The sequence below is a fragment of the Phocoena phocoena genome, chromosome 1 (genome assembly GCF_963924675.1).
Source record: "Phocoena phocoena chromosome 1, mPhoPho1.1, whole genome shotgun sequence".
In the NCBI taxonomy this organism is placed as follows: domain Eukaryota; kingdom Metazoa; phylum Chordata; class Mammalia; order Artiodactyla; family Phocoenidae; genus Phocoena; species Phocoena phocoena.
This window is the reverse complement of record NC_089219.1, coordinates 139235522-139379700: the sequence shown is the minus strand read 5'-3', so window position 1 is coordinate 139379700 and position 144179 is coordinate 139235522. Positions and strand designations below refer to the sequence as shown.

Below are 144179 nucleotides of genomic sequence, written 5' to 3'. Positions count from 1 at the left end.
CATGCATTGTCTTTCATTTTCCCTGCATTGGTTTTATATATAATTTCTCTTCCTTGTTTAGGGTTGCAGCTAGAAGACAATAAAACGAGTAATGGAGCCCTTATATGAGGAATACCTAGCCAATCGTGGAACAATAGTAAAACCTTATTACTGGCTGAGATTCTCTCTCGATTGCTCTAATTGTCCTTACCATATTCGGACAGGTGAAGAAGCAAGAGTTCCCTACACAGAATTTTGTCAGATTTTTGGATTCCCTTATGGACCAACATATCCTCAAACAAAACACCTCACATTCTATGAACTAAAAACTTCTTCTGGAAGCCTGGTGCAAAAGGGCCATGCTAGCAGTTGCACTGGGAATGATACCCATCCGGAATCAATGTTATTTGAGATGAATGGTTTCTTTGACTCCACCATACACAATAACGACGGCATTAGGCATATCATTCTGTATTCCAGCAACTCCCCTTGCAATGAAGCTAACCATTGCTGCATCAGCAAAATGTACAATTTCCTGGTAATGTATCCAGACGTCACTCTTAGTATTTACTTTTCTCAGCTCTATCATACTGAGGCTGAATTTCCTGCCTCGGCGTGGAACCGTGAAGCTCTCCGGAGCCTGGCCAGTTTATGGCCGCAGGTCACTTTGAGCCCAATAAGTGGTGGGATTTGGCATTATCTCCTCAACAACTTTGTGAGTGGCATGTCTGGAGCGACTGTTTTCCAGCCCATTTTAACCGGGAGAGCACTGGCAGACAGGCACAATGCATATGAAATCAATGCCATAACAGGGGTGAAACCCTATTTCACCAATATTCTTCCCCAGGCAAAAGAGAATCAGAACATAAGAGCTCAGGCAGCTTTAGAGGGCTACCACTTCAACAATGTCTTTCCCAGACAGTCTTTTCAAGTGACAAGTGGACAACTGCAACCCAATCTGACCCTAGACCCCAGGGTTCCTGTCATTTTTGTACTGGTGCCTTTCAGAAACCTACCACCAATCCATGTAGGACAAAACCTACATAAACCCAGGAATATCGTAAAGCACTTAAATATGCCTCAAATATCATTCCAGGAAACCAATGATCTCAGGATGCCTCCCGTTGTAACGCCAGTGGAGAGAGTAGAAATCACCGAACAGTTTGCTAGTAGCAAAGAGGCAGATAAAAAGAAGAAGAAGAAAGGGAAAAATTAAAATTGGCATTCCTACAACAAGAGACCAAACTACTACCAGAGGACTTGATTAGCTAGGCAACAGAAATCTGGGAACTTTCTCTTTTAGGTCTGATCCAAGATGGAGATAAACTGATACACTAAAAGCAAAACCTGAATTATTTATTATCTCAACTATTATAAAGCAACACTGTTTTTAACATAATCCACAATGTTTCCGTAAGCAACTTGATCTCTCTCCTGTATTTTAAAAGTGACAGTATCAAAATGGAGCCATTAGTAACTTGCTAATATTCTGATGTGGATAAGAAAATGTCATTACTCTACACTACCCACATCACCTTTTGACTAAAGAAGCCCATGGACTAAATAGCTTCCTAAATTGGTTTTGGTATAAAAATTTACTGCAAAACTGGAAGACAGCCTGAGTTACTGACATTAAGTGCTGCCTGCAAAGGCAAATCAGTGATTTTCCATTAATTGTTAACCGTGGACAGATTTTAGGCAGCTCTTTTTTTTTTTTTTTTTCTAAAATGGTTCAAAATAGTTTGTGTGGAGAAAAGCTCTTTTTGCTAATTGATTAGATATAGCTGTCAAAATTGATTTTTGAAACCAGCCACCTGTTCAGTTTGATCTTTCCCCCTTGAGCAGATAATAGAGGCAGGATAATACATGAAAGTCTCCAAAACGCCTTCCATCACACACCACATAAAATCCAAGCCACTCTTACTGGCTTTTAAGGTTCCTCCTCTACCTTCCTGTTGCTCTGTCTTATCAGCAGGAGTGTAGGTTCCTGCAGATCAAGCACTGTCTCTCTCTCCTCTTTGGTTTTCCCTTAGGGTCTGGCACAGTAGCCAGGCAAAACGTGGGTAGCAAGACTGTGAATCTACATCTCAATAACTTTACCAATCGCCACTCCCCAACATTCCTTCTCCATTCCAGCCAAGTGCCTGCTTAATCATACTGCAATGAACATCTTTTTTTGTTAGAATCCATTCCCCCCTTTTCTGATATAGCTTCCCAATGCATAATTTGTTTTACTTCCCTTTTATTCTGACACCTTTCTTTTTTATCAGTGCACACCTATACTGTCTCTTAACATCTTGTTCAAAACACACTTCTAAGAAGTGCTCCTTGACTAACCCTTTGAGCATGTACATTAAAGCACCTTGCTTACGTTTAACTGTTTGCTGCCTCACTCCCCTCTTAGAAATATGTAAGAATGCATTACAAGAAAAATGTGTATTCATCTGTAACTTGCTACTAAATATTTTCTTAATATGTGTAAAAATGAATGCTAAGCTAATAAGATAGTTTTGCCATTAGAAGAAAAAACTTAAAGTGCATAATACTCCATGCAGAAGGAGCAGGAGGCGGAGGAGGGAGAGGAAGAAGTGGGGGCAGGGGGAGAAAAGAAAAATGCTGCGCTTCCCTGGTGGTGCAGTGGTTGAGAGTCCGCCTGCTGATGCAGGGGACACGGGTTCGTGACCCGGTCCGGGAAGATCCCACATGCCGCGGAGCGGGTGGGCCCGTGAGCCATGGCCGCTGAGCCTGCGCGTCTGGAGCCTGTGCTCTGCAACGGGAGAGGCCACAACAGTGAGAGGCCCGTGTACCGCAAAAAAAAAAGAAAAGAAAAATGTTTACAATAGAAATCTCTATTGTGATTAAAATAAACATGAATAAAATTTTTAAAGGAATTTCTATTGTTAACCTGAAATTTTTTATAGATTTATTAGAATATAATTATATTGTGGGTATACAGTAATTATTATTTAAAGAGGTACTGTTGAAGTTTATTATTGGATCATGAAATCATGTGTCTACAACTTGGGATGTAGAGTTTTTTTAAAGCAAGAGCCTAAGATGACAAAATCAGGATCTCTGATCATTGTAAAAGTAGACAGATCCAGGTGGGTGACTCAGCTAATAGCGTCAGCAAGTCGGAGGGGCCTGGGGAGCCAGCTCTGAAACTTCTTGCCTTGTGGGCTCCTCAAAAACAAAAACAAAAACAAAAAGTACATCCAATTAGTTAATATGAGATGTGTCTCCAAAGTGGTCAAAAAGACCACAGTATCATTCAGGATACAAAGGATCTAGTTAGAAACATAGTGTGAAATCTATGACGAATTTGTATTTCAAATGTAAGCCTGGATATCAGCTGTGTATAACAAAGGGAGAAATGTTGCCAAAACAATAGGAAAGAAAAGTGCTTTTGACAGTTAAATTTTTGTACTGGTTAGATAAGACTGGGGCTAGGAAGAAGAATGTTACTGATAGATCATGAGTCCCGGCCAATAAAGTCAAGCTTTAGACAAGAGACTGTTAAAAGAGCATAAAGATATATGACCCTAGGCAAGTAGTCTCTATTTCCTCATCTGTAAAACAAGAGATATGAGCTAGCTCATCTTTAAGGTTCCCTTGAGCTCTTTTTGCTCTAAGATGGCACATATCAAAGCAATAGTTCCATGGAGTGAGCTCTTACGGCGCAAGGATCAGGTCTTTCTACTCACCATGCAACGGATTCTTGTTTGTGTCAAGCTGGCCCAGGGATTTAGGGAAGAGTAGAAATTGGAATGCTCCACCTTTCCTCAGCAAACTGGCAATGGTGATAGCAAAGAATTATAACTACCACCACACATATGGTAATTCCAATAAGGAAAATACAAGCCAATAAATTAAAGGAGCTAGTGGTGTGCTGATCTAAAAGAGGCAGGGGAGTAGGTCCCAAGAAACTGATGAGAGTCTGGGGGAGGGGAACATTTCCTTGGTGAATCAAACATGGTGCAGGGTTTGGGTCTCACCGTTGTAGGCTCCACCACGTACTCAGTCATTATAGAGAAAATGGATTTATAAATCACGGGCAGACCAGATTAACAAAACTCCCAAGATTTACATATAAAAGCAGAAAGCTAATTGATTTCCAGTGAGACTTACAACTGGATATGAAACCAGATGTTCAAGTTGTCCAGCCTATACAGTCTCTCCATGTAGATAAGCTACATGAAAAGCCAAACTATAATAAGAAGGTTGCTCTGTGGATTAGAGGAGTTCATAATGTGATTCTAATGTTTAGTGCTGTCAGACTCTGTTTACCAGGGACAGACATCTGCCACTTGGAATGAAACGATGAGATATGCACAAGGGCACCTGCCGCCTGGACAGTGTTTAGGTGGGCCAAGGCTGTGAGAAAAAACATAAACCTCTATAACCATTTCCTATCATGACTAGTATTGATTTTCTATAGATGTTAATATTTCATCAAGCTACAATCTAATAGTGGTAACCTGGGAGCAAATCTTATCTCTTTAAAATGATATTAGATATCTTTTCTTGATTCATAGTGCATGCAATCCGAAAAGTTTAACTACCACAAAGGAATGTTATTTATCTTGTTTCCAAGGGTTTTAAGGAAAGCCAAATGGTAACCTATACTAATTAAAAATAATATTATTACTACTTAACATTTAGTGAGAGCTATAGGTCAGGCATTTTTCTAAGTACTTAAATTATTAACTCATTTAATCCTCCCAATAATTCTATGAAGTAGTTATTATTATAGTACCTATTTTACAAATAAGGAAAGCTTAAGTAATTGCTCAAATAGTAAAGGCTGATCTGAGAGTCAAACCTAGGAGGTCTAGCTCCAGAACCCATGTTCTTAATCACAATGCTTTAATGCCTCTCAAGATAATAATAATGTGGACTCACTATAAAGGCTGGAAAAATCAATATCTATTTAGTACCAGTCCTGTGGCTTTTCTGTGATCCTGCTCAAACTAGTGTACCAATGGGCACCCTCTAGACTCTGGCAGCTAGGTAGGCTGAGTGGGCTGGGGTGGAGAACTTAAGTAGGTTCTAGACCCCAGAGTTTTGGTACTTTCCCCATCCCCATTCCTTGTTACCCAGGACCTCAAAACAAACATAAGTCCTGAGATTGCCTTACCTTGGATGTCCTTGACTCTCAGGGATATACCAAATCAGAGGCCTTAGGTTTGGGAACATTGCTTTATTACCCTATTTAAATAATTAAGTAGAATTGGTTCCTTAAAAAACAAAAACAAAAAAATGATCCAGCAATTCCACCTCTGGGTATAAACCCAAAAGAATTGAAAATTGGGTCTCAGAAAAATATATGTACACACATATTCAAAGCAGCAATATTCACATTAGTCAAAAGGTGGAAGTAACCCAACTGTCCACTGGTGGATGAATGGGTAAAGTGTGGCATATTCATACAATGTAATATTATTCAGCCTTAAAAAGGAAGGAAATTCTGACACATGCTACAACGTAGATGAATCTTGAGGACATCAAGCTAAGTGAAATAAGCCAGTCACAAAAAGACAAATGCTGTATGATTCCACTCACATAGGGTACCTAGAGTCATCAAATTTATCATCTCAGAAAGTAAAATGGTAGTTGCCAGGGGCTGGGGCGAGGGTGGAATGAAGAATTATTGTTTAATGGATACAGAGTCTCAGTATTGCAAGACAAAAAGAGGTCTGGAGATGGATGGTGGTGATGGTTGTACAACAATGGAATGTACTTAATACTACTTAACTGTATACTTTAAAATGGTTAAGATAGTAAATTGTATGTTATGTGTATTTTGCCACAGTTTTTAAAAAATTAAGTGGAATTACTAATTGACACCTACTGATCTCTCCATACACACACACACACACACACACACACACACAAAGGTCATCTTTTGTGGCAGACTAAATATTAGGTAACAAGCTCTATGTCTAGTCTCAAAATACTGAGATAAGGTGTGGAAGGCTCACAGGAGTATCTGAAAACCAAATATATTTTTTAAAAATCATTATAAGTTTTTTAAAGCTCACAATTTATAGTTTATTTCAAGCTATTGTGTGCGTTTATTTAGACTCTCAGTACTTAGCTATACCCTTATTTTTAGCAAAAGGTAAGTAGTAGAATTGGGAATTAAGAGACTTACTGAAAGTAGACATAATTCCCATACGAATCTGCCACTTGCTAGTTGAGCATCATTGGCTGAGTTACACAACCTCCCTGAGCCTTAGTTTCCTCATCCATAATATGGGAACACTAATTCCTAGGCCCTAGATTAAATAAAATAAGTAAAGAGCTTATTTACCAAGTGTCTAGAACACAGTAAACACTCATTAAGTGGTTGTTATTTTTCATAAAATATTAACAGAATAAGGATAGACAGTAGAAAGGGATAGAAAATGTAGGATCTTTCAAATTTTATCAACCTTATAAGTCTGAGATAGCTACTTTCTATAGGAAGTAAAGATATGTTACTAGAACTTGTGATAATCAGGTTGGGGGGAAGAAGAAAAATATGTTGATTTTGCTTAAATAGTTAATAGTAGCAATGAGAAACGCAATATGTCTGTGGTCATGGAAGATATTAAAATAATTGTACAAAATATTTTGTGGAACTTCTTGCCAATAAATTGGCAATCTAGATGAAATGCATGATTTACTAAGAAAAATATGAATTCTAAAATTGACTCAAAAGGAGAAAAAAAACCAAACAAGTCAATAACCACAGAATATAAAGATGATCAAAGATCTACCTCTAAAAATCTGAGCAAGCCCAGATAATTTTGTAAGCACATTCTACAACTTTCAAAGAAAAAAACAGCATGGTAATTTTCTATTATTCAAACTATTCCAGAGCATAGAAAAAATGATGAAATCTTCTCAATTCATCTTACAAAGCTAGACTAATCCTAATATCAAAACTGGATAAAGATAGCACAAAGAAATGAAACTGTGGACCAATCTTATACATATAGATTCTGAAATCGTGTAAACAAAATATAAACTAACCAAATCTAAGAAGTAATTAAAATAGTCAAATAGAGTTTATTCAAGAAATGTAGGAATGATTTAATGCAGAAAAAATATAATTCATCACATTCACAAATTTAAAAATCCAAATCTATAAGATTTTAGCATTAGATTCCCCAAAAAAACATTTGATAATTTCAGCATTCCTAAAAATCACAAAGAAATAGGAAATAAAAACTGGTAAAATAACAAAGACATTTCCATTAAAATAGAAACAAAGAAGAGAAGCCTACTATCCAATTTTTCAACACTGTTTTTGAGCATCTAGCTAATGCAACAAGATAAGAAAAAAATAAATGTTATATAAATATTGGAAAAGATGTAAATTAACATTACTTCAAATACTATGATTTATATTGTGACAATAAATGTAGCTTTAAGACAACAGTTAGCATTAATAAGAGACCCCAGGAATGGGAAAGAATACAGAATAAGTAAACTTTTAAACCCATAGCTTTCCTTTATATTATCATAAATAGGTAAAAAAATTTTTAAATAGAAAGATTCCCATTCACAAGGATGTTTAAAAAACAAGGTTTATTCTTTGATTGAGCTCTAAACTTTTTTCCTGAGATAAAAGTACAGATTTAAATTTTTTTTTTAATCTTTGAAGAATAAAGGTCCTATCATAAAATAGTTCACCCTGTCTGCTCTACCTCAGTGTGTAATCATGAAGTTATGTAAAGCTAAAATTAATCACAAAGAAAAACCCAAAGATTTGAAGGTTAGTGTTTCAACACTGAACCAGTTCATTTGGATATTAAGTACAAGCATTAAACCATAGCATAGTCTATGGATAACATGCATTTTTATATTGTAATAATTATGTTGCTAGAGAACAGTGGTATTAAATTATCATTACCAGAACTGAAAATTGTTTATTTTATATTTATAATACTTTTGACATGTTTGATTAACATTGAGTTCACTTCCACTTCAAATAATAAAAACAATAGTGCACAGGATTCAATGTTTTGGTTTGTTAATTAATAAATATTGACAAATTTGGGGGAAAGAGCATATAGTAGGTAAAGTACTTGGTTTAAAATATCTGAAAAGAGAGATCTATTACAGGATAGTTTCATTAAAATCCTTTCTAGGGCTTCCCTGGTGGCGCAGTGGTTGAGAGTCCGCCTGCCGATTCAGGGGACACGGGTTCATGCCCCGGTCTGGGAAGATCCCACATTCGGCGGAGCGGCTAGGCCCGTGAGCCATGGCCGCTGAGCCTGCGCATCCGGAGCCTGTGCTCCGCAACGGGAGAGGCCACAACAGTGAGAGACCCGCGTACCGCAAAAAAAAAAAAAAAAAAAAAAAAAAAAAAAAATCCTTTCTAACTAAAAAGATCCTTCACTCTTTGCATCATCACAGAAAATCAGAAAGAGGTACATATTACCATTGCAGCATTAACCTTGAGAAAATTCAGATTCTGCATTACTTTAGTAACCACACCAGGTTACTTCCACAATAAATAAAATGTCTTAAAACCATATGGATCCTTTATTTCAGGGATAAGCACTCATTTGAAAAATTAAAATAGGAAAAATAATACTACTTAAAATGAGTTAAGTGCCATGATCAACATAAAAATTTGGAATTTGCAAGAAAGTAGAAGAATGTATATTTTCTAATTAAAAGATTATTAAGGACTGCTTTCTTCACACACACACACACACACACACACACACACACACAGAAATTTCCCTAAAGCTTTATATAGAGTTAACTATTAGCTAATGAGGGTAGGGAGATAATTAATGTATCCATTAAAAAAAGCTCTATCTCTAAATATGATTCCAAAATTAACTTGTCAGGTTAATTCATTGGATGGAAAGGTGTTGAGTACCCACTGGGCACTAGGTACTTACCACTGTGAGACAATAAAAAATACTGCATTGGAAAAGGATATTTTTAACATGATTACATCTCAAATGTAATATGCTTTATGTGGCTAAGAAGTAATTAATTATATTTAACACATTCAACATACAGAGCAAAATTCTGAGCAATCAAAACAATTATACACTTGAACAACTTGATTTTTAAAATTCCACTCACTATTCCCTTAAGTTGATTTCTACTCTGGTGCTCTTTCCTAGTTCTAAAAAAAGAGAATAAAGAAATTTCCTAAATAAGCCCTAATACAAAAGAACAGAAATGTAAGAGAAGGGATGTATTAGCTCTTGAATCCTTGTTTCCATTTGTTCTCAAATGTGCTTCTAATGTTCAATTTTCTCTTCAAAGAAAATCTTGATTTAGAAGAACAAAAAGTACAATCATCCTTAGCATTTAAACAAGTATATTGTTTAGCTCTTACTAGAGTTAGCAAAAGATTGAGAAAAAATATTAAAACAAATCTTTATTCTAAGTTATATAATGCCATTCACCATAGTAATGATCTGATACTTTGGTATACAACTTTGTAAAATAAATATTACCAACAGGTAGAAAATTTTCCTTTGCTGTCTTAAGACAGCCCTTGGGGGAGTTTTTAGCAGTGTGTTTGCTTGTAACTTGAGTGTTGACTTAAATAAATGTCACTTCTGTCACTTAAATGATATTCTTATAGAAGGGTAATTTAATTGGGAAAAGAAAAATGCCATACTGCTTCTTCCTCCCAAGAAAAAAGGATGCATTCCATTCCTGAAGGGTCTCTAGCGATCTACCTATCTATCTATCTATGTATACGTATATACATATTGATATAGATACAGATATATATACACATATGTATGTATATATGCCCAACAAAGGTTGACTTTGAGATCTCTCTTCCTCTTCTTTCTGATTCATTATTCTCAGTGTGACCCTCAAGCTGTACTGCCTATCACACTTATTCATTCATCAATGAATAATTGAGTACCTGAATGTATTGAGTACCTTCTGCATGGTTAGCTTTATGTCAGATGTAAAGGAAGATACAATATATACGTATAACTGAATCACTTTGCTGTACACCAGAAACTAACACAACATTGTAAATCAACTATACTTCAATTTTTAAAAAAAAGAAAAGAAATATAAGACAGTCTCTGCCCTCTAGAATCTATCTCTTCCAGCCACAAGATAAAACACAATATATCATTAAGTAATTTATAAGACTAGTGCCAAAATCAATGGTACAGATAATATGCAATTTATATTTATGCAGAATTTTAGAGTTTCAAACACTTTCTTGTATTTAATCCTCAGAACAATCTTGTTAAGTACACATTATTAGCCCCACTTTTGCAGTGAGGAACCTGACGTTCAGAATTTTAAGTGGTGTGCCTCAGTCAATAGATTATGAGTGGAAGGAAGAGTCAAGACACGAGCCAGGGTTTTCTGATTCTAAGCCCAGTTCTCTTTTCAATTACAGCACAGGAAACCAAGGACTGAGGTACTTAGGGCAGCAGCCAGCCTTCTGCTAGACGTGAAATTAAACTAAACCTGACAAACGTCCAAATTAATTTTATTCTGCAGATATTTGTATTTCAGTGTTACACACACAATCCAACTACCATTTCCTCGGTTTTAATGCTTTTTACCTGCTCAATAAGAGCTTTGCTCTCATAAATGGAGATGTCAAATACAATAAAAATCTGGCCTAGTGGGATCGTATAAATCTTAAACCATAAAGATAAATCTTAAAGGTCTGGTTTCAACTAATCCTTACACATTTTATTTCCCCTCAGCGCCAGAGAGTGTAACTCGCCCCTACCCTTTTCTACCATTCCTGCTCCAAACAACCACCTATTTTAAGATGTCAATGACTGTCCCTACCCCAAATTCCACAGGTTCACCCCAGTCTTACCACCGGACCCCAGCCCCTACCCAGACACCTCCCCCTCCTTCCCAATGGTTACGTTACCTAATTCGAGTTCTGCAGGTGCAGCCGCTATGCTGTTACACAGCACTGACATAAGATATGACCTTTCGACTCCGTCCTTGGGGACCTCCCGCTGGCCGCGCAGCGTAGGTCCAACCCCGAGAAAGGGGCTCCCGGCTCGGGAACGAAGCCACGGGCAGCACACAGTCCGAAGCGATGCCTCTGACAACTAGAACGATGCTGGGCGGCTGGGCGTGCATCACTCCGCCTCATACTCCGGCCAACTGCAGGGGACTTGGTCCGGCAACCAGTCCATCCCACCTCACAGGCAAGTCCGTGCCAGCCGGGCCTTACGCAGGACCCTGATGACAGGTCCTTGACGGCGGCGGCTGCAGCAAAGCCAAGGCCTCCCGCCCCCAGTGCCCATCGCAGCCAACCTAAGACCCCCTAGACTGGACCGCAGAGAAGCGTTTCTATGGAAACCCCCTAGGGATCACGTGACGCACTAGGAGGACCAATCGCCTCTTACCTCTGCCCGCCGCACCGCTTTCCGCCCTCCCTCCTGCCCCGCCCCCTCCCGCCCCCGCCTCATCCGCCCCGCCCCGCCCCTTTCTTGCAGAGAGGCCGCACCTGCGCACTGCGTCCAGCGCGCTCCCTCCCTGGTACGCTCCCCTTGGAGGAGAGCAGGGGCGGCGTAGGAGGCTCAAGAAGAGCGTGGGCCTGAGGAGGAAGGAGCTCGGCCAGCGCGCAGGCCCAGAACCACCCGAGCCGCGGCTGCCCGCGACGCCTCTGAGCGGAAGAGGGAAGTGAAGGCGCCAGTCTGCGGGTTCAGCTGGGCTGGGCTTGCTAAGGTAGAAGCAGCACCGAGAGGAGGCCTTGGCCACCGATCTGGATCGGGATGTCGAAGAACACGGTGTCGTCGGCCCGGTTCCGGAAGGTGGACGTGGATGAGTATGACGAGAACAAGTTCGTGGACGAGGAAGACGGGGGCGACGGGCAGGCCGGGCCCGACGAGGGCGAGGTGGACTCCTGCCTGCGGCAATATCCTTCTGTTCGCCTGCCTCCCCACCCCACCCGACCCAGCCCCTCTTACGGGCCCCGGCTGCGGGCAGGGCGTGAGGGCGGCGGGCCCCGGCCGGGCACCGGGTTCGGAGCTGCCCCTAGCACCCCCGTCTCTTTGGGTCCCCGGTTCTGAGAGGGCAGGGGGCTCTCCCATTTCTACCGAGTCGCCCCGAGACCCCAGGGTCCCGCCCTCGGAAAGTTGACCTTCCTGGCGCGCCGTCCACGCCCCCGATTCCTCAGGTTGCTCCCGGAGTTCTCGCCTCCCGGGAACCCGCGGTGCAGGCCGCGCCCTCGCGGCGCTGGTGCTGGACAGTCGGGCTGTTGTGGGGCGCTGAAGTTGTCCTTCCAGAACCGTATTTACCGGCGTCTCATTATCACCCATGTCTGATTGGGAGGAACGGGCATCTTTCTTCAGTGATGTTCTTTTAATTGTGGTGTAGTTTTGTTTTGGCCCCGTTAGGATAGTTTACTTCATGCTGGGAGAGATGGGGTGATTTGCAGAATTGAGGCCCGTCTGTCCGTGGCCTTTTTTTTTTCATAAGAGGAAAGGATTTGGCAAAATATAGATTGCACAGAATTTGTTAACCGGGGGAAAGGTAGTGAGTACAAAACCACCAAAACTGCCCAGAAGGAAGCTGGGAGCCTTTCACCTGTTAAGCAAAGGGCAATAGAAAGAAAACACGGAATGCATGTAGAGAATCCCTGGAAATATTTAAAATAAACCCCAGTGAATAAAATAGAAAGCGAGTCATTTGTACAAAACAGAATCATTTTGTAATGCTGCAATCGTTTCCATTTAGTTAAAATGTGGCTGTCAGTTCCTGGTTGTTGTTTCTGCATATTTAAATATTCATTACTTTGAGGACGCATTTGCATCAGATCTCTTTTAGTAAAATGTAAATGTTGCAATAACCAAAGCTGTAGTTTTAGAGATTCTCAATTACTGAATTCACTCCTTTCTAATTATTCTTGGATGTATTCATAAGGTTAGGAAGCCTTGTTAGACTCTTTCCTCATCAATGTCCTATTAAATTAAATGGGGAAATGTATGAGTGAAAATATTTGGTAGCAGCCATAGCTGGTCTTAGAAGTACCTAAAATACAGCATTAGACATTTATCAACATACAGATGTTTCTTTGGTTTCCATGACTTTCCCAATCAGCTGTTGCTGTTTTGCATTATTTAAATACTTAAGTGTTTGAGGTCTTATAAATGAGCCAGTCTGCAAAAGGCATGCTTCTCTAGAAATCCATTAAGCCTTGAAAATAACAGCCTACCACCAACCATGGGTTTTTTTGGTCAGACCTTTTTCTTCAGAACATAAGTGGTGAAGATTATTCTGTGTAAAAACATTCTTGGTGATGCATAAATGATGTTTTGTGAGACTTAACTTACTTTAGGTGACATGTGATGACTCTTAAATGGTACTGCTATATCCATATAGTGAATCTTCTTTTTAATCAATTCATCTTAAAATATAAAGATATTGTCTCTTCTACTCTTTTTTTTTTTTCTTCTACTCTTGTTACAAGAAGAGACAAGCCCTGTTCAGGCACTACAGATGGAGGAACAAGTGAACTCTGTGTGGTTTTCCTTTTAGGGGAATGCCTGTATGTTCTGACGGTCTAATTGGCCTTCGGTTTCTCATACTTGCTAACTCACTGGTGCTTTCAAAGTGAGACTGAATTTAATAGGTGTGGCCTAAGACAGTTTGAATGATATCTATTGAAATATGAGAGAAAATATCCAAAACAGAAAAATTAAGCTGCCACCTAAGGGTCATTGAATTATATCTTCTATAATGCCTCTTTTCATCCATATTGAGAGATTGCTAATGTATATCATTCAGATTGCTAGAGTAATCTGCCCGTACTTTCTACCAGCATTTCAGTTAATATAGAATATAATTCTAGTTAAAGTTTGGTCTTTATTTTTCCACTTAGAATCACATAAAAAGGTGTATTTTGGTTGAGGATAGGCTATTTCATTTTGGTGCCTAATAATTCTGATATATATTTTAGAATTTTAAAAAATATCACCTGGATAATGTTTGCATATGTGTCTAACTGGAAAATGAAAGGTTATCAAGGTGTTCAGTTACTAATTAGAACAAAGGATGAAACAGTTTTTGCTTTATTTTTTAAAAATTGAGTGTTCTCTTTTGTTTTCAGTATTTTACCTATGATGGACATCCTTGAAACCAACATGTTGAATTTTCCAGTATTGAACATAGCAATCATACTAATTTTTCTTTCTATGCATAACGTCAACTCTTAAGAACCAGTGGTTCCTGGGAGTTACAGCGCTTTCCTGAAGGCTGGCTGTTTTGCTATCCCCTTAACCTCCATCACAGGAAATATGACAGCTGCCCTACAGGCAGCTCTGAAAAACCCCCCTATCAACACCAAGAGCCAGGCAGTGAAGGTGAGTCACAGATAACACGCGTTCTCTGCTGATATCTTAGCATTCTTCCCAAAATCCTCTGAAGCGTCACACAATCAACAAATATTTTAACTATTTACTATCTTTGACATAGAAAAGCTTACAATGTAGTTTGATAGGTAGAAAATTTATATATGAAAAAATAGCACTCTAACATTGAGTTGTGATAATCCTGCATGGTAGACACACTAAGTTCAAACATTGGAGAGATCTGTGTGTTTTTAAATTTGCTTAAATTCAGGTTGAATTTAAGCAAAGCCTTGAAGAATAAAACTTTCACAAAATAAAGAGTTTCTACTTGCTTTTTAAAGATTTTTTTTAATTCTACCATTTTCATAGAATTAAATTCTAATATTTAATTCTGTTCAATATTATAGAAAACTCAGAAATGTGGGGGAATAAAAAAGTAATCATCCATAATCCCACCGCTGACCCATAGATAATGATTACTTTTTGGTGTTGCTATATGCTTATAGAGTTTTTCTATGAGTGTTTTTTTTTTTTTAATGAAAATGGAATTTTATAACCATTTTCAACTGTATAGCAGCATACATGAACGTCTTTACTTGGAAATAAGTTTGTTTCTGCAGTATCTTTTTTAATGGCTGCATATAGATAATGCTGCAGTTTAGTTATATATAATCTTTTGTCATATATTTAGATAATTGACCTTTTTTTCTGTCATAAACAGTACTGAAATGAACAATTTTTGGTAAATTCTTTGAATAAGTTTCTAGAAGTGAATGCCTGCATTTTAGACGGCACATTTTTTTAAGGCTTTGGTATATACGGTATTGCCAAATTGCCCTTCAGAAAAGTTGTATAATTATATTCCCTGTAGCAGTCTTTCAGTAATTCTTAGGAACCTATTTACTTATTTATTGTTTAAAATGAAGCCCAGAGCATTGACCCCACTGTCCACAGCTATTCATACATCCTAGGAGCCCCAAGAATCTTCTTAGTTGAATACTAGTAAGTAATAACTTAGGTAAATGCATAATAATTATCTAGGCCACATAATCTTTTATAAGGGGAAATATTTCCTTGGTTTTTAAAAGTGAGTAATGTCATTGAAATTTCAGTTTTACCACCTTCTGCTTTTATATGGGTGGTTTTTTATCATAGCTTTGGATGGGAGGGTATAGCTCTGGGTGCAAGGATATTTTTCTAAATAGGCTAATTGCATAGTCTTTAAGCTGAAGATAACAATAGGTGGTAGAAACATACTGTAAAATCTGACCAGTTGGAATGCTGAAGGTATCACTTTGTGTTGAATAGAAAGAGAAACGTTGAAAGGGGAAATGAAGTGTTCCCTGTGCTTGGCTTGAAGGGTAAAAAAATAACTTTGCTGTTGGAGCAGCCTTTTATCAAAGAAAAAAGATCATTATGAATGAAGATCACTATATCATATCTATAGTCAAGTGACTATAGATATGAAACAAAATAAGTTTTAAAAACTTAAATTTTTGTTTATTAATAACATTTCTGAAGGATGGTTGAACTGCAATTTAGTTTCCTCCTTTTTTGTTTTGTATTTTTTTTAAGATCAAGAAGTGAAATGTATTGATTTAATAAATTGATAACTTACCACATCTGTCTGTAAGCAAATCCTTTCGGCTCTACCCTCAAATATATCAAGAATCTGTCCACTTCTGACCACCTCCACTGCTACCATGCTAGCCAAAACCGGCCTGTCTTATTGCAGTAACTTCCAAACTGGTCTCCCTGCTTCTGCGTCTGCCTTGTCTCCTGCTCTCCCCGCCCTCCTCCAACCCCACTGCCCCCGGCTTATTCTCAACATGGCAGCCAACTGGTCCTGTTAAAGTGTAAGTCAGATTATATCCCTGTTCTTCTCAGAACCTCCCAGCATCTTCTCATCTCTCCGACAGGAAGCCAAAGTCCTCACAAGGGCCTGCAGGGCTTACGTGCTCTGTCTTCCCACTACCTATCTGACTTCCTGTCCTCCACTCTGCTCCAGCCACCTTGGGTCTTCTTGCTCTTCCTTGAACACACTGAACACACACTAACAGCAGTTATCCTTTTCTCTGTCTGAAATACTTTCCTCAAGTACGCCACAAGTTTCCTCTTTCCTTCAGGTCTTTACTCAAATGTCACATTCTCAGTGTGGCCTTTCTAAAACTGTAACCCCACACGCAAAAATGAGTCTAAATGATGTTACTTATTTACCCTCAGGATCGAGCAGGCAGCATTGTCTTGAAGGTGCTCATCTCTTTTAAAGCTAATGATATTGAAAAGGCAGTTCAATCCCTGGACAAGAATGGTGTGGATCTCCTAATGAAGTATATTTATAAAGGCTTTGAGAGCCCCTCTGACAATAGCAGTGCTATGTTATTGCAGTGGCATGAAAAGGTAAGTTATGAATTATACACTTATATGACTGATTCCTTTGTAATAGAGAATAACAATGACAGCCTCTCACCTAAATAACTATTTTGACTTTTTGGTTATACATCTTTGCTATTACAAATAAATGCATGAAAATGAAAGTTCAGAGTTACGCTTACTAGCCTTGGTCTTAAGAGACGCTGATATGCAACACTTAAGTTTATTCAGTAATGATTATTAAACACAATCTTGAACTTTGAACTAAATCAAAACTTTGAAAAGAAAAAAATAAAATCAAGAGTTCTTTAACAATGGCCAAAAGGTGGAAACAACCCAAGTGCCCATCAACAGATGAACAGATAAACAAAATGTGACACATACATACAATGGAATATTATTTGACCAAAAAAAGGAAGTTCTGATATATGTTACAGCATGCATGAACCATGAAAACATGCAAAGTAAAATATGCCAGACACAAAAGGACAAATACTGTGTGATTCCACTTATATGAAATATCTAGAATAGACAAATTCATAGAGACCAGAAGTAGATTAGAGATTACCAGGGGCTGGGGAGAAGGGAGAATAGAGAGTTATTGCTTAATGGGTACAGAGTTTCTATTTGGAGAGCTGAAAAAGTATTGTAAATAGATAGCAGTGATGGCTGTACAATATTTTGAATGTAATTAATGCCACTGAATTTTACATTTAAAGATGGCTAATGTGGCAAATTTTATGTTATATTTTACCACAGTTTAAAAAAATGAAATCAGAGGTGGGATCAAGAATTCTTACATTTTTTTTCTCTTTTCATGCATTTTGTTTTGCAGTGTAAGCAGATGCTAGTATACTATCTGCCCCACGCCCCCCAAAAAATAATGGCTAAGGGGAATTTTTAGCTTCAGGTAAAAAGTTGGTAAGGTAATCTTTAATACCCAAGTCTTATATTATATTGGTATAGATATAAGCAGTGTAACATTCAAATAGAACCAACCACAGGTAAGGTGTATATTCGCTAACATCTTACGGTTACCAAAACTCAGTTTTTCAGAAGCTGTTATCTTGGTATCTGAGTAAAAACACACGTGTAAGCTATGAATAGGTAGCAAAACTTGCTGTTTTACCTGGATCAAGTTACTTTATTCCTCATACACTGTCAAATATAAAGAGCTAACATTTATGGATAGGATTATCATACCTCCCAGTTTTCCCAAGACAGCCCCAGTTTATGCCTGTTGTCCCAACATAATTATGAATAGTTCCCTTTTACTCTACAGCGTATCAGTTTGGAGAATAATTGATATAGTCATCCTATTCATGGAATACTTTTTATTCACCAGCTGCTGTACTTTTGGTTTATGTTTCATGTGATCCTTACAACAGCCCTATGAAATATATAAATATCTTTATCATCCTCAATTTACAGATGAAGAGCCAGCATTAAAACCTATCAGCCTAGTTTCAGTATAGTTTCAGGATTATAGCAAACATTGACTGAGCAGTTACTGTATTCTAAGCACTTTATAAATATTAACTCATTTAATCCTCATAAAAATGCTAGGACGGAATGCTTGCTATTTCCCTTTTGTAGACTGGAAAACTGAGGTGTGTGTTAAGTCTTCATTTCTTCCTAACAGTCACCAGTTTTTGACAGTCTTACCTCCTACATACTTCTCAGATCATCCACTCAACCATCTCTAACATTTTGTTGCTATAGTTTCCTAAACTGGTCTCTTGGCTACCAGTTTTGCCTCCCTCAAATCTGTTCTCCACCCAGTTGCCGTCTCTAACTTCCAAATCTACCCTTGTGAATCACCTGCAGAATCAACTCCAAGTTCCCAGGTCGAGCCTCATCTTCCATGTTGTTCTTCCCCTTATGCTCCAGCAGTAAGCGTAATAATGTGTTTTCCCTGAACACACCATAATGTTTCACACCTCTATGCCTTTGCTCATGATCTTCTCTCTGCCCCAGTGCCTCTTTACCCTTTATGTCAGTCTGTCACCTACTTATCCATTTAATGTATCGTTTTCTCCAGGAAGCCTTCCCTCACCATTTCACATTCCTCTATGCCCTCAGGTTGGGTATATGCCCCTCCTTGTGCTTTTATAGCACCCAAAGCATAGCTCTGTCATTTCATGTATTATATTGTATTTAAATGATTTGTTTATATTGTCTGTCTCTTCTCAGTAGACTCGAATGCTGTATTTGTTCACTTTTGTACCCCCAGCATCTAGCACAGTACCCAGTACACAAAGGTATTCAGTAAGTGTTTCCGACCACAAGTAAACGAGGGCTTCAGATTCCTAATTCTTAGTCATGACTTCCAATTTTCCAAGGCGAAGTCAAAGTTCCTAAGTTCTTAGCTATTAAATAGTATTTTCTTAACTTGCAGAAAGAAAAATCTGACAAACTGACTAGTCTAAACGGAACTTAAAATGGTTGATCCCAGTTTGAATTTCTTCCTGACACTGCTGAGAGCAGAATGAATGTCCTAAATTTATATTTGAGCACCTGTTTGCGGCAAAAACATCATGCTACAGATCTTTAAGAACATATTATTATTTGAAAACAACACACTAGAATGTAAACTAGGATCTCACTAGAATGTAAGCACCTGAGGGCAGGAACTCTTAAGGTTTTTTTCTTTTTTAATTACTGTATCCCCATTGCTAAGAACAGTGACTGGCCCATAGTAGGTGCTCAAGAAATACTTGTGAAAATTAGTGAATCCAAAATCAATTGCTGCACACATTCTTCCTTTAAGAAAAATGTTTTTGGAAGCAACCTAAGGGTCCATCATCAGATGAATGGATAAATATGATGTGGCACATGTGTACAATGGAATATTACTCAGCCATAAAAGGAAACGAAATTGAGTTATTTGTAGCAAGGTGGATGGACCTAGAGACTGTCATACAGAGTGAAGTAAGTCAGAAAGAGAAAAACAAATACCGTATGCTAACACATATATATGGAATCTAAAAAAAAAAAAGAAGGTTCTGAAGAACCTAGGGGCAGGACAGGAATAAAGACGCAGACATAGAGAATGGACTTGAGGACACAGGGAAGGGGAAGGGGAAGCTGGGACAAAGTGAGAGAGTGGCATGGACATATATACGCTACCAAACATAAAATAGATAGATAGTGGGAAGCAGCCGCATAGCACAGGGAGATCAGCTCGGTGCTTTGTGACCACCTAGAGGGGTGGGGTAGGGAGGGTGGGAGGGAGATGCAAGAGGGAGGAGATATGGGGATATATGTATACGTATAGCTGATTCACTTTGTTATACAGCAGAAACTAACCATTGTAAAGCAATTATACTCCAATAAAGATGTTAAAAAAAAAAGAAGAAAGAAAAATGTTTTGCTTGGTGTGAGAATTGAGTCTTTATGATTCTGCCAACATTGACACTTTGGTTTGTGTTTAGGCACTTGCTGCTGGAGGAGTGGGATCCATCGTTCGAGTCTTGACTGCAAGGAAAACCGTGTAGGCCGGCGGGAACGGATATCTCCCATGGGGTGGGAGTTGCTGGTACAAAGACCAAAACAACCAAATGCCACCGCTGCCCTTTGGGTAGCATCTGTTTCTCTCAGCTTTGCCTTCTTGTTTCCTTTTCATATCTATAAAGAAGAAAATTACATATCAGTTTTTCTTTAATGAAATTGGGATAAAGTAGAAGAAATGTTTCAACAGGAATGTCTCATTCTCTCAAAATGATTTCAGTGATGTGTATACCAGTCTGTACATAGCGTAATTTACATTCAAGTTTAATTGTGCAATTGTTAACCCCTATTGGCTGGTGTGGGGGGTTTTTTTGTTGTTTGGTTTTTGGGAGCGGTTTTTTGGTTTTGTTTTTGACTAATAGTGAGAAATTTAATCAGAATTTGAGGCCGGTTTCCTAACTCATTGCTAGCCAGGAAATGATCTTTATAAAAAATTTTTGAGAGACTGGCAGCTATTAACATTGCAAAACTGGACTATACTTCCCTTATTTAAACGAAATGTGTTTCTGGAACAAGTGGTGGCTGAACACCACAACCAAGTTCCAACTCTGTTTCTGCTTGCCGCCAGATTATGTGAGTTTAAGTACGCTTCTTCCTCTCAGCATCCAGTAATCGTGGCCTCTTGATTTCTTTGTGGTCACCCAGGGTACAGAGCAAGGAATCTTGCTCTACACAACTGTATCTGTAAAATGCCAGACCCTGTTTGGCATGAGCATAAAATTTTTTTTCTAATAATATGGCCCTATTTGGGGAAACTACTCCAAATCAGGAAGGATATGGAAACTATGATGTAGTTGAAACTCTGGGCAGCCTCTGAATGAAATGCTATTTTCTTTAGAATTATAGTAGCTGCCTTCGACATTATGAGGTATATAACTAGTATTTAATATGGCCTATAAATGTCTTCAGTGTTTTTCAGAGTAATTATTGGGATCTCAAAAGATTTGGTTAGGATCCAAACACATACACATTCTGTATTTTAGCTCAGTGTTTTTTTTAAAAAAAGAAAATGCCACACATCAAAAAGTATTCACTTTGTTGGACAGACCAAATTGGTTCTCAAAAAATGACCGGTGCTTATGTAAAAATAATTATTCGGTAGCTCTAAAACAAATCACCTGAATGCTTATGACCATGAGGGAAATCAGACTGTATCTAGTATTTACATTAGACACCAGTGTCATAATCACTGACTTGTGTGGAAACTGGTGCAGAAATTCTGTAAACTCTTTGCTGTTTTTGATACCTGCTTTTTGTTCTGTTTTGTAAAAATGATAAACTTCAGAAAATAAAATGTCAGTGTTGAATAATTTATTTTTCTCTTACTTTAATACTTATGAATGCATAGTTAATGAAGAGGAAAGAGTTCCTGTTTTACCACCAGGTTATTATACTCTTTGACAACTAATTTTGTGTAGAAGGTTTATAAAACTACTTTATTCAAACATAAGGTAGTAGAGAAGAGGAAAGAGTCATTAATAAATATTAATAATGAAGCCTCTGCAGTGATTCCGTAGCCCTCTGGATGTCCGCTGAACACCTGTAGTGTCACTGCTCAGAGACGTAGACTAGACTGTGCAGATGAGTCCCGCAGCTGCAGTCGTTTATTCCCAGCTTCTGAACTCTTTCTTACACCTCACATCTACTGTCCTTACCTACTCAAGGCAACCTCTGCTTGCCTTCCCACTGCACCTGGCTAGATTCCCACTTTAAAGCTTTAGAAACTTGCAGACAATTCAGAGGGCTATGAGTAAGAAAAGCTAAGCTATAGGTATTAGAGGTGGTCAGATAGGTATAACATAACCACATACAAACTTTCAAATGAAAACAGAAGTGATATTGCAGTACTTTTTCATAAAATTCGTCTTAACATGACTTTCATGACTATAGTGTTGGGGAAAATTCCGGAATTCCATATTTTATAGTCACAGGAATGGGTGTATTCGAAATTTGCCAACAGCTTTACTCAACGGAGATAATTAAAATATGTAACAGAACAGCACAGGGGCTGAGTCAGAACGGACACCAGCTGGAAACAAGTGGCTCAACTGATGCATCTCGGCTAAATGTCAGCCCAGGTGATACTAACTGTGACACCGCACCGTCGTGGTGGAGAGAGGGGGTATAGTCAGCATGAATTGTGGAAAACAGATGTAAATGCTAAGGGACACTCTGGACACCCATTCCTTTCTACTTGAAACTCAGTGGTTTGTTTTTAACTACTGCTGTGTGTTTTGTTTTTGCCACTTTTAAAGGGGAAAAAATGGCACACGTACCCTTTGTTGGTCATTCAATAACAGTACCGTTTAGGTAACTGTTATCCAATGTCATACTTGATAGTAAGTATGATGATGTGTTACAGCATTCCATCAACACACAGGTGAAATTCATCTGTAGATGGGACAAATTAACTGAATATTTTTTAAGCATGAACTGTGTTCCCCATGATCACAAAGGACATAGTGGAAAAGTAACTGATCTTGCTCACAAGTTGCTTTCAGCCTAATTGCGAAGTAATTAGTATTTGTAAGTGCAGTTAATCAGTGTTGAGGCAGTAGTGAGATCAGGGTGGACTAGAATAAACTGAGACAGATCAGTCAACTAGGTCGTGCACAGGCAGAAGGGGCAGGTCCAACTGAAATGGACAGAGTAGAAAGAAGAGAAAGTCGAAGTAGGTTTTGGGGTTTTTTTTTTTAGCAGTACGCGGGCCTCTCACTGTTGTGGCCTCTCCCGTCGCCGAGCACAGGCTCCGGACGCGCAGGCTCAGCGGCCATGGCTCATGGGCCCAGCAGCTCCGCGGCATGTGGGATCTTCCCGGACCGGGGCACGAACCTGCGTCCCCTGCATCGGCAGGCGGACTCTCAACCACTGCGCCACCAGGGAAGCCCCGAAGTAGGTTTAATTGTCACTGTCCTTATGGTTTTAATGTTTTTAACAAAGTTATAGACAGTGATATTTATTAAGAGGATTAGGTTGTGGTAAAGTATCTCCAAGGGACATTCAAGAAAGTCATGAGCTTTTTGACAAAAATTTTTAGCTGAAATAGACATTGATGGTCACTGAGTTTCACCCCTTTTACAGTAGTAAAAGAATGGGAAATTTAAATTTTATAAGAAAGAAAGTAATAAAGAGCTTCACTTATAAAAAATGGATATGAATAATTTTATCCTTTAAGTATTTTTGATCATTTCTTAAAACATCAGTTATGTTTAGTGTTCATTTAAAAGTAGTCTGAAACACTGAAACAATATCAGGAGTCCTGCATAGGTCCATGTGGCCCAGAGTTACCCAAGCTTATGAGATATAACACAAATAGATATAACACAAATAGCAGGAAACCAAAGGCGTAGTACCCCCAGCGTGTGGTAGTAATAATGGCTTTTAATTTCCGAAGCAAGATTCTGAGTGAGAGTAGGTGGACTAAAACACGAAAGCCACCCTTTATTGAGTACTTAACTATGTGTCAGTCTTATCATACTTTATCTTCAGAACTGAAGCTTAGAGAATATGCATAAGACACACAGTTTGCAGGAAATGAATTCCAACTCACATCTGCCTGACTCCAAGGTTGTACCACACTTGTCTCTCAACTCTGGTGCTTGGGGAACACAGGTGTTTCCAGGACAGATGAGCATTGGGCTTTCTCTAGGAATCTCTAATCTTGATGCTTGAGCGTTACTCTTGAGAGGTAAAATCCACTCCGGAGCCCTTAAATGAAGCAAAAGTTGACAAGCAGAGAAGTCAAAAGAAAGATTTGGAGAAGTGCTGCTACGCTAGAGGCATACTCAGTAGCACACAAAGCGTAGCGTTGCTATTTTTATATCGTGAGTTTTACTTGCCTTTTGATGGTTACTAAAGTGTAAGGTAGAGGCCAATTCCCAAAACATACATAACTCCACTACAAGAAAGTGACTGAGGGTTGGGTTTCTCAAAGCATGCAGTTTCTCTTGTGTCTTGCGCTTTACCCAGTATTTTTAATAGGTTCCTCTTTTCCATGTTTTCATAGATGATGTCTTTTAACTAATGAAGTTCTGTTTTCATTAGTTTTTGTCATAATTCCATTTAGCAAGAACCAGAGCTGCAATCTCTCATTTCATTAGCCAAGTTAAAGAGTTTATTGGTCATAAACTAAAAATTATCTGCTTAATTGATCCTAGGAATCACTTTGGCCACCTTCAATATAATTGCCTGGTGTTCCATTTTGGAGGTACCCCAAATTGGAAGCTTATTTCTGTCCACGCTTCTGGAGTGCCCTCACATTCCAGTTTCAAAGCCAGCTGAAGATTAGTTTTGAGGAGAAATCCTGGGAAATGGGAAATTCCTGAGATAACTCTGGGTGTGAGGAAATCAGGGTCAAAATCACAGACTGCATGGATAAGGAACCAACCCACCATTCACCAGGCACCAACCCAATAGCAAATATTTGACTGTGTTCCTCGTGCATGGCGCCATTACATGTTGGCCAGCCTTGGGTTGGGTTTGGATAAATTCTAACCTGCTGTTGTCTTCTCCACCCTTCCCACTTCTTGTTTTCATTTGCCTTGTATCCTTTCCTTTCCCTAATTCTTTTCTTCTCTATTTTATTTTTCTCTTTCTTCAGTCCCTGCATCTACTGCCTTCCTTCCCTCTCTTTCCTCTCTCTACCCTCCTGCCTCATTTTTCCAATTAGTTTATCTTACACTCATGCTCAGGTACTCAGAATCATTTCTACTAATTAAATATGTGGTTCTCAGGCAGATTAAGTAATGCCCTCCCACAATTCCCCAAAATATTTGAATTGCTTATTTCTAAACTGCAAAAATGCTGATTTTTATTTCCATAGATTGCTTTGGCCAGCAGTTGAACAAATAACCCGAAATCTAGGACCAATTTTTAAATACGTTATTTTCCCTTTCGATTTACGAATAACTTAACCTTATAGACAAAAGGAGTACAAAAGAGCACCAAAGTGATTAGGAATGGGAAGGTAAGCCCAATTAAAAAACAAATTAAATGAGCTCAGAACATTTTAGAAACGAGTGCTCTAAAAGAAGGCTTCTTTTGTCCGTATCCCTGCCATGGATTTTTGCCCCCCCCCCCACCTCTCCACCTCAGCCCAACATCACTGACAGAATAGGTGAAAACCCCAGCATTAAAATGTTCTGTGTACTAAAATGCAGTTGCCTCTTATACCAGCCCGTCAAGCTACAGAAAGAAGCCTGGGACGCACAGAAATACAGCATCTCATCAGCCTCAAGGTGGTGCTACTTCCCCACACTGATGAACCACAAGCACCAGAGGACCCAGAGTTCACGCTTACATTTCCTTTTTCCTTCATCATTTATGTTACTTGTATGTTTAAAGAGAATAAGCATAAATTATCTATGTTTTCATCTCTTTCACTATGAGACAGTTGTGTAAAGGCCGGATACATGAAATACAAATTGAATGGTATGTGACTCACCTACTGAATTCCACAGTCCAGCTTTCTAAGACTGAACACATTTTCCAGCTGAGCATTTAGCTAATGTTTCCCAGGACACCCTCTTGACCTTCCTATGAGTCTTCCAGAAGACTCTGTGGCCTTCCTGGAGTCATAGTAGCCATGTCTTACTCATTCTCCACAATCCCTTGACATAGTTGATGCTCAGCAGATATCTATTAGTTGCATAATATTGATTGAGCCAAATCATCTGACTAAGATATCTCCAAGTTCTATGGAATAGGAGAACATATTAGAAGCAAAAATTTGAGAGCTATGCAGAGAGTAAAATCCTCCTTAGGTTCAAATAGCCTAGATCCAATCAAGTTGAGTCCCAAATTCAATTCACTTCAATGTGGACATTTAGGCAGAAAATTTATCAGCCTTAGGTGGAAATTAGAGCCATTGTGGGTAACGTGTGCAGCCGTTACAGTGTGTGGCTCTGCAAGTTACCAGAGAAAGTGACCGAAGGACAGAATTCCGGCTCACATCTGACTGCCAGTGGCATCAAGGGAATTTACAATGGACCAGCTTTCATTATTCTGTGGCATCACCTTCTAAGATCGGAGATGTGTCCCAATACTTCTTGTTTTCCTTAAAGATAAAAATTATCAAATAGCATCCATGAACTTATAACCGCCTTTCCTGACTATTTATACTTAAGGTTTTCCAATCATGTCAACGCTTAGGGTCATGAATGCTGTAAATGGACAATGCTGCTGAATAACACAATGCCTCCTTTTGTTTATCCAAAAATTGAATCAAGATTCCAGAAGTACCTCTAAATTAAGCTTTTCTTCTATTTGATGTCTGAGTTAAAAGTCAGTGTATTTTATCTTTTTTAATTTACTTATTTATTTTCAAATAAATTTGTTTGTATTGTTCAATATCCAAAAGACAAAAAAGATGTACTATGGTTATTTTCCCCTCCCCCACCAGTTCCCCTTTTAACAACCAACTAATATTACTAAATTTTTGGGCATCCTTACAGATATAGTGTATGCATTTATAAGCAAATGCCTAGATATTTCCGCCTTTGTTTATATAAATACTAGCATACTATAGTGTTTTGCACCTTGCTTTTTCGTTAAGTATATTTTGGCAATAATTTCCTGTCAGTACCTAAAGAACTCCCTTATTCTCTTTTATGACTGTGTAATATTCTATTGTATAAATAAATGTACCATAAGTTACCTAACCATTTCCCTACTGATTTAGGTGGTTTCTGATCTTTTGTAATTATAAATGATGCTACGATGGATTAACGTTTAACAACATTGCATAAACCATTTTACATATGTTCAAACCTATTTATAGATAAATGTCTAAAAGTGAAATTTTAGGTCAAAGGGTACGTATTTATAATTTTGATAGATTGCCTTCCTTAGAACACCAATTACACTTCCTCTGGTGATGTAGGAGAACGTTTGTTCCCCTCCGCCCATCTTCCCTATGTGTTTGTAATCAGACATTTATATCTTTGCAAATCTCATAGGTTAAAAAAAATGATATCATATATTTGCATTTCTTTTCATGTAAATGAGGTTGAGCATCTTTTCATATGTTTTAAGAGCCAGTTTTCTATTTCTATATTTCCTTTGCCCAATTTGATGGGGTTTTTTTCTTTTTGATTTGTGGGAGCTCTTTTTATCATAGGGATATAAGCCTTTTATTTGTCACAGAAATATCAAATATTTTCTTGCAGTTTGTCTTTTGACTTTATGATGGTTTTTATTATGAAGAAAAAAGTTATTTCCTTTTTCTATAATTGAGTTTATTAATCTTTTCATTCATAGTTTTTAGTGCTCAAGTCATACTTAGAAAGGTTTTCCCAGCTCCAAAATTAAAATTTAAAATTTTCTAAAGTTTCCTTTATTGTTTTTATGATCTTCAATTTTAGATTTTTTTATTTGAAAACACTGATTTTTTTTTTTCTTTCTCAATAATTACAGTTCCAAATTTAAGGATCCCAGTGATTAGTTTGTCCTCAGGCAGAAGTCCCACAGAGTTCCTAATTGACTAACTTGCTTGCCTTTTTCAGGACTTGAAGGTAGTTTTCTTAAGATGGACAGCTAACCCTACCCTAAGTATTTCACATGTTAAGGTACAATTCACTGTCATTCAATCAAGTATCCATTGGGTTGGCCAGAAAGTTCGTTCGGATTTTTCCATAAGATGTTACAGAAAAACCCAAATCAACCTTTTGGCCAACCCAATACAAACCAGGGTCTACTTGGTGTATGTAAGATTCAATCCTTATTTTTCAGGTATTAAAACGAGTTAATTAACTGATATCATGGTATCACTAAGTGATTGAACATTGGTTCCAATTTTCTTAGTCCTCAGACAAAAAGCAAAAGATTTCCTTAATTTGGATATAATCCCCAGTGTTTGTTCTAGCTAGAGGGAGAAACATCTGCTGCTGAGACAAAGCCATTTATGAATGACATGCTACAGCTGTTGGATCAGGAAGTATATAGGCAAGGCACATGCTGCTTAATGGTGACTGGAGTGCTGTGCTGAGTAGGACATGTTGGGAGCCAGCAGGAAGGCGAACCACGATCATTAGTGATGTCTGCATTGGGTTTTAGAGGGGTGAAGTGACAGTACGCGTGCCATTCAATTATATTCAATACCTGAGTTATTCGGTCCTGGCCTTTATCTACAGCCCCATCTCCAACTAAAAATAGGACTGTCTAATATCACAACTCCCGGGGACCCCATTCATTGGGGTTGCGTTCTAAGGCATGCCACTCATAGGAAATCAGCATAAATGGTGCTACCCGATGCTGTAGAACATGATATTAACTAAAGCTTTGCTTAACCTTATGTGCCTACTACCTAAAACTGATACCTACATTTCTCTGCAGGTCTGCTCCGTTCTTATTTTTATTACCAACCAGCTTCCTCTCCTTTACCAGTCAAGTGACAAAACGTGTCCATCAGAAGCCCCCCAAGTTTTCCATCTTGAAGTTCAAGCACCCAGACCAAGACTGACTTCTCTTTCTCAGTTCAACTTCCAAAGTCGCAGAGAAGGTTTCTGATTGGCCCAGCTTGAGTCTAGAACCAACCTCTGGACCAATCAACTGTGAGGAGTCGTCTGGATCTCACTTTACTAACATGCAAACTATCACAGTAACTCCGTGGATGGAACATAAAGGAGAAAAGTTTCAGAAACAGGGGATTCTTCTTTCAGAAGACAATAAATATGTGTTTCATAAATAGATTCTTCTAAGGCAGAGTCCATGGATTATTTATCTCTGGTCACTTTATAAAACTTGCATGTAATTGGGGTCCCTCATATATGTTATTGAAGGACAAGGCACCTTTTGTTGAATGATGAATGCATGAATATTGGTATAGTCCCCATTTTCATGAAGTTAGCTTGGAGAATTATATCGCCTAGAGAAATATATACATTACAGTGATCAACTAGAATTTAAGAGTTTGGTTATAAACAAAACTTTTTCCACTACATGAGGGACTTCAAATGGAATATTATAAGAAATGCAGGTGATATGGTGGAATAAAACAAGCTTTTACTTTGGAACAAACAGACCACACAAGCTATGTGATCTCTGTTAACTTTCTTAACCTGTCTGAGCCTGTGTATTCATGTCATCAGCATGAAGTTGTTATGGGGCATAAATCAATAAGGGGTGTCAAATGTCTAACATAGCTATTGGATTTTCAAGGAATGTTCGTTATATTTTCTTTCTGTACTAATTGACTGATTGATCTCGGTCTTTGCTGGAGTTACTTCTCAATTTTCCAGCTATCTTATATGTCTGCATGTCATCCCATTTGACTCTACCACTGCTGATTTTTTACATGATAGGCTCCGAGAGGCCAAAAATTATGTCTGTATAACTCACTCTTTGTAAAGAATACTAAGAAGAAACCTGACTGTGCTTGGGAAGTGTAAACATGCTATTTGATGGTAACAGTACCTGGATTACTGAAACAACCTTCTCACTGATCTCCTCACAGATGCCTTTCAATCCATTCTCTACACAGTCAGATTTAAATAAAAGATTTTAAAATCAAAATCATATTATATTTCTCTACTTCTTAAAAGGCTTCAAAGGCTTCCCATTGCTCTTAGTATAAATCCAAACTCCTTAACATGGCCACAAAACTCTGTGTGGATTAGCCTCTGTCTCTGAGCCTCGTTGCTCCTCCTCAATCTCTGAGCCCCAACCACAGGGCCTTTGCACATGCTGCTTCCTCTGCCTGGAATGCTCTTCTCTTCCCCTTCCCATTCACCTAACTCACTCCTCATTCAGTTTAGTTCCTCAGGAAAACTTTTCCTAACTCCATCTGATCTAAATTAGGTCCCCTTCATAGCCCTGAGTAGCTATAGCCCTTTTCTTGTGTAGCACTTGACACTATTGTAATTTATATGAATTTATATGATTATCTTTGTCACTACTAAATGGTCCACTCCATGAAAACAGGCATTGCGTCTGTTTTTGCTCACCATATTTCTCCCCTGTCTAGCAGTTACCCAATATATAGCAGATGTGCAGAAAATGTTGGTTGAATAAATGAATGTTAAACAATAAAGATGACCAAGAATGTAGTTACTTATTGCCACATAACAACTTAAAACACAGTAGCTAAAACCAACAATAATCATTTTTAAAATTCTCCATTATGGTTTATTACAGTATACTGAATATAATTTCCTGTGCTATACAGTAGGCCTTTGTTGTTCATCAATTTTATATACAGTAGTGTGTATCTGTTAATCCCAAACTCTTAATATATCCTTCCCCCACCCCCTTTCCCCTTTGGTCACCACAAGTTTGTTTTCTATGTTTATGAGTCTGTTTCTGCTTTGTAAATAAGTTCATTTGTATCATATTCTAGATTCTACATATAAGTGATATCTATGGTATTTGTCTTTCTCTTTCTGACTTATTTCACTTAATATGATAATCTCTAGCTCCAACCATGTTGTTGCAAATGGCATTATTTAATTCTTCTTTATGGCTGAGTAATATTCCATTGAGTATGTATACCACATCTTCTTTATCCATTCATCTGTCGATAGACATTTAGGTTGTCTCCACATCTTGGCTATTGTGAATAGTGCTGCTATGAACATTGGGGTGCATGTGTCTTTTCGAATTATGGTTTTACCCAGATATATGCCCAAGAGTGGAAAGGCAGGATCATATGGTGGTTCTATTTTTAGTTTTCGGAGGAACCTCCACACTGTTTTCCACAGTGGCTGCACCACCTTACCTTCCCACCAACAGTGTAGGAAGGTTCCCGTTTCTCCACACACTCTCAAGCATTTATTATTTGTAGACTTTTTAATGATGGCCATTCTGACTGGTGTGAGATGGTACCTCATTGTAGTTTTGATTTGCATTTCTCTAATAATTAGCGATGTTGAGCATCTACTCGTGCCTATTGGCCATCTGTATGTCTTCTTTGGAGAAATGTCTATTTGTCTATTTGGGTCTTCTGCCCATTTTTGATTGGGTTGTTTGTTTTTAAAACTATAATAATCATTTATTATCTTGATTATCTTTCACAATTCATGTGGGTGAGGAATTTGGTGGTGACTTATTGAGTATATGTATATATATATTTTTTTTTGCGGTACGCGGGCCTCTCACTGTTGTGGCCTCTCCCGTTGTGGAGCGCAGGCTCCGGACATGCAGGCTCAGCGGCCATGGCTCACGGGCCCAGCAGCTCCGCGGCATATGGGATGTACCTGGACCGGGGCACAAACCCGCGTCCCATGAATCGGCAGGCGGACTCTCAACCACTGCGCCACCAGGGAAGCCCTATTGAGTATATTTTGCTTTGAGTCTTTTATGAAGTTGTAGTCAAATATAAGCAGTGCTACAGTCATCTGAAGGATGACTGTGGCTGGAGATCTCAAGGCTGGCAAGTTTTTGTTGACACTTGGCAAGAAGCCTCAGTTCTTCTCCATATGGGCTTCAGAGCAGGGCTTCTTGAGCGTCCTCATGACATGGCAGCTGGTTTCCACCAGAGAAAACTGTCCAAGTGTGCAAGGCAAGAGCTGCAATTTTATGACCTAACATTGGAAGTCACATACAGTCATGCCCTCTGGTGGTCTCATGGGTCAGCTCTGACTCATTGTGAGGCTGCACAAGGACGTGACTACCAGGAGGTTTGGATGATTGGAAGCCATCTTGGGGGCTGGTTACCACAAATACTTCTCTCCAACATTCACATTTGAAGACCCCCAATGTATGAAACACTTGTACAAAGAGGCAGGGCATCATTCCCCAAGACATCTCTACCTTCCCCGGAAATACCCTTGTTTTCCAAATTCAGAAACGCTAGTGAAAGTCTTAAAAGGTGACCTTCTCACACAGGTAGAGTAAATTAACAAGGTACTGCCCCCTCCCCCAAAGACTCCGCCCCATTTGAGTGAGTAGGAGGTCACGTTCGTCTCCCTACTGTATCACTTCAAAACTTATCACAAAACTGAGAGGCTGAAAACGGCACACATTTATCATCTCACAGTTGCTGTGGGTCGAGAATTTGGACACAACTTAGCTGGGTCCTCTGGCTCAGGGTCTTTCTCAAGGCGTAGGGCTTGGAGGTGCACTCAGCTCAAAGTTCAACTAAGGGGGTGATCGGTTTTGCACATGTTGTTGGATTAAGGGCCTCAGTTTCTCACGGGCTGTTGCCCAGAGGCTGTCCTTTTGGCCACACTGGTCTCTCAGTCATGTAGCTCACAACATGGCAGCCGACTTCATCAGAGTGGGTGAGTGAGAGAGGATGAGACAGTGCTAGCAAGACGGAAACACAGCCTCTGTCACCTAATCTTGGACGGGACATCCCATCACTTTTGTGGTATTCTTTTTTTTTCTTTTCATGTTTTTTCAGTTTTTAAAAATTTTTTTATTCCTCCTTTTTATTTTAGTTATTACTGGCTTATTTTATTTGCTGTGTTCTGTTCACTAGAAGCAAGCCAGTAGGTCCAGCACACATTCAGGGAGAGAGGATTACACAGGGGTGTGAACACCAGGAAGCGGGGATCATGGGGGTCACTGGCTGCTTCCTACACCCACCAGCTCCCTGAGTGAAGGAGAGTCTCTGGGCCCAGCAGAGACTTTCATTGCACACTCCACCCCAGTTTTACTATTTCCCTCCCCTTGGGACCCATTCTGTAGATAGACTAACCTGGAGTTTCTGGAAGCAGTCATGGGAAAAATTCTGTCCTCTCACCAGTATTAAGACTTCTTCCTTTATCTTAAAAGAACAAAAAAAAAAGTTTTTCATATTTCAAAAGTAATACAAGCTCATTGTGAAATTACAACAATCCCAAAATATAAACGTTATAAATAAAAGTCCCCTAGCATTTCTCCCATATCCCAGAGATAACCAGTGTTAATCCTGCAGTCTCTCCCTTTTTCCAATACATGTGCTAATATCATATTCTTATTAATTTATCAAAAAGGTATGAAACTCTCCTGTAGGTTTTTGTTTTGTTTGTGTTGCTTTATTTGTAGTAGCTTGGCCATCTTTCAATATCAGCACATGTAGATCGACCTCATTCTATTCCTGTACACATATATCATAATTTACCTAAGCACCTCCCTGTTGGCGGTGGCGTAGCTTTAAAAAAATTCTTACCTATTATACTCATTATAAACATTGCTGCAATGTGTCTATGTGCTGCGGGGGAAGGGTGTATATTTGCATTTGCATATTTCCGCAGAACAGATTTCTTGAAGTGGAATGCTGAATAAAAGTGTATCACAAGTATATCCCAAGGTGCTCTCCAGAAAGGTTGTACCAATTTCAACTTTTCCAGAGCTGACCGTGAGCATCTTTCAGAGTAAAGTCCCTGGAGGAATTGGTCTGTTGTCTTATGAGGGGACCCAAGATCCTGTTAATTGTGGGAACATCTAAAAGCAGTAGAGAAAACTTATCAAAGGTCATGGATGAAATCAAAAAACCTCAGATCTCTTCTCAGCTGATAGCCTAGTCCTGATTCTGCTTCGTGGCTCTGTGCTAGTACTTGACCAGGGAATGCAGCTGTGTGGGCCTCACCCACAGCTCAGCCCACACCACAAGCAGGGTGACGCTGAGATGCTCCCAGAAGATGTAGTTCCTCATCCTGGGCAAGACATTCACATGACTGATGAGTCTAGAATAGACCCACTGATTCTCCCATCTGGGGCTTTGCAGAGGTCAGTCGGTGACAAGTTCCTTCCCCAGCAGGTTGAGAGGACCCTGCAGGGCCTCTGGGTTGGGAAGTTTCCTTGGTGGAGCCTTTCTGACCCAGCAATCTGAGCTGGGGCGGAAGGAACTGAGGAATTCAAAAGCCACAAACCCCTATAAACAGCTGGCACCCAAAGTCAGACCATTTTGTGCACAAATTCAGGCTGTATTTGTCCCAGTTGCACGACTACACTCATGATCTCCCATGAAAAGGAAGCAGCACTCTGGTGGTGATGACACACACAGGTAATCATTCACTTAGCTATACACTTAGCATGTGTGCATTTGACTACTTGTAAATTATATTTCAAAAAGAGAGAAGGGAAGGAAGGAGGGAGGGAGCATAAAAGAGAAAGAAGAAAGGGAAGAGAAGGGAAGGGAGGGACAATAGGGGACAGGGTCCCACATCTGCCCATCCAAGCACACCTTGCCTCAGGTTGCTGGGAGAGCGAGGACCTGTGAGCCCTGTGCCCTGAGTTCCAGCCTGGACTGAGTGAGAATGAGCCGCTATCCACTGTTGAGAGTCAATAGTAGAAGGGGTGGAGCTTTAAAGAAGAGCTTCTCTGCAATAACAACTGCGATGATGATGATGTAATAGTGTGGAGTGTTAATGGAGGATTATGTCCCTCACCCTCCCTTTCATTTTGTGACCTTCCCCCAGATTCTTGTGGAGAAATAAGAGGCTGCCATTTGTCTCAGAGGAGAAGTGTCATGGTGGAGCCAGAGAAGAAAGACAACAGATTTTTGGCTTTTAAATTCAAAAGCAATGGTCCTAAGTAACACTGAAAGATAGGGTGGAGGGATGGAGAATGTTTGCAGCGGTGGTCTCCTCTGCTCTCCACCGTCCTCCCACTTCCAAACCCTCTCCCCTGCTACCACTCTCCCCACCCCTGAAAAGATAAAAAAGGGAGAGAGACCAGTTGGATGGGTACCAATAAGAGAGACGCGGAAGGCCAAGTAACCCAGAAGTAGCTAGTTTCAAAAAGGAGGGAATGACAGATGCCTAGAAAAGTTTGGAAATTTCAGAGTAGGGAAATTTGAGTAGGTTTAAACTTGAAGTGTTTGAGTATGCCTGGAACTGAATGAGATTATGTTTTCTGTCACCAGAAGAAAAAGAGAGCTAAAAATAGAAAGTTTGGAAAAATACAGACTTTTTTGGCATATCCTTATTGGTGGGAAAATGAATATTTGCCACAAAAGTACAGTTTTTTGGAGTGAATGTTTTTGCTTGTCTTCTGCATCACCCTTATCGCAAAGATGCATTTTCCAAGCCTAGAAATCACATATGTGCCCTAACTAGGACAGATAAGAAGAGAAAAGGAAAAAAAAGAAAAAAGAAAGGATAGTTACAGCTCAGCTCTTGTCCTCTGGAGATTTTCATCCAGAATGTCAGTTCAGACACCGAATGGGAAAATAGAAGGCACTAGATTTCCCTTCTACCCTTGCCAAGAAATATATGTTTCCCAGGCCCCTGTGCCCAGGCCTGCCAGACCAAATTAGGAAAAGAGAACCACATGACAATGAGCCTCATTTCACAGCCCCTTTTACTTCCTCATTCCTGAATATGACTCAAGAGACACCCAGGAACTGGGTGAGGGAGAAAGGGTTCGGGTTATTGAGAACTGCCTGATGGCCAGCTATGGGTCAAGCAAAAAGAGATACTGTGAATAAGGGCTTCTGCAGCCTGGATCCATCACCTGGACATGTGGACCCCCCTCCCCCTCGTCTCCCCACATCCCAGCCTAACACCGGCCTCCAATAGAAGTGGAAACATCCCCCTGATTCACCCTTGACATGCGGGTTTCAGTCCTAAGAGTTAAACTGGAGGACCAATTGGCTAAAGGTAACAGGTGAGCCTTTTTCAAGTTCACAGGGAGCAAAAGAACCTAAGATTCTATGGTTTCATCTCCCCAAATGGGTTCTTGGTGAACAGAAGCACGGAGTGCAGCTGAAGTGCAGAAACCCCACTTGGGTGCTTAAATGGTTGGGAAATCGTTTCTGAAGCAAGAGCAACAATGATAACCAATCAAACACTAGCTCGAGGTTTTGCAAACTGGTCCCAGAGGAATCATTTGAGGTCTAGACAGGTGGTGTAGTTTCACACGTTATAAAAAGCACAGAGTATCTTATTGAAAGCTAGGTGGCTGAAAGACAGCCAAAAGAGAAACAGGAATCCCTTTTGTTCATGGGAGATGGCACGTCAGAGCAACCAATCTACTGAAACACTTGAATTCTGGAGGAAAGAAGAATTAATTTGAATACATTTGTTCAAAGTCCTAAGAACTTAAGCATAAGCCATTTCCATCTTCTGGGCATGGCTTCCAGCCCACACACCGTAGAGCATATTTTCAGCTGAACTGGTATTGTCCCTGTCGTTTTATTCTGGTTCTTCTTATCAGCCCCAATCACATGTAGGGTCTTTGAGGACAAGGACCTTGAGCCAGCCTTTGCTTAAGAGGGCACTAGCGTATGCAGATTGGGAAGCTTGATATCGACCTTGGATTTCAATTCTCCATTTCTTTTTCACAGTTAAAACGACAAGTATGAAGATTGATAAGAAAATGATCACAATGTAGTTTAGAAAACAGCTAATTCAGGGGTGTGACAGTTTGCCTGAACAAAATGAAAGTGAATTGCTGGTCCTTGAATTGCTAAATTTAAAACGTGAACATTTGACTTAAAAACATAACCAAGAGCCAATTTGTTAATCATTGTCCTGGAATTGAGCAAAAGAATCTGATTTTTAAAGCTAACTTCATGGTCAACTAAACACATTTTTTTATTCCTCAGAACTCATCTTGAAAGAAAAAAAAAAAAAAAAGCCCTCTGCAAAAGGAGACTTCCTGTTTGTCACCTGTTCAGTGCTTTTCCTCAGACCTGGTAAGCAGGGCGCTGCTGGATTTCAGGTCTTCCAGCTGGTACCCAGGTTGCTACGGAGATCCAAGGAGCAGAATCCAGAGTGAGCGGTTATCCGAAGAGTCCCTGCTTGGGGCCTGAAAACAGCTCAGCGGGAGCTTCAGCAGATGACACAGATTTCTCCAGAGTTAAAATGAAAGCCCTGGGGAGCAAGGATTCACCTGCTTCTTTCCCCAGGCAGAGAAAATCTAGTTGTTTAAGAGTCTGTCTCAAGAGATAAGCATTGGTGAGAGGATGGAAAAAAAGAGAACCCTTGTGCGCTGTTGGTGGGGATATAAATAGTTTAGCCACTATGGAAAAACCGTAGAGGTTGCTCAAAATATTAAATATAGGACCATATGCTGCAGCAATACCACATCCTGGTATATAGCAAAAGGAAATAAAAACAAGGTATCAAAAAAAAAAAAAAAAGAGTCTGTCTCCATTTGACTTTAGCAAATGACCTCAGCAGTCCTTTATTTGTAGTTTCACAAATCACCTCAGGAAAGCTAGGAGTCACCAAATCTCCAGTCCCGCCAGCAGGGACAACCTGCTTCCTACCCACCTCTGTCAAGGTGCCCCAGCCAGAGCCAGAGAAGAATTCTAGACCATTCAAGGGGCCCCTGTGGGATCAGAGAAGGCACCTGGGCCCAGGGCAATGGCTAAGGGAATGGACGGAGCTGCAGGCCCGGTTTCCTTCAGCTAAAATGTGCTCGAGGCTGAGGCCCACAGGGCCAGGTCCCTGGGGGACACAAGCACCGCGAGGAAGAGCACAGGACTCTGCCAGGGAGTCCAAATTCCAGATTTCTCAGACATTTGTTATATTTCTGGCTATTTTTGTATTTGTTTTGATATTCATTTACCTTTATAGAAATTTGTTTGAGGTCACAGAGGAAACATTTCCAGTATATTTGCAGCTAGGAAGTCAAGGCCATGTTGCAGAATCCCCTGGTGGCCCGTGTGCTGATGGGAGACCCCGCCTCTCCCACTCCCAGCCTCCTCTTGCTCAGCTGCTGAGATGTTGGTGGGGATCTCAGATTTATGCCCTGCAGAGACAACATGGCCAGAAGCATCCTTTGAGACTTATTTGTACAAAGCTATGGGAGCGGATGGATGACCTCTCCATCTTCTCCATTTCCTGCAGCAGCCACTCTGGCTGGAAACACCAGGGGCTTCTTTTTTTTTTTTTTTTTTTTCCAGTACGCGGGCCTCTCACTGTTGTGGCCTCTCCCGTTGCGGAGCACAGGCTCCGGACGCACAGGCTCGGCGGCCATGGCTCACGGGCCCAGCCGCTCCGCGGCATGTGGGATCTTCCCGGACTAGGGCACGAACCCGTGTCCCCTGCATCGGCAGGCGGACTCTCAACCACTGTGCCATCAGGGAAGCCCCACCAAGGGCTTCTTTATCTTTGATTCCTCTTCCTCTTTATCTCCATGTTATTTTTTTGCTAAACTTTATCTTCAGTTATTGACAAGGTTTTAGGGATCATACTCACAAAATCTTTCAGTTCCTGGGACTTAATGAATCTGGATTAAATAACTGGAATTTCTTTAGAGCAGCTATCAGCTTCCTCACCATCCTCAGTCTGGGTCTTCATTCCCTGTGTAACTCAGGAACAAAGTAGAAGCTGAGGAGTTCTGCTTTTGGACATCTGTTGATATGACACCATCTGCACCGAGCAGCGACCCTCCCTGCTCTTCCTCTGACACTAAGAGCTCTTTGTGTTGTCCTTGGTGTTTTGTGCGGCCTCAGCTCACTCTGGGCTTCAGCTTTCCCTGTACTCTGCCTTTGATCTCTGCCCAGCCTGTGGATTCCTTCTTGGTCAGGAGCCACGTCTTCTATCATTTGTGTGTGTCTGGCCCCCTGAGAGAATTCTCGGGGGGGGGAGGGTCCCGTTGCCTCTCCATTTCCTTTATCTCTAGGATCCCTGTGTCCCAGGTGGCTGTGTTCACCTCTGAGAATCTCCCATCTCTCTTTAGCAATCTATTGTTTTAGAGTCCTGGGCTGGGACACACATCTAGTATTCATTTTTTATTGGCCAAGGCTCTTTTTAGTTTTCATTTTTAAAAAATGTTTGATATGCAACAAAACTAAGTAGAGCAAACTGAAGCAAACCCTGAAATTTAGAATAAGGGCCTACAAATGTCCATCAGAGGATAAGGGTGGGAATTCAGATGGGCCTCAGGAAAAGCTGGAATCAGAGGCTGGAAGGTAACTGAGTTTCACTGTCTCTGTGTCCCTAAAGAAGGAGGAGGAAGAGCACAGCCTAATAGGGATTTACTCCCCATTCATTCATTCAGCAAATCTTTATCATATGTCTGGACACCGTTTTAGTTGTTAGAGACACTTACAGGGGAAGCAAAAGAGAATCTTTAAGAATTATATTTTGCTAAATGGGAGGTACATTTCTAACTCTCCCGTACCCCTCCCCTTTTTTTGTATTATGAGGTGGTCAGTTTCTAAACCTTCTACACCAGTCACTGTCTTGCTTAGAACAGCATTTCCCCTTAAACACTTACTGACTTAGGAATATGCTTACCTGCGGGGAATATGTTGAAGAAACACATAAATGAATTATCCAGAGACCTGACCTTCCTGGAGAGAAAGACCCATGGAGTATTTAAGCACATCTAGGAAAGATGCAAACCACATTCCTGGCTCTGTGGCTAGATCACATTTAGTGATGGATACCGTGGAGAGAAGACACAGGACTGAAAAGGCCAATTGCATCCAAAAAGAGAAAGTTACAAGATGTGTAGGACTAGAATTAAATCAGATTAGCCATAATTATTTTTTTAATTTTAGATCCGTGCATATTGATTAAGTTTTTGATGTAAGATGTTAGATGCTCGGTTCTGTGGAAAACGTAAAGAAATGGAAAGCATACTCCATGCTTTCAAAGAGCTTACAGGTCTTCCCTGGTGGTGCAGTGGTTGAGAGTCCGCCTGCCGATGCAGGGGACACGGGTTTGTGCCCAGGTCCGGGAAGATCCCACATGCTGCGGAGCTGGTGGGTCCATGAGCCATGTGCGCCTCCGGAGCCTGTGCTCCGCAACGGGAGAGGCCACAACAGTGAGAGACCCGCGTACCGCAAAAAAAAAAAAAAAAAAAGAGCTTACAGCTAGCTGAAAAGATGAGGTAGAAAACAGATAATGTAGCATAAAGTGCTTGTGTTTTGACATTTGATTATAAATGCTATAGGAATTCAGAAAAATGAAAATTGTTGAGACTAAATTAGGTGAGGAAAGGCTTCGTGTAGAAGAGTCTAAGCTCGGCTTTTAAAGAAGGGCAGGATTCATATGTGCAGAAAAAGTCAAAGAGCCATTTTATACTGAGAAGCCAATGTCTTCACTTGTCCTACTCAGGGTTCAGAGCTTCAGTCATTATGTGTTCCTTCATTAATTCATTCATCAAACTTTTACTGAGTGCCCAGCAATGTAGGTGCTAGATATATTGTGTATAAGGATTCATGTAACCAACCAAACTAAATCGTTACAGTGACTTTAAAAGCACCTTCCACACCATTGATATTTAGCACATATTTTGAGAGTCTACCATGTGATAGGCACGAAAGATAAGACTGGAAAAATCAGATGTAGCTTACTCCTGGAGCTTACAGTCTAGTTGGGAAACAGTCACTTAAACGAGTAATTACAATCATGAGCAGTTGAACACGTGGTTGGAGAGGTGGAGAGAGGCTGCTCTGAGGGCACAGGGCAGGAGTAACTAACCTCACTGGTGGGTCAGGGAAGGAGAAGACTGTAACCCTGTAGTTGTGGTAGGCAGAATTCTATGACCCTCAGTCCTAAGATGCCCTTGTGTAATCCCCTCCCCTTGTGTGGGCAGGAACTATGACTTGCTTCTCACCCACAGACTATGGCAAGAGTGAAAGGACTTTGCAGAAGTAATCGAGATCCCTAAACAGCTGATTTTAATCAAAAGGGAGATTATTTTGAGTGGGCCTCACCTAATCAAGCAGGCCCTTTAAAAAAGGGTCTAGAGATCAGAGACTCAGTGAAGGAGAGACCCTCTCTCCATTGCTGGTCTTGAAGAAGTAAGCTTCATAAACTCTATAGCTACATGGCAATGCATTCTGCCAACAACATGAGGGAGCTTAGGAGAAGGTTCTTCCCCAGTCAGGCTTCCAGGTGAGATACAGCCTAGCCAACACCTTGATCTCAGCCTCCTGAGACCCTGAGCAGAGGACGCAGCTGGGCCATGCCTGGACTCCTGCCCCACAAAAACTGTCAGAGTAAACGTGTATTATTTGAAGCCACTAAGTTTGTGGTGATTTGTTATGCAGCAATAGAAAACGAACACAATGGTAGACTAGACAGGACTAACTTATGATGTCTTCCTGGAGAAGAAAGACCTTTAGCACTGAGGTTTTCAACTAGCATTGCTGAATAAGGAGACCCATGCTGAGTTTTCTGCATCCTCCCTGTGAAATCCAGGCCCAGTTTATATGTAATAAACAACGTCTCCCTGCCCACTTCCTGAGCATTTCCTGTCTGGTAAGCTTGAGGACACACAAAGTATTCCTGGCTATTATAAAGGTACCTCACTTTATGCAAATAAGGTGATACTGCCAAACTCCATAAAATTCTATTTTTTTCAAATAGGGTTGTATTTGCTTAATTTTTGTTCATTTGCTCAATTAACAAGAGCACCTGTCATGTGCCTAGAACATGAAAGAAAGAGGGAAAACTGAGACCTGGTCCCACCCTTTGAGGAGTTTGAGAGAGAAGCTTCATGTAGTAGAAGTTAAAGAATGATGAAACGCTGAGCTCTAAAAGTGGAGAGGAGGACATTATTGCTGAGTGCCAAGGAATAATGAGAATAATAAGTGATTTCACAGCCTCCTCCCTCAGAAAAAGGAAAGCATTAAGAATGTTCTTAGCTTCCCACTGAATGAACGCATCCAACAGGGGCTTGTGATCTGTTCGCAAAGCAAACGTAAATCTTGCTTATACAGAATTTTGAAATAATTTTGAAGACTTTGAGATATCCAACCAGTGTCTTAACAAAATTTATTCAATAAATATTTTCTGGGAGACTTCCCTGGTGGTCCAGTGGCTAAGACTCTGCCCTCCCAGTCCAGGGTACCCAGGTTTGATCCCTGGTCAGGGAACTAGATCCCACATGGTGCAATTAAAAGATCCCTCATGCCGCAACTAAAGATCCTGCATGTGGCAACGAAGATCCTGTGTGCCGCAACTAAGGCCCAGCACAGACAAATAAATAAATACTAAAAATAAATAAAACGTTTATTTATTTATTTATGTCTCTTATTAGTCAACCATTTTACACACATCAGTGTATACATGTCAATCCCAATCTCCCCCCAAAAAATGTTTTCTGAACACCTACTATATCAAGTGCTTTGCCAGGAATCGAGAATACAGTGGTATATCTGTTAGAATGTTTTAAACGATAAAGAACAGAAAACACTATTCAAACGGCTTAAACAATAAACGGATTTATTATTTCATCAACAAAGAAATCCTGAGTAGATTAGCTCCAAGATTGGTTAATTTAGGAGCTCATCAACATAATTAAGGATCCAGGTTCTTCTTAGTTTTTTCTTCTCTTTTCCTTAAGACAATGGCTTGCTCTTAGCTGGCTCTCCTGATGGTCATAAGATAGCTGCCACTGTTCCAGGCACATCTTCACACTACTGTCTAGGAGAGAAACAAGTACTGTTTCTTCCCATGTGTCCTTTTTTATCAGTAAGGAAAAAAATCTTTCCCAGAGATCCTCAGCAGACTTCCCCTGATGTCTTATTAACTAGAATTCTATCTCACACCTGTGGCTAAACCAGTCAGAACCCCAGTCCCTGGGGCAGTGTTGGGAGTTCACCTCTCCTGAAGCACATGGCCTCCAGAGAGCAGAGACTTGAACAAAACGGGGGTTCTACCAAAGGAAAAAAGGGGAATGAAGAGGGCCTGAGAAGGCCATCTACTAAGAGTATCCATGACTATTGTAATCAAAGACAGCAGTACTGACTGTTTCTGCATTGGGGTGCAGAAACAATCTCACAGATGATATACAATTACAAATTGTGACAAATGTCATGAGCTGAGAGAACCGTGTGTTGTGAGGGAGAAAGCAGGATGATCACAGGGAGGTCATGGATCAAGAAAGGGCATCCAGGGCTTCCCTGGTGGCGCAGGGGTTGGGAATCTGCCTGCCAATGCAGGAGACGCAGGTTCGTGCCCCGGTCCGGGAAGATCCCACATGCCGCGGAGCGGCCGCGCCCGTGAGCCGTGGCCGCTGAGCCTGAGCGTCCGGAGCCTGTGCTCCGCAACGGGAGAGGCCACAACAGTAAGGGGCCCGCGTACCGCAAAAAAAAAAAACAAAAACAGAAGGGGCATCCAGAGGAACTGAAAGATGAGTAGGAACCAGCTGGGCAGAGGGTTGGGGGAAAAGCATTCCAGGCAGAGGAAACCATCTGAGAACAGGAAAGGAGACTGGTACCCAGGAGCACTGGAGGGACAGATGGGAAAAGGCGTGGCATGGGGCTGGGGCGTGGAGAGGGTCCTTCCCGCACCATGGGAAAGAATTTGGATTGTATCCTAAGAGCAATGCTAAGACACTGAAGGTTTTAAAACAGGGGCATGATGTGATCCAACCAGTGTTTTTAAAAGGTTCGTCTGGCTACTCTGTGGGAATAGATGGATGAGTGAGCAGAGGTTAGGAGACTATACGTTCACCCACAAGTTGATGGTGGCTTGGGGACCGGAGGGAAAGTGGACAGAAATGTCTGAACGTCATTGCTGGGTCTCTGGGGGATACAAGGATGGGGCAGTCCTAGGACATCCCCCCTGCCCGGGCAAACAGTCTGTTCGAGGGGCTAAGACACACGTGCACACTTTAGTGAGAGTGATTTTCACGTGGGAGTTCAGGAGAAAGTAAGATCACGGGTTTGGAGGCTTGAGGCTAGGCCTGATTTCAGCATAGCTTCCAGAGGAAGGTGATATTCGAGCAGGACACCGAAGGGCGTGCAAGGTGAGTTTGAAGGTGCACATATGGGAAGGGCAGCCCAGGGAGAGGAACCAGCATGAAGCAAAGCAGAGAGGCAGGAAATGAAGGCCCAGGGGGAGAGGACAAAGCAGTCGAGTTTGTAGGGAGTTTTGAAGGACATTCTTGGAAATAAGGCTGGAATAGTCATGGACATCAGCTTAAGGAGTGTTCTCTCTGGCAGACTCTGATAATAAAATAAAAAGGGGACTAGACTTAAGTAAAGTCTATGTTAGCTACAAAACCACTTGGTTTTCCTAGGAATACTCAATGTGCTAATTGAGTTTTAATTTTTTTTTTTAACACAAGCAAATAGTCCCTTTCCCCAATAACTGAAGTCTTTTTTTTTTAAATTTATTTCTTTATTTGGCTGTGTTGGGTCTTTGTTGCGCGCAGGCTTTCTCTAGTTGCAGCGAGCGGGGGCTACTCGTTGTGGCACGCAGCCTTCTCATCGCGATGGCTTCTCTTGTTGTGGAGCACGGGCTCTATGTGCACAGGCTTCAGTAGCTGTGGCACACGGGCTCAGTAGTTGTGGCTCGCAGGCTCTAGAGTGCAGGCTCAGTAGTTGTGGTGCAGAGGCTTAGTTGCTCCGTGGCATGTGGGATCTTCCTGGACCAGGGGTCGAACTCCTGTCCCCTGCATCGGCAGGTGGATTCTTAACCACTGCACCATCAGGGAAGTCCTGAGTTTTAATTATTTATTCACTGGATGGAATAGCACTATCTCTTCCTGCCATCACTGCTACCTGCAGGTCATTTGCCAATTTCTAACTTCTTTTTAGAATATATCCCTTCATCATTTATTGAGTATTAGTGCTGGGGATCCTAGAATAAAAAGGCATGGGCCCAGCTCTCAAGGAGTCTAGGAGTTTGGGCAGATGAAAAGAGAAATGGCAACAAATATAATTGTTTGGGAAGAGGTGGTACAAAGGAGTGAGAAATTCTCTCTACTACCTGGAGTGTGGAACTAGATTTCAGACAGGTGGTGATATTTAATTCGGCCTTAAGGGTTGAGTAGGAGTTTGCCAAAAAAGTGAGGTGGGAAGGCCTTCCAGACACAGGGTGTGGTCTGTGCAAAGGTGTATGCACGCACGTCTTCTCAATTCTCCCATCTTCGATCCTACAAGCTTTATAGAATGGACACTTTTAAGTTTTATTTTCAGGCTCATAGGAGAAGTTTGATGATAACTGGCAGGTGCTTTCAGTAACTACAGAACAAGAGTTGGCACCTAAGTATTTGACCCTCAAAATTGCATTTTACCTTAATGCTATTCTGGTGGAGAGCAATTAACAAGAAGTCAGAATTTTAGTAAATCAAACTGGTTATACCCTCTACTCCCAATTATTTTACTGACTTTTACTTTTCCAGGGCAGCAAGGGAAAGAATCATAAATCTGTGTTTTGGGGGACTTAGTAAACACATTAGTCACCAATGAGACCCCTTGTCTCTTCAGTTTTCACAGAAGGATGGGAGAAGTCACAATTCACAGTCATATCTGGCTCCTAATTTTGCCATTTGCAGGAGACTGGTTCCCTCTGAGCTTCCTAAGTGTTCACAAAAGTATCTCAGTCCCAGACAGACACCCAAGACCGTCCTGCTCAGAAATTTGATTGCCAATTTTAGCTCAAGATAAAAAAACCAAATATATCAGAACGGTCTATGAGGGTGTGAGAAAAGAGCTATTTTGTCATCCAACACCCTCATTTGACAGGGAGCTGGCCAGAAGCTGCCGCCCACAGATGGGGAAGGAAGACAGAGAGGAAGGGCCGGGGGACAGAGCAGAAACATTTTGGGGAACTGCTGCATCACGGGCAGTCTCTGATGCACTTCCTCTCTCCTCCACCCTCCGCCCCGCTTGCCCTCTCTCTCCTTCTCTTTCCTTTTCTTTCGCGGTAGGCTTATGCGTCAGTTGCCGAAAGGTGGGGACATTTCCTGCCGCCTTTGCAACACTAAGGTGTCTTAAGGGAGGCTGTGCCCCATTCTGAGCTCCAGGCCGGTAAAGTGAGGGCCAGGGCAGCCCTGCCAGGGGAGACACCAGCTCACTGCCTCCCGGTTTGCACCTGACCATGTCCCTGGCCGAGACCATCAGCCTCTGGAATGAAGGGGTGCAAGCAGCCGACAAGAAGGACTGGAAGGGAGCCCTGGACGCCTTCTCCGCTGTCCAGGACCCACACTCCAGGATTTGCTTCAACATCGGCTGCTTGCACACGATCCTGGGAAGCATGCCCGAGGCGGAGAAGGTGAGTGGAGATGCCTGTGCCCGTGGCCTCCCCCGGGCCTTTGTCATTAGCGGTCCTCAGCTCGGCTTCTCTTTAGAAACCTCTCAAGAGCTTCGGAAGCACAGAAGCTGCCCAGGCCCAACCCACCCCCAGAGATCCCGATTCAATTGGCCTGGGGAGGAGCCTGCGCGGCCACAGTTTTGAAAAGCTCCCCAGGTGGTTCTAACAAGCAGCCGGCTGGGAACCCTTAGCTGTGGGTTATGCTCTCCTTTATTCTCCATCTATTACATTCAAATCATTCTGGAAACTTTCTTTAACACCTTTTTGAAAGCCTCCCTACTTTATGTTTTTTTCTATCAGCTGCTAGCCACAGAGTTTCCATCTCACTGCTTCACACCTGATTTTAAAGCACTGATTTTGGCTTTCCGAGATGTTCCTGTGTGTGAGCTTTGCCTGCCCAAGAGATCAAGAGAAGGTGCTTAAGAAAAATCGGTTTCATCTCAAGTGACAATTCTGATCAATTATGTGGTGCATTCTTTTAAGGATTCTGAGGCCGGTGGAAGGAAAGCAGACGGTGATTGATTAATGATGTCTGCCGAGGACAAGTTGTGGGATGTCATGGTAACCTTCTCAGTTATTTTTTCTCTCATCTTCCCTAGTATGGGACTGAGCATTCTCAACAATCACTTTTTCAGATTGGGCATGGTAAGCTGGAAACGGTATGGCGTTTGGAAGCAGAAAATCTAGGATCAAACCCCAGCTCTGCCTCTCTCTGGACCTTTGGTCTTCAGGAAGTCAAGTAGACTTCTGGCTCTCAGCTTCTGGAGAGGTTAAACATCATGAAGATTGAGTGAGGCACCAACTATTTTTTTAAATTAATTTTTATTGGGGTATAGTGGATTTACAATGTTGGGTTAGCGTCTGCTGTACAGCAAAGTGAATCCGTTATTCATATACGTATATCCACTCTGTTTCAGATTCTATTCCCATATAGGAGGCACCAACTAGTAAAGTGCTGTGTAACTTCACACCACTGTGTAAATGTTAGTCCTTATTTTTACCTTTTACTGCAAGTCTTTGCAAGGTGGTGTGGACTCCTGGCCCCTTGAAAGGGCTAGTTGCTACCACAGCCATTCTCACCCTGACAAAGAGGGAGAGAGAGGCCGCTTGGAACACCTGCAGAGACTGCCAAGCCTGCCTCCGGCTCCAGAGTGGGCAGACAGGAGTGCAGGAGGGCCCTGCATCTGGCTGGAGGGAGAGGGCCTCCACCTCCTCTCCGGAGCCTGCCCAGGGGCTGAGCAAACGGCACCGCAGATGCACTGTCAGGAGAAGAGGTTGGCAAAGCTCGGCAGCTGGTCTGGGTGCAGCTCTGCCAGCAGGGGCTGTTGCCTCCGGCGTCTCGGGGCTCCTGGGCGAGGCTGTGCGGCCCAGCTCACCTCTCGGCCCGCCCACTCCGCCGTCCACCCTTCGTCTCCCTGCTCTAGGTTTCTCTTTGCTTTCTTCTGCTTGGGCATCTCATTCTTTCTTTGGTTTCATACTTGAGTCCTCACTCCTGGCGTTTTCTATGCATTCTTATTTGTTATTATTTAAATTGTATAATATTTCAAAACAGTGAACAAAATGGCCATAAGAACACACATACTGATAATTACCTTAATTGCATAATATTTCTGTAATACATTTATAAAATAAATATTACGCTGTATGTAACATTTTAATTAGGTTATTTTCAAATTTGATGACTTTTATTATTTTAATCCTGTCAGTAATCTTGAAAGGCAGATATGAATATCCCCATTTTACGGAGGAGAAAACTAAGGTTCAAGGAGATTAGGTAAACTGCCTCATGCTATGCCACTAGGAAGTGACAACACAGGGCATTCTGACCCCTCAGCCTCCGGTCACCTTCAAGACACGAACCATTCTCGTGACACTTCCTGGCTCACCCTCTGGCTCATCTCACACCTCCTCATTGCCTGGCTGTTCTCCCCACAGGCCTTCACCAAAAGCATTAACCGAGACAAGCACTTGGCAGTGGCCTACTTCCAACGAGGGATGCTCTACTACCAGATGGAGAAGTAAGTGGTCCAGTGTTGCACAAGCTGGAGAAGTGCACAGAGAAACCCCGAGGGGGTCTTGGTGATGCCAGACCTGGTGTTTGAGCAGTATCTCCCCAGCCTCTGTTGGGAAGCATGACTGGACCTTCTCTGGGAAGTTATGCAACCAGTCAGCAAGAGGCAGAAGCCCTCTCCGGGGAGGGAAAGCAGGCCTGCTGCCCAGTTATGGCCCACAATGAGCCTACATAACCACCACAGGCGAGGTGTGGCACCCCACCAGTGTTCCTGATGATGGGTCATAGCCCAGGTGGTGATACCTTGTCCATCAAGGGAGCATCCACGTTGGTCTACTACTATGTGGTATTGAGCTGTCACACAATGACGATTGTCATGAAACCACATCAAAACCTTCCTTCGTTCCCGCAGAATGGGTTTTCAAACACCCGGTTTAATCCATTCAATGAGATATAATTCAGCCACCAAAGTGAGAGTATAAGCAACATTATATGTACAAGAATATATTAAGAAAAAAAAAAAAAAAAGAATATATTAAGGGCTTCCCTGGTGGTGCAGTGGTTGAGAGTCCGCCTGCCGATGCAGGGGACGCGGGTTCGTGACCCGGTCTAGGAAGAACCCACATGCCGCCGAGCGGCTGGGCCCATGAGCCATGGCCGCTGAGCCTGCGCGTCCGGAGCCTGTGCTCCGCAACGGGAGAGGCCGCAGCACTGAGAGGCCCGCATACCGCAAAAACAGACATCTAACAGGGGGAGTCCCACCCCGTTTTAAACACAAAGCAAACCTTTTGAATAATGTCAGTTCTTTCTTTCTCCCTCCTCCTGGGCCCAGATCTTTAACCATCCTGATGGGCAGAATTATGAGGAGGATTTTGTTGGGCTCATTCAAGCCCAGGGAGACACAGGCATTGTTATTTCACAGCTGAAACTCAGCAGCTGAGCCCGCTCGCCAGAGAGGCAGGAACACCCGCAGGTTAGTGGTGACAGAACCTCACGCGTGCCCTCCGAGAGGACCTTCCGTGCTCTCACAAACAGGCAGTGGAACGTGAAACAGGACACCTGCCTTTCCACCTGCCTGCTTCTTGGCTCAGTGAGTCGGAAAGAACAGAGATGCTTACCTCGCCCCGCTTCAAGGGAATGCCTTGAAATGCTTCTTTCTTCTTAAGGAATGACCTGCCTGCTTTTTTTTTTTTTTTTTTGCGGTACGCGGGCCTCTCACCGCTGTGGCCTCTCCCATTGCGGAGCACAGGCTCCAGACACGCAGGCTCAGCGGCCATGGCTCACGGGCCCAGCCGCTCCGCGGCACGTGGGATCCTCCCGGACCAGGGCACGAACCTGCGTCCCCTGCATCGGCAGGTGGACTCTAAACCACTGTGCCACCAGGGAAGCCCTGACCTGCCTGCTTTTAACAGGTTTTACAATCAGCTTTATTAACAAGGATGTGTTAGAGGAAACCATCCTTCTGTTTCAAACGCAGGTCTCCTGCTGCTGTTCCTCCTGCAGCCCCTGCAGCTGTGGGACTTCCTTCCAACCAAATGATGACAGAATGTCCAGCTTCCCTCCCCCCACCTTGCCGCTACCCTGGGACCTTTTGGCCAGCCTGCCCTCCTGGCCCTCTCCAGGCTTCCCTGAGATCAGTGTTCCAGCTTCTACAACTATGTATTTTTATCTCCTGATAATAGTTAATACAGTATACGGTGTTCAGTAAGCATGTAAGGAAAGATTGAGATATGAATTTAATTGCCAGTTTTAGAGCTGGACCTATAAGTATTAATAATAATAGTAAATTATTATATATATTAATATGTAGATTATATTACATATATATATAAATAAAAATAGTAAATTACTGTGTGTGCCAGGTACCGTCCTAAGCACCTAAATGCTTTGTGCTATTACTATTCTCTAATTCTAAAGATGAGGAAACAGAGAAGTTAAGTAACTTGCCCTTTGTCACTAGATAGTAAGTGGCAGAGACAGGACTCCAGTCTAGGTGGGTGTGACCTCAGAGGTTAGCCCCAGGAACCTCAGAGGTAGCCAGCTTCTCATGCGCTATGCCCCTTGAGCATAATACACTCCTTGTAAACAATGCACTTCCTATAATATCAGCATGGAAGCTGAGGCCGGGGAAGCAATTTGCCAGGGTCTCCCAGTTAGCGGCTGGGCTGGCCGCAGTCTCTCGGCCCCTGTCCTAGGGAGCCTCCTAGGGTGCCTTCATTACCCCACACCACCTCTCAAGGGTCCCCGCCAGCCTGTGTCCAGATCCCAAGCTTGCCTTCAAGAGAAGCCACACGTGGCAGTTCTGGGTCAGACAGTGGCCGGGGGACTTTTGGTTCAGTTGCCTGCTGGGAGCCACCAGACAGCCACATTTGTTCCTGCCAGGACAGGGGCTGGCGTGGGGATGGGGAAAGCTTGATCTTTGCTGCTTCTACCCACTGCTGTCTGGCAATGGCTCCCTCCCACCAGGGCATCTGTGGAGGTCAGGGGCAGGCCAAGCAGGTCTGGTCCAGGTCCTGCCCACGCCCCCATGGGCACTATTTTTTTAAGTGGTTTTTGGGTTTTTTTGTTTGTTTGGGGGTGTTTTTTTGGCCGCACTGTGTGGCATGTGGGATCCTAACCAGGGATCGAACACCGTGCCCCCTGCATTGGGAGCCCGGAGTCTTAACCACTGGACCACCAGGGAAGTCCCGCCCATGGGCACTGTTGATATGGTCGGCCCTATTCTCCACCACGAATCCAATGACAGCCGCCCTGATTCACCTTGAGCCAGTCAGCACAACGCCAACCCAACAAAGCAGAAGGGCAGTGCCAGAAGTGATAGAAATGCTGTCTGGCTTAAGTGATGCTTTCTGTTTTCTTTTTCCCAAAGCGTGTGGAGGGGGAGGGAGGGGACAGGAGACTACAAAGGCCACAAAACCAGTAGCTAAGCTGGACTCAGGAGAGAAAGAGAAGAGAAAGAGAAGGCTCTGGGCAGGAGGGTGATGCCAGTGGCTGTGAGGAGGGGCCCCCTGGCCTGGCCTCCTGGTGGGAAGCAAGGCACAAGCCATGCTCTGATCAGCCCCGTGGGGACGTGGAGGCCAGCAGGTGCTGCTCTGCTTAAAGCTCTCAGGGGAGACTGAGGCTCTCTTGGGAAGTGACAGGCTGGTTGTCAGAAAGGTGGGAGGTGTATGCAGTCAACAGAGACCAAAATACCTGTGGCTGCCTGAAACTGGGAGGCTGGCAGGGTTGCTGGCATGCACAACCCCAGGGGGCGCCGTTCACACTGGGTTCTGTGGGATGCTGGGGCTCAGGATTGGTGAAAAACTAGAGAAGGTCAAGAGAGGTTAGACAGGCTTCTTGTCCTAGTGAGACGGTTGTGCAAAGAGCAGCAGACACACATTTTATTCTTTACGCCTCCGTACCTTCAACTGGTTTCTTTCCTGCAGATACGATTCCGCCCTTAAAGACCTTAAGGAGGCCTTGACTCAGCTTCGAGGGAACCAGCTGATCGACTATAAGATCCTGGGGCTACCGTTCAAGCTGTTTGCCTGTGAGGTGAGAAGGAAGGGCCCAGCCTGGGCAGGGGTGGCTGCTGGCTGAGGGGCAGCTGACAGCTGAGATGCACGTCGATCTGTTGACACATCCGGGAGCCTGGAAAAGGCATTTCGCCTCCCCTACCTTAGGACTCAGATTTTTCCCTTAAGAAAAGACTCAGGTCAATTGCTTCGGGCTCCTCATGGAGTCCTCAGTTACCTGAGTGCATGGATTTGAATAATGTGAGACTCAAAGAACCATGTAGAAATGAGTTTGCTGGGTTCTCTGAAGGGAGGCTGGGCTGTACACGAGTATGTTGGCCTGTGAAAGTTGTCACAATAATTTGTATAATTCAGGTGAACAGACAATTTTCTCAGCATCATACTGACAAATCCAAAATCACGGGTTCACTTGCCATACAGAACCTGTCTTAACCCCGTGCAGTTCCCAAGTTCACGCTCTTTGCGATGCGTGGTCTGGCCTCATGTACTTGGTATATACCCAAAGAGAGAGTGAGGACAATTTAGCACCAAGCTGTCCCCTCCTGGTCAATAGAACAGCTCAGAGCACACAGTTAGGAAAGGTCTCCATAGAAGGACAACTTATGTTCTGTATGACCAAGACGGAGAGGCATGTCTGGCTGTGACTTCATAGGTTCATGTACTTTTTCCAACCCACCCTCTGCACTCCCGTTCTAAACCCCAAATATATACCAGTAGCTTTAAAACTAAAATTCATGCAAATATCATAGATCTTTATTTAGAAGAATTGGTGAAAAAATGTCCCCTTGTTTTAGTTTCTCAGACAGGAGAAGCCAAGTGTCCCCAGGGTCACTCAAGGCTAATAATAGAGTCCACAGCTGCCTGGGCCCCTGGGGACACACGTCTCCCCACAGGCCCGTGACAGGATAGCAACTTACTTCAGTTCTCCCACACTAGGGAAATGAGGCTTTTCGGTGGGAATTGGCTGGCATTTGGCCGGCTTCTAGAGTACCGTCTCTCAACTGTGGTCCTTTTGATACGTTGGATCAGCTCATTCTTTATTGTGGGGACTGGCCTGTGCATTGTAGGGTGTTGACCAGCATCCCTGTCCTCTACCCACTAGATGCCTATAGCACCCCACCCGCAGTGTGACAACCTGAAACGTCTCTAGATATTGCCAATTACCCCTGATTGAGAATCACTTACACAGAACCGCTAGAGAAAGAATCCTAGAATGCTACTATCAAAGCAGAATTCCATGCCAGGAACGTTCCCCCTCTAATTGGAGTTGAAATGACTAGGGGGCAGGAAATACTGGCTGTATGGGCTTCTCTGTAAGTGAGGCTGGACTTTTCAGGGTCCCATATACCACATGGGACACTCCAGTCACTTCCCTACTTATAAAGCCACCGCTTCCTTCCCACCAGGGTTCTGAGAAATCACACCATCCTTTTTGAAAAGAGTCTGGGGCTTTTCCAGTCATGGAGTCATAAAAACCTGTTGCTAGAAAAGGTCTTAAGAGCAGGTGGCTGAGAACCAAACTGGAAGTTTTAAATGACTTCGAGCTCTCCTTTCTTCCTGCACATGTGGGCAGGGTTGGGCTGGGCTGGCCAAGCATGTGTATGCAGAGGGCAACAGCTCATTGCTGCTCAGGAATAGCCCAGGAAGGGAGCCTAGATCTCTGTGTCTGGGCCTGGTCCCTGTGTCCATCATTCAGCACCAGCCACTAACTCTATGGAAAAACCAACCATGCCTCCATCCATACTTGCCTTGATAAACTGTCCTTTTTAACTGGATGAGGCCCTGGACCAAATCACAGTGTGGGTGACAGGCTAGTATAGAGACGTGTATTAATTATCTGCTGTTGATTACCAAATTGCTCTACAGCTGAGTGGCTTAAAACAATACTGTTTATTCTCTCACAGTTTCTGGGGTCAGGAACCCAAGCTTGGCTGGGTGGTGCTGGCTCAGTGGCTCTCATGAGGTTGCAGTCCGGATGTTGGCAGGGCTGCTGTCATCTGAAAGCTTGGCAGGGGCCGGAGGACCTACTTCTAAGGTGCCTGGCAAGTTAGTGTCACTGGTTGTCAGGAGGCCTCAGTTCTTTGCCACATGGACTTCTCCATAAGGCGGCCTGAGTCCTGTCATGACATGGGCTTCCCCCCGAGGAAGTAATGAACCAAGAGAAAGTAATATGGAGCCTCAGTGTCTTTTATAACTTAGCTTCAAATGTCACAGCCCCCTCATTCCCATAATATTCTATTGGCTACACCTGTCAGCTCCCTTGGATGTGGGAGGGTGAGAATCACGGGAGCCATCTTGGGATCTGAGAGACAGGGATCAGATCCCTGCCCAACACTTACTAGTTGTATAAACCTAGGGAAGTCATGTGTCATTTATTAGCCTCAGGTTCCTCATCATCTGTAAAGAAGGGCTGAGTACTTACCTCATACACATTTGCTAATACATTCACTCGTTTTTGCGTACATTTCTAATGCCTGCTGGTGTCGGGCAATGGAGGTCCAGGAGTCCACAAGACAGTGTCAGCTGCAGAAGCTCATGGTCACGTGTAATGCGAGGTGATAAGGTTAGGGCAAGAGAAGTGCTAGGGAAGGACTATGGAGGCACGGAAGTGAGGCCCCTACCTTGTATGGTGGTTGTGGGGTTAGAGATAATGCAGATAAAGTGCCTGGCCCAAAGAGGCGGTCAGTAAATGGTATCGTTGATGACGGTGACGATGATGATAAAGACAATGACAAGGACAGGCAGCACCGATTTCCAGGAGCCCCAAGTTCTTCGTCGATTTAGCCTTCTGACTGCAAACACAAAGAAACCCCAGATGGCATCAGTCTGCAGGCTCGGCCCTGTGATCTTCCCCCAAACCACGTGGGCTCTCCCCGAGAAGGCAGGCGAGACCTCTTTGCTCAGCCTCCTGGCAAGTCCCGAGATAGTTCCCCAGATAATAGTTAATGAGGGTAAAGAATTCAGCACCTAGTGTGTGCCGAGCAGTTGAACTCAGTGCTTTGTGTGAATTATTTATTTCTGACAAAAATCTGGAGGCAGGAAGCATTACTGTCACCATTTTATAATGAAGCCGAGGCCACATACTAGCAAACAGTCCTGGGGTACCTCCACTGCACTGCCTCCACATGTTACAGCTTGGAAGGCCAACAATCCCCTTCTCCAGCCGGGCCTCAGTTGACCAGCTCTACCTCCTCTCCGAGGCCCTGGAGAACTGCCCACACCCCACCCCGGGGCGTCAGGCTGTGACTCCCATCACTTTCACCTGTGAAAAGCTTGCAGCATCTCCTGGCTGTTTAGTCGTGCTCCATACATGCTGCAAGGAGCCCTAAGAACTTGCTGCATTGTCGTTAAAAAGAAGTAAAGTAAACCCTACTTGTTAGCTGCCATCTTGATTTTCTCCCACCCCAGGTACAGTGCTGCCCTGGGTTTGTATCGAGCCTCTTTCCACCTCCAGTGGACTTTTGCCCGTAGAGTTTCCTCCTGCCCGTATGACTACATCACAGTCTTATTACTCCTGTGTTCTGCACAGGGTTCTCTTGGTGCTGATGCCGAATGGTGCATCTGGAACCCTCTCTCTCTCTCCATCCCACACCTGTCCAGTCTTTGAGCCCTGGCTCAGTGGCAGAAGCTGGTCTGGGAGGCCCCAGGCCTGTATTTTATTCCCAACTCTTCAAGGGGCCTTGAGCACATCACTGTTCTCAATACCAAAACCACACAATAATTCTAGCCCCCTGCTGACCTACCTGGCTGTTGAAAGAACGCACACGATGTTGGATGTGTGCATTACGTGATGTTTTCTATACACCGTCCTTGTGCTAGATATAACTCAGGAGCAAGATTGATTGTATTTTGGATATTCCCAGGACAGCTGGGAAAGGGAGAAATGTCACCAGGCAACATTCCGGGAACACACGTGCAAGCTCTCCCCCGCATGGACTCCAGATTCCGAGCGGCCTCAAGTTTTATGTTGCGGTCTGTGCTTTTCTAGGTGTTATATAATATCGCTTTCATGTACGCCAAGAAGGAGGAATGGAAAAAGGCTGAGGAACACTTAGCATTGGCTGTGAGCATGAAGTCTGAGCCGAGGCATTCCAAAATCGACAAAGCCATGGAAAGCGTTTGGGTGCGTGCGCTGGGGGAGCGGGTGGCAGGGGGACTTGCTTGGGTCTTTGTGTTTGTTTTACTGCACGTGTAGATCGGGAAGTCGTAATCGTGGTGCTTTTACCTCCTCTGAACTCTGGGTAACACTGATCTTGGGGCACGTTTCCATGTGGTATGGGACGGCAGGGCCCTCCTCATGCCCCTCTGAGGGGTGCCTGGTGGCAGCCGGGGAGAGGGAGAGGCTGGGGGCTGGGGCCAGCACGCAAGGGCAGAGGCTGTGCCCGCTTGCTCACCCCTGGGTCCTCGTAACCTGGCTCTGTGCCAGGCGCATGACAGCTCTCAACAAAAATGCATTGATTATATGAACGAGTGGTGCAAAGTATCCATAGTTTGAGCACAGCTGGGGATGAAGCTGGTTTTAAATAAGATTTTTAAACACCAGGAACAAGGGGACTCAAGTCAGTCTGTACCTGCCTATCCATGTCTGCGGACACCGGTGCCAAGAGAGCACTGTCGTGGGCCTTGCTTGGGTCAAGGGCCACCTTTGTGGTTGTGGTGCCTCCCGGGCCGTGAGTGACAACCCTGCCTGAGCCACACAGAGTGGGAAAGGGGCAGCTCCCCTAGGAAAAGAGCGTGCTGGGCAAGCAACACCCACAGATGTCCTCGTGGCCTCTCGGTGTAAGGCGACTGTGAACCCAAATGGTCCTACCTTAGACGTCCTGAAATAATAACAAGTCCGGCCCTGCACGTTGAGAAAAAGTGCTCTTGTGAGGTTATCTCAACAGATCCATGCAGCCATTCATTGAGGGAGGCAGGACAAGCATCCTTAACCCCATTTCACAGGTAATAAAAGACCATGTTCCCTGTGTTTTAGAAACAGAAGCTGTATGAGCCAGTGGTGATCCCTGTGGGCAGGCTGTTTCAGCCAAATGAAAGGCAAGTGGCTCAACTGGTCAAGAAGGATTACCTAGGCAAGGCCACGGTAAGTGAGGCCACTCAGCGTCCCCTGAGATCCCTCCGGCATGGGCCCTGCGGAGCAAGGGGAGAGGGACTCTTGGGAAAAGGGCACCTGCCTTGTGGCTCTGCCCTGGCAGAGCAGCAACTTCTAACCCAGAGGGTCAGCAAGCCCATCCTTAGCTGCCCTCCACTTCTGTTCTTTTTTTTTTTTGACGTACGTGGGCCTCTCACTGCCGTGGCCTCTCCCGTTTGCCCTCCACTTCTGGAACCAAGTACCCACGAGAACAGATCCAGGGTGTGAGAAAGGAGGGAATCTTGGGGAAAACCACAGAAGGATGGGGAAGCAGTGCTGACCGAGCCCTCACACCTTCCTTCCTCAATTTCAGGTCGTGGCATCTGTGGTGGATCAGGACAGTTTCTCGGGGTTTGCCCCTCTGCAGCCACAGGTGAGGCGGTCCTGTCCTTCTCCACGGATCGAGGTCTCCAGAGCTCTCTGTGAAACAGCCAACTGGGGAGAATATTTGTGCTGAGCTGCCTCGTTTTAAGGGCTCCTTCAGCTGAGCTCTCAGTGCCGCTGAGGGTGTCTGCATGACCATTCTCTGTCACGGGTCCCATGACTGGTGGGGGAATGAAGCAGTTTTAGGCTTAATCTCAAGTACTCAGGAACCAACACTCCTGCTTCTCCCCAAATGCCAGGCTTCACTTCTCTAAGTTCTAAGAGAGCTCTGGTGTGTATCGTCTCTCCCGAAGTCTTGACCGTTCTCTCAGGAAATTGAAACACAGCTAGGGAAGGCTTTTTCACAATGCCTCTTCTCAGACACAGGACACAGTGGCTGGTAGGGGACTCCCATGGGACCCGGGCCCTGAGGCCATGGCTCTTGTGGCTGCATCTGTCTGCCAGCGTGCACAAGATTTCCTCGGGAACACAGGTTGGGGGCCCAGGGTGAACCATCTTTCTGCTCAAGCTGGGCTCAGAGACACAGGTGACAGTGGGTCTAGAAATGTGAAGGCAGAGCTCCCTTATGAAGGGAAGAGGGTAGGGCTGGCTAAGGAAAATTCCAGCTCTGCTGCAAAAGAACCGTGATGGACAGGAGTGTCGGTCCACACTAGCAGAGGGAGGCGTTTCTGAGCGTCGCAACCACGGTCCAGTGTACACACACCCGGTCACCCTGAGAGCAGCGCTGAGAGCCTCCAGGGTCAGAGAGATGACCGCTGGCTCAAAATGGGACCGACACCGGGGCACTGGAGGGTAAGATGAGCAAAGGAGGAGAGCAAGAGAGGCACAATTCTTTGACCTCTTTCTTCACCATAAAGTTGAAGAAAGCCTTGCGGGATTCCCTTGGGCTTCAGGGCAGCCAGGGGACTCCCAGAGGGGAAGAAGCCCGGATAACTGGGCTCCATGCTACTCAGTGTAGAACAGGGAACACACCTCAAAAGGACAGTCTTGCCTGCTCAGTGGCCCTTGGGTTCATTTTTAAATACCCACGAGTGTCATGTGACAGAGCAGACAATAACTATAGAGCAGCGCTTTGGGAAACTGTTCCAGGAAGGGGACGGAGCTCAAAGGCAAAAGCACCCTCATGACACCGTGTTGCTCTGTGATAGCTGAACTCCAGAGACCAGGTGTGGCTCAAGATGAATTGCTGTGCTGGTGAAACCTGGGCCCTGGGAGCTGGTGGGAAGCGTTATTTTCCCGTGTTTAGTCAGGGCACAGTGTCCTCTCCCTAGACAGTGTTCTGATTGAGCCAGAAATGCAGTCTTTGATATTCTGGTCTGGAAGGAGGCTTAAATTACCGTTAACCGTCTGTTCTCTCTCCCCCTCCTTCACTTACTGTCCTGCCCTTCTTCATTTCTCCTGAATGTTCAATAGGCAGCTGAGCCTCCGCCCAGGCCCAAGACCCCAGAGATCTTCAGGTAAGTTAGATTTCGGCCAAAATGCAGACTACCCAAACTCCAAGCCTGAACTGATGGCAACAAAGGGCTGAAGAAGGCGAAGCTGGGGTCGGGGGCCAAATTCTGTGCAGTTTGGCCCAGCATGCCCGCTCCTCCTGCTTTCAGGGCTAGAAGGGAGTGATGCAGGGGACGGAGCCCTGGCTGTGGTGGGGTCGACATGGGGGTCTGGCCACAGCTGTGTGGTGGCCCCGCGTCCCCAGGTCAGGGTGCGCCCAGAGAGTGAGGGGTTGTTGCTGAAGTGCAGCAGTGTCCGTGGAAGGTCGCCGCTGGGGGGCCTCACGCCGACCTCAGGGTGGAGAGCTCTCTGCGGGCCGCAGCCCCCTCGGAGGAGGGGAGGCCGGGCTTCTGGAATCAGGCGAGCAGAGTGGTTCCAGAAGCTGGAACGGCGCGTCCTTTCCTGTGTGGGCGTTTTTCACTCCCTATTGGCACCCGTTTTCTGAAGAAGGAAGAGGAAGGACTCAAGAAAAAGAAGTCATGTTTCTGTAAGATGAGAAGCCAAGAATGACATAACCTACAGCTTTCTTAAGAGTTATCTCTAAGTGAGGAAACAAGCCCGGTTCCCGCGCCCGATAGGGAAGGGTGTCACAAAAGCTGAAAAAAGTACCAAAGCAACTATAAAAGTCAGGGGGCTGGATTCACTCATTCCTAAATTCTCCATGGGCTGGTGGGGGCAGTATCCCCTATATACATGAATCTGGTGTTTGGAAACAAAAGGAGGGGCTGGAGGGAAAGGCAGGAGCAGAGTGGGAGGGCGGGAGAACCAGCAAGGCCAGAGTGAGTGGAGGGAACACGGGCCTGCCTCAGTCACATGCTCCGAAGTGGCACAAATGGGACGCCCCAAGAGCAAAGCAGGCCTTGGGGAAACGGTAAAGGGGAAACGACATTGTACAAGGCACAGCTAGGCAACCTCAAAGCTCTTTACACTCTCCCCCAAGCCTCCCGGCTCATCTCTCCCCCCGCCTGGTGGGGGTCTCATCTCTCACCCCCGCCCTGTGCCTGACCCACCCCCATGCTGGCTCTAGGTGATTGCTCTTCCCCCGTCCCCAACTCATCTTCCTCACCCAGAGGGCTCTCACCCACCTTCACCTTGCGCCCCTCCTCTGATTGGGCTCTACCCAGGCTTCGGCGCTGGCTAAGCATACCCAGGAAACTTCCTCCTCAGAAGGGAAGGGAGGGCAGGGATGGCAAGGCCTCGTTATGAGTGTTGTCATATTTCTTTTACTCTTGTGCCACTTGCACGTGTGGTTACGGAACACGTTCACATGCAGTTTCCTACCGAGTCCTCTTGGGATCTCAGGCAGGCAACCTCCCTGCTCAGGGTCACCTGGGCAGTTAGAAGTGGAGTTAGAAGGTGCCTGGAGTGAGCCGGCTCCATGGCCATAGTTGCTGGTCCATAGCGCCACGGGATGGGATGCGGTCCAGGCTAGACGGTGGTTGGGATCTTGTATCTTGTGTCTATCCCCTCTTCTTCTCCCCGCTGCCTCCCCCTGCAGGGCTCTGGAAGGAGAAGCCCACCGTGTGCTGTTTGGGTTTGTGCCTGAGACACCAGAGGAGCTCCAGGTCATGCCAGGGAACATCGTCTTTGTCTTGAAGAAGAGCAGTGATAACTGGGCTACGGTCATGTTCAACGGGCAGGTATTCAGAGGACCAGGGGTGGGCTTGGGGGCACGGGATCCTGGCAGCACATGGAAGAGCTTCTTGAGGAGCAGTACCTGCTACCCTCTTTCAGCTGTCCACCCACCCCTCCCCGTGTCTCTGGGCTGTTCTGAGGTGTGGGCACTGATGAGCGCATCTCTATTTCCCACTTTCTGGCTCCGTGGTGCTGCACTGCAGAAGGGGCTTGTTCCCTGCAACTACCTTGAACCAGCTGAACTGCGGATCCATTCTCAGCAGAAGCCCCAGGTACTGTAGTGCCAAGGTCTGACCTGTTCCCCCCACTTGCCCCCCAAGCCCCCCCGCCGACAGACCACAGAGGAGAGAAGAGCAGTGCGGAAGAGGCGCTGAAGACACACTAGTCCGAGCCCACCTTGCGTTGGTACCGGCTGCCCAGAGCGGAACCTGGGCATGAAGGAAAAAACCCAGATGTGCTGAGTAGAGGCATTGGCAGGACCTACCAGGCCCCCACAGCTCTGTGATTCCTCCCGGTCAGGGGTGACTTGACCAAAGCTATAGCCTATGAATGTTAGGTCTTCCCAGAATGTCCTCTTCACCTGGAAGAATAGTCAATGTGTTGGCTGGTGAAATCCATTCAGATTTAGAAATCTGCTTTAAAACACTGAATGAGAGCAGGCCTTGCCAGCCACTGATTCTGATACTGCTGCCACCGCACCCTCAGCCCGCATCTCAGTGACCTGCCCTTCTGCCAGGCCTGGGGAGTGGTCTTTGTTAGATCCATGCAGATTTCTGATGGCAGTGGACCCTGTCTCTCTCTAGACTATGCAACCAGTTGTCCTCTGTGGGCTTGGCCTTCCCTGGCCAGAGTCACTATGTCCAGATGACTTCACAAGTTCTAACTGCCATGCAAATGGGAAGTGGAATGTTTCCTTTGAAGGGGCAAGATGTGGAGTGAGAGGGTGAGCTAAGACAAGACTCAGGGTCCTACCCCACCTCCAGTGGGTTTCCAGTGTGGCTCTACGGGGTGATCAGGCAGCAAGGGCCTTTTACCTGGGGGCTAGGATCCTCATTTCTACTGTGATTGGTTTTCACCAGGTCAACTTTGCATCCCATTTAACCAACACTTTCCTTAGTCTCCCCTGAACGTTACCACCACCCCCAGCTTTTAGGAAGTCGTTTGCATCTGGCTCCTTTCCATGGGGGTCTGCCCTGCCCCTAACTCCTACCCCTGCCTAAGAACTGTGTCTGAATGAAGGTTCTCACCCTTTCTTCCTGTTCCCTCCAGGAGGAAACCTCGCAGGAGCCTGATATCCCAGGTCCTCCCAGTTCCAGGGCTCCTGGGAGACCCCAGTTGTCACCAGGTTTGTGTCTCTGGAGCAACATCCCAGGGCTGGGTGTAGCTGCTCTCCCAGCCTTCCAGGGAAATGTGGTTTCTTGTCCTCCCAGCAGGCCACTCAGTTTAGGACCGCACGGCCCCAGAGGCCCCTCTCTCCTGTACCACTCACCACTCACCGACCCCAAACATAGGAAATCAATGGCCTTCCTCCCTGCCTGCTCCAGAACACTTGTGGGGCTTGGGCACATGTAGCTGCTTTCTAGGGGCACTGAGTGTCCCAGCTCGCTCATCAAGTACTGAGACCTCACCACAGGAGGAAAGTTTCAAGTAATTGCTTCACATGTTTACTGAAAAGGCGGATGCAGTGGCTCTTTTCAAATGTCTGAGGAACTCTGTCTGGAAAAGAAACTGCTCTGCAGAGCCCTGAGGGCTGGACAAAGAACCACAGGGCAAATGTGAAAGGCAGACTCTCCTGATGTGTGGAGATGGCTGCCCTGGGAAGTCAGGGGCTTTTTGTCACTGGTACAGATTAAGCCGATTCTGAGTAAGTGCTTGGCAGAGATGCACTGAATAGGTGGCCTGTCCAGATCCTAAGTCAGTGATTGTCATGCCCACCTGGTCATTAGAATCACTTGGGATGCTCCCCGCCCCTATTTTTATTTTGAAAATATCAAGCCTACAGAAAAGTTGAAAGTATAGTACAATGAACACCAGAATACCTTTCACCTATATTCAGTAATTGTTAATATTTTGGACCATATACTTGCCCTGCTCCTCTCTCTAATATAAAATGTCTTTCTAGTGGCTGAGCCACTTGAAAATAATTTACGGACTCATAATGCTTCACCCTACACTTCAGCGTCTGTCTCCTAAGAACAAGGACATTCTTCTGCATAAGCACCATATAATTGTTATATCTAAGATAATGTTAATATTATATCTTAATTATATAATATAAATTGTATATTTCATATTCAAATTTCTCCTACTGCCCCCCAAAATGTCCTTGATAGCTTTTTTTTTTTGGCATTTTCTGTCTAGGGGTCCAGCCAACATATTAACCTAGGAAGATTTTAAGAATTTGGATTCCTAGGCCTTTGATTCTGGTGTTTTAGGACTGGAATCAGCCTTAGGAACCTGTATTTCTAGAAAAAACTTCCCAAGTGATTCCAGTGATCAGCTGGGTTTTAGATCAGTGATCTTTTTTGATCATGTACCCCTCCCCACCATGGTGAATATCTTTAGACTATCTTTATCTTCTCTTATATAAATTATATACATACTGCTATATTAATATATTTTGCACATTAGAAAACATACACAAAAATAAAGGACAAAATGAAAATAAGTGGTTCTAATATTTCTTCTAGTGGCCCCTGGCTCATCTTACACTCTCTGATTTTCATTTCTATGGAGCCCACTGCTTTAACTGACCTTTGGGAGTCTTGAATGATACCACTACACCAGCAGCACTGCTGTTAACTGACTTTGGGGAATCCCTCCCTAACCCCATGGGTTGGTGAGAATGTGATGGTCCTTTGATAATTACCTATATCCTCCCTAAATCAGAGACTTGGTTCATCTGTGTGTTCGTGGCTTCGCCCTTCACATCACCCCAGTGATTTATCCTGCAGTTTATTACGATTAGTAATCATCCCAGAGGTTAAAGGATATGAAGTTGGGTGCCCTGTTCTAAGAGGTTTCCTCTTGTATATAGCAGGGGCTGGCCAAGAGTGTTCATTCATCATTGTCTTTTGTTTTATTCCTTACCTTCTTCATTTAGGTCAGAATGAAAAAAAAGAGCCCAAGGTAACTTTTTTTTTTCCTTGTACTATTTTAAGTGGTAGAGGAAGGAAGAGCTTGGGCTGCCCACTTAAGCGTGTCCACGGGTGTGTCTCCCTGGATTACAGAAAGAGACCCAAAGGAAGGGTAGACCAGATGCTACCACACATACAGGGACCAGGGACACCCTCGACAGTCCCTCCATCCTCCATGCACACACTGCCTACTGGCCCATGGCTGGTGGGCCAGATCTAACCCAGCAGGAATTCTCATCCAAGTGAGAGTTGGGCTGGAAGACAGAGCTCTGAAGGCCCTCTCGTGTTACTGTGAAGCCAGGTACTTCTTGGCCTCTCCCTGTCACGGGGTGCTCCCTGTGATCCGGCATGTTTCTCAGAGGAAGCCTCAGACACTCATGAGTTCCCTTTGCTTGCTCTCCCCACAGGAAGTCAAGCTCAGCATCCCCATGTCCTACACACTCAAGGTGCACTACAAGTACACAGTGGTCATGGAAACGCAGCCCGGGCTCCCCTACAGCCAGGTCCGGGACATGGTGGCTAAGAAGCTGGACCTCCTACCGGAACATACTAAGCTGAGGTGAGCTCCACGCAGGGGGCAGTGAGGGGGACAGCTGGGGAGCCTGCTGCTGGCCTGGTGGATGGCAGTGGAGGATGGTTCTGCACTGATGCTCTCGGACTTGATTCTTCCTCCTTATCTCTACCCAGCTATCGGCCTCGGGACAGCAGTGAGCTGGTGCTCCTTTCAGAAGACAGCATGAAGGATGCCTGGGCCCAAGTGAAAAACTACTGCCTGACTGTGTGGTGTGAGAACACAGTGGTGAGTGCGGTGAGCCCAAGGGGATCTAAGGCCATGTTTCTAATGGGCCGCTTCCTCAACAGCAGTTCAGCATTTACCCGGCACCTTCTGTGTGCCTGTCACTAGGCTTGGTGTTAGGGATACGGTGGGTAACAAGCCTCAGCTCTGCCTCCGTTCCATTGCATCCTCACCTGGGTTGCAGCCAAGAGAGGGTTTCCCACAAGAGAAGAGCAGGCCCAGGCGCCCAAAGAAAGCTTCTAGTCCCTTCCATCTGCTGCCACACCTAATTGTTTCAATGTTTAGACCCATCACTATCAAGCAAGGTTGGAATGAAGTCATAGCTTGAGGCTGAGCTCACAGCCATTCTTCACCTTAAGTTTCCACGGGTTAGAACACTTGGGAGTGAAAGAAAGTAGTGAGCATTTATTTCACAAAGAGATGCCTTGGATAAAAACCTCCTACTAATAGCAAAGCATCTATTGAGAACTTCCCATGTGCCAGGTACCATGCAGTCTGTGTATAATTCTCATAATCCCCATAACTCTATGAGGCAGGTATTGTTATCCCATTTTGTAATTTAGGTAACAAGGCAAAGGGAGGTGAACCTGACCAAGATTACACAGAGCCTGCCTGTTGTACTCTTGAACACCTCGCGATACTAACAGTAAAAGGGCAGGTTATCTATAGGACTTGAGGTCTGAAAAGAGTTAACTGACTTTCCAGTAAGAATAAAGGGAGTCAGGAGCAAAGTTCGAGGCTAAAAGTAGTAGCTACAAGTTATTACTCTTGGACTTTGTCCCTTAGTCTCTCAAGGAAAAGTTGCCATTTCTTTTCATTGTAGATGTTAATTTTTTCCCCCCAAAATGGTCCTTGGAAACCATCCATCTGCTTTCTGTCAACATACTTTTTTGTTTGCCTTTTATGTGATTTCACATTAGTGGATCATACAGTATACGCTGATGTATTCTTTTGTGTTTTAGTAGTCCATTCCTTTGGAATGCTAAATGGTATTCCACTGTATGGATACCACAATTTGCTTATCCATTCACCTGTTGGTGTACTTTTGGGTTGTTTCCAGCGTTTGTCAAGTGACATTAATTCTTTTTTTTTTTTTTTTTTTTTACATTAATTCTTCAACCAACATTTGCTGGGCTCTTACTGCTCTCTTAGATAGGCACTAGAGATATAGAAACTAGTTAAGACACAGGCCCTTCTTGGGGGGAAGACAAGGGCAAACAGATGACTACAAAGCATGTGTTAAGTAAACTGATGGAGACGCACGAATGCCTTACTGTGTTATATAAGCACTCAGGAGGGTATCTCACCCAAAGAGGCTGGAGGGAAGTGGGACAAGTCAGTAGCCTTCCTAGAGAAAATGATGCTGAAATTGTCTTGAAGCTTATCCTGAAAAAAGTACATAGAAATTGGCAAGGTGGAGGAGGTTAGGATGGATGTGTTACACAGATGGAGAGAACAGAGGGAAGACCACAAGAATCACCATAATGGGAAAAGGGGGCTCAGCGCTACTGGATGCAACCGGGACAGCGGCTGGAGACAAGGTTGCAAAGGCCACAGGGCCAGATCAGGGAAGGCGTTGTACACTGCTGTGCTAGGATGATGCTGGGAGCAGGGAGAAAATAGTGAGGCCTTGCTTTGGATTGATGATTCAAGGGGCATACGAGCAAGACAGGGAGCTCAGCTAGGCTGGCTGGTGGGCTTCCTCTGAGTACTCAGCTCCCCATCCACAGTCTGGAGGCTGGGGTGTCCCGACCAGAGTCCGTGAGTCTGCAGTCTCCACTGTCCAAAGCTGTTGTTGAGTAGGGTCCCAGTGACACTTCGGTTCTCCCTCTACTCACCTGTGTTTCCTGCTTCAGCATTTGTCGACTGTGGCATCTGCAGTTGTATCAGTCTAGGGGGTATAAAATTAAATAGTTCCTAAGTGAATCCTTGGTCAGTTACTAGTTTTCACGTGCAAGTAGATTTTGAGGCCATGGAAATGACCAGAGCGGGAAAGCTATTCCAGACCATGCAGGCCTTGGGCCCACAGTGGAAGGCAGAGTCCCTCCACCAAACCTGCATCCCTACAGCTGGGCAGGGGCTTCTGCTCAGTTAGGGAAGGGTCTCTTTGGTAGGTTCTCACTCAAAGGCAAATGTTCGATGGAAAGAAAAAAAATGAATGGGAGGGGAAGAATTAAAGAGGACGGGCCTGGAGGAAGGCCCTGTAGTAAACCCCACAAAGTAAACCTTGTGGTTATCTAAGAGTTCAGAAAATTGCCTTCAGGAAGTAGAGACATTGGAGCTGAGACGTCCTGGTGCCTCTGGCTGAGAGGAAAGGCCCAGGACCCTGAGGGTAAGTGCCAGTGCAAGGGGTCCCTTGAAAGTTTCAAAGGTCACTCTAGGTTTTCCAATTGTCTGTTTTTGGACTAATCCCTTCAGTTCTGTCTTTAAAGGATTCTGCTTAAAGGATTCTACTTCACTGAAAAGGGTTTTTTTTTTTTTAATGTTTGAAATCATTGTTAATTTCTGTAACAATTGTTAACTCCTGCAGGGAGTTTCTGATGAATAGATTTGGGATGGCGCAGAAAATTTGCATTTCTATAACAAGGTGCCCAGTGTTGTGGGTAGTGGGGAAAGGGTGTTGGATTTGGGAGTTAGAAACCCAGGTCTGACTTTAGGTTCTGTCACTTACTTGTGACTCAACCTCTGTTTCTCCATCTGAAAAGAAGTAACAATAGTACCTAGTCTACCTTTTTCAGGATTACCGTAAGGTTTCAGTAAGATTTGAAGACTATCTACAGTCCTGCATACCTTTTGGTTTCATTTATCCAACCATCCGGTGTTCATAAAGTACATGCCAGGTCTATGCTAGGTGCTGATCACAGACTGGCCTTTCTGAGTTTATAACCCAGGTGCTACACTGACATTTTGCTGACTGATGCCGACTTTAGTGATGTTCAATGTTCGCTGCAGCAAGTTAGGAAAACTAACAGGCCTTTTATTATTTCAGGGTGACCAGGGCTTTCCAGATGAAACTGGAGAAACCAAAAAATCTGATGCTAATAACCAGACAACAGAAGCTCAGCTTAAGGAAGGGAGCCAAGTGGTAGCACTCTTCAGCTACGAGGCTACCCAGCCAGAAGACCTGGAGTTTCTGGAAGGGGATGTAATCCTGGTGTTATCAAAGGGTAAGTGCTACTCCTGGATTTGAGTAACTAATTCACATGTTAGCAGGAATAAATTCAAGAGCAGAGAGAAGAAAACATCAATAAGCTACAAACTTTAGCCGATGTTTTCAATATCCTGCCTAGCTTTCAGCCAGAGGGAGCAAAACTGAGCACTGACCTTTCCATCTGATGCTCTCTCCTGGGCAGGGAAGCAACAAATGGCAGACTTAAATCACATTTTGATTATTAAAGGTTGTTTTGGAAGCCATGGATTCTCATACCAGAACTAATGAATTGGAAGGTGGTTAGAATCATTTTGCCTTTGCACCAAACCACGATACTGATCTTCTGCAAACTACAGTTCTTTGAATTGATGTACTTTTCGAAGATGAAGGAAGAAGGGGATAAATTTTGCCTTAAGAAGCAACTATTCAGAATTGCTCTCTCTGGCAACTTTCCTGGATGTTACAAATCAAACACATTTAGCATTGAAATAAGTGGAGGGTTCTAATTTAGTTCTTCTCAAACTTAAGTATGCTCATGCATCCTTTGCAGTTTGTGAAATAAAATTCCTTGGCCCAGCTCCAGAGATTCTGATTCGGGTCTGGGGTGGGGCTCACTAATTTGCATTTTTTTTTTTTTTTTTTTGTGGTACGCGGGCCTCTCACTTTTGTGGCCTCTCCCGTTGCGGAGCACAGGCTCCGGACACGCAGGCTCAGTGGCCATGGCTCACGGGCCCAGCCGCTCCGCGGCATGTGGGATCTTCCCGGACCGGGGCACGAACCCACGTCCCCTGCATCGGCAGGCAGACTCTCAACCACTGCGCCACCAGGGAAGCCCTGATTTGCATTTTTAACAAGCTTCTAGGTGATGCTGGTCTACTGACCACACAGAGGAGCACCGCTCTAACTCATGGTTTGACACAGTCTTATTTCTCTACCTGGTAACAAGCAAGAGTCACATCAAAAGCTTCATTCACATGGCTGAAATCTTGTGCGTTAGTAATGCAAAGTAGTGAAAACCGAACACTATTATCAATTATAACAGAAAATCTAACAGGTTAAGAAACGAGAGCAGGAGATTTTAAAGTTAATGGGGTAAAGAGTGAGTGTACGAGACAACGAGTGTACGTGGCAACTAACTCAAAATATGAGTAATGAAGGGCATATCTGCTGAAAGGGAGAATGGAAACTCAGTTGTAAGAGCTGGAGTTAACTCCCCACACCATTTTTAAAGTGTCAGTATCAACCAATCAGCTAAATTGTCCAGAAGTTTTTTTTCAGGGTTGGGGATAAGAAAAAGACAAGTGAACGCTCTGAAAAACCTTCTGGGTAGGTATGCAGAGAAGGTGGTGTACTCTTTACTGGGATATGTATAAAAGTCTAAGTTGGTCTATTTCAGAAAGTATCCATGTAATATTTTGATATTGTAACACTTACAGAGAAAACAGAATTCAGCATAAACATTGTGTGGGGCTGAGGGGTGAGTTCAACTGTATTCAACAGTTATGAGAGAGTTTCATTCCAAAAGTTTCTCAAATTTAAAATGTGAATCACCTGGGGAGCTTGTTAAAATGGATTCCGACTCAGGTTTGGGGTAGGACCTGTGATTATGGCATTTCTAGTATGCTCCCAGGATCCACGACAAACAAATGCTGATCCATGACTCACATTATAGGAGGAAGAATCGAGACAACCGTTTGCAATTAGAATCACCTTGAGTGAACTTTAGAAAAAACTCTGATGCCCGACCACACTCCACACTAATTAAAGCAAGAGTTTCTGGGGCCAGGATCCAAGCACCAGTGCTGCTGTAACATCTGATACAGATGTCTTACCTCCAAAGATGAACTTCTGAACTGGTTCTATGGTCTGGTAGATGGGCTTTGGAGTAGGTCATACATACCTAAGGTGTCTGATATTTATTGGCAGAATGACCCTGAACAAGCTATTAATCTCTCTGGGTCTCCTTTTCCTTAGTAAAACGGGGATATTATCTACAACTGAGTTATGAAGTCTGTGCCTGCACTTTTAGTCTCAAAATAGGTGCTATGAAAATTCTTGTATTTTACAAACATGGACTGAACCCATCACTAGCTCCAACTCTCAATTCTTTGATCATTCACCAGTGAACATTCATTATTAATATATTTAACCAATTGCATGTCCCTTTCCTGTAATCAAAACAAAGATTCCCAACAAAGCTAAAACTCTTTGTTAAAAAAAAATATATCATATCTGAAGATTCATTATTCAATTTCTTTCACTTTATTTCTTTGGTAACATTCTGAAAAGTCTAATTCATTCCTTTGCATTTTATTCCTCCATTATCATGTCTAAGACAGAAACCAATAATGAAATGGCTAAGTCCTATGTTTGCTCTTACCTCCATTTAACTTTCCAAAGCAGACTTTTCCCTGTTAGCACAACTGGGGGGTGAAGGACTGACAAAAGATCTGTGTGCAATATTCAGATGAGGTAATTCTCCTATACTCATTTTAGAAATTGAAGTATACTTTTCCTTTTATCAGTGAATGAAGAATGGCTGGAGGGGGAGTGCAAAGGGAAAGTTGGCATTTTCCCCAAAGTTTTTGTTGAAGAACGTACAACTGCAGACTTGGAAAGCACTCCTAGAGGAGTCTAGGATGTTTCACAACCTGCAAAGTTGAAGAAAAGGAGGTACTATCATTTGCAAGATTTAGCACGCCTCTGCAGTACACTGTACAGACATCGCTGTTTGGAAGTATTAATTCATCTACTTTTCCCTGTTAAAATTTAACCTATTAGACAGTGATGTGGAACTGAAGATGATGATTACCTTGGAGGTGGCGAGGGGGTGGTGGTTGGAAGAGTCTGGAAGGGCATGAGGGGGTCTTCCAGGGTGCTGATAATCTGTTTCTTGCTCTGAGTGCTGGCTACCCAGATATGTTCAGTTCGTGAAAAGTCACCGAGTTGTATACTTACTATTGGTACACCTCTCTGTGTGTGTGATGCCTCAATAAAAAACTTACAAAAACAAGATACCCAGAGTGCAGGCCCAAGACCTAAGTGTAATTACCCCCATTCCTGCACCATTACTATCACAGACTCCTGGGGCCTCGGGTTACTTTACAGGTAATTCAGAAGGCACGCGCACAGAGACACACACAAAATTAACATTTTGGGGGGTTAACAGTCTTGTTGCTTAAACAGAACCTAGACTGAGTTATGTACCCCTGAAATACAGCTTTTAATTCCACAGAAAATTAAAATACTAGAACTACATCCCTTCATGTGTTCTCAGGGAGGAACATTTCTTAAGAGTTCAATAATGAATGTGTGCCACTAATAAATAAGAAATGAAAAGCAGCTGTGTTCAGGAAGCCAGCTGGTTAGTACTACCCTACTAGGTAACATTTTATAATAAGTATTCTAGTAATATACATGATAGAATGCTATCGGTTTATTCTGGTTATCATTTAACCAAATGGCCCAGTTTTTCAGGGTTAACTTGGGTGAGAGTTTTCCATAAATACTAAAGACCTGGCCTTAATCCCCCCACTTCCTTTTGTAGAATACATGTGGCTTTGTTAACAATTTTTCAAGTGTGTAGGTGTGTGTGAAAAGCACAGTCAGGAACTGAAGTGTAGACTGAATCAACATCAAGGTGAAAGGGCAGCTGCTGGGCATGCACACACACACTGGTGAGCTGTGGTGCTGGCTTCTGGCACACGCAAAGGCCCAGCAGGCTACCACTGGAAATATGAGACACAACTTGAAGAAAGACAACACCAAAGCAAAGAGCACCAATTACTGTTGCTGCTCATCACACTTAGTGAGTTTACTGGGCCAAAGGATAAACTATCTCTGAGTTGCTTTATTAAGGGTGACAATAAGGATAAAAATGCTGAGCTGTTAAAAGAATTGACAGTTTCTTTCTACCCATCCGTTTCCATAATCCTGCATATTGGTTAGGAACATTACTAAAAGCAAAAATAACCCTGAAGCATATTTTGATTTTTGACCTTCTTTGCTTTCCCCTAGATGACTTGTAAGTAGTTCAAGTTTTTGTTTTTTAAGTTGGATTTTCTTTTAGGATAAAAAAGAAACAATCTATACACAGATCTGGTTGGAGAGAACATGGTTTAATTAAAGGCAAAGCTGAATTCAGCAGCTGCAGGTCTTGCACAGACAGACCAAAACAAAAAACAAAAACAAAAAAGTAAACACAAAAGAAAGTTTACTACACAAAACCAGTTTCTGATGTAGATTCTCCTCTCCCTCCTCGTTACTCCACACTGAGGATGATAAGGCGAGGAACCCCGCCCCAAGAGTCAGAAAACATTCCAAACACCAAATTCTCATGCAGAAATGGGGCTGTAGATGGGACGTGGGCACTACGTGGGACCGAGACGGTGAACCTGGTGAGCTTGTCAAGGGCGCAAGAATCCGTGACAGTTCAAACACTGGAATGTTGCAGCTGCCTGAATGCAGAGCTCAAACACACAGAGTGGGTAAAGGCAGCAGGGAAGGAGGCTTGGGACAGAGGGAAGGGAAGAAAGGTGGACACGGGGAAGGGGCTGGAGAGAAGCACAAAAGGTTTCATATTGCCATTGGGTGGGGGACTTCACCCTTTGGGACCTTTCAAAAAAAATAAAACAAAACAGAAAAAACCCCAAACACCATGTCAAACTAAAAGAGCAATAATGTAAGCATACAGGACTCCAACCACTGTCTCGGAAGAGCAATGAGCTTGAATCTCACCCCTTTTCATTGCTGGGGTTGCCCAGACTCCAGTGACGACCGGGGCTCCTGGATGTGCTTTGCTCTGCAGCTGTTTTCCAGCTCTTAAGTCCCACGCTAGCTCCACACACTCACACGCATCACCCCTCCCCTCTGGGGGAGCAGACGGGCATGTGCGCGCACACACGCACACTCACACACACACACACACAAAGGAGAGCTCTCCCAGAAAATAAACCCTACTGCTAGCACAGCAATTGGACATTTAGATTGTTTCCATAATTTCCCCTTAAAATATTACTTTTCCAGGAAATGACTATCAGTAATGCCGTCCTTCTGTTTCTACACAAGAAAATTTTCAGTCCTCTTTCCTTCTAATAAATATCAAATAAAAGTTTATCTTCCGTCCTTTCGCCTTTTCCAGAATGGACTTCCTTGTGTTTTCTTCTCTGCGTGACGCACACGTGTCCGCGTTGCCTTGAATTTCACTCTGAAAGTGGAGGCTGGGAGACTGCAGCCGGGCAGGGGCCTGGCCCCTCGGTGGGCTATGCAGACGCCGCTGCTGCTGCTTCCTTCTTCTCCAGACTGTCTTTTGGGCCCCAGCTGCTGGACCCCATGCTGTTGCTTCTTGGCGAGATGTTGTGCATGTTAGGAATAATAACGATTACTAGCACACAGCACAGGGTAGAAAAGGGGTGGAGGTAGGGACAGGAGGAGGTGGGTGGTAAGTAGGGTGGGGGCACAAAAACCAACCAAACAAAAAGTAACCACACTGAAAGCTTCTACCTATTAAAATGCGTCAGGCCATGAATGGACTAGCCTGCCTTCTGTGGGACTGCCTGCTCTGCTACCGTAAAATGTACAGGAATCAAAAACGTTAATTTAAAATCCTACAGCAGTTTGTCTGCAAGTCCAGCCCAGCACCACCACCCACGCTGCATCCTCGATTGGGGCTCAAGCACCTACAGAGTGAAGGGCATTTCCTGCTGGAGTCTCCAGGCCAGAGGAGGGCCCACCAGAACCTTCTGAGTGAAAGTTGAGGCCTTGTCCTCTCCCTTATGGAACATTTCCGCTGGCTGAAGAGGTCAGTTTCCCCATCCTGTCACCACCAACCTCTCACAGGAGCAGTGCACGGGGCTTTCTTTGCTACACACTGTCTAGAAGAAGCACATCCGTGTATGGAAGAATTCAATGTGATATCTTACTACTGAGAGTAATAACAATAATAAAAGATGTTCAGGAATAATTTCAACTACATTCTCAGTCAGCAAAGCAATCATTAATGGATTCCTATTTTACTCCCCAAAGAGGAAAAAAAGGACTGAGATGTTCCCATTGGCTTCTCCCATCTGCCTTCCCTTCTCAGCTTTCACTTCCCATGTGGCTGGGGACATGCACGATGGAGAAGGTGAAAGGCGGTGATATCAGGTAACTGAGTGAGACGAACAGCAGTTCCTCTCTCCCTCCGGAAGGCCCCGGGGGGACGGAGAGTTCCTGATGGTTTTTTCTTTTCGCTGCACTGCAGACATTTCGTGCACACTCAGCGGGCTGGTGGAACACTTACACCCTCTCAACAGCGAGAAACAGAAAAGAGGGCTGCCACCTGCAGGGGACTGTGTGGGCCAGTCCTGCAAACCCAACATGCCATGGTTTATGGAGCCTTCATTCCCAGGGTTGCCACTCTGGCCTCAGTGTGGAGGGTTCATGGTGCCTTGTCCCCGCTGCTGTTTCTGCTTCTGCTGCATTAACAGCTGCTCCAAAGCGGAGGGTCCAGGATGCATCATGGAACTGGACCAGATAGACTGAAAAACAGCCCAGAGCTTGTCAGCAGAGGTCAAATGCCTGGTTGTCTTTAAGGGATTTGTTTTTCAATCCCAGCCAAACATAAAGGCATGTATGCCCCAAGATTCCCAAACCCTAAAAAACCCCAGCTATTAGAAAAAGTTGCTGTAAGACCAGGTCTTCAAGACAGGTTAGTTCCCATTAAGATCATTTTAAACCAGAAAAGGTGAAAGTATGTTTTATATAAAGTCTTTTTGCTAAAACTCAGCTCCATGTGAGACCAGAGCATTTACCAGAAAGGTTTCAGGCAAACAAAACATTTCTGAAATTAGATGCCCTTCTTTGACTTGTTTAGAAAAGGCTTAAATGAAATATTCCAAGGTGAGTCCGAATTTTCTTAATCTTAGAATCCAACTAAGACCTTCATGTCTGTCCCCCTGAGAATACTGCTTTATCACTAGTGAATTCACAAATTAAAAAAAAAAAGTCCTATTCAAGAATCTTATAAGGCAGACCATGCTTCTAGGACTTTGCTAGATATGTGCTATGAATCAATCCTAAGGGCCTTAGGAATAAGATTAGCCATTTATGTGAATGAAAGCAGAGACATCTCTTGCGGTTCTTGCTCCTGATCCACTCACCTTTAGGCTTTCCATGAGGACAGCAGAAGAATCCTCCATGGATGGGCCATGGCCTGTCCAGGAGCCACTTGAAGTGCTGGCCTGATGCCAACTGCTCTCAGAGGATGATGTTGCTGAGAGATAATCAATGCCAAACCCACCCATGGCTAGGAATGAAGAGATAAGAATAATTCAAGATCTTGTTCTATCATTGCCAAATGCCAAAAGCTAGCGAAGGGTAGAGTAAGTTCTTTCACTTTCACTAAGCAATGAAGTCTGGATCTCACCTGGCTTATCAGTTTTCCACCGATCTGCCGTTCTCCTATCCCTGTTATCTGGAGTCCCAATGGGTCCAAAATTGGAGAATGGGACAGAATTGTGGTTGTGTGTCGGAGGCGAGCTTGGCAGGCTGCTTGGGTTGGAGGAATGAGGAGACTGGCTGGCTGGTGTTGAATGATCTATGAAATGACAGCAACGCAGGGCATTGAACAAAGATGTTTCACAAACATGCCAAGAATGAAAGTTTCCTGTAGGTCTGATCACTTAAATTCTGTTAACAATAGTCACAGGGTTTCAGGAGAGGCAAATAAAGGCCCCAAAAGGGATCCTGCCAAATGCACTGGTCTGTCCTGCTGTGCATGCCTAAGGCACATTCCTTGCCTTACAACTAAAACAGTACACAGTTTTGTCAAATAAATGCATTCTTTTGGTGTGCCTCTTTCAGATAAGTATAACTGCTCTTCTCTATCAGAACAGAATTGCCTAACCTTAAAAATTACTATTAACTCTGTATTTTTAAAAGTGCAACTTTTCCTGCAAAGAACGAATATCTACAAATAAAACTAAAAAACAGCTGCAAACCTTAAGTTAAAACTCGTATTTTTCTCCCTTACAATTCTGCTCATTACTGAGGATGTAAAACAGCTTTTTAGTGTCATTTATCATATGAACCAGTGCATCAGGCTTTTTTTCCTATTTTCCTTCAGAAGTTACTTTAAAAACAAACAAACAACAACAAAATACAAACAAAAACCACCAAGACACAATCATACTATCTCTTAATCAACTTGAGCGTACGGGAAATGCAAGGTCTATAATTTAAAGACTAGTCAATACCTGAACTGGCAGGAAGTGATGGAGACCATGGAGTCCCTTCAAAAAGGGAGTACAATGATGTTTCCTGGGGGGCCATTGAGGGATTAAGTTCTGCCTTAGAGCTGGTTGTCAGGTTTTTCCCATATACCTCGTTGAACACACTGTTATTTGGGTATCTTTCCTGAAAGACAATGACCACCAAGTTAACAAACTCACGCCAAAGAAAGAGATTTAAGAAAATGCAGTGTTCATGCTCATGGATGCTTATCTTAAGCCTTTCTTTGCAAGACAAACTTTTGAAGGCTTACTTCTGTTTCTTTCAGCTTTCCCGTTTAATTCATTTGCCTTTTGTTTTCCCTCACCCTTTATTTTGCTCTATGTAAACCACCTGGGTTAGAAAGTATGAATAATTTACTTGCTGAACAACAGAGCCCCAGAGACTTTAACATTAATGAGAAGTTAAACAATTCAAACTTATACAAGTCTCTAGTGTACCCTAATCAAAGGGGGGTGGGGAATAAAATCAAATACCTGGAAAACACCAATATATGGAAGAGAAAGAAAGAGAAAAACAGACATATTGAAATAGAACGGGAAAGAAAATACTAGCCCACAATAAAAGCACAAAGCAGGATGCTTCACTGTTTACGCACCTGATTGAGAGAGAATCCGGTGAGCGACAGGAAAGAGGATGAATGTGACATGAGCTCTGAGGGCTTCTCCAATAAGGATTTCTTCACAGTCCCGGAAAAAAAGGTAGTTAAATTATGCCTTCCATTTTCTTAACATTAAGATACCATGCAACCAAAAGACCACAGTTTAAGCATACTTGTACTCACCTATCTTGTACAATTTAAAGCTTAGAAGATATAAATTCAAATCCGTGAATACCATGACACCAGATAAGTGCCAGTTGTCACAGGAGAGACAGAGCCCTCCTGATCAGCACCTCTAATCTAGCGCAGAGATCCTGGCAGGGACCCTGGAAACTGGCAGTTTGGAGCGTTCACTAGGCAAGAACCTCAGGAATCCCTTTGTCAACAGTTGCATTTGAAATACTCTCAAAACAAGAAGGGGAACTGATCTGGCACTGTTTTCTCCCTAAAATTTTAAAACACTGACATTCATGACTTTTAAAAAGCCTTTATATCCATTTGACAACTGGTTTTGTTAGCATGGTTCCTAACAACTCTATTTGTGGTACATATTAAAATAGTTGCTGAAGTCAAGCTTACATGTATTGGCCCTAAGAAAGTTATTAGGGGAAAAAAAGCTGAATCTCTGATGCTCACTGTCACTGAACTGTTGGTCAACAAAGCATTTATTAAACACCTGCTACATGCAAGGCACTTTCACACACATCATTAACGATGTTAAATATAAGAAGGGCTACCGTAAGGTTTTTTTAAACATGAAAAAAAATCCACTAAAAGGCCCCCCTCTGCTTGTTCCACCATCAGCTTCATTTCCGACGGAAGGGGCAAGCACAACAGGAACTAAGAGATTAGGAAACTAGTGTACAGAGACGTGCTCCCCTGCCTGTCCCTCAAGCCACCCCAGCAAAAAAAAAGCAGCAAGAAAGGCAAACACACAGAGGCAACAGTTTAGTATCTGGACATTCAACAACCTCTAGGCACTGCCATTGCACTACGCCTGTTCAAGTGTCTTGGGGATCTTTTATTTCTGCTAATTTTAGTGGGGGAAGTGAGAGGTCTCTGTGGCCACTCACTCAGGAAAATTCTTAAGGGAACTTCAAGTGCCAGGGATGGCAGTGTGTCACGAGAGCCATTAAGCAGCTTTCAGTTCTCCTAATACTAAAATCAATGCACTTTAATCTTACGAATGTCTTCTTGCCCCGCGTTTATGGGAAAGAAACAGCGAGAAAGTGGAACTCAAGAATTGTTTTCTGTTTTATTAAGATGGCATGAAGGGAGTGGGGGAAAGACCTCATAGCACACATCTTTCTTACAGTCCCCCCACCTTAGTAAACTATCTAAACAATAGCAATCTTTGAAATGCACACTGGGTTACAGAAGGTTATTTTTAAAAGATACCACTAATCAATTCTTAGACTTTATTTTATGTCATTCTAGTTATTTATCACTGTGTTCACTCACTTATGGTACTCCAACTATGTTTATAAATAGAGGCCTTTTCATCTGCACTCATTCTGCTTATGAATCTGGCTCTGAATTTAGATCAGGGCTCTTAGTTAACCAAACAGAAAAGAACCACATACTGTTCGGTACAATCAATCTAGAATTTTTTTATTCAGTAAAACATCTAGAACATTATTTCATTTCATATTTTGAATACATGAGGAAAAATCTCACTGCTCCTAAACAAGATTAAATGACACCTAAAACTCCTGGGTCCAGGTGGAAGTGATACCTGAAAAGTAAGTTAACTGGCCAGCATCACATTCTGTGTGTGACCAGCCCTGCAGGATGCTTTCTGGATAACATGTAACAAAGCTATAACTATAAGATTTGGGGAAACTATGGAATCAGACATGTTTTGCTATGTTCTACTACCATTTGAAGGTTAGTTTGGGCAATCAGGAAATAAGTTTTAAAATTCTATAAAAAAGGAAAGCCCTAGAAAGAAGAAACCACCTATGCCAAGTACTGCAAAATCTCAGAAAAGAAGTTGAGGTTAGAGCAAGAAGAATTATGTAAAAATACATACAAAGAGGCTTCGTCCAGGAAGAGAGGCGAGAGGCCCCAGCAGAGCTGGGTAAAGATCAGGAGGGTTAGAAAAAATCAGCTCTTCCTCTTCCTCCAAGGCAGCCAGACTCTTTAACAGGTCCGGAGGAAGTAGAGGGGAGCCCTTGGGGTCCTAGTGACAGAAAGGATCACAGTGAGATGCAATAAGGGATGACAAAAGCACAAAGGAGTAGTGGCATGATTGCGGGGGTGAAGGCAACTAAAGTCAAGGAGGAAGAAGTAAGGAATAGTGAGACAGTATTATGCAAAGAGGAAAAGGCTCTGAAACACCAAAGCAAAGTGACACAAGAACAATGGTAGAGAAAGATCGAAACAACAGAAAGAAGCAAAAGTAGTGACAGAGCAGAACATAAAAGGTTAATGTGGGAAGTGAGTAAAACAATGCAACGGAGCAAAGTGATTAGCCTATCTTGTGCTAACAAACAGAGAAACAGCTTTTTTAAAAGTTACAAAAACATACCCGTTTCTCAAGAATAAAAAGCGCAAGTACAGGGGACTCCACCATCAAAGATAACTGGCTTTGTTCCTCTCAGAAAACAATTTGTTTAAATACGCAATAAACCTATTTTTAAACTTAGATGATTCAGCCCAACTGAGAGGAGCTTTGTCTCAGAATTCTCTAACATGCTGTGTTAGAGATTTCTGCACATGATTTCTCTGCCAGACCATCAAAGGTCAAAATCAGGAACAGAATTCTTCAGCTCCCCCAAATCAAGCATACTGTGCAACTGTAAAGAGGAGACCAAAAGCTGCACCCATTTACTCGGCAGCATTCTGCGGCACTAATGAAGCAGAGTGACCTTTATAAACACCTACTTGAGAAATTTAAAGGACATGCATCCCCAGACCTAACTCTGAAGTGCCTGGTGATAGGAAAGGACACACACCTCAAATGGCATCCTGGGCACAGGATCCTGCTCTGGACGGAAGACTCCCGGTGACCGTTTGCCCCTGCGGTCCATGTTGGCTTGCTGTGCCATTACAGCTCTGCTATCAGCCATGCTGTAGGAAGAATCCCAGTAGAATTCTGGGATCTTGACTTCTGAGGAATTATGGTTATATGGCTCCATGGGAAAAGGCTTCATTTTTTTCTCTAGAGGCTGCTGCTGCATTACAGGAGGTTGCAATGACGGCTCAAACAGTTTTATGGGGTCTTGGGTTTGAAGGTAGTAGGGCTGTTTCACAGGCATGATTTTCCCTAATGGGCCTTGAACCTGAGGGGGATTCCACAGCTGTTTGGAGGCATCTGCCTGTTGATACTAAAAAAGAGATGCCTGTCACCAAGATGAGGATAAAATGCAATGTTACTTACACTCAGTACTCAGGAATCACAGAATGAATCTGAGAGATTTTACCACCAACAAAACTCTAGACAATGCAGTTTTGTTTACTCTTTAAGTTTTTCAATACACAGAGCTTTCTGGGAACAGATTAAGGGCACTGAACTCATGTTCTCTTTCAGTTCCATTATTTAAGAGGTTTAACAAATGAGGGTGTGAGTGTGGGTGGGCGTGCACACATTTCTCCTTCTGCTTCAAGTGCTGTGGGATGACAAATTATTTAAGACTGGTATCATTAACACCTCATCAAGATTACGATACTATTTCCCTTCTGTAGTTTAGGTTCAAATAGAGGAAATTATTTACAGAAAATCCTTTTCTATAAAGCTCATAAGTAGTAGCAGCAAAGAATGGTAGTTAAGATCTATTGTCTTTTACAAAAGTAAAAGGGAGAACACCTGAACTTTCCTAAACAGCAAAGAGAAGACTTACGTGTTCCCATAATCATTACAAGTCTAAGCAAGAAGTAGCTGAATGCCTAACTAGTATTTTTAATTAGCCAAACACAGAATAATTTCAACCTTCCCCTCTCCTTACTTCAGCTGGATAGTACACACAACTGTAAATTACCTGCTGGAATCCAGAGTGGTGAGGAGGGCTTTTCCCCAAAGCCGGCACAGCTTTTGTAGGGGATTGTTGCTGCTGAGCTAGAGCCTGAACCTGCAACTGGCTTGTAGACTGTGCTGTTGGCTGAGCTGGTAAAGATGTAAGGGGTTGCTGGGAAGGTGGCTGTGGTTGTTGAGGTCCCTGGTTCATCGGCCCTGGTCCAGAGGGCCGTTGCTGGCTGTAAGGAATGTGGGACTGTTTCCCAGCTTGCACCTGGTTTCCTGCTGGAGAGTGAGCTGTAGGCTGAAGAAAGGTTCCCGGGACAGAAACACCAGCTGGGAAGGTGTAACCTGAGCCCATAGAAAATGCCACAGGAGGGGGGATAACATAGGTTGGGGGCGGGAACCCTTCAAAACAGAAGAACATAGCTTTAGTTCTAAGGAAACTTAGCAAAAGAAAGACAAAAAAATAGTATAGTCATTTTGGGCTGGGGTGGAGAAGAGGTCTTCTAATAAATTATAAAAGACAGGGATCAACCGTCAAGTAAGACTGATCAAGTGTCAATCTTTAACCTGATTTCAAGAATTAAATATAGACTATTGGCTGCTACTTCTATCCACGGAGGTAACTGGAGAATCCTAAAGGCAGTTTCTTAGATGTCATGGTTAGTGACAGGAATTCCTTCATAATAACAAGCATACACTTGTACATAAACTACAGAGAAATGGCTCAAAAAACAATTTCATAAACATTAGGGAAAAGAGAACTAACTCCCTTATACCTTTTAACATTATGGTTTAGTAATGTCACTCAAGAGTCTAAAATTTCTCAGTGGGTTATTAGAAACTCCTACACAGATGGAATTCAGCAGAAGAAACTACAAAACATATATTTTTACCTGGCCGGCTGGGAAGAGGAGGAAAGGCTCCAGGGTGATGAATGGGGATGAACTGGGAGTTACTTGCTTGACTTGGAGCTTGAGTTACAGGTGTTTTCCTGGCTTCAGACACTGGAGTCCTTCTTAATTCTGTCTGGGATTTTACCTATGACCAAGCAGAAGCAAAACTATCTATAATAATCTGAAACGCAAACATGTCAGAAAGCAGCACCTACTCTCAGAAAGTATTTAAACTCCTACTATGTCCCCCCCCCCAAAAAGTATATGCTGCAGTTATTTCACTTCACCTAAATTAAAAATGGGAAAGTCAAATTATTTAATTGCCAAAAAAAGTTATAAGGGCTTAGTTTTACTTGTCTAATTATTTTGCTTTCACAATATCATAAAAGTACGAAATATAGAAAAGACCTGAGAATTCATTTGTTTTACAAACGAGACACCTGATGCCAACAGGTTTAAAAAGCTGCCTATGATCTTAAGCCACTGTTATGGGCCCCATGGCCCTGTATTCTCTTAATGTACATGAATTATGAATGAATAATGACCACTAATCCACAGATAAGACACTTTTGGCCCTCAGTTTAACTTCATCTGGGCAGCTTTAAGGGTATCAGTCAGGCATCCACCCTCTACCCTGCAACCCTACCACCCCCAGAATAAATAAGGATACTTTCAGCAGTAAGAAACAGGCCTGAGATCCTACACATGGAGCTGGAGAGAAGTAGATGCCATATGCACTGCTCAAGTAATGTAAAGATGAGTAAAGTGAGTAAAAATAGGTAGCATTTATAGAAAACTCAGGATGAGGTACAGAGGGCGGTGATACATTGACTACTGTCAGGTTTTCTTTAATCATCAATAGTCAGATTTAAAAAGGATGAGACCAGAAAAGAGATTTTATTTTCCATCTGGACCTTTTGGGGAGGCAGTTTCAGAGGATAGAGCCGGAGCAGGCAGGAAATGCTGAACTCTTTATCCCTAAAACACTGGTCCTGCGGCCTTATAATTCTTTCGTTTTCTTCCTTGCCCTTCCCCAACACCTCTCACTTTCTCTGTGCCTTTCCTCAATTTCTACCATGTTTTTCTCTGTTTCTTCCCCTATTATTAACCTTAAAACAGAACTACTGTGTTCTTATTTCTCCCTTTCCCTGCAAAAAACTGTAAGGGAAATGCACTGAAGGTAATGTTTATTTGCAAGCAGACTTCAAAACTGTAAGATTCCTCATGCCTACTGTAAATAAATACATTTGCCAAAATGTGTTAATAATCAAATGGCTACAAACATTAGCGGTGTTAATAAAACCAGCACAGAGTAAAGACCCTTTTGTTTATATGAAATCATCTGTATCTCCCTGGAAAGGTGTGTGTGTGTGTGTGTGTGTGTGTGTGTGTGTGTGTGTGTGTGTGTGTGTGTGTGTGTGTGTGTGTGTGTGTTTAAAAGAAAAGTCACAAATAACTGAGCAGTGTTTATCCTTTCCCAGCAAGAGACTTGGGTTCTTGCTTTACAAATTCCCATGAGCCAGGATAACACTGAGGTTATATAATGCTACTAGCTGGGGCCAATATAAATGTCAAGGAAAATAGCCTCATCTTTCCCCAAGAATATATTTTATTTTGTATAGTGAATCTGAAAAACAAAAAACAGAAAACCACCGTGTAAGCCTTAATATACTTGGTTCTATGGGATCTATAAAAGAACCCAAATTTTCCACTATAGCATTAATAAATCACAATTATACCTTCCAAAGAAAATGTAAGTCTTTGTGAAATTGATAGCTCTGCAACTGGTTATTCCCAGCCACTTAAACTGGAGAGAACTGACAAAAATCAGGTTGAGATTTTTTTCACTCACATTACAATTCCTGAGAGTCGGTGGAGTACCCATCTACCATAGTTCTTTACATGACCTTACTATGCAGCCTTCTAAGAATGCATTGAAGCTTCCAGAATAGTCAATTCTCAAGGCTTTAGGAACAAAATGAAAAATCTTGCCTTTTGTGTGAGCCTTCCTCTACCTGCTTTATAGTTCAAATACAGCTTACCTGCACTGCCACATTCTGCTTTCCTGTTTCCTGTAACTTTTCTAAGGTGCATTTCTTGGTTTCTGTTTTCCTCTTGTTGTTGTCCTTCTTTCCATCATTCTTAGTTACAGTTATTCCTTTGCTATAGTCCCTTCTCACCTCTTTGGGAGGAAAACTTCTTCCTTGGTCTCTGTTCACTTCTCGTGGCTTAATGTTCTCTTTGAAGGTGACCACTGGTTTCTCTCCTGTGTCACAGTTGTTGCTTAGATTTCGGCCTGTAGACAGCACTGATTTCAGTCCTGGGTTCCCATCCACAGCCAGTGACTCTATGATGGTTGTTTCTTGCAGAATGAGGTTCTCTTTGGCTTCACTGGGGTCTTCCAGTATTAACTCTGGGATTTCTGTGATAAACAACAATTTCCCTACCTCATTTTCACACTGAATCAGCCTAAAAAAGTAAAAATAAATCCACATATGAAAAACACAAATCTAAAAGACAATAACAACTGAACTGTGTATGGGTCCCACAGCCTTAAAATGTGGGAAAGAGCAGGGTATAACGGTGTGGATTCAGGTAACATAAAAAGCAGTTATGTAAACTCAGATTCTCATTATCCCACTGAACATCACCACCACACGTTCCCATGCCCTTTTAACATTCTCTAATAAGTACAGCTACATTTACTCAGCATGTTTTAAGCACAAGACACTAGACTAGGCCCTTGAAGTAGCTATAATTCCTGTTTTATAGGTATGAAAACTGAAGCTCAGAGGTATTATGTTTATTCAAATATGCAACCATGTGAGTGGCTTACAGTATAATATGAACCTGAATACAAAAATGAATATGAAACAGTTACTGACTTTGGAAAGGTTATAATCAACCACAGTGATCCTAAGGACACACACTTGGGGAAGTGGCAGAACTAGACACTGAATTCAAATCTATCTGACTCTAAAACCTATGCCCTGTCTATTACACCAACTACCATACCTGCTTTATATTTAACTAGCACCATCTTGGTCTGTCTTGACTGAAACTGACCACCATGCCCCTGTCAATACAACTCACCATAACTGTGAACATACAATTTAGTTAGATTTATATAGATGTTTATAAATTGGAGAAAAAGCTCATGAAAAACAGTGGCGACAAGGCAAACTCCTCTAAAATAGGCAGTGTAATGAGAGAACAGAGGTTAAATAAAGAGATACGTATGATCACTAGGGTCATAGTTTGATGCTGTGTTACCAACATTTTGACTTAAGAGTTTACAATCAATAGCATTATACCAAGTCTAAAACTCATGTGGGGGCTGTGTGTGTATCCGATGAGGAATACCTTGGCTGATTATCTGCAATCCATTTGCCTATAGAGATCAAGCGCTGCTGTCGTATTTGTCTTTGCTGACCCTCTTTGTCTCCTGTAATACCCTGGTGGCCTTTGGAAAAATCCAAGTTCCTAAAATTGATATAAGCAAATTATAGAAAATTAAACCTAATGAACTGCAATGGCTTCAGATTTTTCCATACAGGTTAGCTATTTAATGTAAGCAACTGCATTTGTTTGAATTTATTTACGCTCCCAAAGACTGTAAATACAATGAAGCAAAGTAGAAAAGACAATATGCAAAATTCACTATATTAATATGATATTTTTACTTATATTTCACTTTCTCACAGAGGAGCTCAAATAAATCACCATCTTTTATTGGGAAAGATTCTTTTATCCTAAGAATAAAGTTTTCATTAACACTAACCTTGCATTATAAGTAACTTACTTCAAATGACCATGGCAATGCTAAGGGTCTCTGAAATGCCTATTCTAACAAATAGTAGTAATCTATACACTTTCAGGTGGCCCAATCTAAATCAGAAAAAATGTATACATATCATAAAGTACATAGAGCAAAGAACTAACTGACGTTAGAAAGGTAAGTCAACCTAAAAAATAAGGATTTTTCAGATTTCTCATTAAGCTATCTTTAAAAAAAAAAGAAGCAGCATCTAAGAATTGCTAGGCAGTAGGTCAGATACTAAGGATACAAAGATAAATGAGAAATAGTCCCTACCTTAAGGAACAAATAATTATGATTTAATCTGAAGAAATAAAAGCTAAACAAAGAATAAGAGAAGCATAATAAAGAAGGGTTAGTTTCTTCCGATAAGCTTTGAAAAGGTTTCACAGAGTTAAGTGATACCTGAGCTGGACCTTGAACAGGTATGGTTAAGTGCTAACAGGTTGGTAAGGGAAGGGCAAACGAGGAAGTGGGAATGTTCTAGGCATAGCATGAACAAAGTTTTGGAGGAATAAATATACAGAGCTATTCAAGTACAGGACATAGTGTATGTATGATATGTGTAAGTACTGGAGGGGAGGAAGGTGAAAGTGGCAGGAAATATGACTGAAAAACTAAGCATTTGGACATTAAGCTTAAAAAGATATTATAACAACTGGGGATGGGTAAATTGAAGTTTTTGTATTAGTAATGGGACATCATCAAGCCTGTACTTTAAAAATATAATTGCTGAAGCAGAGTAGAATGGACTTGATTAGGTTGATTAGGAAGCTTTTTAATATGCTAGGTAAACAGTGATAAAAGCCATCTACCTGAAAGAAGGTCTCAAAGCCAAGAATCCTTGTAACTCGAACTCCTCTGGAAGTGGTGTAGCTACAGAAGGGCAGAAAACAAGATTTGTAAATACCTTAATTAAAATATTGTCATTCAGCAGGATATTACTTCTTAAATTAAAAAAAAAAAAGAGTATTTTTTAGACAGAAAGAAACTATAATGCTCATAGTTCTCTGCTCTTCTTTATAGTAATCTTGATAGAATAACTTACCTGTCAAACCCCTGCATGTTCCTTTGGGCCCTAGACATTGTCCTAATACTCACCTACTACTCATTGCTGAGGAGGATGGGTACAATGTACTTTTTTTCCCCCTAGCAGCCTTAAAGATTCAAAGCCTCGGATCCATTAATCACAATGTTTAGGTTATCTCCTTGTTAACTCAAAGTATTGAATACCAACACTTGGGAGCTTGTAAGAAATACAGAATCTTGGGCATTATCCTAAACCTACTGAGTCATAAACTGCATTTTAACAAGATCCCAGGTGATTCATTTGCAAATATGATGCTTGAGGGGCACTGATGTAATGGAAGAAAAATAATCAGAAAGGAGTCAACTACGGATTGTTCAGTGCAGGATTATTTATAATGGGGAAATTTTTTAAGCAAATGGACAACGATAAAATAAATTATGGCAGAGCCACAGGACGGAATATTAAGCAGCCTGTAAAAATCATGTTCCAAAATGTTTAAATGACAAAGGAAAAGGCTAACAATGTAGTGTTAAATTATAAAGCAGGTACAAAGTTGTATCTGATATCAATCACATGCAGGTTGTGTGTACGTACACATAAGTAAAAGCCACAAAGAAAATACACTATCATGTGAATAGTACAGAAAGTATCTCTGTATGAGAGAATTAAGGGTGACTTATGTTTGTATGTCCCAAATGTTCTATGATAAGCAAGTATTACTTTGAAAGAATAATGTTGTTCACATTAGTTCCTTAAAAAAAACTACTAAGAGTGAGGAGGAAAGGAAGATGGAAAGAATCTGAAGGTACTACACTCTCTGGACTCCTATGCAAATGTAGCTAAACAGGAGAATAAGCTGCTGAGAGAACTGGAAGAACATTACCTCTATTTCCACCCACTTAATCAATATAGAGCTCAAAGTCACTTCTGAGTTACTACATTTAAAGTCAAACACTTAAGAACAAAACCCTGTTTTTCTCTGGCGTTAAGCCCACTATTAGTGATGGAGAACAATGTCAGTGACACAAGGTTAAGGTAGCCCTTACCATTAGTACTTGAAAGATCCTCTTCATGGGGATGGAAACTATTCAGAAGAGAAATTAGCCAAGGCCAAATGCTGTAAATTAAACAGATAGTTCAGACTTTATTCTTGCATGAAAAACCAGAACACTAATAAGCCATGAAAGTGTTACCTATAGGAACGTGACTATGTATTTTTCCCTTGCTTCAGCATTTTAAAGGCTGTATGATTTCCTAAAACATATTTCCAAATGTGTCTAGATAAGATACACCAAAAGGGCCAAATTTCCATGATAGAGACCTACTACTGCAGATCGTTTCCCAGGCTCCTAATTTTAACAATTAGCAAAATTAACTTGTCAGTTTTAAACATTGGTATTTACTGAGAAAACTTTGACCAGAGAAATAGCACATTATGTTTTTATAGTTTTCACATACATTATCAGTTGTGGAACCCATTACTAGTTTTTAATCTGTGATGGGGGTGTGGTTACATCATAGTCAAATCACATTCTCTGTTCAAAGTGATGACTATGCCTTTTTATGATACAACAAAATCCACACATTGCTGTAATATCCTTACCTCTGTTTCCTAATACAAAATTTTTGCCAAAGTTTGCAAAATATTAAAAAATATTCTTAATATTTAGTTAAAATATTAAAAATAATCACGATCTACTGAAGGTAACATTAAGGTTTTCTTGAAATATTTAACAACCAATGTTGGTGAAAAGTTGGTTTTAAAAAAAGAAAGCCCAAGGTGAGTTGCCCAGGATAGAGAAATTGGATGTGCATCACCACATCACAGAAAAAACCTGGAAGCTGACAACTATTTGACAGTTTTACACTTTGATATATGGGAATATGCTGCTTAAAAAAATATAAATGAATAATATAGAAAAAATATATAAGGAAATAAACACTGAAGAATAAATGTCTGCTACAAGTCTTTGGGGACGTAACGAATTACGAGACAGTTGAAAAAGAAGGTTAATAACCCAAAAAAGAATGTTAGACTAGAACAACGTCTTTATGCAACAAATATGAGATCTCAAGAAACAGACTATAGAAAAAGAGTGTGGGAAATGATTTAATGATATATTGCTTTACCCCACTGTGGGTTACTTAAGTCTGACTTTGCTTTCTACAAAGGAAAAAAATACATCACTATTTCATGCATTTGTTAGCTTAAGATAACATGCTCTCAAAAAAAGTACAGAGGAAAACAAGTTCTAGAAATTGTAAAGGCCCAAAAGCAAGAAACTGAAGGTTATTTGAATATATATAAAACTTTGAGTTCACAAAGAGGAATTGTATTTTTCATCATTTAAAAGATATAAATGAAGATTATTACACCTTGATATATCAGACATATAAGGAAAATCTTCAGTTTTGGAGAAATACCCCACACTAGCCTAAAATGAGTAGTAACATAATTTAAGACAGAATGAAATACCTGCAAGGCCATAATTCTAAAGATCCCAACAAATCTAAGAGAAGGAATGGGGAAGAGAAAATGATAGGGAAGAAAAAGGAAAAATGTTTGTAAATAAACTATTCCTTCTGGCTGAATATCCTTTGCAACGATAAGAAATGGGAATGCACCGGCAGTTCCCTGGTGGTCTAGTGGTTAGGACTCGGCGCATGGCCTGGGTTCAGTCCCTGGCCAGGGAACTGAGATCCTGTAAGCTGTGTGGCTTGGCCAAAATAAAATTAAAAAGAGAAAGGGAAAAAAAAAAAAGAAAAAAAGAAAGAAATGGGAATGCACAGAATGGGCCTAAAAGATCACTGTATAGGAACAAAAAACTGAATAAAAATATCAAAGCTTCTTTCACAGCATTACTGATATAAGTTACTGAACCAAACACAAGTTCTAAAGTACACACGGGAAGGAAAAATGTATACCTCTGGTCGAGAAATGAAAACCCAGTGCAAGAAAGCAATGTCTAAAAATATGTATGACTTACTAATACCTACATTGGCACAGAAAGGAGATGTGTAGTATGCTGTACTATGTTGCTAAACTCCATTCATGACAATGTCAAAAATGAAGGTGCTTAAAGTTAGGTTTGAGGGGAAAAGAGGAAAGAGAAGTATGCAGTAAGAGGGATCACAGGGTCTTAAACGTGGCTTGGACATTTTCTAGGTTGTGACCTTGGTCAATGTGTAGATACTGGAACACAAAGCAGATATTTCAGAGACTCTCCTAATATCCACCATCAAAATATGCAGGGGAAAAAAATATATGCAGGGGAGGAACTTCCCACTCACTGCAAAGCCTTACTGGAAATATTTATTCCTATAATCAAAGGTACACTGAAAGCTTTCATTTGTCACTGTAAAATGAATAGTTCCTAAGAACTGTCAGAATTATTCTGAGTAGAAATTACAGAGAAAATAGTGAGAGCCAAAATAACTTCCAATCTTCTATGCTTAAAACAAATATAACTCAAATCGGGTGTTACTAAAAGGCAACAAACAGCTTATGTACAGAAAAGAATGGAAGAAGTAAAAATCTCTTCCCTTCAACTCCTAAGCATAAAATTGGGGCATATTATAACGAATAAGAAACAAACTGGTTTTATTTCTATTTCATTTTGAAATGTGAAAAATGCCTTTTCCCCAGGATGGCAACCAGGAACAGGGGGAGCACACAGGGAGTCAGAAATCCTTAAGATTGTGCCTCACATGAAGAATTCAAACAAATAAATAAAAAGCATACAAAGAAGTCTTCAGTTCAATTTCTAGAGAGTAGGTGGAAAATACAAAGTCTTCCATTATTCCAATACTGTTTTAGAAGGCAGTTTCTACATATCTGAATATCAAACAAACAAAGCACACAAGCTAACATGAAACTCTGAGACACTTACTACTGTCTTTCATCCACCACTGCCTCCTGAAAGACCCTGGGTCTGAGTCTCAGCCAGTCCATGGAGACCTTGACTGCAGGTAGGGGATAGGCATTGTAGGATTCCTCCTGAGACTTGTTCTGGAGAGGACACTTGCACAGGATGCCAAGAAAAGACACTGAAAGAAAAAATGTGTTCAGAGAGCATAAGATATTTGAAATTGTGTACCAGTCCGAATTAAAATATTATTATGAGCCTCCTGCTGTACCCTACTTAATACTTAAAATATCTTACAGCTTCTTTCTAAAAAGGCATTTTCTTTCCTATGTTAAAAATGTTATAGATACAGTTGATGAGGGGGTGTCAGGAGATAAAAGGACAGAACTTAGGGTTTAGGCCTCCTGATTCGATACTAAGAAATGTAGGACACTTTTTAATGTTACTAATGCTTTGTTATAATAATGAAAATGCCTAAGATCATGCTTTCCAAAGAAGATGGCACAGAAAGTTAAATGCTTTAATACTCACTAAAGAGGGCCAGCAACTGTGTCCAACACAGCTGCTCATCTTGGCTATAACTATGCTGTTCCGTTTCATTGCTAAAGTCACGAAGGTGATGAAGTTGAAACAGGTTAATGACAGTGACGTGAACTAACTGCTGAGAGTTGAAAGCTTTTTGGAATAGCAGCCTCTGTAAAAGAAGACAGGAATACTGAATATATTATCAAGAACAGAAGCCATCTTTGACACAAGAATTAAACTGGCAGTCTGCATTTAAAGCCACAAAGGTAACATTTATAGATGAGTATTTTAATTGAGTCTGACATGGTCTGATGTTTCTCATGTTGACTTTTTGCCTTGAAAGGATTAAACCCAGACACCACAGAGCTGTTTGAGCTGTTTTTTTTTTAAACAATACTTTTTTCCATGAGAAACTATACATTTTATAATTTTAAAAACACATTTACTTATTTATTTATGGCTGTATTGGGTCTTCATTGCTGCGCATGGGCTTTCTCTAGTTGCAGTGAGGGCTACTCTTCATGGTAGTGCATGGGCTTCCCATTGTGGTGGCTTCTCTTGTTGCGGAGCACGGGCTCTAGGCGTGAGGGCTTCAGTAGTTGTGTCACATGGGCTCAGTAGTTGTGGTGCATGGGCTTAGTTGCTCCGCAGCATGTGGGATCTTCCCAGACCAGGGCTCGAACCTGTGTCCCCTGCATTGGCAGGTGGACTCTTAACCACTGCATCACCAGGCAAGTCCCTGTATATTTTTTTAATATGATCTGAGACAAACATTCTAGGGGACTATCAATAAATTTATACATCTTAATCCATTAGAAGCTGTTTTATAAGAGATGCAAACATACTAAAATATTAAACTGGGACCAATGACTAGAAAGTAGGTGCACAGAGTGAAAATCAAAATTTCAAATAAAAAGACTCAAAAAATATGTTTTGAACTCTTGGCACATAATAGGTGACTTAAAGAATTTGTCATAAGATTTACTCTTTCAAAGGCTTGACACATTTAAAGAAACTTATTTATTTATTTATTTATTTATTTTTTAACTTATTTATTTTTAATATTTTTTTATTTATTTAATTTTTGGCCCTGTCAGGTCTTAGTTGCAGCATGCGGGATCTTTTGTCGCGGTGTGCAGGCTTCTTTCTAGTTGTGGTGCGCAGGCTCCACAATGTACAGACTCACTAGTTGCAGCACGTGCGCTTAGCTGCCCTGAGGCATTGTGGGATCTCAGTTTCCCAACCAGGGGTTGAACCCACGTCCGCTGCATTGGAAGGCGGATTCTTAACCACTGGACCACCAGGGAAGTCCCAAAAGAACTTATTTATAAATGAGAGAGACAGCAAGAACATATCTGGAACACAGGGTAAATGGTAAACTAAAGCAATCATTAACAAGTGTTATAGGTGCTTCAACGAATTATTACACTTACATTTTCCCCCTATTAGAGAAGCATGGTCTTCATAATCAAATTTCTTTTACTTAATAACTAGGTGTTCACAGTGACCTGCTAATAAGCACTATACGGAAAAATTCACCTACATGCTCTCAGTTAGCCTTAACTTCATCACCCTCCTACCTTAATATCTACAGAAATTTAGATTACTCCCATATAAAATATTTTTCAAACACAAGTTCCTAACAAAGTTGATAGCTATTAGAGATAATACCTGGCTTTGCCCTACACTTTAGCATAGCCAAGTATTCTCCCTCCCCAGGGAAAATTTTTGGAGAAAGTGGGCAATTCACTGTCACTAGCCTTATGGTGGGAAATAGAAAACTACTTACAGTTCTACCAGCAGTGACAAGAGATCCTACCATCTCAGAAATTTACAGCTGCCTTTGTTTAGCCTATTCTGAGATTTTTTTTTTTTTACATAAAGAATCTGAAATATCCAGAATAAGTTCTATAATTCTATTAATAAGACCTTTCACGTTATCATTGGAAAACAATACAATTCTACTTTTCTTTAACTCTGTTCTATCATCTCTCTGTTTCCTTGTCATCTGTCTTTCCAGTATATACATCAAGAATGCTCACTCCTTTTCTAAAGATATCGACCATTTTTCTTTCCTCTCCTCTACTCCGAATGTCCTGAAATGCTATCTCTTCTCCAGAGTTCTCCCACAAAACTTCTCCTTCAATCTCTACATCCAACCTTATAGATCAAGCTGATCGTTTACAGAAATGCATAATATTAGCATGAGAATATTAATTTGTATTTTTCAAAAAGCATTTTTTCCTGTAAGTATAGTTTATAGCAATGTATCCCTTGTATCTATAAATCCACTGGCATTTATTTTAGAAGGTGATGTCCTACCGAACAAATCCTAGCCCTTTAAAAAAATTTTTCTTCTGTGTATGCACAGAAACATTAAAGCATATGAGTGCAGCCTAGTACTAGCAAATGATAATGTAAGTTCATGAACACACAGACTTTGTCTTGTTCTCCCCTGTATATCTCTAAGAGCTTCAGAAAAGTACACAGTAGACAGTAGGTACTCAAACACTTAGTGAAGGAATAACCCAGACCTTTAGAAGTAAATATGTAATTATTCAGTTGTAATTTCGTAACATTTGGATTGTATTTTAGTAAACAAGAGGAGTTCCCTGGGAACAAAATCAAACCGGAACTGACTTATTGCTCCTCAAAGACACTTTCAACAGCAGTTGAGGAATATACTGAACTAAATACCATTAAGAAACAGCACACATTTAACAGATAGAAAAAGCCTTGTATCTCAATTCCTAAATCCCAGGCCTTAAGTCCTTCAACGAACCTCAAGTTGGTACACGTTTCTGCTTAGTAGCTAAAGACTTGCTAGTTAGACAGATACACTGATGTTGACATGTGGATAATACTAATTATCTATAGAGGCTTTAGAAATACTTACTCAACTATACTAAAATTTCACTCCAACAACTTTCTTCTGACATTTCAGTACTGGGTGAGGTTTAAAATAGATCTGCCTCATACTATGTTTAACTTCAGAGTGTTGGAATGATATTTCAAAGTGTATTTTAGCAACTGCCCACATACACCCACCAGAACTTCACATTCAGAAATATATCTGAAGAGAGTATTAGTATTTGAGGTTGAACCAAATACAAAATTGACTAGATTCTATACAAGAATAACTTACATAGAGAAGATCTCACTAAGGTAGGTCCCCCCTTCCTCCCCATTTAGGGAGTGTATCTTTCACAGAACCAGAGCTGGAAGCAAGATCAAAACGTCATCTGGTCCAACTCCCTGCTAGTTAATCAGACTGCATCTAAACCATCCAAGAAAGATGGCTGTCAATCCGACTCTTAATCTCTCAAAAGAGAGACCCCCCTCAGTAACCCCCTACAGTCTTTATTTAAATTTTAAGATTTTATTTCTGACCTCAGGAAGACAAAGGTGAGTTATTTTAAAATAATCCTTCATAGAACTGAAAACTTATAATGAAACTATTTAGCCTTGTTTGTTCTTTCTAGGCTGAACAGCCTAGGGCTTTAAAAAGTTGGTTGTTTCTTTCATGTACCCAACTCTATAAATCATGGGCTAAATTTAAATAGGTCACTAAGAGAAGCGAAGAACAGAAGGGGACTCTAGAAGCTTATTTTAAAACAAACTATGTCTATTATAGTTATTTAGTATGATCTCTTACACATAAAAAGTATCAACTAAAAATGACTATCTGTAAAAACTATTTCACACTGACTATATTTGGCTAATTTATTATCTCAACTGTCTAAGTTCAACAATCTCTGGAATGTGAAACTTTTGTAATACTTATAAAACTGTAAAGTAGTTACAGACAATTCCCCAAGTGTATAGATACTCAGAAGTAACCAAGAAATATAAAATGTTCTTTGAGACTGTCTTGTTTACTGTTGATTCTAGTGACTAAAACAGTGACTGATACATACTAGTCAAATATTTGTTGAATAAATGAACTAAAAATAAAATTAATACTTAATTTTGACTCCTCCAACATTATATAAATTATACTACATTTAAACTGCCAATTTAATATACTGGTAAAAAATTATTTTCATATATATAAATAGAACAAAGGTTACTTAATTTTATCTCCTTATACAAATTAGTACAACATATTCCTGTTGAATGAAACTCTCATTACATTCCTGCAATCAACCACAAACTCTGACAGATCAAAGCACAATGAGAACAATGCGCTCGGTTTGCAGAATGGGATTACTATCTATGAAGAAGGTAACAGAATCATATCTAAATACAGAAACCATCAAATGTAGGACTTCCAAAACTGAGAAAAGAAAGGTGCTTGGTCTGAGAAGGAAGGAGGAAAAACTGTTTTTTCCCACTATGATATTTTCTGCCAAATGATATTTTCAGCTACTTAGTGAAAACACTGCTGCTGTATTTCTTTATATAGACAGCACCTCAGTTTAAACTGAAGGAATGCTGTATGCAAGAATTTCACATGCTTTAAATTTAGTTTTTATCAACAGTTTGCAATTAAGTAATGACATAAAAAGTGGGAGTAAGCCTCCTCCAAATCTTACGCTTCCTCATTTAGACAAGACAAAAAATTCTCTATTTAAAAAAATCTAACCTTAAACTGTTCTTCCAATTTCTCTCGAAGAGGGCTCAACTTTTCCAAGCTCTTACTCAGGTACACATGACCATGGAACTTAATAAAGGCCTTGATGAAGTCAGAAACACCCCATTTGGTTTTCACCTCATCCCGGCTGAAACGAAAGAAAAACTTCCATGAATCTTAAGCAACAAAATGGCGAAAACCTCTTACAGGAGACTTCGATTTGCAAAAACACATTACTTGAGCACCTATGACTCAAGGAGAGAATTCGGCAACTGACTGACTTTTCAACTGCAACACACTCAGATGAGTCAGTACTCAGCAGCCTGTACTCCTCCACTGGGAACAAATCAGAGGCTGACTGGTTGAAATTCAGTGATGACTACATGCAAAACTATTGTAATGTATATGTTTAGAAATTAGGCAAACCTAAGAGAAGAGAAGCATAGGTAACTGGCCATTATTTCTTACATGCCCAAATTTGAGGGGTGAAGGCTACCAGGTTACAAAGTCCTCTTGGAAAAGTCAACCCTACCTTTCCAGTGCTTTAGAAAGTGCTTTTTGTAGATTAGTAGAGGCAGCTGGGAAAGGGAACTTCACAGCAATGCTTCTGCAGTAGTAGAAAATTGTGGTCAGATGGTCTCCTTTGGAAGAAGCTAAGATAGCCAACTGATTGTAAGGCTGACCTAGAGGAGAAAGTTAAGATTCTAAAGCAACCCAAAATGCATGAAGTCTTGCTATCAGAACATAGAGGGTCAGTTTTAAAATCTTTATATTAACAATGGGGAGTATTTTATGAAGTAAATCTCATGACTACCTCATTAAAAATGGCATAATGTAAAACAGCACACTTCAGCTATGGTACATATTGTATTTAGGTTGAAAAGTCACGTAATTAGGATGAAGAGCACAGTAAGTTCAAATAAGACTTCAGAAAGGGCTAGACAATAAATATTTTTGGCTTTGTGGATCTAAGAGTCTCTATCACAACTACTCAACTCTGCCATTGTAGTGGGAAAGCAGCCACAGACAACATGAAATAATTTGTCCAACTGCCATCCCTGCCTTCAAGCGGCTCCTTTAGAATTTAAAGGACTTTCAATGTGGCTTAACAAGAATGTAGATCACCAAACATCTACAGTAATTTAATTCAAGAATCACTGCTAATGCCTATCTTGGGAGCCATCAAAGGACAAAAGCATTATCTTTTAGTAATAAGAGAGAATTTTTCTAGAAGGGAAATGATGGTATTAAAAAGAAAATTAGGGGGCTTCCCTGGTGGCTCAGTGGTTGAGAGTCCGCCTGCCGATGCAGGGGACGCGGGCTCGTGCCCCGGTCCAGGAGGATCCCACATGCCGCGGAGCGGCTGGGCCCGTGAGCCATGGCCGCTGAGCCTGCGCGTCCGGAGCCTGTGCTCCGCAACGGGAGAGGCCACAACAGTAAGAGGCCCGCGTACCGCAAAAAAAAACCCAAAAATCAGGCACATATTTTTTAAAAAAAAGAAAATTATTCTATAAGTAATTAAGGAAGCCAGAGTTGTTGAAACAATTTTAGATCACATTAGGAGATATTCTATTTATATTGCTTTGCTGACAATCATAATACTAGTTTAAAAAATTTATTTCCAATTACAGAGAATGTACAGTTAAAAGGAAAAATATAATAATCAATACCAAAACTCAACATTTTTTTTGGTTTCTTAACACTTGAAAGATAAGCCTTGAACTATTTACCATTTTTCTATATCTAGAGTAAAGTGTCATAATCCACCACAAGTTGACATGGCCCACTCACCATTAGAGGGGACAAGCTGAGCCGCATGCCTATAGTAGGACTCTGCCTGGCTGGTCTGGTTTCTGTATCGAGCTGAGAGGAGGAAAAAGAAAGTTTAGTTTAAAAACAAACAAACAAACAAACAGAAAAAACAAGCATGAGGGTAATATTTCCAAAACAGCTACAGTTTAACAATTTAAAATTAATAAACACATTAAAATTAAATTAAGATGATTAAAGAAAAAATATTTTAAAACAAATTAACTATAGGATTATGTGTGAAGTGTCTATCCGGCCTTCCCTATTTGGGACATTCAGCATGTAACCAATTTTAAAGCTTACCTAGCCCCCTTTTTCAGGTCCTCTAGTGTCATGCATCACCAGCTCCCACTATGGACTATGCTGGTGACCTGGAGCCGGCCCACAAGAAGGGGTGAGTTATATGGCACTTAAAAACAAAACAAAACAAAAAACACTATACAATATGATCTGAAATTTATGTATTTCTTCAATATCTTATAAAGTGACTTTGAAAAATACTTCATACCAGACTTCCCTGGTGGCACAGTGGTTAAGAGTCCACCTGCCAATGCAGGGGACACGGGTTAGACCCCTGGTCTAGGAAGATCCCACATGCCGCGGAGCAACTAAGCCTGTGCACCACAACTACTAAGCCTGTGCTCTAGAGCCTGCGAGCCACAACTACTGAGACAGTGTGCCACAACTCACACTGTAAAGCCCGCGCGCCTAGAGCCCGAGCTCTGCAACGAGAAGCCACTGCAATGAGAAGCCCGTGCACCACAACAGAGTAGCCCCCGCTCGCCACAACTAGAGAAAGCCTGCGTGCAGCAACGAAGACCTAACGCAGCCAAAAATAAATAAATAAATCTTCTTGAAAAAGAAAAATACCTCATACCTATTGCAACATTATTTATGTGTGTGCAAAGAATACACTGAAAGCAAAACCAATCTAAATATACTACTCACTGAATCTCCCTATAGAAATTTTAGTGCTTACTTTCATGTGACCTCTCATGAAGTCAATGATTTATGACATCAAGAAATCTAAAATCTTTGAACTTAAAGCAGTAATGCTCTCCATTCCTTGTTATTTGAGGACAGCCAAAACATAATCCTATAGTTAATTTGTTTTACAACCCTTTTAGGTCACCTTAAAGGAATGAACAAGAATAAATAAGTTATATAACATTCCCAGATAAAATATATAAAATGGAAATACAAATCTAACTGTAAAGAGGAAACAATTAAAAATGAGCTTCTAATGCACTGGTAGGAAGGAAAAAAAAGTCAATCTAAGCTTCAGAATGACTAATTTTTATAAACCCCACAATTCCAAAGGAGTATAGACTTTAGAAAATATTATGGTACCACTCTGAAAAATTTAGCTTTGGTTACATTTTTGCTGGTTTATTATTTGCCTACATCTGCATAAAGTCTGAATATGAAAGTTACTTCCTTCAAGATCCTTTGCCAATCCCAAAGCATTCCGAAAATCTAGGTTCCTTAAAATACATTTTATAGTTTCCTCTTATGACAATTTAAGTTGTGTGTGTATTTTTAAAGGAAAATAATTTCTTTCTGTGACTACTCCAAAGAAAAGCATGAATGCATTATCAATTCCTTCACACCAATGGCTCACCAATGTCTCCAAGGTGGACGAGGCAGTGCTGGCAGATATAGGAACAGGAGCTAGACTGTGGCTTCACTATGGCGCTGGTATGCGTCTGTTTATTGCTGATAATTCCCAATTGGGAAGACTTCACCCGGCATGGTAAATCTACATTAAACACTGTACACAGTTCTTGTAATAACTAAAAGGAGAACATAAGCAAGATTTAGTATTGAGTCAGAACTGGTAAGTCAGAAGTGCTCTAACAGTAAAGTTTGCATGTGTAACTAATATCACATACTACTGACACCTGAGATAGGATAACCTTTCATAGGATAACTAGTAACATTCATTACAAATCACATCTTTTGAGTTCTCAAGTATTAGAGCAATCCAAGATGTACATCTAAAAGGAAAAGCAGCATTAAAAAAAGGACCACTTAAGGAGGGTATTCGGACTCATTCAGCAAGCAACTCCATGAAATTATCTATCTATCTATCTATCTATCTTCTTTTCCTCTTAGAAACAAACAAAACCCATTAAACACTGGTGGTTGGTTACAAATTTGACTTAAATACAAACCAACATATTTGGCAGACTTCAGGAGTTTCTTGAGACTTATTTTGTTAAGCCCAAGGTCAACTTGTGCCTTTGCATACACAAAAGATCTCATGGTACTACAGATCTGGAAGGAACTTCCGATATTATGTAGAGCACCCACTCTTTCTTCCTTTCTTCTCTAGTCTTTTGGTATAAGAGGGTTCCTCTTCCCGTTCAGAGATAATTTCTCTGCCTGAGCATGCTATTTCATTCTTGTCTGCCTCCTGCCTGTCATCCTCTCATTTTTTAAATCTACTTTCAACTTCTCAAGCTTCTTTACTGTGGCCTATAAAGTGTTGCCCACGAAATATAAACAATAAGTATTATTATAAAAAAACCCACAACACACAGAATGAAAGCACTTTCCCTTGACTCTAGATTTCTCCTTTAGCAGCCTTCTAATGTCTCTTCTTCTTCTCAACCAAATTCCTTCAAAACAGTCCACGTGTCACATCTACTTTCTCAATTTCTGTTCACTCCTTAGTCCATTATGATCTGACTTCCACACAACCCCTTCTCTCCTCATTCCAACATCCACAACCACTCTACTGAAACTGTTGTCTGTATGACAACTGGCTATAAATAAGCAAATACAATGGACATTTTCTAGTCATCATCTTACTGGATCTCTCTGCTACATTTAAAACAGTTGATGTTATGGTTGATCACGGAGCTTTTCTAGTTCTTTTTATCTTGCCAATCATTTATTTTCAGTGTCCTTCATTCAAAGGCTTTTTTCCTCCCACCTTAATCCCCTCAAGGGTTTCATTCTTGGCCCCCACACAGCTCTTCACATTCTATTCTCATTCATTCAAGTATTTACTTACAAATATAATCATTCACATATTTGATTACTGTATCACACACCATGGTAAGCAATAGAGACACAGAGATGAGTAAAATAAAATTTGTGTCCTTAAAGAGTTCATAGCTAAATGAGCAAGACAGGTATATAAAGTAGGGAGGAAACAGCAGGAGAGAGGAGGAAGGGAGGGAAAGATACCAAACATGACAGCATAAGCCAACAGAATATTCTTCATTTATAATAAACTTCATTCCCTGGGTTATTTGATACATTTGTCTCACTTTCTCCTTGTGATAAACTGGTAGCAATACAGTATGTAGATATGAAGCTCCACTTTTTCAGATGGGGATATGAAAACAAAAATATCGAGTCATTTGACTAAGGTTACAGAATTAGAAATATCTTGATTCTATCACCACTCTAATATGTGCAGAATTCACAATACAAAATAAAACACCTTGAGCACCCAACTCAGAAGGAAATAAAATGTCCCACCGTTTTCCTAATATAAAAACCACCTCCATAACCAAATATAAAATCCTGTATTCCCTTCTCATGAAGCATAGTAATTATCTACATCTTTACTTATACCTGTACATTTCTAACGGGCAAGAAATTTGCTGACATAAAACTGAGTAAACAAAATTAGTGCCCAGAATGGCTAGAGTCTGGAAATATAAAAAAGCAAGAAGTACAAGAAAGGAGCAAAAAATGGAAGAAACCCAAAAACAGATGATTGTGGAAGATGGCAAGAAGAAACATAACACAGCATAAAGAACTGAGTTCAACAGGTACTTAACAGACTGGAAAATTAGGCAAGGTTGAATATCTATCAAAAAGAAAAAAGAAAGTTCATGAAAAGTAAATCAAGCATCGTTGAAACTTCATGTGAATGTCTTATAATAAAATTTTTGCCAGAACCCAGGAGTTGTAGGTAGAGATACCAGAAAAGTTCCTGCTGGTTCAGGATTCCAGGTGAGAGAACATTAGTTTAGAGGCAGAAACGAAGTGGAACTAAAGAAGAGAAACACATGTTTAATAACATGTGTTTCTCTTCTTTAGTTCCACTTCGTTTCTGCCTCTAAACTAATGTTCTCTCACCTGGAATCCTGAACCAGCAGGAACTCTTTCTGGTATCTCTACCTACAACTACTGGGTTCTGGCAAAAATCTTTATTACTAAGACATTCACATGAAGCTTTCAACGATGCTTGATTTACTTTTCATGAACTTTCTTTTTTCTTTTAATTTTTTTTTTTTTTTTTTTTTTTTTTTTTTTTTTCCAGTATGTGGGCCTCTCACTGTTGTGGCCTCTCCCGTTGCGGAGCGCAGGCTCCGGACGCGCAGGCTCAACGGCCATGGCTCACGGGCCCAGCCGCTCCGCGGCATGTGGGATCTTCCCGGACCGGGGCACGAACCCGTGTCCCCTGCATTGGCAGGCAGCCTCTCAACCACTGCGCCACCAGGGAAGCCCTACTGTTCTGTTCTTTGATGTTTTTAAAAAAACCCATACTGCGTGATGTTACATCTTTACTTCGATTGGGAGTTTGGTTCTGGCTCGAGGCATCATGCTTTTATTTATTTATTTATTTATTTAATTTTTATTGGAGTATAGCTGCTTTACAATGTTGTGATAGTTTCTGCTATACAGCAAAGTGAATCAGTTATATGTACACATATATCCACTCTTTCTTAGATTTCCTTTCCATTTAAGTCACCACAGATCACTGAGTAGAGTTCCCTGTGCTATATAGTAGGTGTTCATTAGTTATCTATTTTATACATAGTAGTGTATATATATCAATCCCAATCTCCCAATTCGTCCCCCCCGAACCATGCTTTAAATAGTTAACAAAATATCTAAGGCAAAATCATCTTCACAGGATAACCATGTATCATCAGTCTCTTGTCAATCCACTCCACCCAGATTTCTATCTCAAGAACTCTACTGCAGTCACATTTCATCAAATCCAAGATACCATAAGTTATAAGATGAACTATTATTTCCATAACATTGAGGGGAAAAAAACCCAATGCCAATTAAATGGTGACTGACCACCTTTTGTAAACTTACCCCTATCTCAGAGGTGTTAAAATATGAAAAAGTTTTAGAAATGAGGAAATATGGTATTCATTAATGTCACCCATGACTTCCATATTGTCAAATCTAATTGATCACTTTTAAATCACCTTACTTGACTTCTCTGTAGCACTCACAGAGTTGATCACCCCTTCCTCTTGTTGAAATGCTTTTCTCTCTGGCTTCCAAGGCACCACTCCGACTTTCTTCTATTGCAATGTGGCTCCTCCTGTGCCAAACCTGTTCCCACCTAGTCCCATGGGTTTCAATGCCAAACACTAATGTCTAAGTCAAGGTTCTTTATTGTAATCATAAATTTTACTCTGGCCCTGCCCTTTTCACTGAGCTCCAAGCTTATCTAATTACCTATTTGACCCCTCCTCTCAAACAGGCATCTCTCTAATGTAACATGGATAGAGCTGCCTTCTCCTCAGTGTTCCCTATCTCAGTAAATGGTATAACCAGTCAGCTAGCTGCTCAATCTGATAACTCAAGTCATCTTTGACTCTTCCCTTACCCTGATTCCACACATCCAATCCAAACCATCAGGAAGTTCTACTGGCTATACTTCAAAAATCCCTTAATAACCTTCCATTACTACAGCAGCATGCTAACTACCTTCCATTCCTGACCTGCTAATTCATTCTCCACACAACATCCAAGGTAATCTTTTAAAAATGCAAATCTTATCATGGTATTCCCTTGCCTACTTTCCAATGGCTTGCAACTACACTTAAGATTAAAATTCAAAACTCATCTTAGTCTATAAGGCTGTACAATGACTTGGACTTGGTGTACTTCCCCAATCTGGTAGCTTAATCTGCACTGCATGTCATCAAAAAAGATGCATGAACATTACTGTTCACAACATCATTAACTGTTTCAATTATCAAGCCAAAATAACAACAACAACAAAAAATGCAAGCAACGAGTCCTATTAATGTTGAGATCTGAAAAAAAGTTTATTGCTGCTCATTCTACAACTGTTGTGATCACTCAACCATTGCCTATGGAATGCAGTGGGGAAAGATCAATGCTTGATTATAAAAATTTTTTAAAACAAATTTCAAAATTAGATTACTTGTATATTTTTCTTTATAAGACAATATTTTGAGACATTTGAATGATTTTATTACTGACTTGCTTATAAAGTGTTTTTGCAAATAACACGCCCCCTCAACAAAAATGATGATTCTTGCTTTACTTGTCTGGATTTATCAATGTCCAATCAAACCCTCGGAAATGTGTTACATGTATATCACATCATAAAAAAAAGGTTAAGAATCATTTTTCAAGATAACAAACAAGTCTGTGTAATGGCTAATATAAAAATGTACTGCAGAAAGTAGATGCTTTCCCTCTACCTCCACCAGGGCCAGCTGCAGCAAGTCCCTACTACCCCTGCCTCCCTACTTCAGTTGTGTTCACAGTTTAAATTTCTACTACATGAGGGAAGGAAGCGATTTAAACTGGAGATGAGACTGGAGTTTTAAAACTGGACTAAGTTTAAAATCCTAAAAGCAATCAGAATGGTACAAAATCTGTCCAAGATGTTATGACGGGAATCCGGAATTCAACAAAGCATAGTTGAAAGTAGTGAAGTGGGGGTGGGGGCTGGGATACCATTTCTGTCAACACCCCACTGAGCTAAGGCTATTCAATTAACATGTAGAGTCAAATGTACACATAATTCTACATCATGATTTTCACTTAATAATAACAAAATTTCCTCATCTTAAAAAAAGATCTTCATAAACAGGACCTAATTAAACTTAAAACCTTTCACAGAGCAAAGGAAACAGTCAACAAAACGAAAAGACAACCTACTGAATGGGAGAAAATATTTGCAAGTGATATGACTGATAAGGGGTTAATATCCAAAATAATATGTAAACAGCTCATACAACTTAATATCAAAAAACAACCAGATTAAAAAATGGGCAGAAGACCTGAATAGACATTTTTCCAAAGAAGACATACAGATGACCAACAGGCACACGAAAAGAGGCTCAACATTGCTAATCATCAGAGAAATGCAAATTAAAACTACAATGAGGTATCACCTCACACCTGTCAGAATAGCTATCATCAAAAAGACCACAAATAAGAAATGCTGGTGAGGATGTGGAGAAAAGTGAGCCCCCATACACTGTTGGTAGAAATGTAAATTGGTGCAGCCACTGTGGAAAACAGTACGGAGGGGTCTCAAAAAAATAAAAACAGATCTACCATAGGACCCGGCAATTCCACTCCTGGGCATAAATCCAAAAAAAACAGAAACACTAATTCAAAAAGATACGTGCACCCCCCAATGTTCACAGTAGCATTATATACAACTGCCAAGATATGGAAGAAGCCTAACTGTCCATCAACAGATGAATGGATAAAGAAGATGTGGTGTGTGGCGCTGTGTGTGTGTGTGTGTGTGTGTGTGTGTGTGTGTGTGTGTCCCCACATACATACATACACAATGAAACACTACTCAGCTATAAAAAAGAACGAAATTTTGCCACTTGCAACAACATGGATGGACTTGGAGGATATTATGTTAAACGAAATAAGTCAGGCAGAGAAAGACAAATGCTGCATGTTATCACTTATATGTGGAATCTAAAAAACCAACAAAGCAGTGAATATTAAAAAAAAGAAATAGACTCACAGATATAGAGAACAAACTAGTGGTTACCAGCTAGGAGAGGAAAGGGAGAGGGGCAAGACAGGGGTAGGGGATGAAGAGGTACAAACTACTATGTATAAAATAAATAAGCTACAAGGATATATTATACAGCACAGGGAATACAGCCAATATTTATAATAACTATAAATAGAGTATAACCTTAAAAAATTGTAACTATGTTGTACACCTGAAACATAATATTGTACATCAACTAAACCTCAAAAAAAATCTTCATAAATACCATTTATAATAGTTTCATAATTCCATTTTTCAGATAGGCTATAATTTATTTAACCATTACTCTATTGCAGGATATTGGTATTGTTTTCAAATTTTAATATTTGAATTATAATATCTATTTGTTCTTTTAAATATAAGTATTATTGTTAAATATCTACTAATCTATGGACAAAGAAAAAACTGTACTGTAAAAACAAAAACTATCTGGTAACTTCTGTATTTCAAAAAACTTTAAATAAAATGAAAGAACAGAATAAATTGGAGAAAAAGATGTTTGTCAAAAAAAAAGGAAGAAAAATAATATCCCCTTATATAGAAAAAGCTCAGACAAATCACCATAGAAAAAACTAGGGTCTGAACAATGAAAGGGAAAAGTAAATGAATAAATGATTTATATAAAATACAAATATGTAATAAAATATAAAAGTTCAACATCACTAGTAATTTAGATTACATTAAATTTTAAATGAAAAATTATTTTCCGTCTATCAAGTATAAATTATTCAATTAATCATTCATTTGCCTTTATTAAAATATTTAACACTGGTGAGTGGATGTCAAGACAGACACTTGCATACACTGCTGATGGAAATACAAAGATATAAATGATAACCTTTTGGGAAAACAATTATGTGTATCAATGTAGTATTAAAGCTCCACTCATCCAATGATTTAATTCACCATCCAATGAAGAACCTATCCTCAGTAAGTAATCCAGTATTAGAGAAAATGCTTTATAAACAAAGATGCTTATCAAACTGTTTAATAATACAAGGAAAAACTTACATTATGTTTATAAAGCTGATAAAAGAATAGGTACAACCATGTACGAAAGTATAAAAACACTAGAAACATACATATTAAAAGTGGTAATTTATCCTGAATGAAAGGGTAATGAAAAATTTTTGACTTTTTATAATTTTCAAATCTTTTGAAATTAGTATGCATGTTTTTATAATCAGAAAGCCAAAAGAAACCCTATATCTATTAAATGTATCCATCTCCTCATTTAGACTGGACATTCCCTTGAAAGTTAAAGATGGTCTCTTTTCTCTCCAATTCTCAGTGTCTAGTATTGTGCCTTACAAAGAGTAGACTTTTAATAGCTATTTGTAGAATGAATTAATCTTTAACATCTGCTAATAAGGATTAGTTAGCAGCAAACCACAGTTCCCCTCTCCAGAAATATCAACTTTTGCTAAAAGGTGGCATCAATTTAAAAATGAATTTTGAGAACAAGAACCATACTTGAGTTCTTTCAATGATGAACTGTGATGAATGTTTTAGTCTAAGTAAAACAAATAATCTCTGTAAGATGATGGCTATTTGATATCTTTTAATAGTCTTCTTTCTCTTCATTCTAAAAAGCAGTAAAACCAAAATGGAGCCAAAATACAGGTAGCAATGGTCAAGTAGCAGCACAGAGAGTAGGTTCTTGAATTTCTTTCGGAGCAAGATCTGCAAAACCTTGTCTTGTCATTATAAGATGAGAATTTATACACATGTTATTAATTAAATTATGAATGCTATTACAAGTGGATGAGATGATGTTTTCTAAAGAATTCTGTTTAAATAAAATTCACTGTCCAAAAAGATTTATCCTTTTACCTCGCCTGATTCAGAAGTCATATCAAGATGTAATTAAGGACAAGGAAAGTCTCTGAGGACAATAAATAATAGCTTACTATTCAAACTGAGGAAAGGCTACTCTATTTCTTAGGTAGTTTAATAGCACTGAAGCTCCAGATAAATTCTACTGTATATATAATACTATGAAAACTCACTTGATATCACGAATTTTGACTATTTCTTACCTGGCAAAACATAGCTGTTACTTTCACAATGACTACACCCATACATTTACATTTGCTCTACTACCACCTGTAACTCACTACTTCTGCTGTTTCACTAAGGCATTGCTCTCATTGCCCTTTTTTTTATTCACACAATTATACCTCTAACCTTTAAGCTGAACCATCACCTTTTTAAGAGCAGAGTCTTTACTGTTTTAAAGGTCTTATGGTAAGTAATTTCAGACATTTTGATTCATCTGAGATTATAGGTGATCAACTCCTGGATGGACCATACAGTGGGTACCCCAAGTGCTTATATGAACAAGATGTGTACAAAGAGAATATTCACTACTAATTTTAGGAAAATTGGTATACAGTGCAGAACTCACCTGAGTATAGAAGCCACTAGCTGCCTCTAGGAACAGAGAAAGGTTTGCCTGAACTTCACTCCGATTCGGGTTTGCTCGATTCTTTGCCTGGCCTTGTAGTGTTGTGATCTGATTCTTAAAGGCATGATTCCAGCTGAAAACAAAATGTAATTCTATTTGGTATAGCAGTGACTCACTGGGCAGACACTGGTCCCCCTGAGAACAAGAAAGAACTGTTTGTTATAATTATAACACACTAGACAGTAAACCTGCATTAAAGTTATTCACTTAAATAACTTTATGCTCCCCTTTGAACAAGACTAAACAAGCAGTAGAATGCAACTGACCTTAGTAAACACTTACCAAATGTTCGAATAATCAGACTGTGGCTTCAGTTATTAATCTTTTAGGGCTACTAGACTTAGAACCTATTTAGGAATCCTCATACAAAATTAGAACTACAGTGGCAAGACCAAAGTAAAAGCAAGCTATTAACAAATTTCCATACATTGCACCATTGTGTCAAAAAATATGTGAGTGTTCTGTATCAAGTGGCATGTCTGGGGGTGGGGGTGGGGGAGATTTTTTTGTAAATATTAAGCCATATCTCTTATTTCTCTAAAACTTATTTCCCACAGCACTCAGTTCTAGTTCTATTTAATAGTTTATTTCTCTTGGGGTTAATATTTTCGTTAGAGCTTGAAATATAAACTCACTTTGACATTTCAATTTTGGCTATTCAAACTAAGAAACAACACAATGCTGAAATATGGCACACCAAAATCCTGTTATAAAATGCCTTTCGAATTGTATAGAGAATCATTTTAAATTCAGTTGTGGAGAAATACAGTCACTCCCTAATTTGGAAATCACAAAGAAACAAAACAAAAAAAGGGAACTAGGATGGAGGGAAGATATTACTGGCTGAAGGAAGCAAACACAGATAGATAGAGGGTTTACAACCTACCTGGAAAGTACCTAATTCTTTATCAACAGCAGCTTTTGAGGCTCTTTTGAAGCACTGGGGTTTTTAATGATTTATGAGGGCAATCAATCACTCCCTCAGCATTTTTGATGCCATCTTATCCATGACTCTAATATCAAAAATATGGGTTTGAGTGGTTGTGATTAAGCTCTATTACTAGATCTCCTAACAATATAAAGGTTAGGTGTGCAATACAGGAAAAACTAATCTTCACCACTACTTAGGGCAACAGGCATTATTAAAAAGAATATTCTTGATTTTTAATTTTCCACCAGGCTAATGTCCTTGTTCCAATTTACAAGGCAAGGTCTTCCATGAAAGACATTTATTTACTCAGTTGGGAATCTGGTCATCTGCTATTTCACCCCTAATAGAAAGAATGAGTGGAATAGCCTAAATATACAAAATCTTTCTTCAGTCTTATTAGGGGGGAAAAAAAGGAAACACCTATTTATTGGATTAAAAGGAAGAACTTTCCTTACAATGTAAACACATTTTCCTTTGGAAGACACTTATAGAATCATATTTATCAAAGAAAGCCTACTTCGTATTTCTTTTTTTAAATCATGGCTCAAATATAGGACTGAATACACTACAGAGAATCCAAACACTGTCTCTTAGTACTTGAAACACATACAAATTTGTTTTTATGATACGCCCTGAAGACCTTAATAAACCTCAACTCTAAACATTTCTCCTCTTGCTACCTAAGACTGTATCTAAAGTAATAACAATGGTCAAATATTTTGTTCAAAAAGGTCACAAGTATTAGAATTTCTTTCCTTTTTTTTTCATTGAAAAAGCTTACTCTGAAATAGGTTAAAAAGAAACAACCAAATTGTTCTCTTCTATTCTAAAGTCTTGGTGAGATTCCTGATCTTACAGGGACATCCCAAATGATAGTACTTACAGATCCTGTTCTACTTTCTTGTCTAAAGCATATTCCAAATCAGTAACCAGCATCTTCTGGTACAGGTCCTGCAGAGCCTGCCTGGATGTCCAGACCTCGGCTGGACCCAGCTTAGAATCTGAGTAACAAAACAAAAACAGAACAGTAGACGATAAACAGATAGTTAAGACCATTATGCCACACCAACAATTCCTTCACTCTCCATTCCCCAAAGCAAAAACATGCTTTAAACAGATATCATAGATAGCTGCAGAAGTTTTATACTACTACATCTCAGATGACTTTCACCTTTTGGCTAATGACTACATCTGTTTCAAAATGCTTCTGTATTTGTCTTTTAGTTTTGAAATAATGCCATGAAATGAAAAAGGCTTAAAAAAAGAGAATGGTTCACCCTTTGATCTTGGTTTGGATTTCTATGCATTCATACCATAGGAAGCCATATGCCTCATAATAAGTCACCCCATTTGAAATGATGGACTGCCAAGTTGGTCTGTTTACTCTCATAACTATATCTCTTTGTCCAAAGAAGCTGTTCTCTTTTTCTTTTGAATCATTTTCACAATTGTCCTTACAGAATCCTCCTGTCGGCTCACAATCCAGCAGCTGTTTGGGCATTCTGCTATTACTCCTACTCTCCTATGTATGTCAAGCCAATAAAGTCTTGACAGTGAGTGTTATTTTAACCATCGGTAAGACTGCTTGCCAAGACACTTTGTGAGCCATACATACTTGCTATTTAATGTAAATGAGGACCAGTAGCAGACAGTGATTAAACTGCTCAAGAGGCCAAATGGGAGACTGGGTGCAAGATGAAATCAGAAAGTCAGGCTATAACTATATGTAATACCAAATTGGGGTCATATTGTCTGCCAGAGTCCTACAAGGCACATTAGCCTTTCTGATTACTAGGCTTATGAGCGCAATAATTGACAGTGAGCTGCCTCAAGAGAAGAATTTAATAATGGACTTTGCAATTATATATCTCCGGCTGCTAGTTAGCCCGTCTGGTTGCGTTTAGTATTTTGCCGCGGCACAATGGCATAATCTTCACTCTTCTTTAGGTCTGCTATTAGTATCTACAGCCAGCATAATCCTATTCCACATACAGAATCTCCCAGACAACAGAGTTAATCCTTACAAGAGTTTGCTGGCTACTAAAAAATAGGGCCTATTTTTTGGTATCAGGTTCTCGGTCCCTTCCTTATTAAGCTTTTAATGACTAAATAAATAGATTTATAGATTTATTCAACCCTGCTTCAATTCACTGATGGCAGGAAAAGGAATGTAAGGGATCATTAACTCTGACCTATCAGTGAGACTGTCATTTAAATGAGCAGACTTAGTATCTTAAGGACAGGTCACCTTCTGGGCAGGTCAAATGTCCCCTACAAAAGTCAAACCCTCAGCCTACTTACTGCGGATGTTCAAGAGTTAAGAAAATGTAAAAGGTATATAGATGGCTTAACATTGTTCCATGCACAATTTCTGTCACGCGATATAGATTATGCTTACAATGCCAATACAAGAGCATAATACAGTAGCTCAGAGCTGACATCAGAATCCATAGTATGGAAGATGATGACAGTTATGTTAATAATGGGAAGAACTATAAACCTATAAAAAGTGTTTTTGGTTTTTCCATTATTTTTCTTGAGCAAGATGACAATGAGATTATCTAAAATTCTTAGAACATTAGCCTGCAATTCTAGAGGTTGAGAAAAAGAGATCTAAATAGCCCATTTCCTCTTGGTTGTAAATTTTGGCAGGTATGCTGCTTACAAGTTTAACTCTTCTTTGCAGGTTTCACTGCAGAACTAAAATCTTCAAAAATGAGGATGAGATCCATTAGCACTTATTGTTTTTTTAAATTTTAGGATGGTTATAGAAAGCATATTGTTGTTATGCTGTTATAGAGAACATATTGATCACTACATAGTTATTGCCATGTATTTCCTTATTTTGGAGTTAAATTCATCTGCTCCTTTTAGTGACTAATTCCAGTTATTCTTTCAAAAACACCTTGGCTGTTATTCAAAACAAAAAAGGTGAGAAAAGAAAGAAAAATGGCAAGGTAGCTCATTCAATTTCAAGGACTTTCAATTCGCAAGAGTTTTCCTGTAAACATTTTTTTCTGAAGGTTTACCTACTATTCAAGTTTGGGGAATTATAAACACAAAGATATAAATCTAATACTATGAGGTATTTGTGTTTATATGGTATATGAATTATTTTTTCTGTATCTCTTAAGTAGCTGATAAATAGCTTGTAAAAATTAAATGAGTATATGCATTAAATTAAGTAATATTCAACTCAGTGTAGCACAGATTACATAAAAATTTTGACAAGCCATCTAAGTAAGAATTCAAAGTATAAAAACAATAAATATTTAAAATAAAGAGTAAGTTATCATCCCCTCTGGCAACCAGGACAGTACTACAAGTAGTATAATAAGATGATACACTTCCCTTAATTTAATGGTATAAAATAAGTTGTGAAGAACAGAAGAGCCAGCAAATACCTGTCATGTCAGCCTTCAGGACTTCTGCCTGCCTAAAAAAGGGAAAAAGAACCTCTGTTAGAAACAAACTAGGCTCACCCAACATAAGTAACACTAAAAGTTAAGTAAAATTATATATGACAGTAAGAATGTATAACAGCTCTATTTGTGGCACTGCAAATAGTGTCCCTGCTTTAATGTTTAGAGTAGCATTAGATCTTGGCAAATTGATGCCATTCCTTACAAGTTCACAGGGTCATCGCGAACTCTTCTACTGAGTAGAGTTCATTTTCTTACTGTTTACCTCCAAATTTTCCCTCCATGAGGCCAGGAAATTCTATGTTTCTCAATTCACTAGCCACTACAACTATTTCAAATCTCCATTCTCCTCAATTCTTTTCGGCAAAGGACAGCCCCATACCTCAGGAAAAACAATGCCCAGTTACTAAACACTTACAGTCAGAGAGCCCTCTTCTTTCTTACTCTTGTTAAAATACTAGCAGTACTGCATCTCTTACTTAAGACCAGTAATTACACTTAGTATGCTCTTTCTAACCTTTTTAAGGACTTCTGCCCCTTTAATTACCCTCTCCCCTCTTTCAATAATTTAAAAACTTCCCTCTCTATTGGATCCTTCTCACAGTATTTAAACATGCCCTATTCTCTCACAGATTTTAAAACCTTCTATCCTAGATTTTCCTCTAGCTGCTGCTTCTTTTCTCTCTCCCAAATTCTTCAAGAATTGCCTATATTCAAGAGGTCCAAAACTGAACTCGTGACCCATCCCCACCCCCATCCCTGGTTCTCTTTCTAGTGTTTTGTACCTAGGCAAATGTATCAAGGCTTTCCAGTTGTGAAAAGCAGACACCTGGAAGTCATCCATAACATTCTCTCAAATCCCTGGTAATCTATCAACTCCAAAAAATTTTACCTACCAAATACATCTTGAATCTGTAGCTCTCCCTTTACTTCCTCTTCAGTCACTATAATTCAAGTTACAACCATCCCTTGCCTGGAGTATTGCAAAGCCACCAAATTGTTTTCTCCACTTCACTCTTGTCTCATTTCATTCTGCTCTCTCCACTGCTACCAGAAGGATCTTTAAAAAAATGCAAATCTGACCTCCCCAACTGCGCACTTAAGACCCTTTAATGATTTTCCACTGCTTTTAGGGTAAAAACCAAGATCTTTATTAAAGTGGTCTACAAAGTCCTCTGTAACTGAATAGAGTCTCTGTACTCTACTTCTACCATTATTCTCTTCTCTCCTTGGTCTCTGTGTTCCAGCCCCTGGACTTCTTTCTGGATTCTCCAATGTGCTTGGCTCCCTTGACGCTCAGGGCCTTTGTAAAGAAGAGTCCCTTTGCTAGGAATACATCTTCCTCCTTTGTCTGGTTAATTACTCATCCTTTGTCTCAGTAAAGACATTACCTCCTCAGGAAGCTTTACTTGAACCCTGCATACATGAAGGATATTCCTGTTTTATGCTCTCAAAGCACTTGTACTTTTTCTTTACAGTGTGTATCACAGATTTTAGGAATGCTCACCATCACAACTTCTTTGCCTACACAGGGCATTCAATACATATTTTTTAAGTGAAGAAAGGAAAAAGGCTAAATTATTTTCATATACTCTAAAAAGGTAAGTATATAAACTTACGAGATTTCCATTTTTAAAAACAAAGTTTGACATAAAAGCTAGAGAATATTAGAGATTCTAAAAGTTTTACTGTAAATGCTTTATGTAATTTATTATTTGATAACAACTGAATTTTAGTTTCATCAAAACATAACATGAATCTTTTTGTTTTCTTAGCTTTTAAAAAGATATCTATATTTTTTAAAAATCAAGATTTCAAATAGAATCACAATACGTTGCTATAGAAACCACAAACCACAAGAACTATCAATATAAATGAACAATACCAAATAAACAGCTACACTTAGTCCTAAAAGGTAACATCACATCAAATTCCATTATCCATAAAGCCTAGTTTGAGTGTTAAACTTCAGCCGTAAAAAAAAAAAAAAAAAAAAAATCCTCACAAAGTATTTGATTTATGCCCTTAAAATCTAAGATCATACTTAGGAATAGCACACATCCTAACCTACCAACAACCTCCTCTCCTCCCCCACCCCAAAACCCTCCTAGAGTACTAACTTATGAACCTTATACTGAGACAACCAACCTCACTTATGCATCTCCACTGGATTCAATACCTTTCATTCTGAGCTGCCAAGTTACAAAGGACTTATTTCACAATGCTTCCATATGTTAGCTAAAAATACATACTCTAGTTTATACAAGATACACTTAGGATCATGTGTCTAATGATTGCTTTCTCTTTCCAAACAAGATTTGCTTGTAAAGATGAACAAATGTCATCTTGGTATGCTAACATCTGCCTAACGAGGATACTAATTTCCAGTCAAATGAAGATCATATTGAGCATATAACAGGAACTATTTCCAAATAATCTGCTTCTCTGATGGGCCATCAGTAAGAGAAGAGCTATAATTCTAACAGTTTCTGGAGCAGGCTTCTAGGCTTTGATAAACAAAGATCAAATTTTCACTCTACATTTTTATACACTATAATCTGCCCAAGAAAAATGTAAAACTAAAAATCCAAACACTAACAAAAGTGCAAAAATGCCATAAAAACTATCTGACATGAATGTTCAAGCATTTTGAAATTCCAAGAGTTCTGATTCCTTATTAACACAGGGGAAGAGATGCTCCTCTGTGCACAGTTCTCTCCTAGGTTCTGAAAGAGACATGTGTTAATGACTAAAATAACCTTGTTAAATTGAAATGATGAAAAGCTAGCTAAATGGAAAATGTAACAACCTTGGGAGATAGCTACTATGATTCCCATCCCATAAACAAGGAAGTTAAAGCTCTGAAATAATTTGTCCATAGTCACAAAGCAATTAGGTACAATTACGTACAAACTTAGTTCTTTCTGACTCCAAAGTCCAAGTCATTTCTATTTCTTTTAAATTAGAATAAAAAAATTCTATGACATAAAAAGCTAACGTAGACTTATCTAGGTTCAGTTTTGTGCTCTGTCGATTAAACCCTAACATTTAAGACAACTAGTCTAAATTTAAAAATCGGTTCAGGGACTTCCCTGGTGGTCCAGTGGTTAAGCATCTGCCTTCCAATGCAGGGGATGTGGGTTCAATCCCTGGTCGGGGAACTAAGATCCCACATGACGCGGCGCAACTAAGCCTGTGCGCCACAACTACTGAGCCTGTGCGCGGCAAACTACAGAGACCACGCGCTCTGGAGCCCACGTGCCACGCACCGCAACAAAGAGCCCACGTGCTGCAACAAAGGGCAACGAAGATCCCACGTGCTGCAACTAAGGCCCCACACAGCCAAAAATAATAAATAAATAAATTAAATAAACAGATATTTTTTAAAAGATCACATTAGGAAATAAATACCTGGGATTTTTATCAAAAGGACCACAAGAAGTAAAATTCACATTCTAGTGCAGTGGTCAGTCTGTGGATGAAATTCCCTCCTTCACACTGGATCAATTTTTATAAATAAATTTTATTGGAACAGTCACGCCCATTCGTTTACATATCATCTATGGCTGCTTTCTGCTACAAGAGCAGAGGTGAGTAGCTGAGACAACAATCACATGTCTCACCAAGCCTAAAACAGTTACTATCTGGGCCCTTTACAGAAAAAGTTTGGCTCTCCTGCTTCAGGGAGTACTTCATCAAAAATGAGAAGTCGAATATGTGTAAGTTCCCAAACCAAACAGTTTTCCCATATGAGGAATCATCAATAACAGTTTCCTCAGACTAAAGATCTATTTTTATTCGTTAATGTCATAATCTTGTCACAAAGAAGACTATGTTAAAATATAGTCTCATGTAATCAGAAAGTTAGTACTTGTAGGCCATGCTATATTTCTGATGGAATTAATTTGCAAATGGCTTAAAACATGGTTAGGTTTATATATTATTATCCACTAACTCTTCCTTTTTCTGTGTACCAAAAATACCCATTTAGATAGGTGAGAGGGGGCTTCCCTGGTGGCGCAGTGGTTGGGAGTCCGCCTGCCGATGCAGGGGACACGGGTTCGTATCCCGATCCGGGAAGATCCCACATGCCGCGGAGCGGCTGGGCCCGTGAGCCATGGCCACTGAGCCTGCGCGTCCGGAGCCTGTGCTCCGCAACGGGAGAGGCCACAACAGTGAGAGGCCCATATACCGCAAAAAAAAAAAAAAAAAAAAATAGGTGAGAGGGTTAAACTAAAAATTATCTCACAAGAAAAGGAATCCCTATTCTCCCACTCTTAGTTTTTTTAATAATGTATAATATACAAGAAATCAAATCAATAGATATGTGATCTTACACCGACTGCTTTCATAAAGATTAGCACAACATTGGCTATTTGATTATTTTACGTTTTTATAAAGAAAAAATACTACACCTCAATGACCTACTGGTTTTGTTAAAGACCAATATTGTTAAAGATTAACGTTACAATGCTTATATAAAGAGACAATAGTTTTTAAATGTTTCCTCTTGGCTTCTAGAAGGTGTGGCCACACGAGATCCTTTTTATTCTTACTTTAAGCTAAAGGAATTAATGAAAAGAATGAATGAATGAAGAATCAAAGAACTAAAATCATCATGCCTTCAATAATAAAATAGCACTATTAAATAGTTATAAAATATAAAGCTTTCAAAATACTAAATATATTGTCTCAGTTCGTAAATAATAAGGGAAATTAAGCATTTCTATCAAACACTAAAAGAGAAAGTCATTAAAAGACTGAATAAAATTTGAAACATTCAGTGATCATCAAATATGTTTAAAGCTAACCATCTGAAACAATACTCTTGGAGAGAACATGATCATCAAGATCTATAAATACATTTAATGCATTCTAATGCACTAGGTATATACTAAAATAGCTTACACTATATTTAGGACTTATTATTGCCAGACACTGTTCTAAAGTAAGGGCTTTCCATAGGGTAATCATTCAATCCTCACTATGTACTATTATTGCCCCCACTTTATAGCTGAAGAAACCCAAGGAGATAGAGATTAAGTAACATGCCCAAAGTCATCAAGTTAGCAAGTAGTAGAGGTAGCATTTTAACACCCTGATTCCAGAGGCTAACTCCTAACCATTGTATCATAGTTCCCGTTATACAAGACTGTAAAGGGAAAAAAAAATGGAATGTTTGATAGTAATTGCCCAAAGAATTGGGGTTTTCAAAGGTTAAACATTTTATGGTAATTTTTTAATAATGTCACTAGAGGAAAAAAACTAATTAATGGTTATCTTCTTTAACAAATAGCTTGATTATACATAGCACTGATATAACAATGCAAGGTAACAAATACAGGATAATCTCTCTTATGATCACACATTAATATTCATGGTTTAAAAATATAGGACATTTCCAAATCAGGGGCCGATACAATGAAGGATTCCTTTTACCTGGCCTTCCAACCCCCTTTCTCATATGAGCAGAACATAGGAATGTAAGCCAATATCCTCTAAACTCACAGCTGTTAAGGAAAGGTAAATCAGGCTCTTTTGTTCTGGGAGGTAATGCTAGAGCAACTTTTTTTGGAAATTTAAATAAAAGCCACAGCAGGTTTTATTTCAAGATAATTTACCTATTTCCATAAAGTACTACGGAGTATTTGGGATAACAGTAGCCAACAATTATGACCATAAACATAATAACCTAATGATAATTATTTGTGTTAAATAACAGGCCAGACAGTAGACACTATAAGGTGAGTGTGTGCTTACACATGCAGACACACATGCACATATACACTTAGATCTTTAAGATATCACCAAGTGTCATGGCATTAATCAGAAAAAAATAAATCACATCACTCTACTGTTGAATTTCACATAGAAAAGAACATCTAGGGAAGATGCTGCTCCTGAAGGAGCTTTTCTCAGTAAGAGATAATAAAAATACTAACTTGCTTTCTCTCTTTATGGAACGTTTTGGCACGAATTTTCAAATCTCCTAACACTCCACTGCTCTATATTACAACGTTCACTCTACAATCTATACAATTTGAATATGTGTACCTAGTTTTATAAAGGGCCATTTCTGGTCTGGGAATCTCAAAGTATGAGAAGGAGTTATTCTTCCAGGCAGAGAAAATATCACAACAATAAAAACAAAGCTGGGGTTCCCTGGTGGCGCAGTGGTTGAGAGTCCGCCTGCCAATGCAGGGGACACAGGTTCGTGCCCCGGGCCAGGAGGATCCCACATGCTGTGGAGCGGCTGGGCTCATGAGCCATGGCCGCGGAGCCTGCGTGTCTGGAGCCTGTGCTCCGCAACGGGACAGGCCAGAGCAGTGAGAGGCCCGCGTACCACAAAAAAAAAAAAAAAAAAAACAAAGCTAAGCCAGTGAAGGAGGTAGATTAATGGATCAAATGCACAGTAGGAAGCTACAGAAGATGAGCTGGAGAATCAAGGCAGAGAGCAAACTGTGAGGCCTTGTATGACATGTTAAGGAGCTCAGATTCTATCTTTTAACTACTAGAACAGTGCTGAGTTTTAAACAGGGGCACAGCATTGTCAGAATTGCATTTTTAAAAGACTACAACAACAAGATGCATGGAAGGTGGATTTTAAAAGGGCGAGACTGGAAGAAAGGCAGTGATAATACAGATGAACAGAAAAGCCTCGATTCAAGAAATATCTGGAAGTAAAATCAGCAGGAGAAAAATAAAGCAGAGGAAACAGTCTAAAATCATTCCCAGATTATTGGCTTGGACATCTGGGTATTTGACAAAGTGGGGGTGAGCAAGCAGACACTTAAAGATGAGTGTCAAGCACAGGGCAGACATCAAGACCAGGGATACAGTGTTGGAGTGATCAGCACAGCGATGGTAGTTAAAACCGTAAGAGTAAATGTAATTGCCCAGAAAGGCAGAAGGGTGGTGCTAGCTCCCTATCTTCATTTTTAAGTGGCAGATAAAAGAAAGACAGCCCATGAAGAACACCAAGAAGAAACTACAGGTGTACGAGAGCAAGAGAAGAGTGGTATAGGGAAAAGAAGAAGATAAAAAGGAAGAGTATTCAACAATCTCAAAGGCAGTGGATAAGTACTATAAGGATTGGAAGGTGTGTTAGATTTGGTGAAATAAGAGTCAATGATAGCCTTGCCAGACAAAGAAAAAATGTCAAATTGCAGTGAGAATGAGGAACAAATGAGAGGGAGAAGTTTAAGGCAACTCTTAAGACACCGGGCTGTGAAGAGAAAGAGAAGGGGGCCATGGGTAAAGAGACGTTTCTTTTTTTCAATGGGAGAGACTTGAGCATGTTTAGAATGAAGAAAAGAAGCTAGGAAAAAGGAATACCTTGAAGATATAGGAAAGAACAAAACTAACAGAGCATGATTCTGGAAGAGATGAAAAGACATGAGAATATAAAAAAGACAGGAGGCAAGACTGGCTTTGAAAAAGAGGCAGGATGAAATTGGAGGAAGGTAAGATTAGACAGAAATACGCTAGGAAAATTTGGGAGTAGTGCAGGGTGGAGAGATGTCCAGAGAATTCACTGCTACATTGCCTCAAATTCAGAGATAAAGTAGGAGAATCAGATCAGTGTCTGAAACTAAGAGGGAGATTAACTGAGGAGAATGGTAAATCTCTGAGCTAATTACAAAATGAATAGGCAAAAGAACCTGAGAAAAAGTGATGAGTGCCATATGGATTAGACACAATGGAAAAATGTGAGGAAGAAGGTTCCCTAACACAGAGAATAATGCCTGGTACGTCATAGTTGTTCACTAAAATGTTGCTGAATTAATGAATGGTAAAATGTGCATCATACTCAAGGCAATTTTATGTAACACAAAATGATACAGAATAAAAAAGACGTGGCCCTGAATCTGGGTTTCTTACATATTAGTAGTGCTACCTTGGAGTTTCTTTCCAAGAAACTTCAATTTCCTCATCTATAAAACAGGGATACAAACTCCCTTTCAGAGTTGCTATCAGGAATAAATAAGACAACAGGTAAGTTACATAAAAGAACATGAGTGATAACTCCTAGAGGGAGGGTTAATCTGACTATGACTTGAATACTTCAGTGACCACCAAATTACTTTTGCTAATCTAGTCACTGACAAAGGATCCTTTCTGAAGCAACACACTAGGTTGAAGAAGACAACATTCCAAGGTGGAGGTCAAAAATCCTAGATACCATCACATAAGGCTAAGTGACAAAAGAGAAACTGTTTGAACGTAATGACCGCATTCTAGTATGCACATAAAATAAAACCAGAGATTGATACATAAAAATTGCAAAGAATTTATGTTATTGTACTTTTTGTTTCTCCCCAAACATTAGCTTTGATTATATAAAACTTAAAAACTCACACAACTAGGAAGTGGTAGAACTTGGGTTCCACCCTGCAGTCTGGTTCCAAAGCTCATAAGCGTTACACAGTAAAGCAAGTCTTCTGGAATGGCCTGGCTATAGGTGTCACTGTCATAGTATCAACTTCTAGGGGCAACTAGCATTTCTCATTTAAAAGCCCCATCTCTAAAATCAAGCACCTTCACACTGTCATTTGAACTGATACAAGCTGCTGTGACAAGAGTTACCTGCAGAGGGCTTCTCTTATATACCATCATATACCTATTCTATAGGCACCTAGGAGGCTTGACTGCATCCAGGCTGACATATAGAACCAAGAACTGATGTTCCCTGCACTCAAATGAACTGCAATATATGTAACCCAAAACATAGGAATTTTTATTTTAAAGGATAATCTACAAGATAAAGTACATGTCCCTATGTTTATCATAAATATTCAGAGACCACATATATAAACATAAACATTTCTTAAATTTAAATGTTTAAAATTTTTCCTTGGACTATAAGATATAAACGCTCATGACAAAGTAAACATGCCAAAGTTCTTATGAAGCTACATAAGTTTAAAAAACAAACAAAAAACCCCAAACCATTAGCACTCCCCTCCCCCCATCCTGGCCAATATCAAATGCTTCAGAAAGCTTCTAATTCTTGTACTAGTGTTCATAGTATATGAATACTTTAACATATATCTCTAAAAGGAATACAAACATGTAGAAATCCCTTGTAATTTTCATCCTACCTAATATTACTTGATTTCAGATGCTCCTCTGATTTCAAGTTTCCGGTCCTCATCTGGGACTTAAATGAAACGTTTTCTCCCACAATGACTATCTGCAAGAACATCCAATTTCTCATAAGGTAGAATGGTTTAAGACATTCTAGATAGAGGAGAGGAGGAAAATATGAGTTAACCCACAATAACAGAGAACCCCCTTGAAGAAAGTTAAATTTTCTCTTTATTTAAAATGATCTAATGTCAAAGGCAAAGGGAAAATATCAAAGCTTTTTTTCCTTTTTATATTTAGTTTCTTTGGAATACACATTTAAAAATTCTGTTTTGTATATTTCTAAAATTCTAGTTTGGGATCAAAGTGTTATTCTAATCTCCCTCCCTGCCTGCAAGCTGAGTGATCTCTATAAGACAGAAACCAGTTACCCAGCAGGGCTCTTGCAGCACCAAGGTGAGAGTGCCCTGTAGAACACAGGAGCAGATGGTTGGTCCAAACTGGACTGCTTATGGAAGGAAAAACATGTAAAGTAATTAAACCACAATTATAGATGGTATAAATAATGCTTACATTCTAAGACCAGCTGAAAACGGCAGGTTTTAGATCTTCATTCACTCACTGAACAATGATTTGGTCATTTCTATGTACTAGATACGGTGTTAAGGACGAAGTATACAATGATGAACAAAACAGATTATAGTTCCTACCAGATTTAAATTCTAATGTGGACACAGACCAACAAGGAAAGAGGAAGCAGTAGAAAGTAGTGGTTAAAGGCATGGGCTTGGGTATCACGCTGCACTCAACGGCATGCCGGGAATAACTCAAGCCACAGGAAAGACATAACACAATTTCTTAGAGACATCAAGTTAACTCAAAGATCTGGACAAAATAAATTAATTATTATTGAATACTGATAACTGCTTACATTTAAAATTATTATGTAGCAGATTCTATGCTAAATGTTCTATACACCTGATCCCACAGAATGGGAATATAAAATGTAGTAAAGTACCTTATATTCAGACTGCCTGGGTTCTAACGATGCTCTGCCACTTATTAGCTGTATAACCTTAGGAAAACTGCTTCTCTATGCCCCAGTTTTGTCAGGAGTAAGAAGGAGATAATAAAAGTACCTTCTTCATTGAGATGTTTTGAGGATTAAATGAGGTAACAGAAATAAAACACCTAGGATTGTTTCTTGTTAAATAAGCCCTCAAAACTGTTAGCTACTATTGTCATTATTATCATTATAGGTATTATTACTCTTCCCAACAATCCTAAGATGTAAGTGTTATTATCCTCATTCTAAAATGAGGATACTGAAGCTAAGAATGCACATTAATCAATTCTAGAATAGAAGACAAAGTTATTCGTAATTTTTAACAATAAAACACCAGTCTTAAGAGAAATTTCAAACATGCAGGAGGTCTATGTGGACTTTGGCTCCATACTTCCAAAGCATGTGACTTTAGTTGTACTTCAGTGAAAAAGACTAGGAGAAAATACCTCATGACAAAACCCAAGCTCATTAGTATAGTCTCATGAATGCCATAGGGGTTTGGTTAAATATTATAAATGTTTAAAAGGTCCCTGAATGAAAGAATAAAATTTAAAGTGAATATATAAAGAAAACTAATAATCACTGGGGACCTAGGTAATCGACAAGTGGATTACATAAACCATTATCGATTTAATTTTCATAGCAACCTGAGGTAACTACTATTTTTCCAATTTTATAAATAAATAAATAAACAAAGGCTCAGAGATTTTAGGAAATTTGCCCCAAATCACAAAGATAGTGGGGTTCAAATCCAGGTGTATCAGAATTCCAGAACCTAAACTTCATTTATTCATTATTCCATGATGCAATACAGACCTCAATTTTCAACAATTATAGCCTAAAAAAATATAGCCTAGCCTCACTGTGATTCCAACATCACACAAAACCCACTTTTTAAGTTCTTTTTTGCTAAACAAGAAGAAAAAAAAAAACCTCTTTAGTTGCAAAATGTACAGTAAATAACATACAATTCTATAGCATATTAACAAAATCAAATTACCAGCTGACTTAGGCAACAGATCCAAAGAAATTAAGAGTTTATAACATATCTGGCTCATATCAATTACACAAAAAAATATCTGAAAAGTTAATGATGGAATATTTTCCAAATCTGATGAAAGTTATAAACCCAGATATCTAAGAAGCTCAATAAACTTTGAGCATTTGAGCACAAAAGAAAACCATACAAAGGCACTGTAATCAAATGGCTGAAAAGCAATGATAAAGAGAAAATCTTAAGAGCAGGCAGAGAAAAATATAAAGATAAGAATAATGGCAAAATTCTTATCAGAAAAAATGCAAGCCAGAAGATAATGGAATAATATCTTTAAACTAGTGAAAGAAAAAAAAAGAACAAACCCCAAATCCTATCAATCTATAATTTTATATCCAGCAAAAATATCCTTTAAAACTGAAGGTGAAACAGATATTTTTAGAAACACAAAAGCTGAGAAAATTTGATGCCAGTAGATCAATACCATAAGAAATATTAAAAACAAGCTCTTGAGGCTGTTAGAAAATGGTACCAGATGGAAACCTGGAACTACACAAAGAGATGAGGAGTGTCAGAAATAATAAACATGTAAGTAAATGTAACTTTCTTCTTCTGTTTTTTAAAAATTTATTTATTTAATTTTTGGCTGCGTTGGGTCTTTGTTGCTGCACACAGGCTTTCTCTCGTTGCGGCGAGCGGGGGCTACTCTTCATTGCGGTGTGCAAGCTTCTCCTTGTGGTGGCTTCTCTTGTTGCAGAGCACGGGCTCTAGGCATGTGGGCTTCAGTAGTTGTGGCACACAGACTCAGTAGTTGTGGCTCGCGGGCTCTAGAGCGCAGGCTCAGTAGTTGTGGCGCACCAGCTTAGCTGCTCCGCGGCATGTGGGATCTTCCTGGTCCAGGGCTCGAACCTGTGTCCCCTGCATTGGCAGGCGGATTCTTAACCGGTGCGCCACCAGGGAAGTCCTACTGCTTCTTTTTTTAACCAGGTATAAGGCACCATGCTAAGAACTTTTACTCTGTTATCTAATTTATTCCTTCTCAAACCCTAGGAAACATATTATTTCCATTCTAACACTGAGGAAACTGGAATCAAAAGGTTAGATAACTTACCCAAGATTATACACCCCGTTTTCAAACTCAGGGCTGCCAGAAAGTAAAGGCCTTACTCTTAAATCACTATACCTTTAAGTGCTGTGCTTGGCTAATGCTCATATTTGGAGTATCAGGCTAAACTTTCTGATAATATAGCTTCACTTTTGAAAGCAAAGTAACACACTGACAAGGTAAATCCCATGAGAGATAACAGCTTTCGATATAAGAATTATCCTGAACATAACAAGAAAAAGACAAATAGAAAAAGTACCAAATTCAAATAGAGTTAGAAAACAAAACAAAACAAAACAAACCAAGGAAACACATGAAGACAAAAACAAGGCCAGAGCAAAGAGTCATAACAGACATTAGTAAACTGAAATACATTCATACATGCTTTGAATGAATATTCATCAAATATATGCAAAGATTCCACTATGCATCAGGCACTGCAGAGGCCTTAGGGATACAAGTGTTAGCAAAACAGTCCCTGTCCTCAATTAAAAAAAGAGTCTTTGGAGTTAAAAACAGAAACCTTTGGTGACCTGACCGAGTATAGTTTCAGTGGAAAGGTAGGGGTAGAAACCAGAGAACAATGGGTTGAGGGAGTCAGTATAGACCATGTTTATAAGGTGATAAATGGGGAAGATAAATATAGAACAAATGCTAGGGAAGGACAGGTTAAGGGAAGCTTGCTCAAATGTTTATGACAAAGCTCCAATTAAGGAGGGAAAAGGTTGAACATAAAAAAAGTCTGTGGGCTTCCCTGGTGGCGCAGTGGTTAAGAATCCACCTGCCAATGCAGGGGACACAGGTTCGAGCGCTGCTGCGGGAAGATCCCACATGCCAGTGGAGCAACTAAGCCCATGCTCCACAACTACTGAGCCTGCGCTCTAGAGCCTGTGAGCCACAACTACCGAAGCCCGCACACCTAGAGCCCATGCTCCACAGCAAGACCGCAATAAGAAGCCCGCACACGCAACGAAGAGTAGCCCCAGCTCGCCACAGCTAAAGAAAGCCCATGATCAGAAATGAAGACCCAATGCAGCCAAAAGTAAATTAAAAAAAAAAAAAAAAAAAAAAGTCTACGAGATCCAGAGCAAAAACAAAGAAAACCACCTTAATAAGGAAGATGAGAAACTTTTCTTTTCTAAGAGCGACAGAGGCAAGGACTAGTAGAGGAAGGAACAGGAAGCAGATCAGTCCCACCAAAAGGTTTTTATTTTTATGTTCAAATAAAGACCATTTGCTAAGACAGTAAAACTTCAATAAAACAGCAAAAGTTTAACTAGTGTAAAGAAATGGGCAAAACTGGGGGGAAAATCAACTAACAGATATTGAAGTGGAAGACTGCATTTAAACAACTGGGCAGTCTGTAAGATTTTTTTTCCAGTGAGGCTATCCATAATACCCAAAGCAGCATATTTTCAGAATCATTCAGAGCAGATTTTCCTAGACAAGTGATCTGGGAGGACAAGAGGACTGAGGATACTGGTAAGACAGGTTAAAGTAATATATCAAAAAATGGGCAGAAGAGCAAAAACAGGAGGAGGAAGAAAAGAAAAGAGTAGGAAGTGACTAATAGCGAAAAATTTGGAATCTACACTGGAAGTCCTGAACAGAGAAGCAGCTGGATTAATGCGGATCAGGCTGTGGTCAAAATGGAATGGTTGAATGTAAGAAGACTTTAGAGGTAGAAGAATTCTGAAGAATGAAGTCTAAGATATAATATGGACATACATAAAGGTTAATATATTAAAGAGAAAGATTAAGAGAGAAAAGAAGAGAAAAAGGAGAGCTGCATTTTAAAGAGTGTTCTAAGAAAACATCAGTTCTATGAGCTGTGACATAGCTTTGGAAACACCAACCTCTATCTCCCTCTTGGAGGTTCATAATACACATTAGCATGTTACAAACTATGAGAAGTCTTAAATAAAGAATTCAGTCTAACCCCGTATTTTGAAATTTATTTTGCCTTGGATATACTGAGAACCCTAACATATATGAATTTCCCATGTTCAGCGGAATACACTCTGGGAAATGCTAGAGTATTGGATAGACTTGTCTGTGTGTAATACAAGACATCAAGGAATCTGCTTCAAAAAAAATGTGAGATCATGAGACCTTCAGTACTGATGAGGATGTACAGAAACAGGTACTTTTCAAACACTGCTAGGGCCAGAATAAACAGTACAAACTTTCTGGCAACATCTACCAGGCATTATTTCCCCATTGCTGCTGTAACAGATTACCACTAATTTAGTGGCTTAAAACAACACAAATTTTATTCTCTTACAGGTCTGAAAATCAGAAGCCTGAGTGAGTCTCGGTAAAAATCAAGGTATCACCATGGCTGCGCTGCTTTCTGGAGGCTCTAGGGAAGAAACCTAGTTTTTGCATTTTCCTTGTTATTGAGACTACCTGCATTCTTTGGCTTGTGACCCCCTTCCATTCCAACAGGATGTTATCCTCTGTGGTTCTTTTCTTTTCTTTTAAATTTATTTATTTACTTATTTTTTGGCTGCTTTGGGTCTTCGTTGCTGCACGCGGGCTTTCTCTAGTTGAGGCGAGCCGGGGCTACTCTTCGTTGCGGTGCGTGTGCTTCTCACTGCGGTGGCTTCCCTTGTTGTGGAGCATGGGCTCTAGGTGCATGGGTTTCAGTAGCTGTGGCACGTGTGCTCAGCAGTCATGGCTCTCAGGCTCTAGAGCACAAGCTCAGTAGTTGTGGCACACAGGCTTAGTTGCTCCGCAGCATGTGGGATCTTCCCGGACCAGGGCTTGAACCCATGTCCCCTGTATTGGCAGGCAGATTCTTAACCGCTGTGCCACCAGGGAAGTCATGTCTCTCTGGTTCTGATTCTTCTGCCTCCTTCTTCCACAGTTAAAGGATTCTTGTGATTACACTGGGCCCACCAAAAAATCCATGATAATCTCTTTATTTTAAGGTCAGCTGATTAGCAACCTTAATTTCTTTCCCCTTGCCATGTAACATAATATATTTATAAGTTCTGGGGATCAGGATGTAGACGTCTTTTGGGAGGCGTGTTATTCTGCCTACCACGCTTAATAAAATATTTTGAAATGTGCATATCTTGTCATTCAAATAAGCATGCACAAGAATATGTGTGTACCAGGATGTTCATTACAGCATTTTTTAATAATAATAAAGTATTGGTAACAACACACATTTTCATTGTTAGGAATTCAGTTTAGAAAATTACAGTACTCCTGTAATTTTCAGCATGCTGATGTTTCCAATGATGCTTTAGATATATAATTATGAACATGTCTTTGATAAAATGTCAAGTGACAAAAGAAAGATTACAAACTATATAAATGAGAACAATCTCAGTTGTTAAAACTATATACATACATATGTTTATACAAGTATGCGAATGCTAATATACATATAAAAAAATAACTGAAAGGCTACACAACCCTGGATGGTAGGGTGACTATAAGTTCCTGTGTGCCTGGAACAGTCCAGATTTATGCCTGATGTCCCAGCAATAATTAGCACTCTCTTTCACTGTTATATGATCACTTCTAAATTTTTCTGGGTTTTGTTTTGTTTAAAACAAGTATGTATTACTTTCCTGGATGCAGAAGTGGCAAGAACCAGATCTATATTACACGTGAAATTTTTAAAAACTAAAGTAATTTTTAAGAAATATGTTTTCTAATATATTAATCTGCAAACACTAATCGTGAATCATCTGAATTATATATACATATTATACCACTTGACAGCATCAATGGCAAACAGATACCAAAAGGGAAAATTTTTCATTTTTAAAAGCACTGCCCAAGTGTGTACAGTGGACAAGGAGGGAGCAGATTAAGGCCAATGCCAACTCTGCCACTAATGAGGTACTCATTTTCCTTCTCTACAAAATGCCAATCCAGTTATGTAAGGTTATTGGATAGAAGAACTTAAGAAGACAATTATATAAAAGCATTCTGAAAAGTATAAAGCACTAGTAAAATGTAAGATGATACTCTTGAGGAATAAACAGAGTTAAGACCTGTCAACTACCTTCTACCCATTTAAGGCACAATTGCTGCCAACCAACTCAAAGACTACAAGTTTTAAGGTATATATTCATATTCAGAAATGCAGAAAATGAAAACAATGCATAAATTAGGCTCTTTACCCACCTAGAACCATGGTGGGTTTTATATATACATCTTCCCATGTAATTCTCCCAATACTTCTATCATTGTCATTTTATAAACAGGAAAGTACAGAGCAAAGAGCTAAAACTAGAGAGGTTTAAGGTAACACAGCAGAGCTGGGATCTGAACTCAGGACAACCTAAATACAAATTAGGCCAATCTTAATTCAAAGGCTTTGCTCATTCAACTCACTACATTATGTCGTTTTCATAGGAAGCCAAAAAAAAACCCTGTATTGGTTTACAGACAACCTAATTAACATATTTTTAAATTAATTAACATATTTTTAATTAGCAAGTGACAAACATGTTAACATTTTCAGAATCTATGACCAATATGCCTTAACCTGAGGCAATATGCCTGAGTTGTGCTTCTTAATATTCTGACCTTTTTTCATGGAGAAGCAAAGCAAAACTAATGATTATTTTAGACAAATAATATTATTATTTCAGTTATCTAAACTAAGCAGAATTTTTTTTTTTTTTTGGGCCACGCTGTGTGGCTTGTGGGATCTTAGTTCTCTGAGCAGGGACTGAACCCAGGCCCTCGGCAGTGAGAGCACAGAGTCCTAACCACTGGACCGCCAGGGAATTCCCTAAACTAAGCAGAATTTGAGAAATATGTATTTTAGATATTAAAACACAAAATTTTCACTTTAAAATATCTACACAAACTGTATGTGCGCAGAAGTACAAAATTTTGCAGATGCCCTAAGATACTTTTTATATTCAAATTCATCCTGTGGTGGTTCTCTTAGCACTATGCTTTTTATCTTTTCCCACCAGCAATAAAAAAATTTTCAAGTAAGTATACCTCTAACTCATCTTTTCTTTGAATACCATCTTCCAATTCCATTTTACTCTGATTATCTTATACCTCATCACCACACAGTATCTCAAAGAAAATTTGGTTAGTTGTTGCCTGGTGAAGAACTAAATAATAATTCATGACCTTTCTAAGAAGCAGTATTAGTAAAACACATTCTAATATACTATATTCCAACTAATACAGCACTGAAATAGTAGGGCTTTGGGAAGAGGAGGGATGGAAAAAGGACTCAACATGGTCAGTGAACCCATGGAGTTTTTGGAAATAGACTGAGGATATTAATGCATCAATACAGCAATTCTTTAAATATAATAGATTTCAGAATCATGCTTCTCACTTAAGACAGACACTACAGAAGGGAAAATTGCCATCAAGAACTGTGGGAACAAAATGTTAATGATCAAAAAGGGTCTACAACGGTTTTTTTTCTTTATGGCAGATTTGAAAAAGTTAAATCCAAAGAGACTTCACTTAATGTTCTGATCTCATCCCCCAATGCTACAGAACTCCTTTCCGCACCTCCGCCTTCCATGTTTGATCTCAACAGGTGAGGGATTCTATAAAATAAGTCTATAAACTCAGTTATTTTCAGAATTTTCATGTATTCATTAAAACTCCCCCCATAATAATTTAGTAATGTTCCAAACAACTAATTTTTGCCTAAGATGAGGCTACTGTCAAAAACATGGAAAGGAAATTTAAATATTTATGTATCTTAAAGGAAATACTGGAGGCATTACATAAATTTCTCATCTCTTCATATTCTAGTAGAAATATATACAACAAACATCAGCCATTTAAGTATAAATTATTCCCGTAAGACTAATGAAAGGTTTATTGAAAGAGAACCTTAGACTCCCAAAGGAAATGCAGAACGAGATTTAGAGTTCCTCCAACACACAGTCCCCAAGCATTTACTCATTCTGCCTGCTACATTCTTCCCTTCTTTTTTTTTCCCCCCACTGGAAAATAACTTTATTGGATTCTACCAGCTGTATAATCTGTTCTGACATTAGGCCCCTTTTTCCTTTGCAATTTGGTCCTTCTTAAGTGGTCCCATGAATGCTTTCTTCTCCTCCACAGTCTGGAAGCAGCCATGGCCAAATTTGGAGGTGGTGTCAATAAACTTAAGGTCAATCTTCTCTAGGGCCCGCCGTTTGGTCTGCACCAGCAAGGACTTGCCAAGGGTGAGCACTTGCTTCTTGGTTCCCACCACGCAGCCTTTGAGCATGACAAAGTCATTGGTCACTTCACCGTAGTGGACAAAGCCACCCAGAGGGTTGATGCTCTTGTCAGACAGATCGTAATCAGTAAAGGCATTGTTCTTGATCAGTTTGCCATCCTTGATGAGGTAGCCCTGGCCAATCTTGTAGATCTTCTTGTTGATCTCGGTGTGGTGATGGTAGCCTTTCTGCCCAGCCTGAGCCACAGAGAAGGCCACCCGTGCAGGATGCCACGCCCCAATACAGGCAACCTTGTGCAGCCCTCGGTGGGTCTTACGGGGCAGCTTCTTGGTGTGCCAACGGCTGGTGACCCCTTTGTAGCCTTTGCCCTTGGTCACCCCAATGACATCAATCATCTCATCCTGCCCAAACACTTGGTTCACAGGGACCTGCTGCTCTAGCCTCTCTCGGGCCCAGTCCAGTTTTTCAGCCTCAGTGCCTCCGTTCAGCTGGATCTCCATGAGGTGGGCCTTCTTCTAGCATAGAGGAAGCAGGCGCATCTGGGTGTGGGCAATGACACGAATGACCTGGCAGTACTTCTTCATGCTGCTGAAGTCCCTCTCCAGCTGCTTCTTGCCATCTACATCCTGCCACTTCTTGCAGTATTTGGTGAAGGCCTTCTTCTTAGATTTATGCCAGTTCTTATAGAAGCGCGTTTTGCATTCATCACTGATATGCTCAGCAAAGATGGTCTTAAAGGTCCGGAGGCCTCGAGGTGTTTCCACGTAGCCCACAATGACCATGGGTGGCGTCTCCACGATGGTCACAGCCTCCACAACTTCCTTCTTGTTCACCTTGGACCCTGGCCTATCGACCTCCCTCACAATGTGGGTCATGCCAGCCTTGTAGCCGAGGAAGGCTGTGAGGTGCACGGGCTTGGAAGAGTCATCCTTGGGGAAGCTCTTCACCTTCCCGTGATGCCAGCTGCTGTGCTTCCGAGGCAGAAAGCCCAGGGACCCATGCCTGGGAGTGGAGAACTTCCTGTGAGACATCCTGCCGTCGGATGCTGCCGGTAAAGCTTCTCTTCTTTCTTTACCTGACTAACCCTACTCATCCTGTAAGACTGAACTCATGAGTTCAACTCCAGAAGCTATCTCTGAACTCCCAGGCAGTAAAAGTTCCACCTCCCTCAATATACTCATGGCATCCTTTGAAAACATTTACCTTGGTATTTACCACATTACAGCTACCCCTTGGTATCAGCAGGGGATTGATCCCCAAATGCTCAAGTCCCTTATATAAAATGGTATAGTACTTGCATATAGCCTTTGTACATCCTCCCCATCCTCCTGTATACTTTAAAGCATCTTTAGATTACTTATAATACCTAATCCAATGTAAATGCTATGTAAATAGCTGTAAATAAAATGTAAATGCTACGTACACAGGTGCCTGCACTTGGCAAATTCAAGTTTTGCTTTTTGAACTTTCTGAAAATTTTTTCCCCAATATTTTCCATCCAGTTGGTTGTATCCACGAATGTGGAACCTGCAGATACAGAGGGCCAATTGTATATTGAAATATCTGTGCAACATCTCCCTCAGGAGACCACTAGCCTAAGAAACATAAACCAGTTCATTTGCCTTTATGTTCTTAGAGCCTAGCACTGGCATTTGTAAGTATTCCATAAATGTTTTGCAAAAATGAAACAAAGCATGAAAACTCTATTCAACACCCATTATGTACATTACGCATTTAAAAGTTGCTGAGACATGATCTCTATCATACTCAGTCTAGCTGCAGAGATAATTCACTTATATAAAAAAAAGAGGTCACTACAAATTTAAGAAATTATAAGTACCAAATGACTGAGAGACAGGAAATGCTACAGAAAGTCAATGACTGCAGAAATCACCCGGGTGGACATGAAATTTTCCCACAGAAGGTGAAACTTAAGAGAGTGGAGGATAGTACCTCCTGCAGGGGAAATGGCCTTGGAAGACAGATTAAAGCAGGAGTGGATAAACCATGTTTAGAAGACAATGAGTAGGTTTCTCTAGCTAGGGCAGTTGACTCTTTTCAAGAGGTAAGGAGATATCATGTGACAGAGATAGACGAGGGTCATTTTATGGAAGGCCAAGAATGCCAAACTAAGGAGCTGAAGTGAGGGAAAGCCACATACAAATGCTTGTAAATAGAAGCAATGCAAAATTAATTGGCGGGGGTGTGTGGGGGGGCGACAGGTGGTAGAGTCTGAAGGAGAACCGGAATTTAGTAAACATATGTGAACTTTTTTTAAAGGCTGACCACAATTTTATGAGATCAATGTTCAATTTAAAGATAAAGAAATCATGGGCTTCCCTGGTGGCGCAGTGGTTGAGAGTCCTCCTGCCGATGCAGGGGACGCAGGTTCCTGCCCCGGTCCGGGAAGATCCCACATGCCACGGAGCGGCTGGGCCCGTGAGCCATGGCCACTGAGCCTGCACGTCCGGAGCCTGTGCTCCGCAACGGGAGAGGCCACAACAGTGAGAGGCCCGCGTACCGCAAAAAAAAAAAAAAAAAAAAAGGGAAAACACAGTACAGGGCACACTTGAAATTGTTAGCCATAAAGGAAAGGTAAGGACGGACAGAGCTTAAAAGGAAAACGGGAACAGGAAAGAATTTTTAACAGAAGGCTGATATTGGTCCACAAAAGAGAAGACTAGTAAACGGAATAATTAAAAAGACTAAAAGAAGAGAGACAGCACATCTGAAATAAGGTTCTGGAGGAATAATATATAAGCAAGAGCAGAGGTAAAGAAAGGCATTCTGCAGGACTCAACTAGCCAAACTGTTTTTCCCTTTTCGAGACCTATACCAGCCATCAAGTCTTCAGGAACTACCACTTCACATATCTCTAGTTCTCTGTCCATAACCAATCTTATGCAAGAAAAACTTAGAAAGGCCTGGCCTGAATTCTAATGTCATATATTAAATGGGAGTGAATAAAATTTTTAAAAATGTATTTGGAATAAAGGAGCCATGAGATGCCTGAAATGTCAATTTACCCAATAATCCACTTTTTAAAACTCCCATCCATATTTCAAAACCCAGATAAAATCTCACCTCCTCCAAGATACCTTCCTCACCTCAACTCCGTTGGAATAAAGTTCTTTTTCCCTAAACTTACACAGTACCTGTTTCTCTATCATATCACTTACCAGTTCATCCACTATTACAGTTACTTAAATGTCTTTCTCTAGTATCTTTGAGTTTCCCATAGGCAAAGCCCCTATATTTGTGCTCTGCATATAGTAAGTGCTCAATAACTGCCAGTAAAATAAAACACAACTTTTAAAAAAATATATTTAAAACTTGTACAAGTTTCTATGGGTGAAGTCTAAACATAGTAACTAGCCTACTACTACCTAAGAGAAAACTGCTAAGAGAAGCCTTGGAAATAATCTGTGGCTTTAAGGAGAAGAAAAAAACATGAATCTAAGTGAATCTGCACCCACAGGGAACTTCTGGCAACATGTGGAAACATTTTTGGTTGTCACAAATTGGGGAGAATGATACTGGCATCTAGTGGGTAGAGGCCAGGGATGCTGTTAAACAACCTGCGACGCACAGGATTGCACCCTGCAACAAGGAATTATCTAGCACAAACCCTGAACAACACTGTTACTTAGTCTACCTGAGATTCCTAAAGTTTTCTTAACGTAGTCACCTACTCTTTCCACTGACTTAAAAACTGGGTCTCAGGGAAGGTGAAAACAACCTGCCTAAGCAGCTCCACTTACATGTTAACAAGAAAGGAGTTGGTTACAAGTTCTCACTTACCATGTGACATGTTTGCCAAAATGCCATCCCTGTATTTTTCTGTAACTGTTGATTAGCCCTTCTTAGTTATATGTAACCTCCTAGATCACTGTTAAGTCTATCCACAACAATTCAGCAACTAAATTAAAATATAGCTTGATTACAAAACTTAAATGGCAATATGTGATGACCATCTGCCAAAATACCCACCTACAGATGAACAATCCACCATCCAAAAGATATCTGCTTAATAGTGTATTCTCTGAAAAAGATCAATCAGTTAAACAAACCCACCTAAACTTTCAGGTACTCATGCATGCCACCAATAACAAAAGTCTGAAAGGCTAGCCACGTTTAGAGATGTAGTTGGAGGCTGCAAATGGTATTTCTCCACCATAAAACAAACTATCCCTTTTCAAGGCTGAACTCCCCTTCACCCCAAAATTGCCTCATGACAAACTTGCTACACTAGTGGGTCCATATCTTATTATAACATATCTTACAAGACAAAACAAAAACTCAGCAAATGCTTCATCTACCATGAAGGTAAAACATAGCAGCTGTTAGAAAGCAACGAAACACAGGCTAGGACAGGAAGTATACATTTTGAATCCAACCGAAACCACAAGGGAGGCAGAAATTAACTGCTAAAATAATTTAGCCTGTTAATATCCAAGCAGGTAAAATGCTATTAACATTATTATAACAAAAAATAGACTTATAAAGCCTCAAGAGAGGGTCATTTTTTTTTCAAACAATTTTCCCATGTTTGGTAAATCGGCCATGTTTGGCTGATTTTCTGGGACCAAAGCTATTTTAAATCCTGGGCATGGGAGTGGGAAGGGGCTGGATGGGTCAGGGGGCGACTTCTCAACCATGTGAATTAATATCAGTGTGTGCTATAGGACTTCTTGAAGCTTCTAGCAACAGTGAATATCCAGTCCAGCATTACCAGATTCTTCCAGAACCTGGAGCCCACCCTATTTAGTATATTTATTTCTCCCAAATGATCCCATGACCTTGTTCGCCTCCCCAGGCTAGAATAAGACTCTGCTTGTTAATTTATCCAGTCTCATCCCCTCCCTTTACCTCCCTCTGTCTCAAGATTTACAGTGACATATTTTATCTTACAATATACTGGATATTTTAATTAGTACTTAAATGACAGCCATTTTTCTGCTGTCTCAGAAAAACAACCTTGTGGATGTTATATTACTTCTACTTCTGGTAACAAAGTTTCTGACAAAGAAATGTGCAACTGGAATGCACCTCTCCACCCATAGAGGTATCATGCAAAAAATTTCTAACAAAACAGACAATTTGTAGGCCTTTCCTGTCAGTGGTCTAACGCCAGGGATCAACTTCAAGTGGATCCCACAGGAAAACCTTCAGCATAAAAAGAAATTAAAGATAAAAAGAAGAGAACACTAGAGGAAAGAGGGAGGGGAGTATGAACAGTTGCCTCCCACAGTCACAGCAGATGTCATTCAGTGGCACCGGTGCCACCTTGTACCATCAGATTTGACCTGTTTGATATCCCCTATGGCTATGATTATTCCACTATCTCATCTTCCAAAACAACTTCAATGATACCTTTCCTGTATGGTACTTCAATACTTCCCCCACCCATTTTTCCAACTTCGACATGTTAATTTCCATATTTCTATTCTTTCAAGTGCTATTCTCTTAAAGCATGAAATTATACCTCACCTACTATCTTCTCTATGGCCTATTCTCACCCTTCTTCCACCCTTCTCAAATGAACTATATTCAATACACCCTATTCTTTTACTCAACAAAGATGTCCAAGTCTTTACAAATCTTTCCATTTTATCATAAATCAAAAGAGAAAACACTGAAATTTTCTTCAATCCGAGTATTAAATTTCCAATGTTATACAGTCTAGAAGCCCCAAATTTAAGACCATTTCTTATTTTTATAAAATACAAGAAAGTATTCTCAACTTAATCATTTGGATAGGAGTCTTATTGGGTCTCCTATTTCAAAAAATGACACTTCCCTTCTAGCAAAAAAAAATTTCATCATCCTTTCTTGCCCAGAACATCACCCATCCAGAGGATAGGTTTCCTCTCCTTTCATCTATGCTCTACTTCTACAAGTCAAGACCAATTCAGTCCCCTTGCTGTTGAATTCCCTCTTTCTTTGTCTTACTGATGCTTCTTACTGCACATCCTCATTTCTCACTCTTTTGAAACTGCCATCTTACCACCCCACCATTTCAACACCAGACACCCCAGCTCATTTACTCTAAGAAATTAATTCAGCTGAGACAAAACTAATTTTCATCTACATGAGGGAAGATCTGTAGCTGTGCAGTCTAAAAATTGCCCAGTCATGGTTGTGCACCGCTGACAAAGGTAGACAACAAAGCTCTTCCTAAAGTGAAAGCCACAGAGAAAAACTGCCATACCCCCAACCACGCTCACTCAGCAATACCCAGCATTCTCCCTGGGTTGTCTATAAAAACCAACGGTTCCATATGCATCAAAGAAAAGAAAGTGAACATAATGCTTCCCTGAACGTAGTCTCTAGTCTCTCACAGCAGACTTTATTTTTTAATACAATTTTTAAAGGTTACTTTCCACTTACAGTAATTACAAAATATTGGCTATATTCCCCATGTTGTATAATACATCCTTGAGCCTGTCTTACACCCAATAGTTTGTACCTCCCACTCTTCCACCCCTATACTCCACGCCCACTGGTAACCACTAGTTATTCACAGCACTTACTGGAATGATTATCTAAAGAAGAGAAAGAGGGAAATTCTGGCTGGTGCAAGCCTTACTTTATTATCTCTTCCCATTAGCCTCAGACTACTATTAGCCCTAAGACTTGCTTTATTTACTTAGGATAGATGAACAAGATTGAGAAAAGACTGGCTCTCAGGAATTTTTAAGTGATTCCACGTCCTATGCCTGTTCAGTTTTGCCTATTCAACTTTAGCTGGAAAATTTAGGCTAAACATTGTGTTCATTCTTATTCTTTTCTCCCTCCTTCAATGAACTAAATTCATCTCAAGGTGTCTACTACTGATTCCGCAACCTAAGGGTAAGTCTTCCTTACCATGCTAACTTTAAAAACATAAGATACATTAACACAGAAGCCTCTCAAAGCCAACTGATCTTCCCATTAAAAATACCACCACTCAAAAAAAAAAAAAAATACCACCACTCTCCCAATCTGCTTTTCATTATACCTTTCCAGTCCCACTGCTACCACCTTATTTCTAACCCTTAACTGCCCACTACACAGATTCATCTTCCTAATACATAGCCATGAACATGTGATTTCCCTTCTAAACAAATCATCTCAGATTCTCCACTGTCCACCCATTTTAACCATAAACTACAGACCATAATATTCAAGATACTCTCAAATATGGGCACCTGATTCAAATAGGCTTTCCCTGACCACGCTTGTTTATAAAAAACAGCACATCCCTATCTTGCTTTATTTTTCTTCCTAGTACTTTGTCACCACCTGGTAAACATATTTATCTGTTCATATGTTCATTTGTTGTATCCTTCTATTAGAAAATACTTTCCCATGTTCACTCTTTGGTTCACCACTGAATCCTCAGTGCCTAGAATACAGTAAGCTCTCAAGCCATACCTGTGAAAAGAATGGATGTCACACAGTATAGCTGATCTGGAGTTAGAAGACCTACATTTGAGTTAGAGCTTCCACAAACCAACTATATGATCCTCAACAATTTTAACTTCTTTGGGCTATACTTTCTTCATCTGTAAAAAGAAGGGGGTCAAACTTAATAAGATATGAAACTCTTAAGTTTTTCCATCACCTTACATTCTTGTTTAACTGGACTGAATACCTCCCCCAGCACCCAACCCTCCTTTCCATATATCTCTGCTCAGTTTCCTTACATTTGGATTCCTCCTTCTCAATACACACTTCTCACAATACTGTTTATCCTTAAGGTCCATTTTAAGTGCCATTTTCTCCTTGAAGCCTAACAAACTGTAAACTCTGCAAGAGGAGGGTGGAGTTCTCACTGTTCTACTCTCAGAAGTTATTATAATGCCTCCCATATAGGTGATCAACAAAATGACTGATGAATCATGTGTATGAATGAGAAAATAAACAAAGGAAATTTTCCTGATTCATCTCAATTGCTCAGGTAATCTCTTGCCTTTGGACTCTTATAAAACTGGCATCTTTCATGATCCTTACCATATTTTACTTTCCTAATATATACTAATCTGCAAATTCCCTAAAATTAAGGACTGTCCTGATAGTTTCCATATCTCCTCTCTATAGCATCTATCATACATCTTTGCCACAGTTGTATTTATTAAGCTTATCTGATATGTTAAACAACAAAGGGATAATAAAGGAGAAAAAGGACTTCGATATACAGGTATCATTCCAACTACCCACTGTACAGTTATTGAGCATACATGATGTGTGTTATTAAACTCAGGCATTCCACCATACTTGAAAGATCTCATCATTCCCTCCTCTACACACACTGCTTAATAAAACGATTACTACTTTCAAAAGCAGAATAGCTACCCTCATGTATCACCTAACTACAAACCTTCTCTTGAAACATACATGCAGGGATCCACTCACATATCAATAGTTTCACTTCACTAAACAGCTAAAGTGACTTTTCTGCTCATTTCAGACTTCTACCCCGTCCAATTCCCTCCTCCACAAGGTATGAAACCACTTTTAAAATCATTTTCCCATAAGCCTGCCCTTCTTAGTTCTGCTACTGAAAGACAAAAAGGACCCGTTTCTGGATCTTCCTTCCCCTTTTCTAAGCAGTGGCAACTCCCCAATTAATCCCAGGCTCTGACAATCTTATTTTTCTCTGTCATCAAGATTTTGACCCTCGTTTACCTCTACCTCCAAGCTCTTATTCTGCATCCATGGAACCTTCCTAGCTGCACAATAGCTGGTGCAATACGCTCTCGCCACCATGTACTTGGTTCCAATGTGTCTGCATCTTCTTCCTCCTACAATGTGTGTCAATCGCCCCCTTAACCCTCCCCAGATACACATCACATACTTTCTCACTCTGCACCCATACGTCACTCTACCTCGACATACAAGTTCCTTACACCACTCTAATGAATCCACACGACTCTTAGAATGGTATCTCCCGACTGCACTGATTCTAACCCAGTTTCTTCGGGGGAACCCAACCGCATCCGTAGTGCCTCCTTCTTTTCTCACTTCCTCACCCATTCCCTTCTTTATGCCCTCCACCCGCACTCCGCCAACTAACTACAGATGACATTATTCCTCAGTACTTCCAACCCCAGAATGAAGAACAAACTCCAGCTTCCTGCGGTCTCCCCCTCCTCTAGTCCTCCCTCCCCGGCCCCACACACACCCCAGGTGTGCAGACTTCCACCTTGTCTTCTCCCCATTCATCGCTCCAGTCAATCCCACACACCACGTTTCCCCGCCACCGGGATCAGACACCTCCACACCCACCTCCACTCCGGGTCGCCGCCGCCTCCCCCCAACCCTCACTAGAGAGCCCGCGACCCGGGGCGCGCGCACACACACATTCTCACGCTTCCCTAACCTCCTTCTCCTCACCGAGACTAGCCGGCTCCGCTGGAACTCAGTCCTGCTCGCAGGGGCTAGGCACCCAAGTGTGTGCCTGCTCCGCCCCCTCCCGCTGATCCTCGCAGCCCCCGCCTCCCTGCCCAGGAAGGAGAGAACACAGCAACTCCCCCGCCACCCCGGACATACCACCTCTGTGTCTGTTGCTCCATGCCCCAACCTTCGGCCCGCTCCCCGCTACGTACCGGGCCGGCCTCGTCACTCACCGGAGATACTGCGCGCTCTGCAGGCTCATCCTCCGCCGCCGCGTCTTCCCGCGAAGCCTCTGTGGGTCTCTCAGGCTCCTCGGAGCGGCCCCACGGCACCGCGGGTGCTGGCGGCCGCCGCCATCTTCCTCTCCTCCGGCTCCTCCTCGCTCAGCGGGGGTTGGGGGTGAGTGAGGCGAGGGGGAGGGAGCGGGGATAGCTGCTCTCGCTGCTTCTCCGGCCCGTGGGGCTCAGGGACACTCCGACCCGGGAGGGGGGAGGGGGAGGGAGAAGGGATAGGGGCGGGGTAAAGAGGAGGGAGAAGCAGAGGAAGGAAGTGGGGTCTCTCTCGCGAGATTTCAGCGGCGCCGGTCCCTCCGGGTGATTTCCGCCGCTCTGTTGCGCTCCCTCTTGGGATCAGTTAGCGGTGGGGCGCCTGTGCGGCTGCTGAGCGGCCCACTGGAGGCGATTGGCGGCTTCCGGCCAATCCACCCAGCTTCTCCCGCGCAAGGGGCCAACCCAGCCTCACCGAGAACATCGAGCTCCAATCAACCGGGAGTTACACTCAAAGTCTTCCCCCGTCTTTGCACTCCACCCGATTTCTCTCTTCCTTTTTCCACTCCTCCACTCTTCCCTACCGGAAACGACGCCCCTTCCTCCTACAGTTCCGGCCGCCAGTCCCTTGTCTCGGGCCTGCCCTCGCGCCCTAGAGTGAAGCTAAGGACCCCCTCCTCTTTTCTGTGGCCCCACCCCCTGCACGCAGGGAGGCTGTTGGAGGGGATAGGGTGGAGCCCAGGGATGAAGAGAAAAGAAACCAATCGGATTGGATAAGCAGCTGCAAAGGCAACTGGAGGCTGTAGTTGTATTGTCATAGTAACCAATGTGTGCAGACAGAATGACCCTCCCTTGGCGAGTGGATTCCCCGGAAAGTGCCCAGGGTTCCCCCTGGCTTCCCTTCCATCTAAAGGCCTCCCCCTGGTTGGGAATCCGGGTAGTTCTCCTGGGCGGAGAAGTTCATTTTCTCCTCCCTTTCCCTTTCCCGCAGCAATGGGGGAGACCCCGAGGCATTCACCATGGGCTTTTCCACCCGCCTGCGGGCGGGAACCACCTCCATAGTTTTCCTCTCCGTGCCGGGCTTGGGGAGGGCTGGGCCTACGCAGAAGATGCTGGGCCTGAAGGCTGGTGGGCGGCGGGCTGGAGCAGGCTAGGCGATGCGGCGGCGCTAGGCTGCGAGGCGGGCAAGGGGTTTCCCCACAACCGCCCCCGGCACTGGGAGGCGGGGTCCCGCCAGGACGGGGTCCCTGAGGGAGGAGAACGGCACACGACTGCCGAGATCCCTTTTCTGCTGACGGGGACATAGGACTTTCCCCGGCGGGTCGACCCCTTACTGAAATCCCCCAAACCCCACCCCACACACACTCTCGGCGACCTAGCCTCCTGCGAGCCCCCCACGCGGCCTTCACTAGCCACCTCCTGCCGCGAGGAGGCCAGCGTGAGAGTGGGAACTCATCTTGGAAGGCTAACAAGTGATTTTTCAGCACTTAGGGGACGTGGCGAGATGCTCACGACCGCCATCCCTCTGAGAGGCACCCCCCCAATGTGAGTCCCCCTTTCTTATCAAAAACAGACCTCCGAGTTCCTTTCTCCTTTGCAAACTTCCTCCTCTCAGGCGTTTGTAGTATTTTAGAACTTGTCACTATGTATCTTTTGGGTTGGAGAGGAAAACATTGGGTAAAATAGTATCAAGAAAAACCTAGATACTTGAAAGGCTTCTAGGAAAAGGATTTTCATTCTTAGAACAAATCTTTTTGAATGTTAATTATGTGTATTTTGTCTCATGTTTGAGGCTAAAAAAGCAGAATAACGTAAAGGCTCAATAATAATGAGTGTGTGAAAAGTAGCTGGAGAAGTCGTCGTGTTAGTGGTTTGAAAGAATTATTTGACATTTTACAAATTATATTTTCCATTCGTATTGTGGAGGCGTTTAAACAGCTGTCCCAAAGTACTTTAGGATGTATAACGGTATAAAGCCCTCCAGGAATGCAGCCCTCACTGGACAGTTAAAATAATTTTAATGGGCTATTTTGGTTTGGCTCGGTCGGGGTGCCTGATTCCTTTTGTCTTTCATGCTAGGTGAAAAGGCGCTATCAAAATCCTTCTCTGAGACCACACCTATTAAAAGACTGGGCCAACGTCTATGGGTAGGTTTGGAAGAAATGAAAGTACAAGCTACTTTGAAATAAATCCCAAGGACAGATTATCATTAACGACATAGAAACTGAACTATGCCCCTCGTGCTTCATGCGCCTACTGTGATGCAGTGTGACACGCGGTGATTGCAGCTGTACATTGCCCCGTGTCGTCCCTCCACCCACCGAGGGGCCGCCCACTCATGGGAAAGAGAGCCACCTAGTGAAAGATTGTTCTCATCTCTGGTTTAGGATCCGGCTTTTCTTCAACCCTGAGAGCCCAAGGATGGAGATTATGACTACATATTACCTAAAATACCTTAGATTTTCTTCCTGAAATTTATTGGTTAGATTTTTTAAAAAGATCTTAAACAGAATAAAAGTTTATGTTGTGTGAAATAACCACCCCCTTAGTAATCATCCTAATAACACTTTTTATGTCTGTGCCTTATATCTCCAGTCAACAGTATATATCATGTCCCACCTGATGATCTAGAAAACTATTAGTATCTTCTCATTTTGGAGATAAGGAAACTGGGGTTGGAAAAAATGAATCCTTTTGTTGTGTTGTTTGTTTGATAAACATTACTGAGCATTTATTGTGTTTCAGACACTGTCCAGGTTATTATGGATACTACCATGGAAGAGACATGGTCCCTGTCTTGGAGGAACCCACCTTCTGGTAGAGATACCAGAGAATAGAGACGTGATTTGGATGCAATATTATGGGTGCAAAAATTAAGGTAAGAACAAAGTGCTTTAAGTGCACAGATGAAGGTCAGACATATAAGCCATCTTTATATTTTATAGCAGCTTTCCTAATAATGCTTCAAGGTTCTTCAATAGCTTTAGTGTCCCTACAAACTAGATAGAATAGTAACATTTAATTTTACAGATTGTAAAACATTGATGCCCATCTTGAAAATACCGTTAAAAAATCAATAGGATTCAGAAGAATTATGACCCCCAATTTACATATTGCTTAATGTACATTTTCTAATCTCATCTCTTTCTACTAGAACCCATCAACAGATTTGTAGAATACAAGTACCTTTCTGCAATATTATTCACCTTTTCCCCCCTGCAGATAAAGATTACATCTAAACCAAAAGAAATTATAGATGAGAAGCTGTTTCATTTTGTTTAATCCTACATAATCTTAAATTTTTCAGTTTATGCCAAAGTGATTTTATTGAAAGACCATAAGCTAGGAGACCTGAGTGTGCATCCGAATTCTGCCATCTCAGTCTCTGAAGTTCAGTTTCTTCCTTGACCAAAATGGAAACATTACCTATTACAGGCTTCCTGTGAACTTTAATGATAATATAGGTGACTGACTATATGAGTGCCTGACATACAACACTGGTACTTGATGAACGTCAATTTATTTTTTGCCCTCTGCCCTTATATCAAGCTAAAACTAATAATTTAGAACTACTGCAGCATAAAATTATTTTTTTAAATAATAGTTTATCTAGTCTTTGTAATACTCATAAATCTGACCGCATACACAAATTTATTCTTATTCAGTGCTGAAAGATAGATTCTTTATCCATGACACAGAATACAGAAAAGCACACAATATCAGGACATTGTGAGTCAGATTCCAGAAGGTTGAAACTTTTTAAAAACCATTTATCACTAAAAGCAGCCTAATATAACCACATTTCTGCCCAAGTAAACAGAGTGACCAGTTTTCAACCTGGCACCAAGTACTTGCCGAGAAGCTACTCTTAACATTGCTATCAAATTTACCCAGAGCTTTGGTAGCCTAATAATTAATACATAGTAAACCTCCTCCCTTTTTATAATAATACACATCTCACCTGTTCCATGAAACCTTAACAAGCACTAATTTATTGTAATATTTAACCTACATATTCTGATTGTTTCCCAATCATGTGTACAGTAGGTACTTAATGTGTTTCTATTTTGATGAGAATGCTTTGTCAATTGCATTACTGAAGGACACGATGTATATGAAGCTGGCCCATGTTCTCCTCATTACTACACTTCAGGTGTGGAGCTAAGTGGTTGAATCAAGTAAGTAATTTATTCTCTTCAAATAGTGAGACAGATACAAATTGACATTAAACTCAGGTCTCCTGTTGCTCAAGATTTCTCAGACTAAGGGTCAGCAGCCTTTCTCAAACAGTTCACCAAGTGTGAATTTATTCATTCATTTCTAAGAAGGCGTCACTGAGCCTCCTCCAGAACGGTCAGGAAGCATTGCAGTCCAAGATTTAAGAGAAGAAACTTCTAGTTTGGGAGACAGTGAGGTGACAGAGAATGGTAGTCAGAGCTAGCTAGCTCTCCTCCACTCTCCTAATATTTACTAACAGAAATCTTTTTTTTTTTTGTGGTACGCGGGCTTCTCACTGTTGTGGCCTCTCCCGTTGTGGAGCACAGGCTCCGGACACGCAGGCTGAACGGCCATGGCTCACAGGCCCAGCCGCTCGGCGGCATGTGGGATCTTCCCGGACCAGGGCACGAACCCGTGTCCCCTGCATCGGCAGGCGGACTCTCAACCACTGCGCCACCAGGGAAGCCCCCAGAAATCTTATTAATCTTCAAGAATTTCTCTCAACTCCCAGTAAGAAAATACCTCTGGGAAAGAACCACACCTTAAAATCCTATCTACTAATTTAATGAATGCAGGCCATCTGAAGAAGACAAAAAGAAATGCCCATAGGGAAGACCAAAGAGTATTAAAAAAGAAAATTAAAACCTTAGCCTCTT

General features: G+C 41.1%; 5 protein-coding genes across 13 annotated transcripts; 3 read left to right on the top strand and 2 right to left on the bottom strand.

Annotated features, from left to right (window-relative positions):
* Positions 1 to 91: 91 nt before the first annotated feature.
* APOBEC4 (apolipoprotein B mRNA editing enzyme catalytic polypeptide like 4) lies at positions 92 to 1195 on the top strand. The gene has a single exon (XM_065871008.1). The coding sequence runs from the start codon at positions 92 to 94 to the stop codon at positions 1193 to 1195; it is 1104 nt and encodes a 367-aa protein (XP_065727080.1).
* A 10336-nt stretch (positions 1196 to 11531) lies between these two features.
* Positions 11532 to 21494, top strand: ARPC5 (actin related protein 2/3 complex subunit 5). Of its 2 annotated transcripts, none has more exons than XM_065880538.1 (4): positions 11532 to 11863; positions 14237 to 14309; positions 16521 to 16697; positions 20105 to 21494. In XM_065880538.1, exons 1-4 carry the CDS (start codon positions 11721 to 11723, stop codon positions 20165 to 20167), a joined length of 456 nt encoding a protein of 151 aa, XP_065736610.1. In that variant the 5' UTR covers positions 11532 to 11720; the 3' UTR covers positions 20168 to 21494. The 2 variants fall into 2 exon arrangements, with proteins under 2 accessions (XP_065736610.1, XP_065736601.1); XM_065880529.1 differs by having other exon boundaries at positions 11721 to 11863; positions 14228 to 14309; positions 20105 to 20167.
* Positions 21495 to 45750: 24256 nt separating this feature from the next.
* Positions 45751 to 70311, top strand: NCF2 (neutrophil cytosolic factor 2). Of its 4 annotated transcripts, XM_065880614.1 has the most exons (15): positions 45751 to 46012; positions 47987 to 48069; positions 51488 to 51596; positions 55566 to 55700; positions 56553 to 56660; positions 57022 to 57081; positions 58506 to 58549; positions 60082 to 60223; positions 60422 to 60490; positions 61488 to 61563; positions 63322 to 63347; positions 63763 to 63914; positions 64043 to 64154; positions 67141 to 67318; positions 69828 to 70311. In XM_065880614.1, the coding sequence occupies exons 1-15, from the start codon at positions 45839 to 45841 to the stop codon at positions 69938 to 69940; spliced, it is 1581 nt and encodes a 526-aa protein (XP_065736686.1). In that variant the 5' UTR covers positions 45751 to 45838; the 3' UTR covers positions 69941 to 70311. The 4 variants fall into 4 exon arrangements, with proteins under 4 accessions (XP_065736686.1, XP_065736702.1, XP_065736693.1 ...); XM_065880630.1 differs by lacking the exon at positions 55566 to 55700 and having other exon boundaries at positions 45839 to 46012; positions 69828 to 69940; XM_065880621.1 differs by lacking the exon at positions 56553 to 56660 and having other exon boundaries at positions 45839 to 46012; positions 69828 to 69940.
* A 1088-nt stretch (positions 70312 to 71399) lies between these two features.
* SMG7 (SMG7 nonsense mediated mRNA decay factor) lies at positions 71400 to 139447 on the bottom strand. 5 transcript variants are annotated; one of them, XM_065887445.1, is made up of 23 exons: positions 120335 to 120450; positions 111216 to 111247; positions 108695 to 108812; positions 106821 to 106953; positions 98267 to 98438; positions 96628 to 96699; positions 95369 to 95519; positions 94849 to 94984; positions 90270 to 90432; positions 89763 to 89919; positions 86919 to 86989; positions 85658 to 85718; positions 84389 to 84508; positions 83068 to 83494; positions 81026 to 81170; positions 80152 to 80534; positions 79129 to 79500; positions 78204 to 78353; positions 76169 to 76249; positions 75537 to 75696; positions 74708 to 74878; positions 74442 to 74587; positions 73707 to 73820 (listed from the first exon to the last, which is right to left on the bottom strand). In XM_065887445.1, the coding sequence occupies exons 1-23, from the start codon at positions 120448 to 120450 to the stop codon at positions 73707 to 73709; spliced, it is 3651 nt and encodes a 1216-aa protein (XP_065743517.1). The 5 variants fall into 5 exon arrangements, with proteins under 5 accessions (XP_065743542.1, XP_065743517.1, XP_065743524.1 ...); XM_065887452.1 differs by having other exon boundaries at positions 83206 to 83494; XM_065887470.1 differs by lacking the exons at positions 78204 to 78353; positions 120335 to 120450 and adding an exon at positions 139273 to 139447 and having other exon boundaries at positions 71400 to 73820.
* Positions 129490 to 130692, bottom strand: LOC136128091 (large ribosomal subunit protein uL3-like). The gene is made up of 2 exons (XM_065883790.1): positions 130318 to 130692; positions 129490 to 130170 (listed from the first exon to the last, which is right to left on the bottom strand). The coding sequence occupies exons 1-2, from the start codon at positions 130690 to 130692 to the stop codon at positions 129490 to 129492; spliced, it is 1056 nt and encodes a 351-aa protein (XP_065739862.1).
* Positions 139448 to 144179: the final 4732 nt, after the last annotated feature.

Excerpts from the sequence above, each read along its gene's own strand:
- SMG7 (XM_065887445.1), bottom strand. The coding sequence starts at position 120,450 with ATGAGAAATTGGATGTTCTTGCAGATAGTCATTGTGGGAGAAAACGTT. Across the intron at positions 84,509-85,657 it reads GCTTTGAGACCTTCTTTCAG|GAACTTGGATTTTTCCAAAG; the intron begins GTAGATGGCTTT and ends TATCAATTTTAG. Across the intron at positions 80,535-81,025 it reads TCCTCTTCCCAGCCGGCCAG|GGTTCCCGCCCCCAACCTAT; the intron begins GTAAAAATATAT and ends TCTGTTTTGAAG.
- APOBEC4 (XM_065871008.1), top strand. The coding sequence starts at position 92 with ATGGAGCCCTTATATGAGGAATACCTAGCCAATCGTGGAACAATAGTA.
- ARPC5 (XM_065880529.1), top strand. The coding sequence starts at position 11,721 with ATGTCGAAGAACACGGTGTCGTCGGCCCGGTTCCGGAAGGTGGACGTG. Across the intron at positions 11,864-14,227 it reads GTGGACTCCTGCCTGCGGCA|CTCCATCACAGGAAATATGA; the intron begins ATATCCTTCTGT and ends TATCCCCTTAAC. Across the intron at positions 14,310-16,520 it reads CCAAGAGCCAGGCAGTGAAG|GATCGAGCAGGCAGCATTGT; the intron begins GTGAGTCACAGA and ends ATTTACCCTCAG.
- NCF2 (XM_065880614.1), top strand. The coding sequence starts at position 45,839 with ATGTCCCTGGCCGAGACCATCAGCCTCTGGAATGAAGGGGTGCAAGCA. Across the intron at positions 48,070-51,487 it reads CTCTACTACCAGATGGAGAA|ATACGATTCCGCCCTTAAAG; the intron begins GTAAGTGGTCCA and ends TCTTTCCTGCAG. Across the intron at positions 63,915-64,042 it reads CCGGAACATACTAAGCTGAG|CTATCGGCCTCGGGACAGCA; the intron begins GTGAGCTCCACG and ends ATCTCTACCCAG.
- LOC136128091 (XM_065883790.1), bottom strand. The coding sequence starts at position 130,692 with ATGTCTCACAGGAAGTTCTCCACTCCCAGGCATGGGTCCCTGGGCTTT. Across the intron at positions 130,171-130,317 it reads GGCATAAATCTAAGAAGAAG|GCCCACCTCATGGAGATCCA; the intron begins GCCTTCACCAAA and ends TGCTAGAAGAAG.